General features: G+C 36.4%; 3 protein-coding genes and 1 long non-coding RNA gene across 6 annotated transcripts; 2 read left to right on the top strand and 2 right to left on the bottom strand.

Annotated features, from left to right (window-relative positions):
- The first annotated feature begins 2477 nt into the window (after positions 1 to 2477).
- Positions 2478 to 6162, top strand: LOC125659540 (uncharacterized). Of its 3 annotated transcripts, none has more exons than XM_056150573.1 (4): positions 2478 to 3169; positions 3347 to 3456; positions 5507 to 5621; positions 5712 to 6162. In XM_056150573.1, exons 2-4 carry the CDS (start codon positions 3347 to 3349, stop codon positions 5994 to 5996), a joined length of 510 nt encoding a protein of 169 aa, XP_056006548.1. In that variant the 5' UTR covers positions 2478 to 3169; the 3' UTR covers positions 5997 to 6162. The 3 variants fall into 3 exon arrangements, 2 of the variants coding, with proteins under 2 accessions (XP_056006548.1, XP_056006547.1); XM_056150572.1 differs by having other exon boundaries at positions 2576 to 2733; XR_007364110.2 differs by lacking the exons at positions 2478 to 3169; positions 3347 to 3456; positions 5712 to 6162 and adding an exon at positions 4507 to 4650 and having other exon boundaries at positions 5507 to 5646.
- A 1658-nt stretch (positions 6163 to 7820) lies between these two features.
- On the bottom strand, positions 7821 to 23403 carry LOC125659215 (RNA-binding motif protein, X-linked 2-like). The gene is made up of 5 exons (XM_048890816.2): positions 23304 to 23403; positions 19263 to 19421; positions 13528 to 13657; positions 13249 to 13432; positions 7821 to 8701 (listed from the first exon to the last, which is right to left on the bottom strand). The coding sequence occupies exons 1-5, from the start codon at positions 23315 to 23317 to the stop codon at positions 8148 to 8150; spliced, it is 1041 nt and encodes a 346-aa protein (XP_048746773.2). The 5' UTR covers positions 23318 to 23403; the 3' UTR covers positions 7821 to 8147.
- Positions 23404 to 39830: 16427 nt separating this feature from the next.
- LOC125658679 (NALCN channel auxiliary factor 2-like) lies at positions 39831 to 89558 on the bottom strand. The gene is made up of 3 exons (XM_048890015.2): positions 87694 to 89558; positions 43874 to 44045; positions 39831 to 42025 (listed from the first exon to the last, which is right to left on the bottom strand). Exons 1-3 carry the CDS (start codon positions 88198 to 88200, stop codon positions 41769 to 41771), a joined length of 936 nt encoding a protein of 311 aa, XP_048745972.1. The 5' UTR covers positions 88201 to 89558; the 3' UTR covers positions 39831 to 41768.
- LOC125667058 (uncharacterized) lies at positions 50585 to 53507 on the top strand. The gene is made up of 2 exons (XR_008798887.1): positions 50585 to 51613; positions 52857 to 53507. It is a non-coding gene; the product is annotated as an uncharacterized LOC125667058 (long non-coding RNA).
- Positions 89559 to 131939: the final 42381 nt, after the last annotated feature.

The following is a 131939-nucleotide window of genomic DNA, read 5'->3' as shown; positions in this document are numbered from 1 at the left end:
AAAACTGTTCTTTTGACCCAGATTCCATGGCTGCAGTCTGTGTGATATGAGGTATAATACTTCGGCGAATTAAAAATAGTACAACTTAATGTAGTTAGTATGTCGATACAGTTATTACCCTAGTATATTGTTTCAGAATTATTGATTTTTTTTTTTAAAAATTCAAAAATCAAATTAAAGGTATCTACTCAGTACCATAGTCTCTTGATCCAAATTTACAACACTATATAGGGTTCTGAACAATTTTTCAGATTCGAGGAGGAGGTCGCTGCAGAACTGCATTTGAAAAACTAGAAACCTGTATACATACATGTAGTTGTTATCCGACTCCCTCTATCGGCGACAATATGAAAATGTATACAGTAGCTGCAGAACTGTAGCTTTCTGAGAATATATTGGGACAGATCAGAGAGCTACAGATCCACCCCTTATAAAAACCTTCGATTTACGGCGCACAAAAAACTGCACACGGTTGAGGCCTGATAATATCGTTGTATTCTTGTGTTGCTGTCTCATAAATTTAAAATATCAAAAAGTTCCTAACATATTTTTTCTACTATACTTCCCACACTGACTCTTAAGACGAGCGGCCACTGTATCATCCCCATCGCCTTCAACTATGTCAACTGGCGTACCTTGACTAGTCATTTCTTTAATATTACCTGGAGTCCAGCCTCACTTTCCATCATCATCATAGGCAGATCCAGGGATTTGTGAAAGAGGGGGTCTAGCACAAGTTTGATCTTTTAGATACTTTTCACAACTTATACTCCTTCCCATTTTGTTTGTGTACATAACAACAGATGGGGGAGATTTTGAGACATTTTTTTAAATGAAAATGTTTAGTTTATTTGCTACTTCTTTTCAAAGTTCTAGTATTTTTTATTGCCACACTCAGATCTGATTTCGCAACGAACATGTAAAAGAAAAAGCTGATTTAAAGGATATTCCCAATAGGCCGGAGGTCTGTGGCCCGCCTACATGCAAAATCCTGCATTCTGAGCATTTCCTGGCACTTCTTTTTCACTTTTAAATTGTTTACTTCTTTTAAAACAAACTTTTATGTTGCATATACTTTTTCAGAATTCGTAAGTGATACTTGTATCTGACGAAAATACTGTAAATACACATCGGTGTTCGTCTTATTTATCCTAGAATTAAATGATACACTGGTGTTGATAAATTTGAATGATGCTATTACATGTAAGTATCCACCTTTCATATCATTTTGACTCAAAGTCTCGTTAAAGTTGAATAGCTCTTAAACTTTTTGTTCCGCAAGGGGGGGGGGGGGGGGGGGGGGGGGAATCCGGGCCCCCTGGACCCACCCTCTGGATCCGCCCTTAACACATCTGTGTGACCTTATACAGTTAATCCAGGACGATTTCTACCCCACCATCTACACACACCACGTGTTCTATGCTTTATGACTGTCTTCAATACCTTGTTTTTCTTGCTTATGAGAAAGATATACCCCAAGTTGATTATATACATCGTTTGATATATGAAATCCTTACAAGCTATACTTGCAAATATTTTCGAGATAGATGGAATATATGTTAAGCTGTCATGCCGCCTCTTTTGCCATGCATGCATGATCAGCTGTTAAACCGTCACTCCAGACCGCCTCTTTGAAGGAAAGATGATTTTTTTTGGTTCCTGTAGCTGCAGAATGCTTAACACCCCCACATTTCTTGGATACATGAGTTGCAGCAACTTGCGAAGGAGATACATCTTATTAAAAAAAAACAAAAACCCACACACATTAAAAATGTGAACATATAATTGTTGTAAATATGGAAAGAGAAAATTTATGGCTGTACAGGGAATCGAACCCAGGACACCTACATTACTAACAACTGAGCTACCCAGGCCAATATCCATTGTTCTTATAGTCCCCAATGTCTACAATATTATAGTTTATGATGCTGAAAATGCAAATGATATTATTCAACATATATATTTACCTATCAGCTGAGAAGTTAAAGGATCCAGAATTACACCTCTCAATAATCAATGGATCTCTACCATACATTGGCCTAATTGGGATGGAATTTTAAACTACACAGCTGTAAATGTAATAAATTAATACGATCAGGAATACTGAATTGTTTAATGAAATACACGGTACAAACCCTTGAAACTCCTCTGAAATTATTGCTACACCCAGATGCTTATCAAATTCATCCATAATTGATTCCATTTCCTGCTCTGCTACAATGCACCTCACTAAAATCATGGCATTCTTAATTGATGATCATTACTGAGTAATAATTTATGACTGAACATATGATTTTAATTTACACACTGCAGTCACGTGATTTCGATACTTAAAAGTAGCAGACGATACGTCCTACAATAATGTAGTATGGGTTTTCAAATGTGATATAATGTGTTCTCGAGGGTTACCACGCTGATACAAGAAATAAGTAGGGGCAAAGACGTTGGAGCAAGAGAGACTTGGCGACGCCCATCACCACAATAATTTTGCATTGCAGCGTGTGTGTGTGTGTGGGGGGGGGGGGGGGGTCAAAAGATTTTGTGACGACGCAAAGGATATCTGTGTTAAGAGGAGGGGCAAATTTTAAGTACTATAATTGTTCATTTTATGAAGGGCTCCCGAACGTTCAGTACTTGGATATTTGAACTGAGAATCCGGCAACAACATATCCTTCGATCCGTTTACCTACGATCAATACATGTACACATAGGGTGTATAGCGGATCAAAGAATGTAATTTTAATTAGATTGCTATTATGTTACATACCTTTCTCATCGTCGGATACCCACGGATGATCTCATCTCGTGGTTTTACTTATCATGATGAGTAAAAGACGAGATCACCGACGATGTACCTTCATACTACCCATAGTGTTCTGCGTCTCCGCACAGAGTTTACCTTCAATCAGATCACGCGCTCGTCTTTTTCCGGTTACGGAATTAGCCGAGTAGTTACGATTGGATGTACCTTCTGTGAAAATGTCAAGGGGGGGGGGGGGGGGGGGAAGGAACAGCCCACGTCTATCTTCTCGCGGGATTTGCTACTTTCACATGCGATGATGTCACAATCGGTTCGTCCATTACTGCATGACGTTTTTGATTAGTACGTCACAAAGAGAAACCATTTCGTTGCATGTGAAAACAAAACATTCTGTAAAATATTTCCAAGGTAAAGTTATTTATTAAATATTTACTACTAATCGAGTGATACTTGACCCAATAATTTAGAACATCCAATTTGCACTGTGTACATTGTATCAGAAAATGTACTATGATTGATTGTGTATGACATAATGTATAATACTGTACTTTGTGGTTTAATGTTTTATTTTCTATTCTACAACAGATGATTGAGATTGGTTCCAGTGCGTTTCCATTTCGATTGGAAATGTTTCTAAAGAATAATACAGATATCGATGTCCGTTCTCTCTTGACTGCCGATCTCGGAGAATTCACGTAAGTTCTCTGTAGACCCTCTTATTTGTTGTACACTCAAAGGTTAAAAGTATTTCTGCACTGCTAATGTTCACTATATCATTCCAATACACCGCAAGATGTGTAGTAAGGGTGATATATGTATACCCCCTATATAAATATATGTACATAATTATCCCGTGGGGATCCGGGTTAGAATAGGTCCTCAGTACCCCTTGCTTCTCGTTAGAGGCGACTAAATGGGACGGTCCTTCGGATGAAATCGCAAAAACTGAGGTCCGGTGTCACTGCAGGTTTGGCATGATAAAGATCCCTCCCTGCTCAATGTCAGACCATAAGCGCCGAGCACAGGCCTAAAATTTGCAGCCCTTCATCGGCAATAGTGATGCCTCCATATGATTGAAAAATTCTCGAGAGGGACATCGTGTGATAATTCATTGAATAATGCAATATTCAAAGCACTGACTGATAAATATATTTCTACTGCAGCATCACTATAAAAATTTCACAAATCCTGCATAATCGCTTAGATCGAAATCTTAAGAACTATGTGTTGCAGTTTTTAACACTCGCTAGGTTAACCATGTTGTAAGAACTTTATTTGAACTTAATCTTACATATTTCATATTAATTGCATGTAGCATCAACAAAAAAAAAAAAAAAAAAAAAAAAAGAAGTCTGCCTCGTATAATTCGTAAATCGACCCTTAAAAAATAACAGTAACATTTGTCATGAATTTTGAGTGAATTAATTCTGCATATATTCTGAAATTTTCATAATGAATGATAACAATGATTATCAACTTTTGGTGATGTTTTTAAAATATGAAAGTTGTAATGAGTATATAGTTAGTAATCATACTTTATTGCAGAATACTCCCAGATGGGTCAAGCAAACAAATGAACAAATTAGGAACAATAACATTCAGACAATATATATACAGTCAACTCTCGATAAACCGCCACCTTTTGTTCTTATGAAATTATGGCATTATAACGAATTTGGCGATGAATTGAATTATTGCCATCTTGAAGAGATAGAGTTACCGTTCTTTTATATGTAAGAGTTATCTTTCCTCTATTTACAATACTTATGTAAGTGAGCGATCCTTTGCTGCTAAGATGTCGCCCACCGTCCTTTTTATATAGCCTTTTCCCATAAAACAGAAAAATGATTTGCAATATCCTGATGGGTACATTTTTGATGATGTCCTTGGTACGTAATGATTTCCTTTTTCTCATCGAAATTTAACACGACCGACCTCTTTTGTGGCGAAGTCATAGCTAAATTGAAATGTGTTTTTATGATGTATAAACAACTTGACTACAGTTCATCTCGAGTATTTTTCTTGTTTATTCAATACAACAATTACTGGGATCCTTCTGTCCAGGTGTACGCCGGAGATTGATAATGACCATTTTCTGCTTCACTGACCACGTCACCCATGGCGGTTTATCGAGATAATTAACACGTTGAAATAGACTTTTGTAATGAAAACACTGTGGGAAATGGCGATAGCGAATTTGGCGTTTTAACGAGAGTTTTAAGTAACAGGAAAAATGTTCCTAGAAAAATGCGGCGTTATAACGAAAATGGCGATGAATTGAGTGGCGATAATTCTCGAGTTACCTGTATGCACATGCATATGCTTCCACACGTACTTATATATACATACATGTACACATACACTCGCATATAATATGCAATCGATGTAAGAAATTTACTCAGTTATTAAACCGACGTGGAACTTTATTTCTCAGTTCTAGTGATTGTTTTATACAAGTACAAACCGCCGATATAACTTTGCGTGTTGGGCTAAGTATATATTTAAGTTTCTGTATAGATGATTTAAGAAGAAATGTGGAACAATGGTCAAACATGGTTTTCATAAATGTATTCCTTGGCTGTGTAGTGAAATCTAAAAGTGAAGACATTTACTTTTGACCCTTGAGTGTAGTAACGTAATGCAAGATTAAGAAAATGGACGAATTCTGTCTAGGTGTGTAAGATGTATCGTTTTGGTATCAGAGCTGCTGTCGTATTCATTTGTGTGTATACTTGTTGATTTCAGTCCGCAGGATTTCCTGTATGAATTCTACACGAGAACTTCAGTAGAAATCGCAGGTCTGAAGAGGAAACTTGGACGGATTAATTCCGACAAACCTCAGACGATTGGAGGAGTTAAAGTATAAAAGAATTGATAACAAAAACTTTCTGGATAATAATTACATTTAGATCAGAACATAGATGCATTCAATTCATGTTTTTTCTTACAGATGTTGCGAAAAGAGTATGCAACTACCAGATCCAGGATTTCTAAAATGGAAAAAGAAGTAATGGATCTGTATGAAAGAAAAAGATTGCTGGAAGAAGTCAGACGTCTAGAATTGTCCAATAAAGCACACCATCCGTTAAAACAGGATAGGGGCATAAAACACGATAGGGGTGTCACTCTGCCTAGTATTCAGAAGACCGATACTCGCAGTCCGAAAGCCAGTCCCCCTACGGCATTTCATGACAAGAAAACATTGTTTCCAGCAATTGTCCCCCTCAAACATTAAAAAATTCTGTGAATAAGAATATGCTGGAAGATATGTTTGAAATTTTGACATTAAAACACAAATGATAGACAAACTTTGATAAGGAACTTTTCACTTGTGTCTGGTTACATTCAGGTTTGGCTATATTCATACATCTTTCAACAATAAAATATGGCATTTATTTATATGTTTTATGTGTCATGTTTTTCATTGAACATATCCATATTAGTACCACAGGTGCTTCTCGAAGGGTTTTTGTGTGGGATTTGTTTGACAAGAGACCCATGGGCCACGTCGCTCACCCATCACGGTTTTTGTGTGGGATTTGTTTGACAAGAGAACCATGGACCACATCGCTCACCCATCACCTTGTTCAAAATTGTTGAGATGAGGAATTTTCAATGTTTATTCTCAATGAAAAATGTTGACCTCCAACTAGTTGAACTTGAATTCACACAACATGAAAATGCCCCAATACCAATATGACTAACATGACGTTGCTGTTCTGGAGACGATTTTCTTTCCTGTATACATACATGCATTAAATGTTAAATTTACCCACTCTAGTAACTTGTTAAAAATCTTGAATCTACACAATTTGGGAACGTTTGCAATTTGATACGAGTTAGTATGGCCCTGTTACTCTTGAAAAGATGTTTCCTTCAACCTACCCCCGGGGACCAAGACTTGCACAAACTCAATCTGCACTGCTTGGAGATGGCTTCAACCTACCCCCGGGGATCAAGACTTGCACAAACTCAATCTGCACTGCTTGGAGATGGCTTCAACCTACCCCCGGGGATCAAGACTTGCACAAACTCAATCTGCACTGCTTAGAGATGGCTTCAACCTACCCCCGGGGATCAAGACTTGCACAAACTCAACCTGCACTGCTTGGAGATGGCTTCAACCTACCCCCGGGGATCAAGACTTGCACAAACTCAATCTGCACTGCTTGGAGATGGCTTCAACCTACCCCCGGGGATCAAGACTTGCACAAACTCAATCTGCACTGCTTGGAGATGCATGTAATATGACCGACTCATCATGGCTCTCCTGACATTATTCAGATCAAGAATTTTAAAGATGTTTTCCTACATATTATTATGTATACCTTTGATATTCTATTGGTGTGGCCTCAACCTACCCGGGGGGGGGGGGGGGGGGGGGGGGGTAGGCTTTATATTACAATACAAAGTAAAACTTCTAATTTCCCATTGTGGCTCCGGGGCCAGAATTTGAAGAAACTTGATTCTGCACTACCGGAAGAGGCTTTCTGCATATTGACTAATTAATCATTGAGATGAAGATTTTTAAAGATGTTTCCCTAATATGCAAAATCAATGTAAAATGTCCCCTATTAGGCTCCACCCTACTTCCGGGGACCACAATTTGAAGAAACTTGAATCTGCACTAGGTGGGTGTGCTTGCATATTGAAATAAATCAAACTGTGCCTTTCACGTTTAATGCCAGGTGCTAGTGAAGAAACAGACAATACCTACAGATGTTAAACGTCTTGGGTTTGATGCGGTGCTGGGCTCGAGAACTGAACCTGTACCTTCCAGTTGCCAAGCGACCATCCTATTATTCGAGCTATCGTGATTGATGTAGAAAATGTTATAAAAGTGTATTACATACAGTATGTGTTTGTTACATTGGTTTATATCATAAACCAAGGAAATCACCAATCATATTCAGTAACCATGCAATGTGTACTGAATGGGCACTAATATTTTCAAAATGCACTCTAACTTATACAAAAAAATCTGATTTCTATGAATAAATAGATATCAAAAAATGAATTCAGATGTTCAGTATAAGAAAAATTAAAAATAACAATGTTATTTGATGAAATGTCTGCAACTGTAATTTAATGCAATTCATTTCCTAACTTAACTCCCAAGTCGAACTGAAGGAATACATGCATAATATTCCACAATCACATGGAACTGGATACCATACTCTACAGACACCTGCAACTCAATGTTAAACTGCACAGACACCTGCAACTCAATGTTAAACTCCACGACACCTGCAACTCAATGTTAAACTCCACAGACACATTGACTGTTTTCTCCCTGAATTAGGCCCGCTTTTTCTCCCCGTATCCTCCCCTCTTGGATCCTCCTCTTGTCACTTTGAGATCTACTGTTTCTCACTAACTACGTATCTCATCTCCGCCTATCTCTGTCACCATCCCTGTATCTATCCCGGGGAAATTTGTCTCTTCTCTGTGGAGACGGAGAATCTTTGTTTCTCCTTCTGGGAGAAGGGTCTCGATATCGAATCTTTGGAGAATAATCCTGATTTCTATCTCTTCTGTCTGAAGAGAACTGACCTGGTCTCTTGGGCGAGTCCCTGTCCCTGCGTCTCGGAGAATAATCTCTATCTCGTGGCGATCTGTCCCTGTACCTATCATTCCTGATTCTGTCAGGAGAGTGTCTGATATCTCTACCCCTGACAGACTCTCTACTCCTCTCGTTGTCCCTAGCTTGGTAGTCTCTACTCCTCTCGTTGTCCCTAACTTCGTAGTCTCTACTCCCCTCGTTCCCCCCCTCTGTCCATTGCTGCTGTCTCTTTTCTTTTGTCTGTTTTTCACTGTGTAATTTCTTTGATTTTGGAGATTGATCACTTTTTCTTTTTTCAGAATCTTCACTTTCACTCTCATGTTTTTCTTTGTGTTTCTTTGTCTTCATTTTCTTTTTTTTCTTCTTTGCTTTTTTATCTGTAAATACACAATATTTCCAAATTCGCCTTTTCTATCTGGATGTGCAATCCATTACATCAACATATATTTCAGATCAAAACCTAGAGTACTTAGTATAGAGTCGGGCCATATATCACAGAACACTGTGTATCTAGTTTTTGGGTGTGTCGTGACTGAGTAATTGTGTCAGTTTCAATATTTCCCTGTAAAATTGTATCTTACATAGTTATCAGTTCATATATATATGTAAACAAGAGGCCCAGGGGCCTTATAGGTCACCTGAGTATCATGTAACAACCTTCCAATGTTTGAATTAGGTTTGTGTTTAAATATAAGAATTTTACTTTTGGATGGAAGAAACATTGAATAGCTATGTGGTCATGAAGTACATGTGTCATTTTTATGTTCAATCAATAATCCTTTTTAAAAAACCTAGGTCTGAGACATCATAAAGAAAAGGGTTATTTACTCCTTAGATAAAACCAATATAAGAAGATTTTCAAAGAATTTCTACATTTTCACTATATGACCAATAGAGCCCCACCCTAACACAAGAACCCCTGCCCCAGGGGCCATGAATTTCACAATTTTGGTAGAAGGCTCAACGCTCATTATAATTATGCCCACAGTTTGGCTTCTTGATGTCCAGGAGTAAAGAAGATTTTTTAAAATTACACTCATTTTGATGGTTTTTGCCCCACCCCTCAGGCCCCAGGGGGGCAGGGACCACGAATTTCACAATTTTTGTTCCCCTCCACCCACAGATGCTATATGCCAAAATTGGTTGAAATTGGTTCAGGGGGTTTCAGAGAAGAAGCTGAAAATGTTCAAATGTTAACGCACGACGACGGACAAAAACAGCAGATTTTCAAAGAAATATTGCATTTTCACTATATAATCAAGCAGCCCCGCCTTTGCACCAGAACCCCTGACCCAGGGGCAATAAATTTCAGTTTTGAAAGAAGCATCCTTGATCATCATTATCATACTATTAGTTTGTCTACTTAATACCCAGCAGCAGAGGAGAAGATTTTCAAAGAAATAAAATGCATTTTCACTATATGATCAATAGGGCCCCACCCTAATACCAGAACCCTTGACCCAGGGGCCATGAATTTCACAATTTTGAAAGAGGCATCCTTGCTCATCATAACCATGCTATTGGTTTGTCTACTTAATACCCAAGGACAGAGAAGAAGATTTTCAAAGAATTTCTACATTTTCACTATATGACCAATAGAGCCCCACCCTAACACACCAGAACCCCTGATCCAGGGGCCATGAATTTCACAATTTTTAAAGAGGCATCCTTGCTCATCATTACCATGCTATTAGTTTGTCTACTTAATACCCAGAGACAGAGAAGAAGATTTTCAAAGAATTTCTACATTTTCACTATATGACCAATAGAGCCCCACCCTAACACAAGAACCCCTGCCCCAGGGGCCATGAATTTCACAATTTTGGTAGAGGGCTCAACGCTAATTATAATTATGCCCACAGTTTGGCTTCTTGATGTCCAGGAGTAAAGAAGAAGATTTTTTAAAATTAAACTCATTTTGATGGTTTTTGCCCCACCCCTTAGGCCCCAGGGGGGCAGGGATCACGAATTTCACAATTTTTGTTCCCCTCCACCCACAGATGCTATATGCCAAAATTGGTTGAAATTGGTTCAGGGGGTTTCAGAGAAGAAGCTGAAAATGTTCAAATGTTAACGCACGACGACGGACAAAAACAGCAGATTTTCAAAGAAATATTGCATTTTCACTATATAATCAAGCAGCCCCGCCTTTGCACCAGAACCCCTGACCCAGGGGCAATAAATTTCAGTTTTGAAAGAAGCATCCTTGATCATCATTATCATACTATTAGTTTGTCTACTTAATACCCAGCAGCAGAGGAGAAGATTTTCAAAGAAATAAAATGCATTTTCACTATATGATCAATAGGGCCCCACCCTAATACCAGAACCCTTGACCCAGGGGCCATGAATTTCACAATTTTGAAAGAGGCATCCTTGCTCATCATAACCATGCTATTGGTTTGTCTACTTAATACCCAAGGACAGAGAAGAAGATTTTCAAAGAATTTCTACATTTTCACTATATGACCAATAGAGCCCCACCCTAACACACCAGAACCCCTGATCCAGGGGCCATGAATTTCACAATTTTTAAAGAGGCATCCTTGCTCATCATTACCATGCTATTAGTTTGTCTACTTAATACCCAGAGACAGAGAAGAAGATTTTCAAAGAATTTCTACATTTTCACTATATGACCAATAGAGCCCCACCCTAACACAAGAACCCCTGCCCCAGGGGCCATGAATTTCACAATTTTGGTAGAGGGCTCAACGCTAATTATAATTATGCCCACAGTTTGGCTTCTTGATGTCCAGGAGTAAAGAAGAAGATTTTTTAAAATTAAACTCATTTTGATGGTTTTTGCCCCACCCCTTAGGCCCCAGGGGGGCAGGGATCACGAATTTCACAATTTTTGTTCCCCTCCACCCACAGATGCTATATGCCAAAATTGGTTGAAATTGGTTCAGGGGGTTTCAGAGAAGAAGCTGAAAATGTTCAAATGTTAACGCACGACGACGGACAAAAACAGCAGATTTTCAAAGAAATATTGCATTTTCACTATATAATCAAGCAGCCCCGCCTTTGCACCAGAACCCCTGACCCAGGGGCAATAAATTTCAGTTTTGAAAGAAGCATCCTTGATCATCATTATCATACTATTAGTTTGTCTACTTAATACCCAGCAGCAGAGGAGAAGATTTTCAAAGAAATAAAATGCATTTTCACTATATGATCAATAGGGCCCCACCCTAATACCAGAACCCTTGACCCAGGGGCCATGAATTTCACAATTTTGAAAGAGGCATCCTTGCTCATCATAACCATGCTATTGGTTTGTCTACTTAATACCCAAGGACAGAGAAGAAGATTTTCAAAGAATTTCTACATTTTCACTATATGACCAATAGAGCCCCACCCTAACACACCAGAACCCCTGATCCAGGGGCCATGAATTTCACAATTTTTAAAGAGGCATCCTTGCTCATCATTACCATGCTATTAGTTTGTCTACTTAATACCCAGAGACAGAGAAGAAGATTTTCAAAGAATTTCTACATTTTCACTATATGACCAATAGAGCCCCACCCTAACACAAGAACCCCTGCCCCAGGGGCCATGAATTTCACAATTTTGGTAGAGGGCTCAACGCTAATTATAATTATGCCCACAGTTTGGCTTCTTGATGTCCAGGAGTAAAGAAGAAGATTTTTTAAAATTAAACTCATTTTGATGGTTTTTGCCCCACCCCTTAGGCCCCAGGGGGGCAGGGATCACGAATTTCACAATTTTTGTTCCCCTCCACCCACAGATGCTATATGCCAAAATTGGTTGAAATTGGTTCAGGGGTTTCAGAGAAGAAGCTGAAAATGTTCAAATGTTAATGCACGACGACGGACAAAAACAGATAGCAATAGGTCACCTGAATGAATTCAGGTGACCTAAAGATAAAACAAGAAACACAAAGATTTTAGCACTTTCATTTCATATCTTCAGAAGCTTTACATTGTACATCTAGTAACATAGCGACGTAACGTCACAAACAGCGGAACGTTAAAGTAAAGCAAATCTAGACGTCATAAGACACCGACTGTTAAACGAATTATTCATTGTAACGTCATAGTAAAGCAATGCGGGAAATTAAATTTCAACGTCGTAAGACACTGAGCGTTACAACGTAATGTTCACATTTACGTAATGTAGAGACGGGTGGAAGGAATTGAAAATATTAACTTCAAAATTCAAGACAATGTAATTTTTGAAAAGAATATTGTACCATACGACGTCATGGTAGACTCATGATACGCAATCCGTATGAATTATGTCAATATATTAGCTGGCGGAATGAGACGTTCCGAGGCGTTGATTGGGCCCTTGAAGAAATAATTGCCTTGATTGAATGCTGGTCATCAGAGAAAATATCAAAAAATTTCTTAAGAACTTATTGGAACACGTGTACATGAGATGCAGAAAATTGTTAGTGTATGCGTTTTCATTGATTTTCAGTGTTTTACGTAACATACTTTATATAGCATGAAAGTCTTTTCACACAAATAAAGAAATCCAAATAATCGCCAATCATATTTCAAATTTTTTCTTCCGCTTATTTTGTCCTATTTCTTTTATTTCCTGTTAATTCGGAAATGCAAACAAATTTAATATGCATTAGTTTACTTTGCATTCCTTCTGTGTAAATTATATATTTAATTCCAATGAATTGAATGCACATCATTTAATTTCGCATTAGATTTAAAGCGAAGCAAGATTGAATGTGCATCCATGTTAACAGGGCATCATAATGAAATGTTTGCTTCCCGTGAAGTGATTTTCATTCCCTGTAGTTTTGAAAAATATGATGAACTTGTTGGATTTAATGAATTACATGTACATTCATAACAGATCAAAATTGTTCATCCCCAGCACCTTGCTATAAACATCCTTTACTGTACAAGGAGAAAGCATATTTCATTGTTTGTCTGACCTTTCTTGTGTTTCTTTACAGGAATGAGATAATCCTCCTCAGAGGCACTGTCCTTCCCCTCCTCCTCCATTTTGGGGGCTATTCCCTCCATCCTCAGCCTCTTTGTCATTTCGTCCTCATCATCATGTTCTTTGGGGACTTTGTATTTCTCCACATGGTCAACACGAATGGTTCTACCGAGGAGCTGTTAATAATATTGAGTCACATATATATATTGTAATAGACATCTATTAAAATCATTTACATCATGGAGGTGCCACTTTGAAAATTACTACTGACCTTAATCCCATTCAGGTTATCTACAGCCAACACAGTGCTCCTTTGATCTTCGTAACACAGAAAACAGAATCCTCGAGATTTCCCTGTTTTGCCATCTCTAACCAAGTTGATATTCACTAATTCTCCATATCTGTAAAAACAATTGGAACCATTATCTTTTAACAGCTTTTCAGATCTATATCTTCAGGGATCTCTAATGCATAAATTCTTAACCTGCTTTTACAATGCAAAATGCTGTGAAGTTCTCATCATAATTCCAATCACACTTTTATCAATGATATTGAGGGTATCACAAAACCGTGCACTCCCTCGTAATCCAGGGGGCCTCCGTGGCCGAGTGGGACATAAACATCAATCAATCAATCAATCAATCAATCAATTGCAACCCAGGCATAGGAAAATATCTCTCCTGTTATGTTTTATATCTATAAACCTGAACACTAATAGGAACTCAGAGATCTCTGTGATACACAGCCATGCAAACGTCTTCAAATAAGATTCAAAATGTTGTTCCCAAGGAATTTTACTGCTGTGTCCCTCTAACCTAAATTTTACAGTGTCCCTCTCCTCTAGTTTTACAGTGTCCCTCTCCTAGCTTTACAGTGTCCCTCTCCTTTAGTTCTAGTTCTAGTGAATAATTTGCAGACCTCCTTAGGAGTTATATGTGAATGAGTATTTGTCCCTTTTTATCTATAACATTTATGTGCAACTGAAAATCAAAGGAAAGCCAGATCTCTGTGTAAAGGAAAGTCCTGCAAGAGACATTGAAAATGGATATAAATTGTTCCTCAGGGTTTCAGACTTTCCCCTTCACTGATTTAATCTAGACCTACTTAAAGAAACTGGTTCACATTTTTTGAATAAAATACTTTTCATTTTTGATGTTAAATATGATAAATATAAATCATTTAATGTTGACAACCAAAATTTGGACCTTCTGAATGCAAGGATAAGAGCAAAATTATAGCATTAACTCTATATTATGTAAACAAAGACTCGAGTCCTTTGCGGGGGACTCAACTTTTGTTAATTTCGAAGGTACCCATTTCCCAAAAATTTCAAACCACCAAAAAAAAATACAAAATTCATATAATATTTCAAAGTACAGAAACCATATCCCCAAAAAAACTGTAAATTCTTGAAAATCCACAAAAATAAGTCCCCACACATTTACATGATTCCAAAGGATACCCGTGGCAATCTCGTGGCGAGAGGAGAAAAATGGAAAGTGAAATATTTATGATTCGTATGTATACATGTATAAAAGCAAAACTGTCATTCAGAAAGAAGAAATAAAGTTCACTGTCACACCACACGACACGCCTGTCAAACGTTTATTGATCATTATTATAAACAGATGATCCTGAGTGTGCATGATGGAACAAAATTATGTTAACCTTGGTACAACAATTCACTTAACAATATATCTCTTCAGTCCCATTGTTCAAATAACTAATTTCAAAACACGTTTCATTTTATTACATGCATTTAGATTTCCTTTACATGATATAATTACTAACAATTTTGAGTTGTATGTCAAAAAATACCCCACAGCCTAAATACATAATATTCATTAATTAATATTTGACTGGGCAGATTCAATATGGCCCTTATCACAAAGATTTTTGCACGTGCAGATGAACTCTTTGAAACACCAGGCTTAGATCATTACTCCCAAAGACAGAATTTGGCTGTCATCAAATTCGGCTTAGATCATTACTCTCATGAGAAAATTCCTCTATCTGTTGTGTGATGTGCATGTTAACTCTTTCCAAATTTTGAAGTACATTTTACTGCATATATTTATATCCTTAATGTTAAAAACAAAACAATTATTCAGATTAATTGTTATGTACAATGTAGCTACATTTTATGAAAAAATGTGTATTTCTTGATGCAATATATTATAAATATTGAATAAGAGCACTGCTAAGCGAAACATCCCCTAGTGACAGAAAATGTTTTGAACGTATACATTATCTAGGCATAAATGAGGAAGGAGGCCAAATTCTTTTGTAGAAAATCAAGATGGATTAGTCCATACATGTTTCTGATGGTCTTAGTAAATATCAAGTATTTTCAATTTATATAACTCTCCTTTATCCCATCCCATCCCTGCCCCATACTGCCTCTCTCTCTCTCTCTATTCTTTTACTATTCTGATTTTACTTTCACTTTATCCACAATTCTGTATCATTAACTTGTACATAAAATTCCAGTGTTTAATTGTTGTAATGATGCAATATTTTAAAAAATATTTCACCAATTCACTTGAAAATAAATAAGGTTCGTCCTCTTACAATGCCACAGAAGTATGCAAAAGTGTGATAATCCTTAGTGCAAGGGTTCTCTTTAAACTTTGCCCACAAGCTGTAATGGACACACACACGTACAGTAGCGATGCTATATCCTCTTCACAACTCATTGCAATAGAGGATAATAGCATTACTCTCTTTCATATGTAGGGATTACCTCCCTTAATCAAAACAGTTTTTTAAAAAATACTTACCAATTTAAAAGTTTTAATGAGCTGATATTAGGCCAATTCAACTTAATTTATTAGATTATCATCCAGGGTCAGCAAAAAGTATGGGGCGGGTGGGAGGATTTCATTTTTTAATTTATATATTTCAAGAAAAATATTAATGACAAACGAGTTTTTGTCAATGCCAGATGGATATCAATCTATGCTTATTTCACAGACGAATAGTTCCAGGTTAAGCTTTAATTTCAAATACAGAAAGATACCAAACTTCAAGATATGAAAAACATTAATCCCTTCCTTTCATTTACGCTCGTAAGAACGCACGAAATTAAGAAAACCATATCCATTTACTTCAATCGGTTTTTCACGTTGCTAAACCGGAAATGTAAACAAGAAGTGTAAATACCATAGTCGGACAGGAAGATTTTCCGGAAATCGCAAGTTTCACAAAATTAAACAAGATGTGTTTGTGAAACACAAATGCCCCCGATAATGGCCAATTCCGAAGATGGCCAAGGTCACAAGGGCAAATATCTTGGTACCAGTAGAAAGATCTTGTCAAAAGAAATGCTCATGTACAATATGAAAGCTCTAATATTTACCATTTAGAAGTTATGACCAATGTAAAAAAAAAAATTAAAGTAGGTCAAATGTCAAGGTCAAAAGGTTCAATACCAACAGAAAGATCTTGTCACAAGGAATACTCATGTGAAATATCAAAGCTCTATCTCTTACTGTTCAAAAGTTATTAGCAAGGTTAAAGTTTTCAAAAAGTAGGTCAAATTCCAAGGTCAAGGTCACAGGGTAAAAAATGTTGGAACCCACGGAAAGGTCTTGTCACAAGGAATACTCATGTGAAATATCAAAGCTCTATCACTTACTGTTCAAAAGTTATTAGCAAGGTTAACGTTTTCAAAAAGTAGGTCAAACTCCAAGGTAAAGGGGTCAAAAATGTTGGTACCCACAGAAAGGTTTTGTCACAAGGAATACTCATGTGAAATATCAAAGCTCTATCACTTACTGTTCAAAAGTTATTAGCAAGGTTAAAGTTTCAGACAGAATGACAGACAGGACAAAAACAATATGCCCCCCAATCTTCGATCTCGGGGGGCATAAAAATTTTGGAGGGGTGCGCGGGGATGATAATCTATCAATTAAGTTGAATTGACCTTATGCTGCAATTTATATTCCTCTAAAGATGCACATATTGACAAAGTTTAGTGATTCTAGGATTCAAATTTACATTAGGCCCAAAAAGGGTTATGCCATATAATGGCCATACATGTATTATCTTAATTATAGGTCACAGTGACCTTCATTTAGAGTGTGATACACCTACTAAAGATGCATTAACTGACCAAGATTGATTATGCTAGACCAAAGTTACGAGTCGTACAGGATTTGGCCATATTGTCTTAATAATAGGTCACAGTGAGCTAACTTTAAAGGGACTGATTCACGATTTTCCTTCAAATTTTTTTTTTCACTTTAAATGATCAAAATCTACAGTCTGATATGTTTAGAAGGCTTCACCAAAAAATTAAGGTTATTCATCATGACAGAAGCTCATTATAGAGAATTTATTACTTGTTTTGAAAACAAAGATGGAGGTTTATTGTTTACGGGGTTTTCAAAATAAATGGATACTAGTCCAAGTTTATTATATATATCACATCTCAAGTATACTTTAGGGCCTACTTCGATTGGGAAACCCGTGTTAACTCAGGTTAATTTAAATGCACGTCATAGACATGCGTAAACGAATTTTGAATCGAACGAGTTAACTTACTTGAGAGTTGAATCGAAGGTAAATAAATATGGCGACGCCGGGTATGGCAGCAGCCTTTTTTTGTGTGTTAGATTTGTTTTTAGAGGATGATATCGAAGAATTCTGTACTACTAATGATTCCATGAGTGATTACATTACTTATTTATTTTCTATGCCACGAAAACACATCCCCCGCATTCAAGACTTCGCTGAGGACACTGTGCCGAGGTATTCCACAGAGGAGGTTAGATCTCATTTTCGGTTGAATAAGGCAACATTTGAAATTATCCTACAAATTATTGCCCCTAGTCTAACGGCAGTCCACGAAGGCGGCAATGTTTGGGGGGGGGGGGGGGTATAGCAAGCCAACTTTTCAATGTACAAGTATACTTTTGTGTGTATTTTGAAATGAAGCATATGAGTCCGATTCATAATGAAAACATGACATTAAATAACATTAGAAATATCTTTATTCGACAAAATTTTCTGAAATGGTGCATTTCTATTCAAACTTATGCATCGATGCGACTTGAAAAATTTTGTTTGCAGGTCTCTCAGGGGGTGATGGTATACCTAGCGTGTTACTGCGCTTGAATTCAGAGTGAGAGTTGAGTTGGCAAGTATGTATATATTAAGAAAAAGACATGGTTCTGCAGTGGAAAATTCAGCATACACGCTCATGTCATCTTAACCCTTACTCCACCGTTTTATATGATGTAAAGTGAAAAATAAAATGCGTTAGCTATTCTGTTGTAATTTCTGCCTCTATAAAACCTCTCTTTCTATTACCAAGTATTGTGAAAAAAGCTTACAAATTAGGTAAAACAAGTTCACACTTACCGTGTTTCGCTATTTGCCGCCATCGTTGTGACGTAAAATACCCGATTAAATGTGGGTAGTACCTAGGATGTCTCGGGTTAGGTTAAAAGGTCATTTTCGTGACGTTTTAGAGTTACTCGGTACGTTCTATTCATCCTTGAGTGAACTCGGGTTTCCCAATCGAAGTAGGCCTTAGTAAAATGTGTCATTTAAAAGTTAAAATGTGTGATTGTACAAAATGAAGATGCTTTAAATTACAAAATTAGCGTTTCACTGGTTTGTTTATTTACATAAAAAGACTCGAGTCTTTGTTTACATAACACAGAATGTTTACATAACACAGAATGTTTACATAACACAGAATGTTTACATAACACAGAATCGAAGCTAAAATATTGCTCTTGTCCTTGAATTCAGATGGTCCAAATTTTGATTGTCAATATTAAATGAGCTATATTTTAGATTTTCAACATAAAAATGAAAAACAAGTGAACCAGTCCCTTTAAAGTGCGACCCACCCTCTACCCAAGATGACAAAGTTTGAAGATTCCATGTCTCATAGTATTTAAGTTACAAGTGAGGCACAAAGCGGGACAGACGGACGGACACAATCGCCATACCATAATATGTCCCGTCTTAAACGGGCGTATAAAAAAAACATACTGTGAAAATACTGCAATAACATCTCCCTCCGTCAGGTCATACGGCAGTCCACCAATAAAGACCCAGGCACTGTCTTTGTACTGGTCATGCCAGGACTTCTTGCCTATCAATCCTAGTTCAAGTTCTCTCTCATTCATCTTCTGTACATTCTTTATGTTCCTGTAAAATAAAATCAGCACATTGCAGTATATACATGATATAATGACTACATCTATTTCTGTTTGAATAAATCAGCTGTGAAAAAAATTTAAACTGAATCTACTCATTCGATACAAGTAAAAAAATATTGTTACATGGTGGAGAGAAGTCTGAAGAACTACATTAGACAGAAAGTCCCATGAATATCGTAAAAATCACTCAATCAAGATGAAACTTGAACTTTTTCTATAAATATACATTAACAGCATGGTGATAAAAGTAAGGCAAACTAAATTGTGACAGATGGATAGACATATGGATGGAGAGAGACAGTGAGGAAACTGTGATGTCAACCCTGATAGGTCGATGGTACCGGATTTAACCACAGTATCGAGATACAAGACACCATTAAAGGTTTACCATTTTATTAACAACACAGACACACAACAACTCGTACATAAACACATTCGTACTTATCATAAACACATTCGTACTTATCATAAACACACTCGTACTTATCATAAACACACTCGTACTTATCATAAACACACTCGTACTTATCATAAACACACTCGTACTTCTCATAAACACACTCGTACTTCTCATAAACACACTCGTACCTATTATAAACACACTCGTACCTATTATAAACACACTCGTACCTATTATAAACACACTCGTACCTAATATAAACACACTCGTACTTATTATAAACACACTCGTACTTATTATAAACACACTCGTACTTATTACAAACACATTCGTACTTATTATAAACACTACAGAAACTAATTGTCTTCTTTGACTTAGCCGTTAATTGAAGTTGAACTACACTTCAGTATGTACATTGTACTTCAAATAGACTATGATGTACAGTAGAGAAAAGAACTGAAGAATTCAAATTTTACTCAAAGAGCTTAATTGTGCTAAACACTTTTTCATAGTGTGTATATATGTTTAGAAACGTATCAAGTTGTATGTGGGTAATTCTGACAGGCAGCACACAACCTAATAGAAAGCAGACTTTGTGTCATTTTCTGTGTCAGTTGGAGCAGACTCAGCAAATTTGCAGCAAACTCCCGCTGTTGTGTGAGATCCAGCAGTTGATATGGACAGGCAGTTTCAACTCTGTCCATAACTCCATATCGACAGCTGGATCTCACACAACAGCAGGAGTTTGCTGCAAATTTGCCGAGTCTGCTCCAACTGACACAGAAAATGACACAAAGTGTGCTTTCTATTAGGTTGTGCTGTCATCAATGTTCGGCTGGCCAGTGGTGTGTGTGATAGTACTTTTGATATTTAATCTTCATCCTTGTTTTTGTGAGTTATCATGTATGGCATATCATTCTAGACTTCCTATCTCTTGTCACTCATCGAAAGCGAGTTTTCCAAATGCAAAGAAAGCTTTCAAAATCTTGTTAACTACTGCTGTTCTGAAGTCCAACTCGAGGTTTGTTGAAATGGAGGTCTTACTTGACATTTTTTGATGGAACATTTCCTTCAGCTTCATTCAACATAAATAAAAGTCTAAAAAATAAATTTTGAAAAATTCAAGGTTTATAATATAGGGGAGCAAAATGTTTTTTTTTTCATGAACACTACTAAAATACTTGCCATTAAAGAACTTTCACAAAAATTGCAATTGTATTCAACATCATTCTGTTAAACCAACGAAATCCATTCTTTTCAATTTCATACATTCCAGGACAATCAATTCTGTGCAATGGAATTTTTTTTTTGAAAAAGTACGAAAGTTACTCAACTTTTCCTTGATAAATATGAATCTAAAGTCTCTATTTTACTAATGCAAGAGATAAAATGTTGCTAAAATTTTCACAAGTTTTCATTTGATCTTGATTTCAATTTTACTGTACTGAAGGTTTGTAAGAAATGAGTTTGCATAAATCTGTATTAATTTACTTCATCAAGGGAAAAGAAACCAAAATGGATGTAAAAAAAAATCGTTCCTTCTGACATTCCATCATGGTAAACAAAGATTCCTTTGGCTGAAAAGCAAGTGATCTGCACCTATAGCAAGCATTACTTAATCTTAGCAGGTACACAACGGTGTTATAACTGATCTACTACATTTTAGCAATCTGAAATCACAGTTTGGAATGGTAGTAAAACAATTTTAAGGAGGTTCTCTACATTGTCATAATGGCTGACTTCCTTTTAAAACATGGATGAAAATATGAATATTAGCAATATTTGTCTATTCATTTAAAAAGTCATCGCCTAGCTGAGTAGCTCAGTAGGTTAGCATGTCGCCTGCTGAACTGTCAATTGCAGGTTTGAGTCCAGCAGGGGTTTTAAATTTTTTTCAAATTGCTTTCGACTAAAACTGCATTTTTTGACTAAATAAAGTAAATTTAAAAATGTTCAATTTCAAAATATTGTTGTACATATCCTCCATTTTTCATCCATATCAAATTTCTCTGGTGTAGCATACCTCCTTAATGAGCCAGACTTATATCAATTTTTCATTATGATGCATTTGATGGAGGAAGTTTTTGGTTTGTTTGTTTTACATCCCTTTGAGAATTTTTCACTCACATTGAGACGTCATCAGCTGTGGGTGAAGTACCACAAATTTAGACCTATGCTAATAGCACTCAGGGCCAATAGCAGCGAGACTTCTTTAATGTGCCAATGCCTTCCGTGCCACCAGACGTCCGTTTTTAAGGACACGTCCGAAAGACCCTTGATTTTCACTTCTAAATACTGAGCGTTTGGAGAAGGGGCAACCACTAACCATGTTTATGTCTTAGGTTTGATGCGACCATGGCACGAGGAGGGCTCAAACTCAAGACCTCTCAGTTACAAAGTGAATGCTTTACCACTGATCAACCATGACCAGTGATGATGGAGGAAGTTACTATTTTGTGTCTATTTGTAACTTTAAAAATACACAGCATGCAGCCTCGGAAAATTCAGCTGAATTGTGGGAAAGTTCCATTGAATTGAAAGAAAGTCACTTTTCAGATGAAACTGTTTCTTGTAAAATGTACAGTATAACTTAGTCCGAAATATCTGACGTTTTCCCGGCTTTTTTATGATTTTAATATTTACTGTGCCAGATAATCGTTTTTTCTGGCGTAAATACCAAAATCATAAAAAAGTCAGGAAAACGTCAACTATCAGACTATCACAAAAATCTAAGATGACTGCACTAGTCTGCAGTGTAATAATACTGATAACCATGGAGACTTGTAATGTGAACATCATGTACATGCAATTCACAAAAAATCACCATGGACCTCTTTCTGCCCTCCATGATAAAACTAAAAGCTGGCTCTTGTGATCAGGGATGTGACTGAATTCCTCAGAAATCAGAGGAAAACTGGTCAAAAAGGGAGGAAGACACCTCTCCCAACCTGGAAAAATATCATTTCTGTCACTTTAGATCAAATCCAGAGTGTTTCATTTTTTCGAAAATTGAGCAAATCAGAGGATTTCCTCTGAAAAGAGGAAAAATCACACCCCTGTGTGATAAAACTAAAAGTCAGCTCTTGTGATAAAACTAAAAGTCGGCTCTTGTGGTAAAACTAAAAGTCGGCTCTTGTGATAAAACTAAAAGTCAGCTCTTGTGATAAAACTAAAAGTCGGCTCTTGTGATAAAACTAAAAGTCGGCTCGGCTCTTGTGATAAAACTAAAAGTCGGCTCTTGTGATAAAACTAAAAGTCGGCTCTTGTGATAAAACTAAAAGTCGGCTCTTGTGGTAAAACTAAAAGTCGGCTCCTTTTTATGTTGTTTACTACCTATGAATTCGAATTTTCTCTGAAGACATACACGTAACGGCGTACACATCTGTTTACTCTGACTACACAGTCATTAAATACCGTTCCATTTTTCTACACATATATGAGGTACTTATCAATACATCAAATGTAAATTACGTTAATGGATTCATGATGACAGTCTATTTCTATTTCTTCAACTTCGACGGCGCGACTTCGCTGTTGTGTTCTTTCACTTCATCCACATCCGGTTGAGGATACTTGATAAGTTGTACGTAAGTTATATTAGAAAAAATCTGCTCGTATTAGCATGCACAGAATATAACAAATAAATCTCGAGCAAGGATGAAATATTAATACACTTGTAACACGATACGATTAATCAATTTGAGATGGGTGTGCATTCTGTACTTCAAAACAGATATAGCAGGTGTACATAGAACAGCTGTAAAAGCGACACATAAATATTTAATAATTATTTTTAAAATACTACAAATTTTAAAATTAAAGAATGATTGGTACAGATGATCGACATTGAAAAAAAAATAGACAAATGTTATAAAATTATAGAAGAAGAAGAAATGCGACAATGATAAATATATAAAATGCACGACAATTTAAGTATGTTTACAAGGGGCGAGGATAACAATTTTCATGGTATGAAAGAAAAAAAAATCATCAAAATTGACCTTGAGTTACCTCCGAGTCGTCTTTCTATTCCATCTTGATTAAGCATCAGCATAAGTTTGATGAATTTTATTAGTTGTCATCATTCAGTGGGAGGGGGTGCGGGGTTTCCAACTCCTCTCTTGGTTGAAAATTTTAACGATTATATTTTTTGCCATTTGGCCCTCAATCCCCTTTTCTTGGGCAGAAAGGTACAAATTTAGGCCGCAACCTATCCCCCATTAAACATTTTCTATATGCGTCGCTATCATTCATTTCCATGAAATTTTGATTATCAGGCAAACACAGGACAATTTTAAAGTGACAGGAAACGCGCGAGTATCAATTAATTTAAAAGAAGTGAGAGGAAGGGTTTGTTAAATCATTGAATACTGTAAATTCCAAAATATATGAGAATAATTTATTATCAAGTAATTTCGCGAGAATCATTAATCGCGAAATACATTTAAATTCGCTTTTATTTCTATATTGCTAAAAATATGTAAGTGTAAATTTATACTCTTGATCAACAGAGCACTCGCGAAATTATATATGTGTCTGCGATTTAACGTATTGATAAAGTACTCGCGTATGATAAGGAATCTATATTCATACTAGCAGTTGGATATCATACCAAATTATTCAACCTGACACTACACCTACTTCCAGTTTAGCAGTCATTGGTATGCCCCTGGGTATACTGTACACTGTATTACAGATATATCAGTATGTCAAGCCTGCAGAGATAGCCGAAGTATAGAATATTAATTCAATGACATTGTCTGATAATTATTTAAGATAATTCAAAACATAATACTTATATTGGATGAACGAACTAACGCCGTAAACTGTCAAAACACGGACAGAAACCAATCTCGTCTTTGAAATACAATCCGTAGTCTTAGCTCTGCGGAGACAGGGAGGGGGGGGGGGGGGGGGGAGGGGGGGATAAGTATAATGGTAACAAATTATGTTTAGTTCAATTCTAATGATAATCTTATAAATCTCACGAAAGATATTATTCGAAAAGTGGGGGGCACAAACAAGGTTACGCCTCTCTCTACTTTGAAAAGTGGGGAGGGGCACGTGTCTCTACAGCCCCCTTTCTCCCACGCCCTTCATCCATTAAGGTCGCAACTGGGTCCTGTGACGGCTTGGTTATTACTTATAAAAACACGTCACTACATTATAAAGTTTCTTCTTTTATTTTCCAACGTAATTTGACAGTATGTGTATGTACATCAAATGCCATCTTTAAAGCACACCACAATTATACACTAAAAAGTATATAAGAAGTGGTAATTTTCCTTAACTCCTTAACTCCGCCCATGTTCTAACATGATTAACTAATAGTAAAATAACAAGAGAAATGCATTGTAATCAAGATAAAGTTCTCCACACGGGAATAATCTTAGAACTTTACATAAATTATGGGACGCACACCTACCAAACTAACGGTATTTGATATTTAGTAAGAAATAGGGCCCCCTGTTACAAGTAACTTGTTGCGTATTGGAATGTATACATGGGGGTGGGGGTGGGGTGGGGGTGGGGTGGTGTACATAGGTTGATTTGTTACATATCATTTGACATACGGATCACGATATCATGAAAATTGTGCTATATATGTTATATGACTTTAGCTTCTCCATCGTCAACTTCCCATGTTTATGTAGCAATATCCCATTATCACCTGTATATGGTGTTTATGTCTCTCAACTGATTGGATACGCAAGCTCAGCATTTTGCAAATTATATGGTCCTTATAACGATCTAATTTACCAATACAACTTGCCATTAGGTCAAATGCTGCCTGACGTGTTTCATACCAGTTGTTAGACCGTTCTTTACAGACTGGTTTTGAATACGGATTACTCCGTTTACCTGATCAGGATATAGGGCTTAAACGGCGAGTGTGACCGATCGACAGGGGATGCTTACTCCTCCTAGATACACCGGTTCCCACATCTGATATGTCCAAGGGCCCGTATTTGCCTAACTCTTAATTTTGTATTCCTTATAGGAGTTATGAGATTGATCACTGTTTGTTATCTTCACTTTTTCATATTCTATTACATTCATATTCTTTAAAACAAATTATTTTAGATAATCTTTTTTTATCTTATTCTTTAAAACAATATGTACCTTTATATTCATATAAAAATACAAATGAATATGTTAAAACAAGCTAAAGTTTACACTTTTTACTACTATCTTCTAAACACAAATAAGAAATTATATACAGTTTCTCAAAACTACATTTGATTTACATCAAGTACTGAAAACTTCATGAAAATTAATCGGACCAAAAACAGATAGTTAATAAGTAACACGTAAATGATTTCTCATTCATAAAATTATAATCCATAGTTCTGTCGTGTAATCATTGTTGAGATAAATTCATAGGAATTTCTGTGACTTAGTAGATGAGAAATAATTATACATGGATCCCCCACCCCTACCAAAAATAAAACAAAAACAATACACAAAAAAACCCAAAAAAACCCCACAACAATAAACCAACAACCGACCAAACAAACACCAACACAATACTGCAACTCAAACGTTGAACTAGATACACATGATATATACAGTCCCAAAGTGAAGTGATCGTGAGCCGGACGCGCTTCTCTTTCCTTTCGTATGTAGATTCCGCCAGGTATTTTGTGTTGCCCAAAAAAGCTCATATTATATAGAAGTTTTTGCTCGGACCAACCCGGTAATTTACCTTAAACTCCCAACACTGAAATTTGCGAAAATAACACACCTTTAGGTTATATTTCATTTTTCTTTTCAAGAATTATATAGACAATTATGAAGTTAACTTCTCCTACTACCCCCCCCCCCCCCCTCCCTCCGCCATTTTGAAAAAAGATGTCACGTTCCTACTAATTGATATATCTTAAAGAATCGAGGGATTTCAGATTTGCCACAGTGATATTATAACATTCTGAAAAATTTTCAACCCCTGTCTCCAAATCCTAAACTGTCTGGGCAAGGCGGGGAAGAGGTCGATCCTTCAGTTCAAGACCAGGTTCAATTTAATTTTCAATCCATCCCTTACTGCCGCGAAGAAGGGGTGGGGGAACCGGTCGACCATTCAACTATGCATGTAAAATAATGATGTGTTCCTAAATTAAGAATTAAGTATTAAAGCATTATATTTCATTTAAACTTGAAAGCAAACATTGAATTAATTAGACTCATTCCTGTCTTGTGTTGGGACGCAAAGGTGAAGATAACGAACAGTGATCAGTCTCACACCAATCACAAGAATTACACAATAGAGAGTTGGACAAACACGGACCCCTGGACACACCAGAGGTAGGCTTAGATGCCTAGAAGGAGTAAACATCTCCTGTCAACTGGTCACATCAGTTGTGAGCCCTATATATCTTGATCAGGTAAACAGAGCATTCCGTGGTCAGACGTTTTAGATAAAAAAAAAAAAAATAAAAAAAAAAAGACACATGGTACAAGTCAATAAATGTGTGATAGTTTTTTTTTAACGTTCAGATTCTTCAGGATAATAAAACTATTATGGACTGTTTAGCAGGGAGACATCACAAATTATCTGGTCTTATAGCAGGGTTATCACCCGAGGGCGCCTATACCTACTAAGACCTGATAATTTGTGATGTCTCCCTGCTAAACAGTCCATAATTGTATATTGGCACATTAGATCGTCATAACGACCATAGAATTTGTGAAATGCTGACTTTGATCGAGATTGTTGAACCCCGTGAGTTACACGGAGATTCAGTGTTAACGTGTGAATTGTAAGTTAACACATACCTCGCACTACTTGATTACAGAGATTCAGTGTTAACACGTGAATTGTAAGTTAACACATACCTCGCTCTACTTGATTACAGAGATTCAGTGTTAACGTGTGAATTGTAAGTTAACACATACCTCGCTCTACTTGATTACAGAGATTCAGTGTTAACGTGTGAATTGTAAGTTAACACATACCTCGCTCTACTTGATTACAGAGATTCAGTGTTAACGTGTGAATTGTAAGTTAACACATACCTCGCTCTACTTGATTACAGAGATTCAGTGTTAACACGTGAATTGTAAGTTAACACATACCTCGCTCTACTTGATTACAGAGATTCAGTGTTAACGTGTGAATTGTAAGTTAACACATACTTCGCTCTACTTGATTCTTACAATATTCTGACTCAAGTTATCGCGGTTCACTTTGTTTTTCAAAGAGCGTGATATTTTACAAAATAGGTTGTTGCGTTCATGAGTGTGCATGTATATATGATGACTATAAGTATGTTTAATTCATTATATATACATAACTGGGGGGGAATGTTGATTACTTTAAACACACGACGATGTGGGATATCAAAAGTTGGATAGCAGGTACATTTTCTTGACCACAATAACTAACAATTTCTGCTTAATATCCCCAATAGTTGTATTCATAGAACAATGGAAGCTATTGTCTTTTTTTAATGAGCAACGACATTCAATTTCCTGAAATCATAAAATGATCTAGTTTCTGTATATATGAGTTGTTGATTATATCACATGTTAAACACAAATGGACATCTCTTGATGCTGAAGCCTTTCATTCCAATATCTTTATCTATTGGACAATACTATATTCAACAATTGAAAATACATGTCACGTGACGGCATGGATGTCACGCTTCACACCAGCTTAGCTGTTGCAGTTCATGCCTTCATGTATGTTCAAATATGAAATTTATTTTTCATATTCATATTCTACTTTCATTTTTGTGGTAATCCCCAACAGTAAAAATAGAAGCACTACATACATGTATATAGTCAGATTCATTATTCACAACTACACCCCGTTCATGATGAATGGCTACCATTACAATTTGTAAAAAATGTTGGAAATGCAAATATATTCTAGTGAGTGTAAGGACATAAACAAAAAGATGCAAAAGAAATCCAAATGATATTCACAGATTTTTTAAAATAGAAATTAAATTTCAAAATTCAAGGAAAATACCTTTGTGCCTCACCAGCTGAAAGGTAGTGTAAAAATTATTTAAAAAATAAAGGGGAAAATAGAGCAATGCACTAAATGATGTAAGAGACATCGATAATTTAAATTGTTTTTGCCACAGACACTTGTTTCTGTAAATAACTTACGACTTCTGTATACTAATAATAACACGTGTTATTATTAGTAGTATACAGAGGTCGTAAGCGCTTTACAGAAACACGTGTCTGTGGTGTTTCCCCACTTACATTTCTTTTAACACAGCTGTGTCTGGGCGAATCTAAAACGGAGCCAAACTGTCAACGGAAGCAGAAAGGCGAAAATAACACAGGGTGAAAATAAATCTATACAGTAATTGGAGATGTAAGAAAACTGGTTATTTCAGTTGATGATGCAATCAATTTTAACTTTATTGGTTACAATGATGTATCAGTAATTTCTTGAACATATAGCGACTTTTGTTTAAGATTATGTGGAAATGTTGAATGAATCATTTAGCTAAAGCATGGGACCACATGTAGAGAAGGCAGTGCATCACCATGCATTAGGGGAGGAGGGAGTAGTGCTGGGGAGGGGGATGTCTGCTAGGGGGGGGGGGGGTAATGCTTGGAAGGGGAATGTCTGCTGGGGGGGGGGGGGGTAATGGGGAGGGGGTGTCTGCTGGAGGGGGGTAATGGGGAGGGGGTGTCTGCTGGAGGGGTGGGTAGTACTTGGGAGGGGGATGTCTGCGGGGGGGGGTTAGTGTTGGGAAGGGGGATCTCTGCGTGGGGGAGGGGGTGTCTGCTGGGTGCTGAAGGCATGTGCAAGTGCAATATACTGCGTTTTAGGTGTTGCAGAGAAAATTATTTTGCAAACACAAAACAGAATATTCCCTCGCATCTAGGCATTTACATAAGTACCAAAACAAAAACAAAAAAAATATGCAAGAGGCCCATGAGCTACCTCGCTCACCTTGGTCCAGCTGTTGTGATTTTTAAAAGTTAAAAAAAAATCTTTATTCCCATGAAAATTTTTGACCCCTTGCTGTGGCCCAAACTTAGCCCCAAAGGGTCGCGGCATAAACGAATTTGAATTCAGACACCATTGGGGTGTCTCGATATCAACATGAATAACATGACCTTGCTGTTCTGGAGAAAGTGTGTCCCTGCTACTCTTGAAAAGAATGTATTTCAAGTTTGATCTCCTATTTTGGCCCTACCCATGCAACCCCGGGACTCTGACTGAAACAAACTGGAATTTGAACTACATGTACATGAAGACATTTGCATATGACCAATGACATTACCAGTGTTCTTAATAGGCAGATTTTTTTTTATATACATTCCCACGTAAAACTTATTAATCAAGAAGATTTTTAAGAGCTTTCCTATAAATTCACATGGGTGTCCGGGTAGCGTAGAGGTAGCGCTCTCGCTTCTCACCGCTGCGACTTGAGTTCAATCCCCGTGATCGGCAGTGGTTGTATCTGAGAGGGTATGGCGGTCGCCCGCTCGGACACGTGGGTTTCCTCCGGGTACTCCGGTTTCCTCCCACATAAATGACCCACTAGCGCAAACATCCGTGCATCAAAGGACCCCATTGGAAATAAGCTTTCGAGCTTTCATGGGTTATCCTTATGTGTATGTATTTTTGTATGAATATACCGAATAAACATTTATTTATTTATTTAAAACTGTGGCCCCTATTTTGGCCCCATCCTACCTCCGTGGGCCATGATTTGAACAAACTTGAATCTACTTTATGTCAGGAAGGTCTCATGTAATTTTCAACTTTTCAGACCTCATGGTTCTTTACAAAAAGAGTTTTAAATGACCCCAACCTATTTTTGCCTTTTCTTGATTATCTCCCATTTGAACAAACTCGAATCCCCTTTACTTAAGGATGATCTGTGTGAAGTCATTTTAATTGGTCCAGTAGTTCTGAAGAAGGTGAAAATGTGTGTAAAGTTTACGGACGGACAGACGGACGAATGGTGATCAGAAAAGTTCCCTGCTCCATTAAGCTAAAAAGATGATGATAAAGCATTATTCGATCGCTGGCTCATGTATCGCGTGTAATTATCAGTATGTGCGCATACGTCTGTCATTTATAATGAAAATATAAATTTCATTGTTTTGAGGTCGTCTTGGGTTATTGTTTTAAAATGAATGAATTTCTGTTTATCTACAAAAATGCAATAAGTGTATTATTAAGTTTGATCTATTTTCCAAATAGCAACCATGTGCATGTCGTGTATTATAAACAATAGTTAGGTAGTATAAGTTAGAAATTGTGCTGTTATTGTTCATTTATTTGGTTACCACATGTAACTACATGTAGCTTCGTTGTCCTGAGGAAAGGACGGGTTACCTCGAAAATTTAACAAATTTCATCGTACGTGTCGTTGGGTCATTTTAATTGTGCTTTATATAATTTCTCCCCTGAACTTGTACCTATTTTGTAGATCCGACACTTTTTGATATTAGAGTGTTGTCGGTATTTAGTGCTCTCTCTCTCTCTCTCTCTCTCTCTCTCTCTCTCTCTCTCTCTCTCTGTGTGTGTGTGAAAACATTTGAGTTGAAATCTTTATTTCTCATCTATATCTCATTTTAATTCATCCATATATCCAGATATGATTTTCATTGAATTATAATAGTGAAAAATAAAATCATGACAGACTCATGGCCACAAACATTTCAAAGGGTTATGATAATGGTACCTCACATATACACACTTGTGACATCCAAATACTTTGTTGGGATATTCCGGTCCTAACTGGTTCTCATTACTTACGAATTATTAGACAGAAAGTGGTCATTGTCTCATCTAATCTGAAAATTGTCTTGATGGTATAGACAATTTTATGCATGATATGACACCATATTCTGGACATATGAAGCAGATGAAATCTATTATCTTCACAAATAGACAAGCCTAAAAGACTTCTGACCTACAGGAAAAAATTCGATTTATAACATTACACGTATAAGACAAATAGAATCAATTGTATTAGAGATGGGAATTCCCTATGCGGCTCGTGAAGAAAAGTTCGCAATCACATGTCACAAAAAATGTCTTCTCTTTATCAACGTGACGTGTGATTGGAATATAGGCGTACAATATATGTGCATCCTCATATTGTGCGCAGTGATCCTTCCCTCAAAATGGCGTTGCCTCCGCAGACTTAGCGCAATATAATTCGTCTTTCAAAATAGAGTTACAGTACCTCCTCCGACATAACGCATTAAACCTACACTCAAATTATCACTGCCTTCTCAGATCAAGCACAGTAATTCTCCCTTCGCAAAAGAGTTGCCTTTTCAGATCGAGCACAAAAATTCTCCTATCGCAATAAAATTGCATTGAATGCAACTTCGTTGCGATGGGAGAATTTCTCAGATCGAGGGCAATAATCCTTCCCTCACAAAAGAGTTGCCTTCTCAGATCGAGCACAAAAATCCCCTATCGCAATAAAGTTGCCTTCTCAGATCGAGCACAAAAATCCCCTATCGCAATAAAGTTGCCTTCTCAGATCGAGCACAAAAATCCCCTATCGCAATAAAGTTGCCTTCTCAGATCGAGCACAGAAATCCCCTATCGCAATAAAGTTGCCTTCTCAGATCGAGCTCAATAAGTTGTTGAGAGTTGCCAAGGGACATAGAAACTTGCCTGCACTTTGACTCGTTCCTGCATTTGTTCGCCTGTTGCAGTTTTGTGTACAAGCTCTAAATCATACGTGTTACTGATTATCCCCCCCCGCCCATTCCAAACTTGCACGAATACCGGGTGTAAAGACATTGTTTACACCTACTTGTCAAGGTTACAGGTGACAGTCTAAGCTGCGTTTCATTTTCTATTTTTGTAATACAGTTCAGGTGAATTTAAAGGCTAAGGTCATAAGAAACAATAAGCAGCAGAATGATGTTTTCCCTCTTCCGGGGGGGGGGGGGGTATTGTTTTTTGTACTTTCAGTCCGTCTGTTTCCCTCTTCCGGGGGGTGGGGGTGGGGGTGGGGGGTTATTGTTTTTGTACTTTCAGTCCGTCTGTTTCCCTCTTTCCGGGGGGAGGGGGGTATTGTGTTTTGTACTTTCAGTCCGTCTGTTTCCCTCTTCCCGGGGGGGGGGGGGGTATTGTTTTTTTTGTACTTTCAGTCCGTCTGTTTCCCTCTTCCAGGGGGAGAGATATTGTTTTTTTTATTTTTGTACTTTCAGTCCGCCTGTTTCCCTCTTCCAGGGGGAGAGATATTGGTTTTTTTGTACTTTCAGTCCGTCTGTTTGTCACAAAATCTTGTGAATGCTTCTTCTCCTGTATGTCTTATGAGATATACTTGAAACTTTATACAATGCTACTGTCGGTACGTGAGGATCCAATTATTTTTTCTAAAAGTTATACATGTAGTGAATATAAGAGGAGTGGGGGATCTAAAATTTTAGTGAAATATTTTCCTCCTACAGTGTACATGTATACTGTATATACGATTTGAAACTTTTCACAATGCTTCATTGTCATTTGCAGATGTGCATATAATCGGGAAAGGAATATCCAAGTGTTATTCTGAAAGTTACATGTATAGTGGATCTAAGAGGGGTGGATGATGGAAAATATCTTATGAGCACGTCTATATGGCTTGTCGGGTAACTTTAATTTGAAATGTTGTACAATACTTCATTATCATTCAATGATATTCACATTATTCTGGCCCAGGGATCTAGTATTTTCCTACAATTTTCAGTGGATCAAAGAGGACTGTATTATAGTGTTTCCCCCCATATACAAGGGTATGCTCACTTTCCAATTGATGTTTCGGTACAACAGTCAATGATTCGTTATCTTCACCTTACTGTACTCACATGTATGTATTATATACCCATCAATGACATTAGATCTCCTCACATGTATGTATCATATACAACAATGACATTAGATCTTCTCACATGTATGTATCATATAAAACAATGACATTAGATCTTCTCACATGTATGTATCATATACAACAATGACATTGGATCTTCTCACATGTATTATCATATACAACAATGACATTGGATCTTCTAACATGTATGTATCATATACAATAATGACATTAGATCTTCTCACATGTATGTATCATATACAACAATGACATTATATCTCACATGTATGTATCATATACAACAATGACATTATATCTCACATGTATGTATCATATACAACAATGACATTATATCTCACATGTATGTATCATATACAACAATGACATTGGATCTTCTAACATGTATGTATCATATACAATAATGACATTAGATCTTCTCACATGTATGTATCATATACAACAATGACATTGGATCTTCTAACATGTATGTATCATATACAACAATGACATTATATCTCACATGTATGTATCATATACAACAATGACATTGGATCTTCTAACATGTATGTATCATATACAATAATGACATTGGATCTTCTAACATGTATGTATCATATACAATAATGACATTAGATCTTCTCACATGTATGTATCATATACAACAATGACATTAGATCTCCTCACATGTATGTATCATATACAACAATGACATTAGATCTTCTCACATGTATGTATCATATACAACAATGACATTAGATCTTCTCACATGTATGTATCATATACAACAATGACATTGGATCTTCTAACATGTATGTATCATATACAACAATGACATTAGATCTTCTCACATGTATGTATCATATACAACAATGACATTATATCTCCTCACATGTATGTATCATATACAACAATGACATTAGATCTCCTCACATGTACATGTATGTATCATATACAACAATGACATTAGATCTTCTCACATGTATGTATCATATACAACAATGACATTATATCTCCTCACATGTACATGTATGTATCATATACAATAATGACATTAGATCTCCTCACATGTATGTATCATATACAATAATGACATTATATCTCACATGTATGTATCATATACAACAATGACATTATATCTTCTCACATGTATGTATCATATACAACAATGACATTAAATCTTCTCACATGTATGTATCATATACAATAATGACATTGGATCTTCTCACATGTACATGTATGTATCATATACAACAATGACATTAGATCTTCTCACATGTATGTATCATATACAACAATGACATTATATCTTCTCACATGTATGTATCATATAAAACAATGACATTAAATCTTCTCACATGTATGTATCATATACAATAATGACATTGGATCTTCTCACATGTACATGTATGTATCATATACAACAATGACATTAGATCTTCTCACATGTATGTATCATATACAACAATGACATTAGATCTTCTCACATGTATGTATCATATACAATAATGACATTGGATCTTCTCACATGTACATGTATGTATCATATACAACAATGACATTAGATCTTCTCACATGTATGTATCATATACAACAATGACATTATATCTCCTCACATGTATGTATCATATAAAACAATGACATTATATCTCCTCACATGTATGTATCATATACAACAATGACATTAAATCTTCTCACATGTATGTATCATATACAATAATGACATTGGATCTTCTCACATGTACATGTATGTATCATATACAACAATGACATTAGATCTTCTCACATGTATGTATCATATACAACAATGACATTAGATCTTCTCACATGTATGTATCATATACAACAATGACATTGGATCTTCTCATATGTACATGTATGTATCATATACAACAATGACATTAGATCTTCTCACATGTATGTATCATATACAATAATGACATTAGATCTTCTAACATGTATGTATCATATACAACAATGACATTATATCTTCTAACATGTACATGTATGTATCATATACAACAATGACATTAGATCTTCTCACATGTATGTATCATATACAACAATGATATTATATCTTCTCACATGTATGTATCATATACAACAATGACATTGGATCTTCTAACATGTATGTATCATATACAATAATGACATTAGATCTTCTCACATGTATGTATCATATACAACAATGACATTGGATCTTCTAACATGTATGTATCATATACAATAATGACATTAGATCTTCTCACATGTATGTATCATATACAACAATGACATTATATCTCACATGTATGTATCATATACAACAATGACATTATATCTCACATGTATGTATCATATACAACAATGACATTATATCTCACATGTATGTATCATATACAACAATGACATTGGATCTTCTAACATGTATGTATCATATACAATAATGACATTGGATCTTCTAACATGTATGTATCATATACAATAATGACATTAGATCTTCTCACATGTATGTATCATATACAACAATGACATTATATCTCCTCACATGTACATGTATGTATCATATACAACAATGACATTAGATCTTCTCACATGTATGTATTATATACAACAATGACATTAGATCTTCTCACATGTATGTATCATATACAACAATGACATTAGATCTCCTCACATGTATGTATCATATACAACAATGACATTAGATCTTCTCACATGTATGTATCATATACAACAATGATATTATATCTTCTCACATGTATGTATCATATACAACAATGACATTAGATCTTCTCACATGTACATGTATGTATCATATACAACAATGACATTAGATCTCCTCACATGTATGTATTATATACAACAATGACATTAGATCTCCTCACATGTATGTATCATATACAACAATGACATTAGATCTTCTCACATGTATGTATCATATACAACAATGACATTAGATCTTCTCACATGTATGTATCATAGACAACAATGACATTAGATCTCCTCACATGTATGTATCATATACAACAATGACATTAGATCTTCTCACATGTATGTATCATATACAACAATGACATTAGATCTCCTCACATGTACATGTATGTATCATATACAATAATGACATTAGATCTTCTCACATGTACATGTATGTATCATATACAACAATGACATTAGATCTCCTCACATGTATGTATTATATACAACAATGACATTAGATCTCCTCACATGTATGTATCATATACAACAATGACATTATATCTTCTCACATGTATGTATCATATACAATAATGACATTAGATCTTCTCACATGTATGTATCATATACAACAATGACATTGGATCTTCTCACATGTACATGTATGTATCATATACAACAATGACATTAGATCTTCTCACATGTATGTATCATATACAATAATGACATTAGATCTCCTCACATGTATGTATTATATACAACAATGACATTGGATCTTCTCACATGTACATGTATGTATCATATACAACAATGACATTAGATCTTCTCACATGTATGTATCATATACAACAATGACATTGGATCTTCTCACATGTATTATCATATACAACAATGACATTAGATCTTCTCACATGTACATGTATGTATCATATACAACAATGACATTAGATCTTCTCACATGTATGTATCATATACAACAATGACATTAGATCTTCTCACATGTATGTATCATATACAACAATGACATTAGATCTCCTCACATGTATGTATTATATACAACAATGACATTAGATCTCCTCACATGTATGTATTATATACAACAATGACATTAGATCTTCTCACATGTATGTATCATATACAACAATGACATTAGATCTCCTCACATGTATGTATTATATACAACAATGACATTAGATCTTCTCACATGTATGTGTCATATACAACAATGACATTAGATCTCCTCACATGTATGTATCATATACAACAATGACATTAGATCTTCTCACATGTATGTATCATATACAACAATGACATTAAATCTTCTCACATGTATTATCATATACAACAATGACATTGGATCTTCTAACATGTACATGTATGTATCATATACAACAATGACATTAGATCTTCTCACATGTATGTATCATATACAACAATGATATTATATCTTCTCACATGTATGTATCATATACAACATTGACATTGGATCTTCTCACCATTTTTCCCTCAATGCACAAAGTGTTGTTCATAATGTCTATGTTCCTGCTGATGCTCTCTCCTCCATACCATGCAGTACATTAAGAAGAGGGGATGTAATATGGAGCGCTGTCAATTTGGGGAGCTGGAGAGAAATTCTTTTTGAAACAAAAACAAATTGCATTGTACATGTAGATTTTAAAAGGTGTGTTTCTTATCTACCGTAGATTTTGTCAGAATTTCTGGGATGATACCTTTTAGAAAGTCCGTGACTCATGATATGCTTTTGAGTTATAGATGAAAGGTATAAGTCGTTGGAAGAAAAAGATATCCGATATTTCTTGTGTACATTTACACGATTTTAGCTACATTTTTTTAAATGTAAATGCCAGGATTGTACTTAAAGTTTGCAGATCTGAGTTCCTATCGGTTTTCAAATATATAAGTAAGAGGTTGAAGTAGGTGAATAGGAAATGTTGAAATTAATTGTGAACTAGATTTCTCACTCAGCGTAAAAAGTCAAGATCACTAGAAAATCAATGTCCTCGTAAACTAGTATTGGTTGTGCAGTTTGTATTGGACTTCAAACGCACGCAAGATGTCATCTTACACCAAGGCAAAGGTTCCAACTGGATTTCAAGTCTAAATATGGAAGGTCAAGGAAATTTATATCATAATTCCGTGAATTTGTTATTTCAATCGGACTCACAGGACTACTATCTTACGATATGGTGTGAGGAGATGCCCACCTTTGCGGAATATTTGTTTTATTTCACAAGAATTGAAGTGTCTAACCGGATCGCATTGGTGAGGAGCAAGTGTTCAAACCGGAAGTGTCAAGACACCCACTCTATCTATATATCACGAGCCTTGTGCTTCATTCATATCATCAGCCATTAGTTTCCATGGGGAAAAAAATGAAATATAAAAGTTAACTAGATGCTGTCATAAGACTACAAGACCTGCACGCAAGTGTTTGCCTCTAAATGTATAATCTACGACATAACTAGAAAACAAATCACAATAGTTACATGTATTTTATGATTTATTTGAATATGTATGATCAAATTTAGCATAAAATAGCACGTGAGAATATGACCTTTGAACCTCTGGGAGAAGTACAGTACATTACTGGTACATTGCCAGAAATGATATTTTTCATCTCGATTTCAGGTGTGGTACTTTATACGCTGTCTGAGCACCAGGTGGTTGTTCGTTATTTTTCCCCACCCCATTTGCCCCTCAAGGTGAAAAAGAAAATTCCGAAAACATAATGTATAGAACAACACCAATCATCTCCCAAAAGATGACTTTGGCAATTGGCATAAAATGTAAGAGGAGTTCTGGAAACCACGTTTTGCTATAGATAAACGTCGTTTTGCAACCCTCATTTGGCCCCCAGGGTGAAAATGTCAATTCTGAAAACTTACTGCACATCTACAGGACACCAATAATCTTCCAAAAGATAGGTTGGCTACTGTGTAATATGTAAGGGGTATTCTGGGAACCATGAGTTTTTTTAAATACAAAAACATCGTGTTTTTTTAATATCTTAAACCCTTATTTTGCCGCCCCCCCTCCCGGGTAAATTTGAAAATTCAAATGCTTGCTGCACATCTACAGGGCACCAGCTAATCATATTCCACAAAATTTAAAATAAGAGAGGAGTTTGAGAATTAAGAAAGTGTGACGGATGGACGGATAGTCGGACCAGGGTAACAACAGTGTACCCGAACATTCATCAGACGGTACCAATTATACTCGTCAATGAATACTAATAAACTTATACTTACATGTAATTACAGTTATATATATACATATTCTCCTATATGACCTGCTGTTGGTCACATGACCCACTTTTGCTCAAGTGATACAGTGTCTGTGTGACCCACAGTTGTTCACGTGACCCACTGTTGTTCACATGACCCACTGTTGTCCACGTGACTTACTGTTGTGATTCTGTTGGCAAGCAGAATCCGTCACCAAAGATGGATGGCCTCGTAATTATTGAGAAAAAGTTATATATTACATCAAAGAAAAGAACAGCTCGTTACTTTTCACTTTTAATTAATAAATCTAACCATCTGTAATGAAAAATATCATCGTAATGCCATGAGACGCACATGTTTGTAGACTATCACTTTACATGTGTCGTCTGCTGTCAACATCCAGTTTATTGTTGTTTACAATGTGTCACATGAAACTAAGAAAAATACAGATAAATTATCAGACAACTTAAAAACAAACAAAACAGACATGATTTGGAGCCGAAGCTGAAATAATGCAGCGAAAATAGTACAAACAGGTAAAAAAAGAAAATCACTCAAAAGAAATCATTCCCCTGTTTTGTTCAAATATATAAAATTGGAATTATCGTAAACTACCTGTCTGAACATACTCTCTACAGTTCAACACCTCTGACCACCATATTCTCCAATTCGTACAAGTTCTTCTAAATCTGCTACCTGCAGTCTTTGCAAAAAGCAAGTCTGAAACTCTCTGGAAAGTTTCCAACAATTCAGATTCTTAGTACTAAGAGATGTTGTATCATCAGCACGATTTAACAGTAGTCATCAAACACTTGTGTGTAAACAACACAGACTAGGAATACACATTTTGTCCTTATGTATTTTTATTTTCATATCCTGACACTGTCACTGCAATTCGTTATTTTAAACATTTGTTTTACCGTTACTTCATCACTGACCACTTACAGTAGTGGTTTGTACTTGACCACTGACCACTTACAGTAGTGGTTTGTACTTGACCACTGACCACTTACATTAGTGGTTTGTACTTGACCACTGACCACTTACAGTAGTGGTTTGTACTTGACCACTGACCACTTACATCAGTGGTTTGTTTTTATTGAGTTACATACACATGAGCAGAAATCTATTTTGCCAAAATAATGTTCTGTCTCAGATTTGGTAATTGTGACAAATGAGCGTATCTCCCGAATTATTCACACAATCTATGATTATCCTACTTATTGACAAGATATTGATAAAACATCATTTGTCCAAGTCAACTACTATCTCAGATTTGCTTTTTGGCAAGAGAACAAAAGGCAGTTCATCCAATTCCTCGAAAATTAGAAAAACTTGTTGTCTTTCATATATACATGTACTGTACGTGTATCTGAAACACTACCGAGGAAGGCTGGTGACACGGTCAAAATATTTCTAAAAATGCTTATGGAGTTTTATTGTGTACATGTAATGATAAGAATGTAATGATATCATTTCTAACTTAAACACTAATCATTTCAGAAATATCATTTAATTCACAAATATCCAGTGCAAAATCAAAAAAAAAAAAGAAAAAGAAATAGCCAAACCACCCGTCGGTCAGTGTGTGTGCAACGGACACCAACGGACGAGTTGTTTTCATTATAACATGTCTAATGGTAAAAGTATAATTAAGATATAAATTCTCATTTGTTTATTATTTGAAACAATACAATTCTATCACATAACAAGTAGAAATATTTTAAAATAAATATCGAATTATAAATAAAATTTTGGACTGAGAACAAATGATTGATAAATGAATAAACAGATAAATAAATAAATTCTATATCAATAATTACGCTCATTTACAAGCTGAACTAAAATATGATATATATGATGTCTTTTTTATATATTTAATGAAAGGGGAATTATACGAAATCCAAATGCAAGTTAAGATATAAACAAAAGTGTGGTCACATTATTAATCATTATTAAAATCAATTATTTGTATATTCAACATGTGTGTACATGTATATAACGATCTTATTGCACGGAAGAACAAATAGACTACAACAACTGCAAAATAAACATATGTTGTCAGTCAAGATGACGACTTATTAAATATATTGCTTATAAAAACAGAATCATCAACTCAACGAACCAGCAACACTTCACACAGACAGACAGACAGACTCACGCGTATCACTCACACACTAAACTTCTGTCAATACTACACGCCAAAAACAACTATACAATTACGTTAAACCTATAGAAATAAATAATAACAGTGTCCTAACGAGATATAGACCAACCAAATGCACACACATCCTTGTGAATGAGTTTGTAATGATGGAGCAGCAGGAGTTATGTTCCGTGGTATTTGTATAGAGGGCAGCACTGAAGTTGTGTCGTGACGGAAAGTGACGAAGACATTTTGCATTATTGTCGTCTGTTAAATAACACTGTTTGTAACATTGCTCCGAAAGACTTGGCACCATATCCGATGATGGATCTACAAACAGAGTAATAATATATTATTATACATCATATATGCGGCTTTTAACCATACATGGAGTTATTCCAGGCATAGCCAAATATCTTTTATTAGTACAACAATATCTGGAGGAGTTCCAGATCCATTCAACTGGAGCATCAAATCAGCTCTCCACAAAACCTAAAGCAGATCACCCTTCCTTCCATGAGGCTCATGAAAAGACTGCTTTCACACCTCATATACACCTTACGTCGCATTCACGTCTCTGATGACGTTTCTATGAGTGAAATATTCTTGAATGGAACGTAAAATAACAAACGAATGATGTAAAACAATGAATTCCTGAGCGTCAGTTGCCACTGAATTCTGTGCGAATTTATACGTGCAAAGTGTCGCAAAAATATCTACCCCAGTTCCCCATTAGGGAAGGGGGCGGGGTTTTAAGCTGACTAGACTATTGGCTTGTGAAGAATCTGACATTAGACTGAGCCATGAATTGCACCTCAATCCTGCAAGTTCTTTCTGATTTCGAACTCCGACTTGCGGTTATATCGAGTCATAGGCAATCATATCGCTTGTTTTCGAATTTACTATTAACAAGTAAAGGTATAAAACTCTAAAAATATAGGGTACCCAAGTTAGCAGATGTAAAAACTATAAACCAAATGGTATAAAATTCTACTCTGTATTCTTATATATTCATACATAATCAATCTACAGTGCTACCACAGCTCACCCTGTATACTTCCCAAGATATGCAGAAATGAATTCGGAAAAACGCCTATTATTTTGTGATCGACTTTTAGCTGGGCCCTGGCATTATACGACTAAACAGAATGTTTGAGCATTGCAACAAGTTATTACATAGAATGTGTAGCATTCGACATCATTTCTAAGTTGAATTTCTTCCCCTAATTCATGAATGGAAGTCCGTAATATCTCCAAGGGACTGAAAATTGTAAAACCGTCTGCACTTTCACTTTCCACGGCCATTTTAACCGGTGCCACTAACTACCCAAATCAACATCATTATCATAAATCGCCAAACACCTGTGTTAATGTGGTTTGGATAAAACTAGACATGATAAGAGATTTGTATCTTTATAAAGACTTGTTATTAACATTAATTAATGTACTATAAGGACTTGATATTGATCAAAATAGGATTTGAGTATCGAAATCGTTATGGGTCCTTTCATCCTTTTTGGATAATTAGTTGTATCGGTCAAAATGGCTGTGAAAAGTGTGAAAGTGCATCGGCTAACTTCGGTGCCCTATATTTAGAGTTCTATACCTTTACTTTTTAACAGTAAATTCGAATCCAAGCGATATAATTGCCTGTATATCGGGTGGGACATCTTTACAGATTGGGTGACGCTTTGTTACTGTCAAACATGTCTTGAAGATGGTTACCTTGACGGTTTAAAGACCGGGACTTAATATCTACAGGGAATGTTTACTCCTAGGCACCCATTTCTGGTTTATCCAGGGGTCCATGTTTGCCCAACTCTCTATTTTGTATTCCTTATAGGGGTTATGAGATTAAATTGATCACTGTTCGTTATATTCACCTTTCGTACATAGACTAGTTGATATACTTATCCCAGATTGTATTAGGAATTTATACTGAGTGTTGCATATTCAAAATTATACAACATGAAAATTCATAATTGAATCCCCATATAAATAAGAATCGTCCTTTTGTACGATGAAAAAGGACAATATTATAAAAAGAATACTGACAAGTGGTTGCAGTATTATTGAAACTTACCAATCTCTGAAGAATTTTAAAAATACTTGTCTAATCTCTCTCTCTCTCTCTCTCTCTCTCTCTCTCTCTCTCTCTCTCCAGGCGGAATTACCTACCTTTGCATATAAAACTAGGTTCCCCTGCATATGTCGATTCCGCTAGAGGCTTAAGGAACGGACACTTATGTTCTACCCCTGAGCAGAAATCCTCACAGGGCAGTAATTGTGAGTGCGATGGCTGGTGGTACACGGGAATGTGTTGTGAACACAACCAGTTCTTGTAGGCCTCCTAAAACAGAAGAAAACAGATTAAATTCTACTGGATGCCAGTTCTTGTAGGTCTCCTAAAACAGGAGAAAACAGATTAAATACTACTGGATGGCCTGTTGATCGAACTGCTGAAAATTGTAATATACCCAGAATTATCACTTCAAGAACCTTTGTACAGTACAAACAAATATCATACACAACAGCATTATCCAGGGGATGTACAGGGAAGATATGAATTTCATTTCTGAAAAATACATGAAAAATATGCCGGTGTAAAGCGTGGCAGTTGATATCCTCAAGTATTTTTCAAAAAATGAAGTTTATTTCTTATCTGTCGGAACTCCCTGCCATTAAGACCGACACGTACTATATTTATCTGTATTCATACGCTCATTGTTTACATTTGAAGCACATTCACGAGGAAATGGTTATCATTACAATTCGACAAAAGACATTAGACATGCCAATATTTCAAAGTACACTGTAGATAAGATACACTAGCGACACCACTTTGATTAAAACCAACATAATTTTCTAAGATCCTCTTTCCACCAATCAGTACAATCAAATGTAGCGGTCAGCAGGGTTCGATCTCCGGTGGCCAGTTAGCTCGGTCGGTAGAGCACCTGACTAGATATTCAGGGGGCCCGGGTTCGAATCCCGTTGCATTTTCTCCCTTCCTGTTACATTTGGTGCTGTAGACCAGCCCCTGGAACTGACAGGTGAAAAATGCCTTACAGGGGATTGATGTGTGAAGACGTTTAAGGAGGGAGGCATGCAGCGGTCCACCGGGTTCGATCGCCAGTGGCCAGTTAGCCACTAGACTAGAGATTCGGGGGCCCGGGTTCAAATCCCGGTCTGGTCCGTTGTATTTTCTCTCTTCCTGTTATACAACACAGCAACATACATTATACGGATTACGATAGCGACATTTAAAATCACGTGCAATCAATTCACCCATTTATACTAGACACATACCAAATTATGTTGGTTTTATATATATATCAAAAACGTATTTACGAAATCAATGATACGCATCATGACAAAGAAAGCCGCATTATAAAAAAGAAATAAAAGCATACAAAGTGTCTTTGACCTGAGATCAAAATTTCTCATATTTTACTGAGATCTGGATGTTTGAAAGGTTCAGACAAACATGCATGAATGGAAACATCCCATCAATGTCGTAAACGTGTGCATAGACGAAATGGGCCGAATAACGATTACATGTGGCATTAAGCGATAGAAAAACAAAACAAATTATAGAGCAATTCCAAATTCACTTGACCCCATGACTAACTAATTACTGCAGCCAAAAAGGTGATGCATTAGTCTGTTTGCATGGTGATGCAGTAGTCTGTTTACACGCACCTGTTTTGAAGCAGTCTGTCATTGTCTTATTGTTGCTGAATTGAAAGACTGTTGTGACGTACGTTGTATATACTCCGCCGTCAAATTTCGTGAATCAAAGATTCGGAGAGATCACAATGATTCAGGAACACGTGATATGTGCATAAAACAACTTAATAATACATGTATGCATCAACATTTTTGAAAATTTAGCTGACCCCACGGCCAACATCTCCTACTTACTCCATGTAATCACGTGATAACAAACGAACGCCGCAGAGAGCAGCAACTGTTGCGTTTATGACGCAGATTAAACTGTTTCGTATTTTCTGTCTTCAACGAACCACACTGACAAATGAGAGACTTTGCATAAATTACGACAAAAATCATTGCTATCTATAAGGAATATTCAGAACAGGTGGTATGCTTTTTATCAACATATAGAAGGATCTTCCGCCATTAATAATAGACTGAAACTATTATTGCCTATGATGAAAGGTGAAGATAACGAACAGTGATCAATCTCATAACTCCTATAAAGGTAAAGATAACAAACAGTGACCAATCTCATAACTCCTATAAAGGTGAAGATAACGAACAGTGATCAATCTCATAACTCCTATAAAGGTGAAGATAACGAACAGTGATCAATCTCATAACTCCTATAAAGGTGAAGATAACGAACAGTGATCAATCTCATAACTCCTATAAAGGTGAAAATAACGAACAGTGATCAATCTCATAACTCCTATAAAGGTGAAGATAACGAACAGTGATCAATCTCATAACTCCTATAAAGGTGAAGATAACGAACAGTGATCAATCTCATAACTCCTATAAAGGTGAAGATAACGAACGGTGATCAATCTCATAACTCCTATAAAGGTGAAGATAACGAACGGTGATCAATCTCATAACTCCTATAAAGGTGAAGATAACGAACAGTGATCAATCTCATAACTCCTATAAAGGTGAAGATAACGAACAGTGATCAATCTCATAACTCCTATAAAGGTGAAGATAACGAACAGTGATCAATCTCATAACTCCTATAAAGGTGAAGATAACGAACAGTGATCAATCTCATAAATCCTATAAAGGTGAAGATAACAAACAGTGATCAATCTCATAAATCCTATAAAGGTAAAGATAACAAACAGTGATCAATCTCATAACTCCTATAAGCAATACAAAATAGAGAGCTGACAAATACGGACCCCTGGACAGGTCCTAGGAGGAGTAAACATCCCCTGTCGACCGGTCACACCCGCCGTGAGCCCTACAACATTCGTTTTCACATTGCATTGTACGAGTTCTCGTGTCGGGAAATGTGTTCCGGAAATTTGATTGTTTGGGTTTCTGTTTTTATTTTCGTTCTCTGTCTTCCATGAATGTGTGTTCCCTTCACGGAACGCAATATCCCAATAAGTCTCTTTCTGCAATGTAATAATTTTGAGATTGAAATTCAAGTCATAACCAAGATTGTTTACAACGTGATATCCCTGCATAAATGCCATTTAGGAAGTTAGTATAGGCTACAAGTAAATATCACAGCATGCTTTCTCTAATCACTGGTTTGTTTCACTTTCTTCGTGTTCGCTAGTAAACGTTAATGTGTATTCGATAGGTATTGCACGTGATCAGTGGCGGTCATCTTTAGACATTCATATGGGGTTCATTAATTGGTTAATGGCGACCGGAAGCATTTACGATTGGCTGATGTTTGAGTTATAAAGGAACTGATGGACTGATCGTGACGGTTAGCAATAAATAACTAGAGTACGAGTTGCTAGGATAACGGATTGCCTTACAGCAAATACAAGATATTAGATGCTAGAAATTATAGTAAATCCATCACATGTACACGTTTGTGTGACTGCAGCAGTTACAGAACTTTCCAATAAGGATATTAATTTGCATATATGGGAACATAACACTGTTGTTCAGGTAATTATTTTCTTTTTAGGTGCGGGGGATCCAAGACGTACAAATAAAATCTACATCACTTTTATGTTTTTATTCATCTGTTGCATATTCATTAACCTCAATATCAGTCATAACAATCCCAGAAGTCCCCCTTCGGATTCGGGGGTTTTTATGCGAGGGAGGTGCTGCTATTTTTTAATAGGTAAATTGCGTGTCAGCTTTCTGATTATACCAGCTGTATGAGAGTAAGATATCTGTTGAATGTTGTACTGTATTACTGAAGGGATGGTTAGGCCGGAAACCAGATTTCAAGCACCTGCTCGAGTTCTCGAGGTAAACAAACGTGCGTGTCTTTCTGGATGATTAAGTGGGGTTTTTTGCTACATAAATGTTGAGAATGAAATGTTCTACAACTTGTGGATATAATTTTCCCCGAGAAGTTCATTTTTACAATGTAACGTGTACTTACAATTGCGCAATTTTAGTCAGAATAGAGAGCAGAAAGTAATCTTGGAGCCACGCTTTCTGATCTCCGTCAGTTTGTCCCGCCCTCTAAAAATCCTTACTCAGATCAAGAGGTCGCAAACATGGTTTAGCCTACATGCACGTGTAGATGCGCAATAATTTTAATTTCGGAAATTCGGTCTTAAATGCAGAAATCGACCGATATTTTCTGACGAGTAACCAAGTTAGATTTGAAGGCAAGTTCAATCCCAATTACATCTCGCAGATTAATGAATAATTAAAATTACACCGGTTCTGATGCTTGACATCAAACGTGCTTGAGGAACTGTTACTGACTTACATTTGCAGATGAGTAAAACAGTTCATTATTTATACTTGTGGCTGTTCTATTCCTAACTATATCAAAATGTATTGTACAGCGAAAATAAAAACTTGCATGGGCGATACCTTTGCGGATACTTTCAATCAGAATTGCTTAAGATATTACCATGAGGAATGACCAACTGTTTTGGTTGGTTGTATATTGTTTAATGTCCCTCTCGAGAATTTTTCATCCATATGGGGACGTCACCACTGTCGGTGAAGGGCTACAAAATTTAGGCCTATGCTCGGCGCTTACGGCCTTTCAGCAGGAAGGGACCTTTACATGTACCGTGCCACACCTGCTGTGACCCGGTCCTCGGTCTTTGCGGTCTCATCCAAAGGACCGCCACATTTAATCGCACCTTACAACAAACAAGGGGTACTGAGGACCTATTCTAACCCGGATCTTCACGGGATCAAATGTTTTGAATCAAGTGCATGTATCTATGTATACTAAATGATATTTACATAGACGATACATGTATTGAAAAAAAAAATTACGTGGGGTAATTGTCCTAGTGTACAATCAATCTAGCCTTCATAAAGGACTAGGTACACTAACGGTATCATTTTACTCATTTCATATAGTAATTCCTAACTTTTTAAAGCGGTTGCGGTAGTTCAGTGGTTGAGCTTTCGCCTCGTAATCAGGAGGTCGTGAGTTCGAGTCCCGTTCATGCCATGACCGCGTCAAACCTAAGACGTGGTTGCTCTTTCGCCAAACTCTCGGCATTTAGAAGTGAGAAACACGGGTCTTTTGGATATGACCATAAAAACGGAGGTCCCGTGTCTCGTTAAAGAACCTTCACTGCTATGTCCGTAAGCGCTAAGCGTAGGTCTAAATTCGTGGTACTTTACCTACAACTTGTGACGTCTCAATATGAGTGAAAAATTCTCGACGGGACGTTAAACAAACCACCAACCAAACTACTTAAAGTTGACATGAATTGATTTCTATACTGGCACATTCTAAAGAAAGTTCAGGTTTATCATTATTTGTTTGTTGTCGTCATTGGAACTCCTCTAACATTTCAAGTTGACGAGATACATGTAGCATACCAATGTTGTTGCATATGATTGGATATATATTGTAGATTTGCAATAAACCTATTAGAATTTCGATTTTGATCCAGGGGGGTCCAACTACAGGCGAAAAAGGGACGAATTCCTGTCATTGACACTTCGTGTGTTTCTGACTCCAACATGTTTGAGGAGCAATACGGGTTGGAATGCTGGAATAACCCATCTTTACGGATCAATAACCAAATAGGATTTTTTAAGGCAGGTTAAATTCCAAGTAACTGTATGTGTTAGAATAATGAAACAAGGGTCATTATTATCTGTAATCACGCAGAAGATGAGACGTGTTAGAGATACATGCTAGAATTAACCTATAGATAGTATATATTTTCTAGACGAGTGATCCAGTTAAATATTTGCAAGAAGGTTCAACACTTAGAGACCATATGTTCTACAGTAATGACGCTTACATGCATAATACCCGCAAGGCTACATTCAATCAAATTGTAGAAATTGACAAATAACTTCTGGATATTTAACCACGTTAAAGTTTGAGGAGCAGATTTATTATCTAGTATCGTTATAGGTACATGTATGAAACCTGCGTGGATGACACCGGTTGCCCGGTGGTTTGAGTTCACTTCGTAACCGGGAGGTTGCTACAATTTGTTTCCGAATCCTGTGTGCATGCTTATTTATTGCGTATATATATGTTGACTTATTCAAATTAAATAAAGTTTAAACTAACCGGGAGGTCGTCACTTCGAGACACTCTCGTGCCGCTCGACATTCAGAAGTGAGAGTCGCAAGACTCTGGTGAGGCCTTGACAACCGAGGTCCCGTGACGCGGTAGATAAAAAATCCTCATTCCTGAGACCACGAGCACCTTACATAGGTTTAAATCTATGGCATTACACCTACGAATGACACTTTACCAACAGCTGGTGACGTCTCAATACTTGAAGGGACAGAAAACAAACAAACAAAACCAAAAAAGTTATAACCTGGCTTGCTTCAGATGTAATTGACCAATAATCTTTTTTTCAAAAGAGATACTGTGAATTTCTTGGGACATGTGCAATTGTGATTCTATTAACTGTACACGCTACAATGAAGCCTCATTGATAAGACTGTTTACATGTAAATTGCTTACAACCGTAATGACGTCATGTGTGATAACAGCCTTTAAGCAATCATTACAGATAGTGGTAAACATCATGGATTTCCCTCCATTTTCTTTACATTCATTACAGATAGTGGTAAAGAACATCATGGATTTCCCTCCATTTTCTTTACATTCATTACAGATAGTGGTAAACATCATGGATTTCCCTCCATTTTCTTTACATTCATTACAGATAGTGGTAAAGAACATCATGGATTTCCCTCCATTTTCTTTACATTCATTACAGATAGTGGTAAACATCATGGATTTCCCTCCATTTTCTTTCAACAAGCTATTTTCTAAATCTTTTCAGCTTCAGATTATGCGAGCAGAACCTTCTCCTGTCATTAAGTTTGGCGACAAACATCCGATTGATGGTAGTACTATCTAATGACAACACATTCTGTCTTTTGAACATAGATGGATCGTTAGTGCATCTCAAAACCTTGCATGCACTTTGTTTATTTTCATGAAGTGAACCTAATAATGAATGATTGATTGTGCATGTGTATCTTGTTTAACGTCCCTCTCGAGAATTTTTCACCCATATGGAGACGTCACCAAGACCGGTGAAGGACTTCAAAGAACATGACCCACGAACCATGAAAAATGGCCTAGCCTGGGATATTGATAATTTCCGTATATAATAATCTTCTGGATATAGGCTTTCTAGAAATGTTTTTCTTTTTTTCATATATTCTATACTTTTTTGTTAATATGACGTTGAATATTGTGGTATTTAATGTTAAAAAATTAACATTTCGGGATACACGTCACAACAATAAACCTGCAATGACCATGTACAATGTACATGAACCTATAAATCTCTGAATATATCAAGTTATATGCACTCAAATAGCTAGAATGGCTAATTCAATGATCATAATAAGCATTTTTGACCAAATATGGGAAATAGAAATAAGAAATATTTTGGAAATGATGTTCAAAGCCGTGATTGTTCAACTTTACTTTTAAATTATTTTTACTTGAATTTTGAAATACTGAAATAAGAATAAATATAGTATGTAGTCTATTTACATGGTGAAAGAAGTGAATCATTGGAACAATTCTGTTTCATATCATATTCCATGGTTTTTGGATTTTGTTTTGTTTTTTTGGTTGTTTTTTGTTTTGTTTTTTTGTATTAAAACGACCGAGTATCGATATCAATGGTAACGAAATAAGTTGACACCGCGTCTCGTCAAAACATGTTCAATTCGAATTTACTCGGAATTACACGGTCAACGAGCATTTGCTGTGAAACCTGATTAAAGGAAAATTACTGTAGACACCTAATAGTAAGTATCAAATGATCTTTTTTGTTACATGTACATGTAGATTTCATAGCGTGAATAATAACAACACAACACCGATATAGGGGATCAGAGTCAGTATATTATTGACTCTGAAAATACGATTTGAGAAATGATACTGTATAAATTTTACTGTATTTATCTTGATCAATAATTGCATATTCCTATACGTATTAATCATGTAAAGATACTGAGGTCTTTTAACCAACAATTTTAAATGCTTGTGCCAGGGCCGTAAATTACATGGAGGCGGAGGAGGCAGCTGCCTCCTCCAACTTTTGAGCCAAAAAAAATTAAAATTTAAAGTTCATATAGAATTTATGTTGTTTCCAATAACTAAGAACATGATACCTCCCTTAAAAAGCATTCCAAATCTTTCTTTTAGAATGAGGTAGTCAAGTAACATCTTAGAAGGCCCTAGAATCAAGGATTTTGCACGAAACGTGTTCAGTGTGCACAAAATGTGCTCAACGTCTGGGGGCCTGGGGCCCCAGACCCCCTCCTAATTTCCTGCCTCCTCCAAATTGAAGGTTAATTTACGGCCCTGCAGTGTGCAATACATTATTGACTGACAGAACGTAATTCATGAGCTGTGATCTAAAAATCTTCCAGACATTAATATAGATTTGAATAGAATTACATCTAGATACATATTTGAAATGGAATATATCCTAAGGCACTGTAGTTTTAAATTGTTTGGATTATATTGCATTTACATGTAATTTATACATGCTTGTAAATGCCACAGAATGAGAAATAATCTAAATTGGCCTATTTTCATAATGTTCCCAAAATAGAAGTATCATGTAGATCTATACAGGAAATAACATTTACAAATCATGTTTGTTGTTTGTTATTTGCCAGTTAAAAGTATCATAATGATAATACTAGTAGTTCATGATAAGTAATTATTATGCTAAAATCAAATACCCTTTTTATTGTCAACAAATACATCACTGGTAGAAAGGTTATAAAGCTTTTATCTAGCACAAGTTTCCATATTCTACAGGTTTACATATGTCAGCAAGTCCTCAAAAGCAGCTTTAGGGGTTCCCAGGAGATTCTGATGCTCACTGTTAGACTTTCACTGTTGTCAAAATCCAACCTTATTTTCTCTTTTCTCAAAATTTCAGCTCTCAAAAACTTGTTTGATTAATTATGTCACTCCTGTTTTGTTGAACATGGTGTTGTCAGCAATAGGTTCAAGTTCTTCTATGTCTTGTTGTAGGTGATTTGTACAGAAGCGAATGATGGCCTCTTTTGAAATTAAGATTTCATGCCTTACTCCTACTGGGACTACAACTAACTTTGGACCTGGTCACTCGCAGATACAGCATGAAGTGTGCCCTCTTGATGTACATGGGGATGGGAGTGATACAGAAGGGGGACTAATTGGAAGAACTGCTACTGCTGGTGGTGGTGCTGGACTGTCTTGAATCTGTTGCCTAACCGACTTGATATTCTTCTGTTTAATATGGGAGCAACACACACACTCTGGCATATATTGCACAGAAAATCATGATCAGATGGTGCCCTCCCTATCAGAGTGGTGATCACTGTCCTATATTTCTTTGAAATCCTGGATCTGTGTTTTGGTTTTACTCTCCATGGACAGTTGAAACAGAGAAAGAATTAGGGACCACTCCTTGGCATATCTGAAATATTTATGTCATATACATGTAATTAAAATATACAATTTGGGTTGGATGAAAATCTTATCTTCATGTTAAAACCCATTAGCCTAGGTTATTTTTCCTAAAATCTAATTATAAATCAATTAACTTGTTAATTAATGCTTGGTGAATCAATTAATAAATTGTATTCAAAAACTTGAAATTATTTTTTTTCCACTAATAAACTGAAAATGTGTATCTTCAAATGTTTTGTTGATTAATGTCAGTGTGAAATATAGAGGGGGTATGGGGTTTACAACAATGTATATTACATGGTTAATTTATTTCTATTATGTAGTCCATGTAAATTTCTGTGGAAACGAGGAAGTTATTTATATTCGGTCTTTCCTATCCCGGGGTAGGAAAGACCGAATATAAATAACCCCCTCGTTTCCACGGAAATTAAGTCCATGAGAGCCTGAAATCTCCCAACCTGGGTCTGTTTAATGGACCCTTCCAAAGTCCTTTTTTAAGGAAAAAGTAAACCATTTTCCTAATCCAAAAAGAAAACTGGTGCAAAAACCATGCACATCTCCATACATGAAATAATATAAATAATAGAAAAATTATCAGTAGTATTGTAATACATTTTCGGGGGGGGGGGGGGGGTGGGTGGGTGGGGTTTGGGGGTTTGCCGTTTCACCTTTATAGATTGGGTTTTTTTCCTAACATTTAAAACATATCTTTTCAATATCAATTTTGTCTATAGCACAAAATCAAAAATTCTAAAATCAATGAAAGCGTTTGATTTTCGTGTGTATATATAAAACAAAACGAAAGAAGAAAAAAAATAGGATCCTCCACTAGTAAACTATGTTTTCCATTTAGAGTTATTGCCCTTCAAATGAAAAAAGTAAATATAATTAAATGAATACTTTACATTTCAACACAAGTTATGTCAAATATTATTTAACAAGATATATTTTGATATGTATTTAAATTGACCTACTTCATTAAAAACAAACTTTCTTTGTGTTTTTGTAGGTTTCTTTCCACGTATATACAAGGGACTTATGAATTTACGAACTTAAATAGTTGAAGTTGAAAACAAAACAATAATTGTTTCCTCTCCGTTCGATGTATGAAAATTGTGTGTTCAAATTCTCAAGTACAAATGTAAAATAGATAGAGCTCACAGCCGTGTTTGACATTGCCGTAATATTCGGACATTTGTTAATGTAACACGTTGCTACAACTTTACAGTTACGATTGAGAGACTTCATATTTTATAAGAAACTTTGAACTGTAGCCTATAATAATTAAACGTACAAAATTTATAAAAGTTGTGAGAACCAATGGACAAATTCATACGATAGATCATACTGTCTGAATATATATCGCACATCTCCATGCGTAATATATGTGTACATGCTGGGCCTGTGTAATTGAAATATTTCGTTAAAATGATAATGTCCTACGGCACCGATTGTGGTGAGGGCCTGTCCCGAGACACAGTTAGATTATTCTAACTAGGGTATTCCGTATGGCCGTATAAGTTTGTACTGTACGTTTGATTCGAACATTCATTCTGTTTCGAACAATATCATTTTTAAAGTAACAAAAGGTAGGGAAATCGGTACTTTTAAAGCCATCGGAACGGACTTCGGAATCAAACATACACGATAGGTGTAACCCCCCCCCGCGCGCCGTACCTTTTTACCATAGGCCATGACTCTCATATTTACTCGTTTAGATATTGATTTTTTATTTTAAAAAATATATAACAACATAAAAACTCACCTCTTTGCTGTTTCTTTTTGAGTCGTATCAACTTCGTTAGATGTATGTATTGACGTCCTTGGAATCTGACGTTTCCAGACGACACTTTTGTTATTATTATTTTTTTTTCGACATGGCCGCATTGCTTACGAGTTAATTTTTTTGATGGAAAGTGTTAATCTAACTTTGCATTTTAATTTTAGTTTACAAAATTGAGTCGTGAGTAATGCGGCCCATGTGAATTTATAGACTGAAGTTGGCAAATTTATGCGATTTTCCCGGAAAACGTGAAACTGCGGTAGGTTTGAGTGCTTTAAACATCCGGTGTGAGGAAACGATTGCGCAATACAACTTAGCTCATGTTATGGATAAAAAATATAATCTTAGATTTATTCTAAAGTGTTCTTTAATTTTTCCAAATTTGGTAGGCCAAAAATGGCATATTGTGGGTCATGTTCTTTATACCTTTACTTGGCGCTTACGGTCATTAAGTAGTGAGGGTTTTTTTTAGCGTGCCATACCTACTGTGACACGTGACATCCGATTTTAAGGTCATCTCTGAGGACCCGTGACATTCACACCTGATGCCGAGCGTTTGGCGATGGAACTGTCACTACCTGTTTTAACGACTTAGGTAATAATGACACATCATGTTTAAATAGTATAAATGTGTAGTGTAATGTATAAATAGTATTAATGTTTAAATAGTATAAATGTGTAGTGTAATGTTTAAATAGTGTTAATGTTTAAATGGTATAAATGTGTAGTGTAATGTTTAAATAGTGTTAATGTTTAAATGGTATAAATGTGTAGTGTAATGTTTAAATGGTATAATGTGTAGTGTAATGTTTAAATAGTGTTTAAATAGTATAAATGTGTAGTGTAATGTTTAAATAGTATTAATGTTTAAATGGTATAAATGTATAGTGTAATGTTTACATATTGTTAATGTTTAAATAGTGTTAATGTTTAAATAGTATAAATGTGTAGTGCAATGTTTAAATAGTGTTAATGTTTAAATAGTATAAATGTGTAATGTAATGTTTAAATAGTGTTAATGTTTAAATTGTATAAATGTGTAGTGTAATGTTTAAATAGTGTTAATGTTTAAATAGTATAAATGTGTAGTGTAATGTTTAAATAGTGTTAATGTTTAAATTGTATAAATGTGTAGTGTAATGTTTAAATAGTGTTAATGTTTAAATAGTATAAATGTGTAGTGTAATGTTTAAATAGTGTTAATGTTTAAATGGTATAAATGTGTAGTGTAATGTTTAATTGGTATAATGTGTAGTGTAATGTTTAAATAGTGTTAATGTTTAAATGATATAAATGTGTAGTGTAATGTTTAAATAGTGTTAATGTTTAAATGATATAAATGTGTAGTGTAATGTTTAAATGGTATAATGTGTTGTGTAGTGTATAAATAGTGTTAATGTTTAAATGGTATAAATGTGTAGTGTAGTGTTTAAATAGTGTTAATGTTTAAATGATATAAATGTGTAGTGTAATGTTTAAATAGTGTTAATGTTTAAATGGTATAAATGTGTAGTGTAATGTTTAAATAGTGTTAATGTTTAAATGATATAAATGTGTAGTGTAATGTTTAAATAGTGTTAATGTTTAAATGGTATAAATGTGTAGTGTAATGTTTAAATAGTGTTAATGTTTAAATGATATAAATGTGTAGTGTAATGTTTAAATAGTGTTAATGTTTAAATGGTATAAATGTGTAGTGTAATGTTTAAATAGTGTTAATGTTTAAATGGTATAAATGTGTAGTGTAGTGTATAAATAGTGTTACAAATGTAAACAGTGTAAAAGTACAGATAATGAGCATGTGTAAATGTATTACACTCAAAATGTTAATATTTTTTTATTAATAGCTCATTACATGTACATCAGGAAAACTCGCAACATATTTTTCGTGCAAAGAAAACTTTACTATGGATAGGTATATATATTTAGAATCCCTAGAATTAAGAAAAACTCTATGTAGATTTCGAATTAGTGCACATGACCTTTGAATTGAAAGAGGAAGATATGAATCTATAAAAACCAATTCTGGCCAGAAGATTTCTTTAGAAAGAAACAAAAGAAAATTGTGAAATATGTAACCTTAATAGCGTAGAAGATGAATTTCATTTCCTCACTGATTTTCCATTCTATGTTGAAGAGAGAAATATTCTTAATGGTATATACAAGCTCAAGAATTTTTTATTATCTATTTAACAAATAAGGACAAATTACTTGGTTGATGATTAATGACGACAAACCAGTAATTGTCAAATTGAGTGAATATTTAGTTAAAACTTTCAGAAAAAGAAGTGATGCTTTAAAACTGCAAAAATCATTATAGTTTATTATTCATATGCTGATATAATACTGATACTGTCCATTTACTTGTGTATACACCTGATTAGCAATTCATATATGTATGTACTGGTTTCCCCAACATGCTGCATCCACATGCAGTTTGCAGTCTATGTAACCTGTAGTTAATGTTGTAAACTTTCTTTCTTTTTTGAAATTTCCTTCCTTATAAGCTGTCTTGCTGTTATGCCCTCTGGGCCCAAAATTGGAATAAAACTTATCTTATCTTTTATCGGTAAGGACATATATAATTAATTTTAAGTATGTATTAAAACAGGATTATAAACATGCAGGTTGAAGTTAGGCACACCATTTGGAAACAAAACACAAGGGGCGGGGGGGGGGGGGGGGGGTGTCTCGTACGGGATCTCGTGTCATCGATATAAGAATCAGGAACACAAAAGCAATCAAAGCCCTTCCAGTAAAGTATAAACTTCCTTTCTCTGACCTTGACATCCAAAGTTTGATAATTAAAAAAATGAATAAGAAATGTATTTAGATTTTGTACCGAAAAGTATCATTCGATAATCTTCTACTCATGTAGTGACGTCACCAGCTGTAGATGAAGAGCCACAAACTTTGACCTGTTCAGCCTGTGTGGCAGTGAGGGTTCTTTATTGTACCAACGTCGACCTTTACATAGAACTTCTGAATATGATCATGTCCGAAAATATTCTCACTTCAAATGCTGGGCGTTTGAAACTGTCAATAGTGTTAGGTTTGATGAGCTGTTGGGATCGAGAATGGAACCTGAGAACTTCCGGTTGTGAAGTAAACGCCCTCACCACTAGGAGTGAATAAGATAACGAAACCTTTATATTGATAAAAATGCGCATACAATGATTTCATTTCATGTCTTCAGCAATAAAGAATAATGACTGATTGACTAGAACAGCCAGGATTTCGTCGATGGTCAGCTATAAAATATGCAAGGCGGAAATGGTATAATTTTTATTTTTTTTCAAAACCCCTTTATCGTTGTTTTAAATCACAAAGTATAGAATGGAAATTGCTGCAGGTATAAAAATATCTCTAAGCTATATGTTTTGCAAAATTATTATTAATCAATGTAAGTCATATTTTCAAGAGTAATTAACTGCTTCGGGCTGAAGGATATACACGTTTCACGATTTAATTACCACTCGGATCAAAACCATGCTGTGTATTTATGCAATATTTGCTTCCAGAAGAATAGAGATTTTTCTGTCAGTATTTCAAGAACTGTGACAACCAATCATCAGAATAGCACACACGCTTTTATTTCACACAGATGCGGTCGATGATTGGCGAGGAACAAGGGGATGTCAAACGACTAGCCCAAGTCCTCACAGAATGCATAATGCAAGAATTTAATTTACGAAACATTTCATCGCAAGACTGCTACGAAATCAATGAAGAACATTAGGCAAGTTGTATGGCATTGGCTGCCGTGTTCGGCTCTGTGATCGCTTCAATCCAGAAGCATATGAAAAACATTGACCTAGCGCAGAGTCGAGTAACACTCCCCCCATATTTACATAAAGAGTAGACAAAGTCACATCCGTGGCCAGGTTTTATCAGAGGCCGGGAAATCTGAAGTTTAATTCGACTTCCCTTCGATCTGTGGCTTATTTTACATTCATACAATGCGATGAACGACAACCTCTAGGGGATTCCGAATGTTTTTTGACAGTTTTCATATTGATCAATATACAAAAAAAAAGTTCATACCACTCTGTTGTACATTACAGCGCATAAAAGCATAATTCATTATTTCCTACTGGTGGTTGATAGTTTGAGGGGTAAAACAGTTAATTTTGTTATGGATCGAATATGCAGATTGGTTACAGGGCGTATTTGTAAACTGTGGGTTTTTTTACTATGCAAACTTTGACTGCTTATGCTACTGTAACGCAGAATCAATCAGTACATATACTGTCAGTACTGTCTGTATTCTACATAAGTCAGTAAATCTACTATTTGTACTTTGCATAATCTACAAATGTAATAAGAATTTCTTTTCAGGATGATCCATGCAAGATTTGCTGCACTAGAGTGCGCATGCACCAACTGTATTCTAAGCACGATAGTGGGTACAGTGTACCTATGGTTCTAAGCTGTACTTCTCAATGTTCAAGTGGCTATATATTCCAAAAATAAAAGAAGAAAAAACTATATTTGTTGTTGCGTGTTATTCATTTTAACAAGTTCCTGTGATACTTAACTGTTACGTCATACAAATCATTCATAATAACATGTACATTTACTTGCTTTAACTAGAGCTCGAAAGGGACTAATAAACCGCGGAATACGGGGAAATTGTATATTTAAAATACTGTACACGTAACCTCTGGTGCGACCATGTAAACGTTGCAGAATCATTGCTCATACCAAGATATCATAATCCTAAATTTTATGGCCTTGATGCATTCTTTTGCACTGTTTTGTGTGATACTTAGAAGAAGAGAGTAAAAGATATGCAATGTAGGTCAGAGGTAGCATCCTGACCACAGGTTGGTAGAAGCATCCAAATATGTATCACGTATAAAAGTTTTGTCTGTATTCCACGTGCCATAACTCGAGAGCAGACCTACAATGTAATTGCCGATGTCTCTATCCACCCACAACTTCGATGATTCACAAATATGACCTTTGAGACGTTCCCTTGCCTTGACACCATAGGAATTTCGTTTTTCCTTTCATGAGCCGCTATCATGTCGGAGGAATGTCGGGGGATGTGCTACGTAGGAAAATGATTTGCCCCTATTACTGGGATTAAATTTATCACCACTGAGTGTTGGCATCATTTCGTAGAAATCGAGAAATGCATGCAAAGTCACGTGTAGGCTTGTGTATTAGTATGCACATACATTGCAATTTTAAATCAAAATATCTAGTTACTAGGAATTCAGCTTGACCCATGAATTGATTTTGGTCGCTCACACGGTAGAATTATTGAATGCATCCGTCCAAGTGGCATGCACGCACACATTTTATTGGTGAAATATAAAGTCCTGTGCAGTAAATCTAAGTCTTGTAAGTTTCATTAGTCTAGACACCCTGGTCCCTCCCTCAGACATTTGTAGTTTAGTTTTAGTGCTTTTTTGGTTCATTTTTTATTACATTTATATCTATGTAAATATTCTATCGTCGTGAAAAATGGACAGATCGTCCCGAAAATTTGACTTGGGAATTGAATCTGCTTGCAATAATTCAACTTGCCCACTAATCCGATAGATAACTGGAAATGTGATTGCATGTACCCATTGCCGGTTTCATTACCGTGGGATATATACTTATCTGTTTCTAAAAATAGAAGTCAATTGCAGCATCTATGTCAAATCTGATTGCATGCAGGTAGTATCAGACATAACCAGCGCGAGTTAGTGACCGGGATTCCCTGACCGCCGCGGTGGTCTAGAAGTTAGAGCGTTCGCCCCGCATGCGGAAGGCCGAGGTTCGAATCCCGGTCGCGACAGACCGAAGTCGTTAACACAGGTAGTGACAGTTTCATCTCCAAACGCTCGACATCAGGTGTGAATGTGACGGGTCCTCGGAGATGACCTTAAAAAGGATGATTACATAATACATGTATACCAGATTTGTTAAGTCATATGCAATGAAACGTTCTTGCTATGTTTCAAAATGTAAGACTAGTTCCATTGACAAGGATGTGTGGCATTCGGACGGACGACGGATGGAAGGGCGGGCATAGATTTCAACAAAGTATCCAAACTCATTTTACAAAATGCGTGACAATTTTTAATCAGCCAGATTTAATTCGGATTGGCCTATGGTTTTTAAAGAAGAGTTACACAAGATTCCTCGCGCGAACACGTATTCAATCAGATTTGCTTCACGTGTGATAATAGCCTTGAAATGAACTTTAATTACATTGTGAGGAAAACTCCAGGTTGCGTGTATTACTGTTTTAATGACAACATCTGGTTTTTTTCTTTTATGGCTTCTCAAGAGGGTAAGACAACTCGAGACACATCAATAGAGGGTATCTATGTTGTGTGTTTTTGAAATGATGTATTTCAAATCAATTTCATCGAGCTGGTTACATGCAGTTGGTTACTTGCAGGTCTTTTATTAGTATATTATCAATGATTATTAGCACAAACATTGTACAGCACATAGAAACTATTTGTAATTTTGCGCTTTATAAATGAATGAAATAATAATAGTATTTAATATATAAGTTGCCGTCCTTTAAAAAAGACCGCAATACGTGGACCATAGGTATGTGTTTCTAACAGACTTGACATTCTAATTTGAAATAAAAACGTGTTTTAAAACATTTTAAAAAAAAATCTTAAACATGCAAATTTCTATAAACTAGAGTTGTGCCGTGTACTGGGGTGGATTATTTGAAGCTTTGACCTTTAACCTCAGAATTAAAAGTCATCGTTGTATATGATCTGTAACTTAAAGTTCATATTCAACAAGGGACGCCATCGGGTTTAGAGAATGACGTTTGAGTTTCATAACTTAATCCAATGATTTAAATCTGGCAAAAAATACCCTAATCCAATAATATAAATCTGGCAACAAAATCCTTAATCCAATGATATAAATCTGGCAACAAAATCCTTAATCCAAAGATATAAATCTGGCAACAAAATCCTTAATCCAATGATATAAATCTGGCAACAAAATACCTTAATCCAAAGATATAAATCTGGCAAAAAAATACCCTAATCAAATTATATAAATCTGGTAACAAATTACCCTAATCCAATGATATAAATCTGGCAACAAAATACCCTAATCCAATGATATAAATCTGGTAACAAAATACCCTAATCCAATGATATAAATCTGGCAACAAAATACCCTAATCCAATGATATAAATCTGGCAACAGAATATTGATGCTCACAGACTTGACTGTCATGGTTATTGCTACTTTACGAATGATGTCCAGTTTAAGATATGAACAACAATATACATGTATTACTTCTGTTGGTGAGCGTTGCTGAAGATTAGACTCCATAGCATTCATCGTTTATCACAAACCTGGTCATGTCACGTGCTACCCTGTTAGGTTCCAATCTATAGATAAAGGTCGTGTCATCAAGCTCCAAATGCGATCGGAACATCGCTCGGTCTTTTCCGTCAGGACCTCATTTTTTCTCGACTTGACGGAAAAGGCCAAGTGACGTTCTGATTGGTCTGGTGAAACTTATGCATGTGCAAGCTGACTTTTACCCCATAACATCCGGTTTAACTTTGCTTGCATATTTTCTGCGTGGACCTCAGGGACCAGGCAAAAAACCCACACACCGGTATTCTATTCATCTCTTATGAACATAATTATAAAAACTCCTCAGGCAGTACATCAATTTTTTCATCAATTACGCTAAGACTTGTTGCCCATTTACGCCTCCTTTTCATTTTTGCGCCAAAGAATATAGAATCCTTTTCATAAGGTTTTCTTCCTTTTTTATTCGCTTGTTTAAATTCTCATTAGAACCAATCATTTTCTTTCTTGGTATTTCCCCGCTTGTCCCATCTTTTCTGTGGCCGTTATGCTACTGATTACCATTAGTTATTATATTGTCATTAGTTATTATATTAATAAGTTTGAAGTTACCATGCGATAGTAAGTTCGAACATTGAGGGAAGTCCAGCGATACGACGACATATTATTGGAAGTAATGCAATGTATGTTTCTGGAATAGGCCTTAATAACATTAAGCCTCGTTTTCGTGATTTCCTCTGTTATTGCAAATCTTGATTTTCGTTTCACTGCAAATGAACTCAAGACCCATAGGAGACTTAATTTTGATTGAAGTCAATGCATCTACCAAGCTATATGTACGTGATAACAGACAATCGAGAACGTGTGAGCTGTCTGAAGTGGATTATATCGGATTATTGGATAATTAAAGTGATATATTGTTTATACATATATCCTACACCGAAAACTGATTCGTGAATCTGTACACCAACATGAGCCATGGAAACACACATGCACGCGCATTCTCGCGAAAAGACAGTACATTTTGTAGTTCGACTTCCAAACCTTTACATGGCATGCCTGCACACCCTACATAGGTCGTCGGGTTAATACCCTGAGAACACCAGCGACGAGGAACAAAATAAACATTTGATCCTTATTTCAAACATCTTATTAAAAACTAACGCACGTGTTTATCATCAGCGATTGTGCGTGTAAGATAACGAACAGTGATCAATCTCATAACTCCTATATGAAATACAAATCTAGGAGTTGGGCAAACACGGACCCCTGGACATAACGGAGGTGGTATCAGGTGCCTAGGAGCAGTAAGTATCCCCTGTCGTAATTTTAAAGAAAAAAGGGTTAGAATGTTTTAGACGTCCCATATAGCTGCCACGACAACGTATACAATGTAAGAAATTGACTAGTCCACAAGGAAATAACGTGAATGTGATGGGACGTTTTCCAAACACAGAAAGATGTAAACACAGTCATGGACATCATTCATATAAAAGACTAAGTATACCCGATATGTCACGTTGGATTCCCGTTTACCTTACGTCAACAGACAATGAGGTCCACGTCATACTCGTACAAAACTTTACTCTGTTCCATTGAGAGTTTTGAATACGTTATTTGAAGAGGCCCCAAGCTAATCCATACTTAGATTAAAGCTAATCCATACTTAGATTAAAGCTAATCCATACTTAGATTTTTCAGCACCCAGAATATAGACTGAACTCTATGATTATGAATGTTCACCATCACAGGTTTTTTTTTTTAAAAAATCACCGCGGGTTATGGATGATATTCCTTCCGAATCATGCCGCCAGTTCCTTAAACTCAAATTTACAAACAAAGGAATGAATGCCGTCAACGTAAGTAATAGTCTTCGCCATTAAAAAGTTCAGTCTTGGATTCCAGCATATTTCAAGTTCAAGTCTACACCCAGTATTGCCTACAAATATACTTCTACTATAGCATCCAAACGTTTTAATTACAAACTTTACAGTGCCTAGATATAGACCATCTTATACTTAATCCACCCACGTGTTCTTCTTCTTCATCTTCTTTCAACTATAGTCCAGCTGGACATGCCATTACTGGTGATGTTGATATAGTTGAAAGTGAGGACCTCAAATCACTTATTCAAAAGGTCCTAAATACAGAAAACCTCGGTCTTTCAAATGGGGACAGAATTTTATCTCTGTTATGAATTCTGTCGAAAATTATGACAGACGATTTGCTGAATGTGAAAAAGATGAACTTGATACCTTGTCAGAATGGATAAGAAGTACAAAAGGAATATTCAAATCTTTATTAGACATATCAAAACAAAAGAGCATGCCATCTACTTTTCTGGGATTCCAGCTGAGAAAGCTTGCAACAAATTTGTCTTTGTATAAGGCTCATTATTACAGCTGTATCGTTAACGAACTTGGCATTAATTCCACATTTGGTAATCGTACCTATACTCCAACTGCCCTTCGAAAAGATGAAATTCTTCAAAATCATGATTCCGTTTTAAACACATTTAATACCCCAGTCAATGTGCCGGATGAATATAGAGTTATACTGGATTCCTAAACTTTCAAACAAAGATATATTGTTGGATCCAGTAAATGTTCTACCAAGCCCCCATCTTTGCTCCCCACGAAAATATTAACAGCTGTGAAGTAGAAACTCCATATATATTGCGCCACAATATCTGCCAGAAGTGATGTAAATCAAATGTGGATTCTAAAACATTCTAAACCTTTAGTAAACTTGAAATTGCAAAACTTTTCTCTAGTCAACAAAATCAAAACGTATGACTTTTCAACACTTTACACGACCATTCCTCACGATAAATTAAAGACTAGACTTTTTGACATCATAGACAGTTGCTTCATCAAAGGAAATATTCATATCTACTGATCAATCATTCAAGAAATTACTTTGTTAAAGCAATACAAGCTGTAACTGACAGTATTTTTCAACTATCCAATTTGTGCATCAAATAACACCTATCGATAAAACTAATACTATCCCCAAGATCTGAAGGAGAAAAATTCAACAAAATAAACAAGGGGATATTGTTTGAGAGCATTTCGTAAATGTATATAAACATCAAATGAGTCATTTCCATGATCATGGGAATGATGATTACCGAACATAATCGAGTTGCTGAGAACGATATCATACAAAATATTTAATATAGAGACTGACGTGAGTAATTATACCTTTCATTCGTTTTAAAACATTGCATCATGTCATAAATGCCTTTTAAAAGCACTATAAGTGTAAGAAAGTAATTAAGTTGTGCAAATATGCCACTCAAATAAAAATTTGATGATGAATTTGACATAAAATTGGCATATTAAATGTTTACAAATGTTCACAGTGCCTCTCTTTCGAATTTTTCCGAACTGGTGGTTTCCGAGGTAAGTGCACATCGGTCATTATGAGAAGGAATTACTGATAGAATGACAATGCTTCATGAATCGACTATATTTACTAATTGATGGGTTTATTGTTTGTGATTCTATGAAGTTATATATATTCAATAATAAACATGGTAATATTTTGTTCTTTTATATTTCAATTTATTTACCGTCAGTTACAGCTTGTATTGTTTTATTTACCGTCAGTTACAGCTTGTATTGTTTTATTTACCGTCAGTTACAGCTTGTATTGTTTTATTTACAGTTACAGCTTGTATTGCTTTATTTACCGTCAGTTACAGCTTGTATTGCTTTATTTACAGTTACAGCTTATATTGCTTTATTTACTGTCAGTTACAGCTTGTATTGTTTTATTTACCGTCAGTTACAGCTTGTATTGTTTTATTTACCGTCAGTTACAGCTTGTATTGTTTTATTTACCGTCAGTTACAGCTTGTATTGCTTTATTTACAGTTACAGCTTGTATTGCTTTATTTACCGTCAGTTACAGCTTGTATTGTTTTATTTACAGTTACAGCTTGCATTGTTTTATTTACCGTCAGTTACAGCTTGTATTGCTTTATTTACCGTCAGTTACAGCTTGTATTGTTTTATTTACCGTCAGTTACAGCTTGTATTGTTTTATTTACCGTCAGTTACAGCTTGTATTGTTTTATTTACAGTTACAGCTTGTATTGCTTTATTTACAGTTACAGCTTGTATTGTTTTATTTACCGTCAGTTACAGCTTGTATTGTTTTATTTACCGTCAGTTACAGCTTGTATTGTTTTATTTACCGTCAGTTACAGCTTGTATTGTTTTATTTACAGTTACAGCTTGTATTGTTTTATTTACCGTCAGTTACAGCTTGTATTGTTTTATTTACCGTCAGTTACAGCTTGCATTGTTTTATTTACCGTCAGTTACAGCTTGTATTGCTTTATTTACCGTCAGTTACAGCTTATATTGCTTTATTTACTGTCAGTTACAGCTTGTATTGCTTTATTTACCGTCAGTTACAGCTTATATTGCTTTATTTACCGTCAGTTACAGCTTGTATTGTTTTATTTACCGTCAGTTACAGCTTGCATTGTTTTATTTACCGTCAGTTACAGCTTGTATTGCTTTATTTACAGTCAGTTACAGCTTATATTGCTTTATTTACTGTCAGTTACAGCTTGTATTGCTTTATTTACCGTCAGTTACAGCTTGTATTGTTTTATTTACTGTCAGTTACAGCTTGTATTGTTTTATTTACTGTCAGTTACATCTTGTATTGCTTTATTTACCGTCAGTTACAGCTTATATTGTTTTATTTACTGTCAGTTACAGCTTGTATTGCTTTATTTACCGTCAGTTACAGCTTGCATTGTTTTATTTACCGTCAGTTACAGCTTGTATTGTTTTATTTACAGTTACAGCTTATATTGTTTTATTTACTGTCAGTTACAGCTTGTATTGCTTTATTTACCGTCAGTTACAGCTTGTATTGTTTTATTTACTGTCAGTTACAGCTTGTATTGCTTTATTTACCGTCAGTTACAGCTTATATTGCTTTATTTACCGTCAGTTACAGCTTGTATTGTTTTATTTACCGTCAGTTACAGCTTGTATTGTTTTATTTACCGTCAGTTACAGCTTGTTTTGTTTTATTTACCGTCAGTTACAGCTTGTATTGTTTTATTTACCGTCAGTTACAGCTTGTATTGTTTTATTTACCGTCAGTTACAGCTTGTATTGTTTTATTTACCGTCAGTTACAGCTTATATTGCTTTATTTACCGTCAGTTACAGCTTGTATTGTTTTATTTACTGTCAGTTACAGCCTGTATTGCTGTATTTACCGTCAGTTACAGCTTGTATTGTTTTATTTACTGTCAGTTACAGCCTGTATTGCTGTATTTACCGTCAGTTACAGCTTGTATTGTTTTATTTACCGTCAGTTACAGCTTGTATTGCTGTATTTACCGTCAGTTACAGCTTGTATTGTTTTATTTACTGTCAGTTACAGCCTGTATTGCTGTATTTACCGTCATTACAGCTTGTATTGCTGTATTTATCGTCAGTTACAGCTTGTATTGCTTTAAACACCACTTTGGTTCTACACACAAGCACTCTGAAGTTGATTGAAAAAGATGCTGGAGTTCTCATTTACAATATATTCGTAGTCTTTGGTGATCAGGTCTTCCTAAAGTCTGTTGGAATTCCCATGGGCACGAATTGTGTTTCTTTGTTAGCTGACCTGTTTTTATATTCTTCTAAGGCAGAATTTATTCAAAAGCTTCTACATGAGAATGAAAACTCTCTAGCTGTGGCCTTTCACTCGACATTTAGATATATCGACGACGTTTTATCTATTAATAATCATTTTCATTCATGAAAGGTGAAGATAACGAACAGTGATTAATCTCATAACTCCTATAAGCAATACAAAATAGATAGTTTTGCAAACACAGACTTCTGGACACACCAGAGGTTGCATAAGGTGTCTAGGAGGAGTAAGCGTCCCCTGCCGACCGGTCACACCCGCCGTGATCCCTATATCTCGATCAACTAAACGGAGTTATCCGTAGTCAAAATCAATATGCCAAGAACGGTCTAACAATCGGTACGAAACACGTCACAATGTTTGACCCAATGATAGGTTAAATTGGCAAACTAGATCGTTATAACGACCAGAATTTGCAAAATGCTGACTTTAAACGAGACTGTTGAAACCCCTGTACCATCAACTTGTTTGTCAGTAGCTTGCCTCGATTCAAAAACCGACTATACGATATAATGAATAGTCATCAATCTCATAACTCTTATAAAGAAATAAAAAACAGAGAGTTGGGCAACCACAGACCCCTAGACATACCAGAGGTAGGATCAGGTGCCTAGGGGGAGTAAACATTCCCTGTCGACCATTCACACCCGCTGTTAACCCTATATCTTGATTGTCAAATCAATATATCCCAGTGAAGTGAAAATAAAAGATACCACAGAGTCTCCCACATCTGCTTCGTACTTAGATATTAAATTGAACATAAATGCTAATGGCAAACTAACAACAGAATTATATTCTGTCCCAACTGACCTTTGACCTATGAAGAGAGCTTATATAGGCATTGTGCCTGCTGCCTAATACTATTTAGGTATGGATTTCTTATATATACATGAATGAAATACTGCAACAGTTCAAATCAATTCAAATCAAACAAACAACTCAACTTGATGACAAACGGGATGATTTCCGTTTCTCTGTTGTTAACTTCCCATATCTATGTAGCAATATTCCACTATCACCTGCATGTGGTGTTTATGTCTCAACTGATTCAATACGCAAGAGCTTGTTCTGTGTATGATCAGTTTTTAAATCGAGGCAGACTACTAACAAACAAGTTGATGTTAAGGGGTTGCAACAGTCTTGCTTAAAGTCAGCATTTTGCAAATTATTTGGTCTTTATAACGATATACATGTAGTTTGCCAAATACAACCTGTCATTGGGTCGAATGCTTTCTGACATATTTTGTACCAATTTGTTAGGCCGTTCTTTACACACTGATTTTAACTCCATTTACCTGATCAAAATATGGCGTTGACGGCGGGTGTGACCGGTCGACAGGGGATGCTAACTCCTCCTAGGCACCTTATCCCACCTCTGGTATATCCAGGGGCCCGTGTTTGTCCAACTCTCTATTTTTAAAAAAATTCCTTTCAGGGGTTTACTATCAGATTGATCACTGTTCGTTATCTTCACCTCATTCAAGCAACAATCTAGCTCATATAAAGATATTTTTGTGTCTGCCAAAATTCAAATAAAGTTGTCTTCTTATCTTGAAATAAATGTGTAATGCATGCCAAAGCACAGACTTCGCGATATGTACTGTTTAACTGCTTTACAAATGTTACTGGAAACGATCTATCTTCCTCATTACCGTTACCCCCTTTTTCCCCACCGTTGAATTCGGAGATTGTTGAAGATTGCTACGCGATGGACTCCAGTGCAGTTGATGCACGTACAATTCTTTCTTCAGTTAATAGCTTTGTTTAAGATGCGAGAATACTAGATACCGTGCCTAATGAATAACATCAGGGTGTTTAATCCCTTGCATGCTTTTGTCGCATCCGTGATTACCAGCCGAAAGCGACGTAATAGTATGAGCATTGCACTCTCCGAGTAAGGCTACAGAATCATTACGCAAATTAGTTCCTTTATCTTTTTTGTCCAGGAAGCAATTATTATTTAGCAGAGGATTACTCTGTTCATTCATTAAATATGAAAACTGTAGGAACTTAGTAAATTCTGCATGGGGGACTGAAAAGATAGAGAATATATTCAATACGAATTTTAAGTCTCGGGCTGCCCTATGCTCATTGTAAATCCTATTTACAATACACAGTGGTCCTGTCTGAAAATGCTAACCTCAATGTTATATGATACGTCTCAGAGCGTATAACGTCCGTACTGTGATATTTCATTGTGTCCAGTTTGTCCACTGTAACCAATGTTGAACAAGGAAAGGTTATACATAAAATGCGAATTTTCTCTTATCAATAAATATTGGTAGATTCAAGATTTGGGAAACGCCAATCGGAAGGACGACAAAATTGGTCGCTAATCTGCGGGTTTTCTTTGTCGTCTTTTCGCGTGTACATGTATTTTGTCGTCTTTTCAACTTTTCGTTTTGTTGTCTTTTCGTTATTTCGGGGCTAAAAGTCGCTAATCGTCGGTTTTGTTGTTGTTGTCTTTTCGCCACGAAAAGACAACAAAATGTAAAATGGCACAAATCAGTCACCATTTTTGGGAAAGATGATAACAGAAATTAATTGTTCAAAATATCAAAGTAGAAAATTACACTAGCTTGTCTTGCTAAATATGGCTTTAGATTTGTATTGTTCAAGTTTAATTCTTAACAATAAATTATATAAATGATGATGGATATTGTACATTTTTGTAAACAAAGATATTCTGTGTTTACCTGGAAAATTTACATTAGAGAAAATTAAGAGAACGAGCCTGTAATCTTATTGATCAAACAGGTATGTGGTACTGATCCATAATTAATTTGCATTGAACACTAATTTGAAGGATTTTTGTATAATTAAGTCGTGTCCTTGCGAACCATCCATTGATGTCCTCTGTTAATAACAACACTCTGTAGCTATCATACTCGAGTGTATGCACATCAGTGTAAATATTGTATGCCTCTTGGACCCATAATTGGACAATAAAATCATTGATCTTCTCTGTTTAGTGAATGGGTGCATGCTATTCATTCATTCAGAGGTGTGTTCTCCGAGCCGTGGTGAGGGGGCATGGACAGGTAACACACGAGTGTTCTCCGAGCCGTGGTGAGGGGACAGGTAACACACGAGTGTTCTCTGAGCCGTGGTGAGGGGGACAGGTAACACACGAGTGTTCTCCGAGCCGTGGTGAGGACAGGTAACACACGAGTGGGTTCAACTGCAAAACATGGTGACACCAACTACTACCTGTTCTTCTCCACTTTTTTTTGTTTGTTTTTTTTTTTGTTTTAATCTCCTTCATACCCCCCCCTATTTCAATTAAAAAATAAATATTTTCAGAGAACATATACACAACAATGACAAAGCTCTAAAAAAAATCGCTTAGTGTTACGTGTATACCCGTTCATGAGAATATATGAAGGAATATAATAAATGCAAAATTAAAAAAAAAAAACACAAAAAAAAAAACCAACCTAACATTTACAGCAATCTCAATGTGATAAAGAAGATGCTTTGACGCCCATTTCTTACGTGTTATTTACAAACAAAGAATAATCAAAATGAAACGAAATCTTGATGGATTTGCTGTAACTAATACTGAATCGACGCATGTTAACATAATGATACCGATCTAACAAACTGCCGAGGATAATGTTATTCAATTCAATAAGCTGGTTGCATAAGATTGCAATCTCTTAGAAGCGCTTTATGCATACGAAACACGTTTTATCGGTACGGTCCACGAGTAGAATCAATACTTATTATTGTCCCAGCGCTCGAGTCCATCTACTGCAAATACAAGCATTTAACCCCAAACCCAACCAGTTTTGTTGTCGATCTCTAAGTAAACCGGCAGTACCGATAGCTTTCAAATTAAAACTATTTATCATTTGCAGACAACTGTCCCGAATGAAAAACTATTGGTTTCCTAACACCATTGTTCAGAAATATGCATGTACAAATGTACTGTTACTCTGTGATTTAAACGGTTTCTTATCATTCCTCATTGTGGGTGGGTGTGCTTAATAGCCAAACTCTTTTCATCGAATTGCAGACAAGTAATGATATTGGTTGAGCGGCTACTGTGATCACAGGCTTGGCGCGAGGCGAAGCCGATAAATTCCTTATAGACTGAGTACAGAGAAAAATGAAGCTCTCAGCTCTTGGAACACACGAGCCTTCTTTCACCAAAATGCAGTAGATCCGTACGCATTATTGCAATTGCAAAAATATCTATATCTATGTTTCCTCTCTAAACGGGGAGAACAAAGAGCAGGGTTATACACTGGAGCTGTGACGTATCGAGTCGCGTGAACGCTTGGTGACAAACGTCAGCATAACAAGGTCGTTTGCATGCATATTGGCGCTTAATTATATATACATAACGTTCTTTGTTTATGACTTCATCTAGCGTAACAGTTAATTAGTCCAGTTCAGTCTCTACTCTCGGTGAGAGCAGACGTTTTTATTGCTCCATGAAACACTATATATTTTCAATATGAAGACGTTCTGGGATTTTTCTCGGCCTTTGTAGTTTAGTTTTATAGTGTTAGTTTGCGTTCGTGTTTTATTTTATTTGTTTAGTTTTTATTTCTATGCAGATATTCTATCGTTCCGAAGATGGGACAGGTTGTACCGAAAATGGACAATTTCATATTGTCCGTGCCATGATTACACAAAGCATGATAATGACACAACTACACGAACAATGACAATTACTAGTATCAAATTTTCGGGACAGCCCGTCCCTACCCCAGAACAAAGACGCTATTTACATGTAGCAAATAAAAAAAAACAATGAACGTTTAAGCTAAACTAACTCCCGTGTCTATAATAAACTACATTGTACATGGTTGTGTTTGGATACACACGTTCGATCTGTCGGACAAACTATATGTACTTGCAATGTCAAGTCAACGATAAATCAAAGCAGCCATTTCCCCCCTCTGATTTCATTTTTTGCATTTATGCATATGACTTACTTCCGCTTGAAAATAAAAATGAGGAGGTATTAAGAATGAATGCTACACCAGAAAAATGGAGGATATATGCGATGAAATTTTGAAATGGAAAACCCTTGCTGAACTCGAATCCGCGATCTACAGTTCAACAACCGACGTGCTAACCATACGGAGCTACAATGCTAGGCAATGGCATTTGAAATGAGTAGACAAATATTGCTGATATTTATATCATCATCATCCATGTTTTAAAAGGAAGTCAGCCATTATGACGATGTAGAGCACCTCTGACATTAATCATCCTAATTCTTACACAAGGGTAATTTGTAGAAGAGTAGGCACGATAGGTCGACAGGAGATGCCAGGGGCGGGTCCAGGAATTGCAGTTACGGGGGGCACCATTATAAGGCAGGGGGTCTGGGTAAGTTCTTGGATTTTAGATTTTATAGTACTTGAAATATGTCTCCTATTTAGTCACTTTTACTATTTTCTCTAATTTTTTATAAGGCGAAATTAATAAAAATGAAGCAAATTTTAAGGATTTTTCGAAAAAATTAAGTTCTTCCAATTAAGTAATTCAAGAAATCAAAAGATTGTGTCATTTACTTCTCCGGGAGTGGAAGAAATTATTGCTTCTTTTATCGTTTAGTACATTTTTCTAAACAAGATACCACGATTTATCTTAAGTTTGAAAATGTAGGGGGGGGGGGGGCGCCGGCTGCGCCCCCCCCCCCCCTCCTAGGCATCTGATCCCACCTCTGGTGTGTCCAGGGGTCTGTGTTTGCCAAACTATCCACATTTTGTATTGCTTATGGGATTTATGATATTGATCACTGTTCGTTATCTTCACCTTTCTAAACGAGATATGCATACAGTGGGCGTTGCAACAATAATATCCTTCTGGAAAATTCTTTCTCAGTTCAATGTTCACAAAATTCATTTTTACAGGACAGTCTGTATAACCCGAGTACCTGTGTAGTAATCCTATTATAATCAATATTGAATGGGACCAGACACGTGTTGTACCTGTTATGCACTATATTGAATGGGACTATTTCACGTGTTGTACCTGTTATGCTCTATATTGAATGGGACTATTTCACGTGTTGTACCTGTTATGCACTATATTGAATGGGACTATTTCACGTGTTGTACCTGTTATGCTCTATATTGAATGGGACTATTTCACGTTTTGTACCTGTTATGCACTATATTGAATGGGACTATTTCACGTGTTGTACCTGTTATGCACTATATTGAATGGGACTATTTCACGTGTTGTACCTGTTATGCACTATATTGAATGGGACTATTTCACGTGTTGTACCTGTTATGCTCTATATTGAATGGGACTATTTCACGTTTTGTACCTGTTATGCACTATATTGAATGGGACTATTTCACGTGTTGTACCTGTTATGCACTATATTGAATGGGACTATTTCACGTGTTGTACCTGTTATGCTCTATATTGAATGGGACTATTTCACGTGTTGTACTTGTTATGCTCTATATTGAATGGGACTATTTCACGTGTTGTACCTGTTATGCTCTATATTGAATGGGACTATTTCACGTGTTGTACCTGTTATGCACTATATTGAATGGGACTATTTCACGTGTTGTACCTGTTATGCACTATATTGAATGGGACTATTTCACGTGTTGTACCTGTTATGCTCTATATTGAATGGGACTATTCCACGTGTTGTACCTGTTATGCACTATATTGAATGGGACTATTTCACGTGTTGTACCTGTTATGCTCTATATTGAATGGGACCAGTCACGTGTTGTACCTGTTATGCTCTATATTGAATGGGACCAGTCACGTGTTGTACCTGTTATGCACTATATTGAATGGGACTATTTCACGTGTTGTACCTGTTATGCTCTATATTGAATGGCACTATTTCACGTGTTGTACCTGTTATATACTATATTGAATGGGACTATTTCACGTGTTGTACCTGTTATGCTCTATATTGAATGGGACTATTTCACGTGTTGTACCTGTTATGCACTATATTGAATGGGACCAGTCACGTGTTGTACCTGTTATGCTCTATATTGAATGGCACTATTTCACGTGTTGTACCTGTTATGCTCTATATTGAATGAGACCAGTCACGTGTTGTACAGAGGCTGAGTGGAGAGCTTAGAGTATAGTTGCGGTGACAGCGTTAATGAAGGTTCATGGGTATTCCCTCTGGTCGTTCATGAAAAGTCCAGCGTCAGGAGTCTCTGCAGACGGACAATATGAAACAGAACTCGATCAGAACAACAATGGCTATGTTTGAGAAGTTTATGCCATAAAAAATTTAAACAGAAACTTTATACATGCCCGATTCATAATTATGGACAGTACCGGTTTGTGTCTACGTCGCCCGGTTCTCGCGGTGTCTTTCAAACATTCAATTAATAACTAATGGCGTCCCCCTCCTCTGAGATTACTGGCTAAGACGTGTGACGGTCCACTGATTGTGCAGCATTAAGGACAAAAATAATGCTACATTCAGGAAGTTGAATAACGCCATGAGCAGTTTAAGATTTTTTATGCACATGTATATATGCAGTGCCCTTTTGGATATTTCCTTTTGCCTGCTAAGTTCTTAAAAAGAATGATCATAGTCAACACATCCCAAGAATGATCACAGTCAACACATCCCAACATATACAATTATACGCATTTGTGGTATCCCTCATCTTCGTTAGCCAAGGGTTTACGATCCGCTCCGCTATTCTACAAAGTTTGTAGAGAAGCGGAGCGGATCGTAAACCCTTGGCTAACGAATTTGTAGAGAAGCGGAGCGGATCGTAAATCCTTGGCTAGCGAATTTGTAGAGAAGCGGAGCGGATCGTAAATCCTTGGCTAGCGAATTTGTAGAGAAGCGGAGCGGATCGTAAATCCTTGGCTAGCGAATTTGTAGAGAAGCGGAGCGGATCGTAAACCCTTGGCTAGCGAATTTGTAGAGAAGCGGAGCGGATCGTAAATCCTTGGCTAGCGAAGATGGGTATCCCTATGCTATATAAACATACCAAAACACACTAGCTTCCACTTCCAGTGAAGTTTTTTGGAAGGTCTAAGGTCATATAAGTAATAAACTACATTATCACTTTCAAAGTCTTCAGTCATTATTTCTCTCCATTTGTTTTCTGTCTTTAAACAACTATGTAGTGTCATTCAAACTGGACTTTTCCAACAATGTTTGAATCGATTTTAAGAAGACATCGTCTCTGATGAACTTGCAATAGAATATAAACACATTCTGATATAGCATACGAAATTTAAACCAGCATTCCAGAAACAGTTGCCGAATTTAGATGAAATCAAAGTATGTTTTGTTTGAATACACTAATAGTTTCATTGTCTATGATTTAGCAGCGGGGGGGGGGGGGGGGGGGGGGGGTATATCCCCAGGATGTATGTATGTGAAGAGTAGATGCATCGTTCTGCAATGAACGAGTATATAGAAACCCATGCCTCTCTGTGAATCAACTATAGAGTGATTTCCAAATTTCTCAAATATCTAATGCAAGCTTAAAGTGCTACGTGGTAATCACCCCATCCTCCACCCCCACCCAAAACCCACCTAATTAAAAAAAAAAACCAAAGCACGCACCGTGTGTGAATGACCATGGTGTGTAGGAAAGTATAGCCTAGGTTTCTAGGTGACGTCATGTATGGAGTATGATAGATGCTCTAGAAAATGATGAATAAAACACCTCTCAGTCCTGCCGTGACGAGTTGATACCATCTTGTGCTCGTGTATTTACCTGTAAACAAGTACTTGCAAAAACCGGCTTTATGCAAAGGACGGTTGTCAATTTGCTGTAATTAGGGCAGCTTAATTGAAATAGCGCGATAGATAACAACCCCCTTCAATCACGGCAGTTAACATCGGGGACCCCCGATCAATACTGAATGTAGAGTCTGCGTGCAACAGGTTTTTACAAATCTCTCTCGCGATCGAATCGTTTTATCACCTTACAATAAACCCTTACTGACACGATAATTGTTAGCCCTTCTGTTTGTATACAACATGATAAATTCTATATCAAAAGCTGTCTTAGCCTGCAAGACCTCGTGTGTTTCTGCGATATTGACGCTATATTCAATAGTCACAGACCTCGTGTGTTTCATTCATAGACCTCGTGTGTTTCAGTGGTATTGACGCTGTATTCAATAGTCACAGAACTCGTGTGTGTCAGTGGTATTGACGCTGTATTCAATGGTCACAGACCTCGTGTGTGTCAGTGGTATTGACGCTGTATTCAATAGTCACAGACCTCGTGTGTGTCAGTGGTATTGACGCTGTATTCAATAGTCACAGACCTCGTGTGTGTCAGTGGTATTGACGCTGTATTCAATAGTCACAGACCTCGTGTGTTTCAGTGGTACTGACGCTGTATTCAATAGTCACAGACCTCGTGTGTTTCAGTGGTATTGACACGGTGCTCAGCATTATTGACGGAGTACCCAGTAGTGATAGATCTGTTCTTTGAAGTTTTAGCTGTTAACTTAAGGAGGAATAAATGGCTTCCCCCTTGAAACATTAATGAAATATAGATATCAGTAGTACTTGTATATATAATAAATGAATAACAACAATATCTGTCTATTCCTTTTAAATATATCACCGAGCTGGGTAGCTCAGTAGGTTAACATGTCGACTGCTGATCTGTAGCTTATGTTGATTGATTGATTGATTGGTGTTTTCCGCCACACTCAACAACCCTTCAGTTATCTGGTGGCGCCCAGTTTTTTTTATTGGTGGAAGAGAGAACCCAGATACAATGTACCTGGGTAGAGACCACCGACCTTCCGAAAGTAAACTGGGAAACTTTCTCACTTACCGCTGCGAGCGGGATTCGAACCCGCGCCGACCAGAGGTGAGAGGCCGTGTGATATTGAGCGCGATGCTCTAACCACTCGGTCACGGAGGTGAGAGGCCGTGTGATATTGAGCGCGATGCTCTAACCACTCGGCCACGGAGGCCCCTCTGTAGATTATGGGTTTGAGTTTAGCAGGGCTTTTAATTTTTCTTTTATATTGCTTTCTACTAAAACTATAATTTCAACTAAATAAGATATTAGATTTAAAAGTGTTGAAGTTTTTACAGTATCATAGTACATATCCTCCATTTTCTATCCGTATCGGATTTCTCTGGTGTGGTATTCCTCCTTAAAGGGGCATGGACACGATTTGAGCTGAACATTTTCAAATTTTATTTTTCCATTTTTAATGTTTAGAATGTTTAACTAAGGTATTTTTAATGGTCAGCAAAAATTGGAATGTCAGGTGTCGAGGTACACGGGAGATACAGTGTCACAATTCTTTGTTATGTAAACAAGGCTCGTGCCATGTTTTTGTTTACATAGGTTAAATATAAAAGTAAAAGTTTTGTTTAAAGCAGATTTTTCAATTTACAAGTCAATAATGAACACAATTTTAAATTAGTTTCTAGTTTTTAGTATATATCATGTTGTTGTAAACATGCTATTTTCTATCAAGCAATCTATATGTAAACAAAAACATGACACGAGCCTTGTTTTAACAAAGAATTGTGAGTGCTGTATCTCACTTGTAAATCAAGAACTGATATTAAAATTTTGGTTGACCATTTTAGAAATAATTTAGTTAAGCATTGTAAACAATAAAAATGTGAAAATAAAATTTTCAACTCAATCGTGTCCATGTCCCTTTAAACGCGCCAAAATAGAAGATGCACAACGTCCTTAATCTTGTATAGCAGCTGTCTAATCTGAGGCATAAATAACTTTACGTATTCAACAGACAATTCCACGTGACCGGCATTTGGCGGTGCATCTCCTTGGACAACACAACGCTTATAAACTTTAAGGTCATCCAATATTTAATGTTAAGTATACATATTCAACAGATGGGGGTGCCAAAAAAAAAAACACCCCCATTCTAAAGAAAATCATGGTATTTTTTTTTTTACCCGGATGACTACACATGAATGATGTGTTTCTTCTTTCGCTCTTGAATAATGATAAGTAACAGGGCGGATCCAGGGATTTTTGTATAATGAGGCAGGGGGTCTGGGGGCCGCCTTGAGGCTCCCAGTGGGTCCATGGCGAAGCCCTGGTGAGGGTTCAGGGGCGAAGAACCTGGATTTCACAGATTTTTTTAGGGCTTGAAATATGTCTCCTAAGTAGTAATTTTTACTATTTTCTGTTATTTTTGATAAGGTGAAATTAATAAAATGGCGCAAATTTTAATGGTTTTTAGAAAAAAATGTAAGTTCTCTCATTAAAAGTAGTCCAATAAATCCAAAGATTTTGTCATTTATTTCTCCGAGAGTGGAAGAAATTATTGCCTCTTTTATCGTTTACATTTTTCTAAAGAGACCACGATTTACCAAATTTTGAAAAAATTAGGGGGGGGGGTTGCGCCCCCTTAAATCCGCCACTGAGTAAAACAATTTTTGCAGATTACTTTGAAGCTTGCATCATCATTGAAATGTTGTACATATTCGTGTGATTGGCTACAGACGATATCATATTAAAATTCAGCATGCAAAACGAGGCGGCTAGCTTTTTCTGTAAATCACGTGATACAAATTACTTAACCATCCTTACATACGAGATTTATTGACAAAGTTTCATCTTCCATTTACAAATGCATGATTATTTGTTCTGAAAGTATTTTCAAAGACCACCCACTGGCTGTCTAATACAGTCGGTAGAATTAACCTCCCAAGTTTAAGTTAATTTGGTTAATATTTTCCCCATGACCTCTGGCTTTCCTAACCTTGTTAAGATTCAGTTTCATCTAGACAGAATCTTTGGTCCTCGGTGTTCAGAAATCAATACAATATTTGTCAGCAGAGAACCGCCATTATTAATGGCTTCTTCCCCCTTTGTCATTTCGATTTATCGTCAGTGGTCCAGATTTCCCCTTATCCAAATTAGAACACATCAGTCCAGACCACTGTATACGCCGACACACGGCACTTTCTCAGAGCTGTAAATTATTTTCACTTTACTTGGATAAAAATTATCACTGATGTTCTATTTATCAATTCTGAAAAATCCCAGAATAGACATGATAAACGAATCTGTATCTTCGTAATTTAGATGAGGTTTCGCTTTAAAATGCGTTGATGTTACTTGGTGGCTTAAAAGACCGTACGTCTCTAGCACGGCTCTAGCACGTCTAGCACGGCTCTAACACGTCTCTAACACGGCTCTAGCACGCCTCTAGGACGTCTAGCACGCCTCTAACACACCTCTAGCACGTCTAGCACGGCTCTAGCACGCCTCTAGCACGTCTAACACGCCTAGCACGGCTCTAGCACGCCTCTAGCACGTCTAGCACACCTCTAGCACGGCTCGTATTGAACACATAAATCACAGTAGTACCCACCTTAAACATCCCATCGATCGACCCTCCATTCAAAAATAACCAAATTCATCAAACAGCTAGACGGGTCGGCACTGGATAGCACTGTAACCCCCACCCCCACCCAATACAAAACAAAATTTAGTCACATAGTTCTATGCAAATCTTTTTGAAATAGGTAACAAGGTACGTTTTATATAGTTTCTTTATCGATAAATTACTTGTATATTAGATTTTGTCATTATGTCAGTGTTGGAAAGACACAGTCACTATGTCAGTGTGGGACAGACAGACACGGTCACTATGTCAGTGTGGGACAGACAGACAGACACGGTCACTATGTCAGTGTGAGACAAACAGACAGACACGGTCACTATGTCAGTGTGGGACAGACACGGTCACTATGTCAGTGTGGGACAGACATGGTCACTATGCCAGTGTGGGACAGACAGACACTGTCACTATGTCAGTGTGGGACAGACACGGTCACTATGTCAGTGTAGGACAGACATGGTCACTATGTCAATGTGGGACATACACGGTCACTATGTCAGTGTGGGACAGACAGACACTGTCACTATGTCAGTGTAGGACAGACATGGTCATTATGTCAGTGTGGGACAGACACGGTCACTATGTCAGTGTGGGACAGACAAACAGACAAAGTCACTATGCCAGTGTAAGACAAACAGACAGACACGGTCACTATGTCAGTGTGGGACAGACAAACAGACACAGTCACTATGCCAGTGTGAGACAAACAGACAGACCCGGTCACTATGTCATTGTAGGACAGACAGATATAGTCACTATCTCAGTGTAGGACAGACATGGTCACTATGTCAGTGTGGGACAGACATGGTCACTATGTCAGTGTGAGACAGACACGGTCACTATGTCAGTGTGGGACAGACACGGTCACTATGTCAGTGTGGGACAGACAGACATACACAGTCACTATGTCAATGTGAAACAAACAGACAGACACGGTCGCTGTGTCATTTTGGGACAGACAGGCACGGTCTCTATGTCAGTATAAGACAAACAGACAGATACGGTCACTATGTCAGTGTGGGACAGACGCGGTCACTATGTCAGTGTGGGACAACAGACACGGTCATTATGTCAGTGTGACACAGACACGGTCACTATGCCAGTGTGGGACAGATACGGTCACTATGTCAGTGTGAAACAAACAGACAGACACGGTCACTATGTCAATGTGAAACAAACAGACAGACACGGTCTCTGTGTCATTTTGGGACAGACAGGCACGGTCTCTATGTCAGTATAAGACAAACAGACAGACACGGGCACTATGTCAGTGTGAGACAAACAGACATACACGGTCACTATGTCAGTGTGAGACAGACACAGTCACTATGCCAGTGTGGGACAGACAAACAAACACGGTCACTATGCCAGTGTGGGACAGACAAACAGACACGGTCACTATGTCAGTATAAGACAGACAGACACGGTCACTATGTCAGTGTGAGACAGACACAGTTACTATGTCAGTGTGGGACAGACACAGTCACTATGTCAGTGTGGGACAGACACAGTCACTATCTCAGTGTAGTGTGGGACAGACACGGTCACTATGTCAGTGTGAGACAGACAGACACGGTCACTATGTCAGTGTGGGACAGACACGGTCACTATGTCAGTGTAGGACAGACACGGTCACTATGTCAGTGTGGGACAGACACGGTCACTATGTCAGTGTGGGACAGACAGACATGGTCACTATGTCAGTGTGGGACAGACAGACATGGTCACTATGTCAGTGTGGGACAGACACGGTCAGTATGAGTTAGACTATTTGCTTTGTGACCGGAAGTTCGTGAGTTTGAGCACAGTTCGTACATTCACCGTGTCGAACCAAAGGTGTAGAAATAAGTAGTGATTGCTCCTTCGCCAAACACTCGGCATTTAGAAGTGAGAATCACATGTCTTTCGGATGATACCTAGAAAACCTATTTTAGTAGGTGTGTCTGCTGTCCTGTGAGACAGGTGTGTGGGTTATTTTAGTAAGTGTGTCTGCTGTCCTGTGAGACAGGTGTGTGGGTTATTTTAGTATGTGTGTCACCTGTCCTGTGAGACAAGTGTGTTGGTTATTTTAGTATGTGTGTCACCTGTCCTGTGAGACAAGTGTGTGGGTTATTTTAGTAGGTGTGTCACCTGTCCGGAGAGTGAGACAGATGTGGAATTATTATCAGTGTACAGTGCCAGTTTATTAGACAATGAGTTTTTATGTTTGGTGACGAGGTAAAAGAGAGCGTGCCACAAATGACCATTGCATGATTATATCGCTCATATTCATTTGTCGTATCGAAGCAATAAATACAAGGTTAAAATCAAAAGTACGAGGGTCATCTTGCCAATAAAACGTACGTACTACGGTTATCGTGTATAGTTAACATGTACCTACATGTATAGCACGTCCGAAGGAGAAGCCATTTTCACGAAGTTTTCATTTGTTTGACATTAAAAACTTACGAATCACAGACAATAAATTGAAAAACATAATACAAAGTACTGTACGGTCTTTTTAAGCCTCTCTGTCTCGCTACGAATTTGTGTCCGGATTGGATAATGTTATAAACATGGCAATTTCTATCCCATAAAAGCCATAACGACGGCCAATACAAGGTTTTGTGATGGAAAGCAAACAATTTTCCTCCGAATCTGAAGGCCCTAAATCCATTGGAGACTCATTGTTGGTAATATTTCTAAATCATCTTTTATCGCAATGTAAAGTCAACAAGGAAAGACAGATGGGCATCTATCGCTCGTGTCAGATCCTGGGTCCCACAGGGGGGTATGGGAGCATCCGATCGATATAACTTTACCGACATAATGTCATATTTACGAGGTTCTGCCCCATGTCCACCAGCTAATGATCAACAGACACATGTAAAATATATTTAATCGTTCTGTTTAACACATGTAAAGTATATTTAATCGTTCTGTTTAACACATGTAAAGTATATTTAATCGTTCTGTTTAATGAACGATATGTATGATTAATAAACACATGTAAAGTATATTTAATCGTTCTGTTTAACACATGTAAAGTATATTTAATCGTTCTGTTTAATGAACGATATGTATGATCAACAGACACATGTAAAGTATATTTAATCGTTTTGTTTAATGAATGATATGTATTATTTTCCCCTCAAGAATAAGCCTTTGCCCTTCCATACGACAAACCAATTCTTTTTACTAGGGTAAACCAAAAACAAAACTTAATGCTTACAAGTTATTGAACCATCTTGAGTGTGGTAAACTCACCAGGCCTAGGAGTGCCGTTACACAGCTTGAGTGTGGTAAACTCACCAGGCCTAGGAGTGCCGTTACACAGGCACCTCAATAGACGTATGTTCTATGAATATTACATTAAGTCCAGAGCAATTGATAGAGAATGTAACTTCAAAGTTTTCATTTTCAGGAACCTAATTCAAGGAATTCATCCCCCCTAACTCTGGACAAAGCTAATCAAAGGAATCCCCCTCCCCCCATTAACTCTGGACAAAGCTAATCAAAGGGATTTAACCTCCCCCCCTAACTCTGGACAAATCTCCCCCCCCCCCCCATTAACTCTGGACAAAGCTAATCAAAGGAACTTAACCCCCCCCCCCCCTTAACTCTGGACAAAGCTAATCAAAGGAATTTACCCCACCCCACCCCCTTAACTCTCAAAAAAAGCTAATCAAAGGAATTTACACCACACCACCCCCCAACTCTGAACAAAGGCAGATACTGACTTCCGTAGTAAGGCATGACTCGAAATGTGTGTGTGTGCATGTGCGTGCATGTGAGTGTGTATGCGCGCGTGTATGTGTGGACACATTTAATGTCTCCTGCCATTGTCTCTCACCTCAGATCCCATCGACACCCACAAATCGAAATCTTCAACTTCAAAGATTTTATAAATCCTGAGAGTTTAAAAAGCACAGAGAGAAACCCTTTCTTGGTACCCCATTTTGATTTTTACATCACTCTGTACGGAATCTTAGCATTGTTCTGCGAATGTTGCAAAAATGTTCAAAGAAAACGTGTCAAATTGAATGTAGAGAAAAAATACCGCGACTGTGACTGAGAAATAATTAAAAAGGCAGAGTCAAGTCGGGGGTGAATTTATGTGTGCTTTATAGTCCTTATCCATCCGCCATAAAATAGCTGAGCCTTCCGCGACGGTGTAAAAAAAATACAATTCATTATAATACCATTTTAAAAGACTGATATGCTAGAATGGGATACCCCTATGTATTGGGTACAAAGCGCGAATGTATTTCTTTTTCTTACAAACCCCACCTGATTACTGATTTCTGTAATACATGTGATACGTGTGTCGTTATATTTGTTCGCCGTATCTCGAGTTAAACAAACAACAATATATTAACAATGGACTGGAAGCCAATGTCGCTCTCCATTCCTGCAGTCTCCCGGGGAGACTTCCGTCCTCATTCTGAGTTTAATTGAAAATCGATAATTCCATTATCAGTGTTTAACGGTCGTCCATTAGCTGCGGAGCTCTACATAACGGTCACTTATTGTCAAATTCAACGAAAGCATATTTTTGTATATTCATCCTCAAAGTAATACAAAACCTTGAGTTTTCTTTTCATTTCACAGAGCCTCATCATGTGAATGATATTGACTTCGACACAGATACGTCCGTTCGTCGAAAGTCGGCACATGAAATAAAACGTTACTCAGGGCTTGAAACTAACTTTTTATGTCATCCGTCCAGTCTGACTGATGGGGTATAATTTCAACCAGTCCGCAGAAAATTTACCAGTCCACCAGAATTTTCCAGAAATAAATAAAAATTTTGTTAATGTTATTAAAATGAAATATGTAATTTAACATAATATGCCTCAGACAATATTGTAATATTTATGTGAGATTTATATTACGCCTGATATCTACAGAGGAATGCCAAATGCGCATTTAAGATTCATAAGAATATTTTTCAGAATGACGTTTTAAAAAATTGACCAGTCCCATCGGACTGACTGTAACAAATGTATGTCAGTCCGCCAGACTTTTAACCAGTCACAGACTGACGGGCATATGTTGATTTCGAGTCCTGTTACTGAACTGTTATACACCAATCAGAAATGATATTAAAAAAACCTTGAATGACGCGTCCTTTAAAGTTTTGCTCATGTCTAATTAAGTCTGGACAGGGAACAGCGTGTATCGTTTTTATTGACCAGAAAAGTTTACTTACCTATTCTACAGTATATCAAATTAAAGAAACCATCAAGTCATTTATGGCAAACAGTCAACCATTTCATAGTCATTTCACAGGCCAATCAAAGGAGCGAAAATAAAATAAACCAAAAATAGCAAGAAACATATGACATCTTTCTTTTATAAGAATATAATCTCCCTTCTTCTAAAATTCACTTCCTCTTTGATGTAAAGTATAAGGACATCTTCATTAGCTTAGTGAATCAAGTACACTATTATCTTATCTTAAGGCACGTGTAGTAAAAGCACCTCCACAAGATCAATAACAGGGGGAACACCTTTGACAGTTTTGCTATACACAATGAGAGGGACAGACAACAGCTTGTTCATCGCGTGCAACTCTGCACGCTACATGAATAAATTATTCTTAGTTTTCAATATAAAACCAGTGATATCTAATCTTTTTTTAAATTCTAGAATTATGTTAAATGAACAGCGGAAATTGTTTCCGCTCCTGGTATATAGTGTTCATTTAACAACTTACGCTTTTACACGGAGACAATTAAAACAAGACGCGGAGATGTTAAAAACAAACAAACAAACAAACAAAAACAAAAAAACCAACCAACCAGCAAAACCTCTTTTGAATGACCGGATACCGTGAAACAGTAACTTATCTCTTTCAGATTATATCTAAAGTGAAAGTTGTAAACAGCGAAGGAATATTCTAATATGATACACATGAGTTGAACACGTTTCGCTCCACAATGGTAACGGGGAGCACACCACAGGTTGTAGACATCTGTTGAGGGGGAATGGTAGTGTGACCTTGACTGGTTCATCTCATCCGCCAATAATTATAGTCAAGGGACTAGCAATTCTCTAATTACTGGGGAGCGTCTCCCGTTAGAATAGCATGTGGATGAGACCGCGGGGACACCCCTCTATTTCTGTGATCCGTCCTCTGGGAATTACTACTGTCCGAAAAACCAATATTCTCCGAGGTCATCCTGTCCTGTCCTTTCCTAAGAATCTCTTTTGAAAGCGGAATTTATTAGAACAAGGCTGATTATTACTGCCAGATTAATTTATCAACTTTATCAAATCGATTCAGTATACGTTACCGAGTAACAAACTGAAAAAAATATGTACAAAAGGCTGTATTGTCACCGATAACATGTTAACGGTACAAAACAGGGACCCTCACGGTTCAGCATGCATGACCCTCCAAAGCAAAAGTGGTTTACCCCGAATGGCACATTCATACACAAAGAGCCGTGAAACCGAAAGTACCACTAGTTCAGCTCTGTGACTCTTCCTCGTGTGAGGGGAAGTCAGCGGTCACACTAGTATGTGACTCCCCACTGGGTGAGGGGTAGTCAGCGGTCACACTAGTATGTGACTCTCCATTGGGTGAGGGGTAGTCAGCGGTCACACTAGTATGTGACTCTCCATTGGGTGAGGGGTAGTCAGCGGTCACACTAGTATGTGACTCTCCACTGGGTGAGGGGTAGTCAGCGGTCACACTAGTATGTGACTCTCCATTGGGTGAGGGGTAGTCAGTGGTCACACTAGTATGTGACTCTCCACTGGGTGAGGGGTAGTCAGCGGTCACACTAGTATGTGACTCTCCACTGGGTGAGGGGTAGGCAAAGCATTGCCGCTCTCCCTACCACTTGCTCAGCGACAACTGAACACTGAATCGACGTATCGTGTGTAAAAAGATAAATCGGATTTAATAAAAGGCATACAGCTTTCATGTGATTAACGCGCGTTTGGGAAGAGATTGGGCAATTATCACGATATGCGCTTTTTTCAACTTGGAGAAGCGCTTGTGTACAAATCACATCCTTATAATACACTATATTATACATTGAACTAAGTCGATTATGTTAATAACCATAGTATATTGTTATCTGTGATTAATCCCTCATAAATGTCAGTCAGTGCTTTCTAGCGACGGGAGCAGACACCAGATTATTTGACTCCTGAGATGCGCCCTGGAGGAGATGAGATAATTTGGCTACATCGCCAGATGTTGGCGGTACTGATTTGATGGTCAGCTGGATTTCCTCGAGCAAGTAAACCACACTTTTACATGAATAAATCGCCGGTTCACATTCTCCTGGTAAAAAAAAGAAGATACAACAATAGTACTCACCCTGCAGACGCTGCAACTCCACTTGACGGAGTATTCGGTATCACAGTCGACTCTCTGCAACACACTGGTGAACAGTTGAAATTCCTCCGAAGCATTCTTATCACTTCTCACCAGGTCTACCAGAGTTTCGTTACAGTCAACGCCCATCCGTATCTCGGATTCATTCTGAGGTATTGTGTGGCTAAGAGTGTACATGTTGCAAAATTTTAAGTGTATGTCCGGAAGTCTGGACGTCCTTTTATCGACACATATATCGTGGGTTAACCGCGTATCAAGAAAAAGGCACTGATTCTTGATTTTAACAGGATGTACATACGCATGATACATAGGTCCACAAACGACATTGGAAAGCTCCGGGAAACCCGAGCCAAGACACGCTTTCGTAAATACCATGATGGTTACAAGAACGACAACACACTGAGTGTAACTGCACTTAGCCCAAATGGTCGGTTTGTGAGTGTTCGGCTTAGCATATGACGTATTCCCATCTTCATAACTTAATATCATAGTTCAGAAAAAGAGCACAGTTTCATATATTTTAGGAAAAGCATGAAAGATATTTTATTTCTCTGTTTGACTACATTTATCCAAAAGAATTTGTTTTTCCCGTTTTTAATAAAACAACTTCTTCACTATTTGGCATTACCTTTCTTGAATGGCCGCTACACTGTTGTCCAGAATAGCCTCCACTGATAGAATGAATAAAAGATCCTCTTGTGAGTTGGTGAAAACCGATTGCACTCCGATAAACCGTGGACCACTGAGGAATAAACGACATAACTATCTTATCCAACACTTGTTCTATAATTTCCAATCATCAAAACACATTTACAAGTAGTATTCCACTGAATAATACGAATTTAACACATGTTGAATATCGAAATATAAGCAAGTCACCGCCATCTTTACATTCCCAGCAATTACTCGCATCAGCAGCGCATGCGCTCTTCAAAGAACTTGTTGATCTATCTTGTGTTTATTTTCTGATTGAAAAAAACTTCTCGGTGGCGGTTCCTGCGATCTTACGGAGTGGTCATGCGTTGTATCCAGTCTCCCTGTGTTGTGCGGTTTAGCTGCTCTCTCCTGGAAATAGATCTCTTTAACCCATCGACTATATTTTCTGGTATTATTTTCCCCGTTAATGTCCACGAACATCCTCATCTAAGTCCTGTGGTAACATCTGTGGCATATTTGCGGGATTTTTTTTTCAATTACACTGTCTATATGTATACACACCGCATCACTTGTGGCAGTGGATCGATAAGTTTGAATTTCGGTACAGCGATGTATGAATGTAATTCAATAGGAAGAGGATTTTAACGTCTCCTCTAAACTAGTAATAAAGCAAACCATTCTATTGATTACCGGACTTTTATCTTGGATGGCAAACAAGTCCGATTCGCCGGTCAGTGGTATTACGTGTATCTACCAGCGGCAATCCCGGCAGTCTTGCCTGGCGAGATAAGTTTTCAAACCCCGCCACTGAATCCCAGCTTTCAATCCATATTAATTACTTTTTACAGAGAGCTCCACTGCCTGGGCAGGTCGGCACAGCGAGTCGTTGTAAATGTCCAATAACTGTTACGTGTCAATTAGATGCTGCTTAACGGCGCTGGCGGCCTCACGTTGTCACTCCGTAGACATGTAGTTTGCTTATGGACAATTATCACGGAAAAGATGTGTTTGTAGTTGACATTAATGAAATAACAAAGAGGAATCGTCGCAATATTTTACTCAGCGAGCTCATGCACGCTTCTTTTTAACGATCACGCATCTGAATCCAATAACTGGTAATCATTCGATCATAATCTTAATAAATTTGAGATTAGTAAAACTAAAGAAAGCTAGATAAATCCAATGTTTGATAAAGTACAAACCATGATTTATGAATGAATTGATTATGCCATTTTTAACTAGGATGTTTTCGCACAATGACTTGGATACAAGATTTGCGAACGTGATATCAATATTAGATTCAGAAGCGATTTGACACTAAAATCAATATGATAAACAAATGGTATCCTCTCAGGTTGTTTACCCCGTTAAAAAGATATTTTCTCATTTTGTAATGTCATGTTCTCCAATATAACTAACGACATCAAACTATGTTATGATCAATCCCAAAATACTCATCAACATTAATATCGAGTGTTGTTGCTTACCGCAATATACACGCCAACATTGATATTCAATTTTGTTTGTTTACCTATACATAGTCATCAACATTAATATTTAGTATTGTTTGCACACATATAACCATCAACATTAATCTGTGCTGTTGTTTACCCTTATATAAACATCAACATCAGTTTGTGTTGCTGTTTGCCTCATTATACCTTTTAAAATTAGTCTATTTTCATGTTTACTCCAATTAACCCGTCAACATCAACACGTGTCGTATTTACCCCCATTATTTCCAGCAACATCAGTTTGTGTTGTGTATCTCAATACATCTATTAGTGTTGTTTAGTTTTGTTGTTTATCCCCAAATAGCCATCAATATTAGTATGTGTTGTTTACCTCAATATGCCAATCAACATCATATATACCATTCAATATCATTCTATGTTGCTGTCTATCCATTCAATATCAGTCTGTGTTGTTGTCTATATCATTCAATATCAGTCTGTGTTGCTGTCAATACCATTCAATATCAGTCTGTGTTATTGTCTATCCATTCAATATCAGTCTGTGTTGTTGTCTATCCATTCAATATCAGTCTGTGTTACTGTCTATCCATTCAATATCATTCTATGTTGCTGTCCATTCATTCAATATCAGTCTGTGTTGTCGTCTATCCATTCAATATCAGTCTGTGTTACTGTCTATCCATTCAATATCAGTCTGTGTTACTGTCTATCCATTCAATATCAGTCTGTGTTACTGTCTATCCATTCAATATCATTCTGTGTTGTTGTCTATCCATTCAATATCAGTCTGTGTTACTGTCTATCCATTCAATATCATTCTATGTTCTTGTCTAACCATTCAATATCAGTCTGTGTTGTTGTCTATCCATTCAATATCAGTCTGTGTTGTTGTCTACATCATTCAATATGAGTCTGTGTTGTAGTCCATCCATTCAATATCAGTCTGTGTTGTTGTCTGTATCATTCAATATTAGTCTGTGTTGTTGTCTACATCATTCAATATGAGTCTGTGTTGTTTCCTATAGTATTTAATATTAGTGTGTTTTGTTTCCCTGAACAAAAGCTATCTTGTTATCTACTTCACTTTTGACTAGAATATTAGTATTTGTAGTTATACACCCCTACATATCCAATTTGTTTTGTATTCTCCTTGAATAGGCCCACAATAAAATCAACAACATCAGCCTGCATCGTTAACTCAATATCAGTCTGTGTTGTTGTTTATATCATTCAATATCAGTCTGTGTTGTTGTCTATATCATTCAATATCAGTCTGTGTTGTTTATCTCATTTAATATCAGTCTGTGTTGTTGTCTATCCATTCAATATCAGTCTGTGTTGTTGTTTATATCATTCAATATCAGTCTGTGTTGTTTATGTCATTCAATATCAGTATGTGTTGTTGTCTATGTCATTCAATATCAGTCTGTGTTGTTGTCTATATCATTCAATGTCAGTCTGTGTTGTTGTCTATACCATTCAATATCAGTCTGTGTTGTTGTCTATCCATTCAATATCAGTCTGTGTTGTTGTTTATATCATTCAATATCAGTCTGTGTTGTTTATATCATTTAATATCAGTATGTGTTGTTGTCTATCCATTCAATATCAGTCTGTGTTGTTGTTTATATCATTCAATATCAGTCTGTGTTGTTTATATCATTTAATATCAGTCTGTGCTGTTGTCTATACCATTCAATATTAGTCTGTGTTGTTGTCTATGTCATTCAATATCAGTCTGTGTTGTTGTCTATATCATTCAATATTAATCTGTGATGTTGTCTATACCATTCAATATCAGTCTGTGTTGTTGTCTATCCATTCAATATCAGTCTGTGTTGTTGTCTATGTCATTCAATATCAGTCTGTGTTGTTGTCTATGTCATTCAATATCAGTCTGTGTTGTTGTCTATCCATTCAATATTAGTCTGTGTTGTTGTCTATATCATTCAATATCATTCTGTGTTGTTGTCTATGTCATTTAATATCATTCTGTGTTGTTGTCTATATCATTCAATATCAGCCTGTGTTGTTCTGTTGTCTACACCATTCAATATCAGTTTGTGTTGTCTATAGCATTCAATATCAATCTGTGTTGTTGTCTATGTCATTCAATATCAGTCTGTGTTGTTGTCTATATTATTCAATATCAGTCTGTGTTGTTGTCTATCCATTCAATATCAGTCTGTGTTGTTGTCTATACCATTCAATATCAGTCTGTGTTGTTGTCTATGTCATTTAATATCATTCTGTGTTGTTGTCTATATCATTCAATATCAGCCTGTGTTGTTCTGTTGTCTACATCATTCAATATCAGTTTGTGTTGTCTATAGCATTCAATATCAGTCTTTGTTGTTGTCTATATCATTCAATATCAGTCTGTGTTGTTGTTTATGTCAATTAATGTCAGTCTGTGTTGTTGTCTATCCATTCAATATCAGTCTGTGTTGTTGTCTATAGGATTCAATATCAGTCTGTGTTGTTGTCTATACCATTCAATATCAGTCTGTGTTGTTGTTTATATCATTCAATATCAGTATGTGTTGTTGTTTATGTCATTTAATATCAATCTGTGTTGTTTTCTATATCATTCAATATCAGTCTGTGGTGTTGTTTATATCATTCAATATCAGTCTGTGGTGTTGTTTATATCATTCAATATCAGTCTGTGTTGTTGTCTATACCATTCAATATCAGTCTGTGTTGTTGTCTATATCATTCAATATCAGTCTGGTTTTTTTTATCTATATCATTCAATATCAGTCTGTGTTATTGTCTATATCATTCAATATTAGTCTGTGTTGTTGTCTACACCATTCAATATCAGTCTGTGTTGTTGTCTATCCATTCAATATCAGTCCGTGTTGTTGTTTATATAATTCAATATCAGTCTGTGTTGTTGTCTATCCATTCAATATCAGTCTGTGTTGTTGTTTATATCATTCAATATCAGTATGTGTTGTTGTCTATATCATTCAATATCAGTCTGTGTTGTTGTCTATATCATTCAATATCAGTCTGTGTTGTTGTTTATATCATTCAATATCAGTATGTGTTGTTGTTTATGTCAATTAATATCAGTCTGTGTTGTTGTCTATATCATTCAATATCAGTCTGTGTTGTTGTCTATACCATTCAATATCATTTTGTGTTGTTGTCTATATCATTCAATGTCAGTCTGTGTTGTTGTCTATACCATTCAATATCAGTCTGTGTTGTTGTCTGTATCATTCGATATCAGTCAGTGTTGTTGTTTATATCATTCAATATCAGTCTGTGTTGTTGTCTATACCATTCAATATCAGTCTGTGTTGTTGTCTATGTCATTCAATATCAGTCTGTGTTGTTGTCTATGTCATTCAATATCAGTTTGTGTTGTCTATACCATTCAATATCAATCTGTGTTGTTGTCTATGTCATTCAATATCAGTCTGTGTTGTTGTCTATCCATTCAATATCGGTCTGTGTTGTTGTCTATAGGATTCAATATCAGTCTGTGTTGTTGTCTATACCATTCAATATCAGTCTGTGTTGTTGTTTATATCATTCAATATCAGTATGTGTTGTTGTTTATGTCATTTAATATTAATCTGTGTTGTTTTCTATATCATTCAATATCAGTCTGTGGTGTTGTTTATATCATTCAATATCAGTGTGTGTTGTTGTTTATATCATTCAATATCAGTATGTGTTGTTGTCTATACCATTCAATATCATTCTGTGTTGTTGTCTGTATCATTCGATATCAGTCTGTGTTGTTGTTTATATCATTCAAAATTAGTCTTTGTTGTTGTCAATTCCATTCAATATTAGTCTCTGTTGTTGTCTATACCATTCAATATCAGTCTGTGTTGTTGTCTGTATCATTCGATATCAGTCAGTGTTGTTGTTTATATCATTCAATATCAGTCTGTGTTGTTGTCTATACCATTCAATATCAGTCTGTGTTGTTGTCTATGTCATTCAATATCAGTCTGTGTTGTTGTTTATGTCATTTAATATCAGTTTGTGTTGTCTATACCATTCAATATCAATCTGTGTTGTTGTCTATGTCATTCAATATCAGTCTGTGTTGTTGTTTATATCAGTCAATATCAGTCTGTGTTGTTGTTTATCCATTCAATATTAGTTTGTGTTGTTGTCTATGTCATTTAATATCAGTATGTGTTGTTGTCTATCCATTCAATATCAGTCTGTGTTGTTGTTTATTCATTCAATATCAGTCCGTGTTGTTCTCTATATCATTAATATCAGTCTGTGTTGTTGTCTATATCATTCAATGTCGGTCTGTGTTGTTGTCTATATCATTCAATATCAGTCTGTGTTGTTGTCTATATCATTCAATATTAGTCTGTGTTGTTGTTTATACCATTCAATATCAGTCTGTGTTGTTGCCTATATGATTCAATATCAGTCTGTGTTGTTGTCTATATCATTCAATATCAGTCTGTGTTGTTGTTTATTCATTCAATATCAGTCCGTGTTGTTCTCTATATCATTCAATATTAGTCTGTGTTGTTGTTTATATAATTCAATAACAGTCTGTGTTGTTGTCTATACCATTCAATATCAGTCTGTGTTGTTGTCTATATCATTCAATATCAGTCAGTGTTGTTGTCTATATCATTCAATATCAGTCTGTGTTGTTGTCTATATCATTCAATATCAGTCTGTGTTGTTGTCTATATCATTCAATATCAGTCTGTGTTGTTGTCTATATGATTCAATATCAGTCTGTGTTGTTGTCTATATCATTCAATATTAGTCTGTGTTGTTGTTTATACCATTCAATATCAGTCTGTGTTGTTGCCTATATGATTCAATATTAGTCTGTGTTGTTGTTTATACCATTCAATATCAGTCTGTGTTGTTGCCTATATGATTCAATATCAGTCTGTGTTGTTGTCTATATCATTCAATATCAGTCTGTGTTGTTGTTTATTCATTCAATATCAGTCCGTGTTGTTCTCTATATCATTCAATATTAGTCTGTGTTGTTGTTTATATAATTCAATAACAGTCTGTGTTGTTGTCTATACCATTCAATATCAGTCTGTGTTGTTGTCTATATCATTCAATATCAGTCAGTGTTGTTGTCTATATCATTCAATATCAGTCTGTGTTGTTGTCTATATCATTCAATATCAGTCTGTGTTGTTGTCTATATCATTCAATATCAGTCTGTGTTGTTGTCTATATCATTCAATATCAGTCTGTGTTGTTGTCTATATCATTCAATATCAGTCAGTGTTGTTGTCTATATCATTCAATATCAGTCTGTGTTGTTGTCTATATCATTCAATATCAGTCTGTGTTGTTGTCTATATCATTCAATATCAGTCTGTGTTGTTGTCTATATCATTCAATATCAGTCTGTGTTGTTGTCTATATCATTCAATATCAGTCTGTGTTGTTGTCTATATCATTCAATATCAGTCTGTGTTGTTGTCTATATCATTCAATATCAGTCTGTGTTGTTGTCTATATCATTCAATATCAGTCTGTGTTGTTGTCTATATCATTCAATATCAGTCTGTGTTGTTGTCTATCCATTCAATATCAGTCTGTGTTGTTGTCTATCCATTCAATATCGGTCTGTGTTGTTGTCTATACCATTCAATATGCATTGTTTCCCCGAATAAAAGCTATCTTGTTATCTACTTCACTTTTGACTAGAATATTAGTATTTGTAGTTATACACCCCTACATCACCAGTTTGTTTTGTATTCTCCTTGAATAGGCCCACAATAATATCCACGACATCAGCCTGCATCGTTAACTCCAAAATTCGCCCGTGGATTCACCTTTACTAGTATTCTACAAGTAATACAATGAACTATAGTAAATGATCGTATCCATTTTCTCTTTATCATTATTCAAAGTATGAAAGATTAAATCAAAAAGAGGAACTTAGATAACGATAGTTTATATTGTAGGTATTCAAAATATCTAAATTTTTCTTTTATGTATGTACTGTAAATCAAATTATTATTATTGTATTCACTCCAATATATCAAATCACTTCATTAACAGTGAACCAGCAAGAGAAATTCAATTTTCAACGCATAAAAAATCCAAAATGGATGTATCCCCCCCCCCCCCCTGATTTGCATTTGATTGAGACCCGCACATGTCCTCTGAAATGTGACTATCCATAAAGCAATGAAAGCGTAGAATGAAGTTAATTCCAACATTGGTTGAACAAATGAAAGATGTCTCAGATCAACGGTCTAGTCAATGAATTAACACTTTTCTGATGGTGTAAATTATTTCCTCCAAGTTACATATCTGCACAACCTATAGCAGGAAGGCATCAGAGAACACGTGTATCGCTGACGTAACTTCCGCCTTCATGTGACGGCATAGGTTTTATGGATATCCTTAATTAATTAAACTGAAATATCTTTTTAGGAACTTTATTCACTGGGTAAAATACAAAATATGGTATCCTATTTACTACTAAAAAGATCTATATTCTCTGTAGATAGTTAATTGTCTATATTTGAAAATGTTGTCAAGGGCAATAACTCCTATAATGGTATTTATTTTCTCTATTGTGTGTCAATTATACAATGCTTTTCTTAATAACCACAATTAATTCATATATATTTATAAAGAAGCATTTTTAAACTGGTAAAATCTTTTCATTTTCACCAGTTACTAACTCACCTGAGCCAAAATTCTGATCAAGATTTATTCGTTGCGTGTCGTCGCTTGCATCGTTGTCGTCGTCGGTGTTGTAAACCCTTCACAATTTCATCGTCATTTCCAAATCCATGGGGCCAATTTCATTCAAACGTGTCACGGAGTGTCCTTGGGTCAAGGTGATTCAAGATTGTTCAAATGAGGGACTATCTCTTCTTTCAAGGGGAGATAATCAAGAAAAGGGGGGAAAGTTTGACTATTTAGCGATCTTCTTCCTAAGAACCATTAAACGAAGAGATGTGAAAGTTTTCTGACATAATGAAGATTCAAGTTTGTCCAAATCACTGCTCCAGAGGGAATAACTGATGGGATAAAAAGGAAAATCTTTAAAAATCTTCATCTCAATAACAGTAAGGCCATGATTAGTTATATCAATAGACAGGTCAAGTGAGGTGTCCTCATCACCGGTTGTCCATAGTCCGTCAGTCTGTTCATAATCTTTACACTTCTCTAGAACCAAGGGCAGAAGTCAAACAAACTTGCCATAAAGCACACTTGTGTAAAATAAATTCAAATTTGGTCAAATGAAGGGTAAGACCACTTTCAAAAAGAAGGTATTAAGAAATAGTGAAAACATGGTAGTTCAATGTATCTTTTGAAAATCTTCAAGAACCACTTAACCATAAATAAAATTGATGTGAAAGCTTCTTTGATGCTTAAACGTTCAACATTGTTCAAATTATTGCCCCGGGGATATGGGGCATAATAGGGGGTCAAAGGTTTACATTATATAGAAAATAATCTTCGTCTGAAGAACTGGAGGCATGGTTGGTCATTTTCATGTGAAGGTATCCCCTGGTAAGGTGGATCGGAATTATTTCCCCGGGGGTAGAGTGGATCCACAACCATAGAACAAAGCCCTTTTAGAGGAATAGTCAGGGGAAATTTTTGAAAATCTTTTTTCCAGACCGACAGTGCCATGATTAATCATTAATATGTAATTATCAACAGATTGTGCAGATTGAAATTTTTCAAACCATGACCCCCAGGGGTTGGATGGGGCTACTCTAGAGGATAACAGTTGTACATGACGAGATATAGGAACAGTCTTTTAAAATCTTTTTTAAGAACAGTGGGGCCTTCATTGGTCATTATTAATATGAAAGCATGCTAAAGTAGAGCAGATTCAGATTTGTTCAAATCAAGAGTCAGGGGGTAGGTTGGGGCTCTTCATGAAGTTTGCCGGCGTGAAACGTCCCAGTACATGTCATCATGCATTTAACAAAACAAAAAATGGATTTTATCTCTCTAAGTGGGTTCAATCTCGAAATCGGAGGAATGCAATACCTTCACAAATTCCAAATGTTTTCACGACATTGATCCAAGGACACAATTCATGATAAAACATGTATATATAGAAGAGAAAAAAAATCAATTCCGTCAAGACAAAATTGAATTATGTAAATTGAATCCAGATTTAAACAAAATTTCAAATTCATCTAATCCTAATTTGCATTCAAGTTGATAAAAATAACTGCAATTATCTAGAGAGCGTAGCATTTTCATCGATTTTTATTTGAATTGCTTTTTCATCTTGTTTATGGAGAAATGCACTACAGTGGAGAGGTACACCAAGGACGGAAAAATGTACGCAGTGAAGAAGTACAGTACTATACTTATAACACAACAGGGAGATGCAACACAGCAACGCAAGAGAGACATGCAACACAGCAACACAATAGAGACATGCAACACAGCAACACAATAGAGACATGCAACACAGCAACACAATAGAGACATGCAACACAGCAACGCAATAGAGACATGCAACACAGCAACGCAATAGAGACATGCAACACAGCAACACAATAGAGACATGCAACACAGCAACGCAATAGAGACATGCAACACAGCAACGCAATAGAGACATGCAACACAGCAACGCAATAGAGACATGCAACACAGCAACGCAATAAAGACATGCAACACAGCAACACAATAGAGAGATACAACACAACAACACAATGGAGAGATCTGACATAGCGGTGAGATGAACGTCAGTAACGTTACGTAGAGAGATACACCTCCCCCCCCCCCCCCACCCCCACCCCCCGGGGAGATGCGGTACTACGACTAAAGAAATACTGTAAATGACACGTTTTTCGCGAGAACATTAGTGGAGCGTAATTTTGTGAGACTAGCCATTCACGAAGATTTAGTTCATGCAAATAAACTTTTAGATATATCAGACTTAAACTATAGTGATTAATGAATAGTACTTATCCTGAATAGATACGTTATTGTATTTACGCGAAAATAAGGTTTCAGGAATTAAAAGTAGTCTACAGTAGATGCAACGCGATACTACAGTGAAAAGACGCAACACAACACAATGAAAAGACGCAACACAACACAATGAAAAGACGCAACACAACACAATGAAAAGACGCAACACAACACAATGAAGAGACGCAACACAACACAATGAAAAGACGCAACACAACACAATGAAAAGACGCAACACAACACAATGAAAAGACGCAACACAACACAATGAAAAGACGCAACACAACACAATGAAAAGACGCAACACAACACAATGAAGAGACGCAACACAACACAATGAAGAGACGCAACACAACACAATGAAAAGACGCAACACAACACAATGAAAAGACGCAACACAACACAATGAAGAGACGCAACACAACACAATGAAGAGACGCAACACAACACAATGAAAAGACGCAACACAACACAATGAAAAGACGCAACACAACACAATAAAAGGAGGAAACACAACACAATGAAAAGACGCAACACAACACAATGAAAAGACGCAACACAACACAATGAAAAGACGCAACACAACACAATGAAAAGACGCAACACAACACAATGAAAAGACGCAACACAACACAATGAAAAGACGCAACACAACACAATAAAAGGAGGAAACACAACACAATGAAAAGACGCAACACAACACAATGAAAAGACGCAACACAACACAATGAAAAGACGCAACACAACACAATGAAGAGACGCAACACAACACAATGAAAAGACGCAACACAACACAATGAAGAGACGCAACACTACACAATGAAAAGACGCAACACAACACAATGAAAAGACGCAACACAACACAATGAAAAGACGCAACAAAATAACACAATATAGATGTGCAACAAAATACAAAGGAGAGAAGCAACGCAATGTCACTAGGGAGGTATGCAACAAAAGGAAGAAGTGCAACACACCATCACACGACAGAAACGCAACACGACGGGGAGGCGGCACGATTATGAAATGTTGCTCTTTTAGATGTTAAGATTTGAAGCGTTCTTGAAATCATTTTTTAATTTTCAGTATTTCATTCAATCTATCAAGCTACACAATTTGGTACAAGGAACTATTACAGATCTAAGCGGGACTGCTTAATAACACCATTCCAATATGCCTTAAATAAAGAACCAAGGAATCGAATCACATGCATGTTTACAAGTGCCTGTGGTGTTTATGAAAACACTGGTTGACAAAGTTTTTCATTCCTTTGATTTAAATAGGTCTCTTTCTTCAAGTACTAATTTGTCATTTGCCGTGTAATTTTACGACAATTATGTTTTGAGACATTTTTATGATTATTTTAGAAGACGTTCAGATCATCCTTGAACAAATCACGCGCGATGGAATGTACTTGTCACTGCGAGGGGAAAAAATTTGTGTGTTTATTACAGGAATTCAAATCTCCATGACGCTCTTTTTAAAAGCAATCTAAAGTAATTAACAGTAAACAAGTGAAAAAGAACAGACTTTTAACAATATGATTTATTTATTTTTTAAAATATGCGTGAAATAAAATAAAGATAATATTCTGTTGAGCAACAAAGCACGTAGATTTGCAATGAAGTTTATTTCAAGCCGTCGTTGAAATACAATTACCTAATGAATTAATTCATCGCGTATTCATTTTCAGGTACGTAGTATAGTCTTCAGCCATATTGTTTGCTTATTCACTTACTGCGATGAATTCGAATGGCAAAGTATTGGTCGCAGTTGTGGCAGAGGTTAGACAAAATCCACTGATATACGCAATGAAATAATCATGGTGACGTAATATAGAAGAGGTTTGAGAGATCCGTTAATACACGCAGTGTAGTAACCATGGTGACGTAATATAGAAGAGGTTTGATAGATCCGTTAATACACGCAGTGTAGTAACCATGGTGACGTAATATAGAAGAGGTTTGAGAGATCCGTTAATACACGCAGTGTAGTAACCATGGTGACGTAATATAGAAGAGGTTTGAGAGATCCGTTAATACACGCAGTGTAATAACCATGGTGACGTAATATAGAAGAGGTTTGAGAAATCCGTTAATACACGCAGTGTAGTAACCATGGTGACGTAATATAGAAGAGGTTTGAGAGATCCGTTAATACACGCAGTGTAGTAATCATTGTGACGTAATATAGAAGAGGTTTGAGAGATCCGTTAATACACGCAATGTAATAATCATGGTGACGTATCTGAAGACCTTTCTCTTCAAAAAAGTATTAGCTCAACTCTTTCAAACTTCTGTTCTATACATGTATCACATCGAGGCTTTTTGTGAAATATTATGAAGGTCTGAAAGTAGACATAATCTGCCGTGACATCCTCAGGAATTACACCATCTCTCCGTTGTTATTGTAAACTAACACAGTTTGTATTCTGTCTTGTAAACTAACACCGTTTGTATTCTGTCTTGTAAACTAACACAGTTTGTATTCTGTCTTGTAAACTAACACAGTTTGTATTCTGTCTTGTAAACTAACACAGTTTGTATTCTGTCTTGTAAACTAACACAGTTTGCATTCTGTCTTGTAAACTAACACAGTTTGTATTCTGTCTTGTAAACTAACACAGTTTGTATTCTGTCTTGTAAACTAACACAGTTTGTATTCTGTCTTGTAAACTAACACAGTTTGCATTCTGTCTTGTAAACTAACACAGTTTGTATTCTGTCTTGTAAACTAACACAGTTTGTATTCTGTCTTGTAAACTAACACAGTTTGTATTCTGTCTTGTAAACTAACACAGTTTGTATTCTGTCTTGTAAACTAACACAGTTTGTATTCTGTCTTGTAAACTAACACATTTTGTATTCTGTCTTGTAAACTAACACAGTTTGTATTCTGTCTTGTAAACTAACACAGTTTGTATTCTGTCTTGTAAACTAACACAGTTTGTATTCTGTCTTGTAAACTAACACAGTTTGTATTCTGTCTTGTAAACTAACACATTTTGTATTCTGTCTTGTAAACTAACACAGTTTGTATTATGTCTTGTAAACTAACACAGTTTGTATTCTGTCTTCTAAACTAACACATCTTGTATTCTGTCTTGTAAACTAACACAGTTTGTATTCTGTCTTGTAAACTAACACAGTTTGTATTCTGTCTTGTAAACTAACACAGTTTGTATTATGTCTTGTAAACTAACACAGTTTGTATTCTGTCTTGTAAACTAACACAGTTTGCATTCTGTCTTCTAAACTAACACAGTTTGTATTCTCTCTTGTAAACTAACACAGTTTGTATTCTCTCTTGTAAACTAACACAGTTTGTATTCTGTCTTGTAAACTAACACAGTTTGTATTCTGTCTTGTAAACTAACACAGTTTGTATTCTGTCTTGTAAACTAACACATTTTGTATTCTGTCTTGTAAACTAACACAGTTTGTATTCTGTCTTCTAAACTAACACATCTTGTATTCTGTCTTGTAAACTAACACAGTTTGTATTCTGTCTTGTAAACTAACACATTTTGTATTCTGTCTTGTAAACTAACACAGCTTGTATTCTGTCTTGTAAACTAACACAGTTTCTATTCTGTCTTGTAAACTAACAGTTTGTATTCTGTCTTGTAAACTAACACAGTTTGTATTCTGTCTTGTAAACTAACACAGTTTGTATTCTGTCTTGTAAACTAACACTGTTTGTATTCTGTCTTGTAAACTAACACAGTTTGTATTCTGTCTTGTAAACTAACACATTTTGTATTCTGTCTTGTAAACTAACACAGTTTGTATTCTGTCTTTTGCGCCTTTTCCTTTTCAGAAACACCATGTTTAATACGGGTGAAGTCGTACATATATTTGCTTCAAAGCATCAGATGGTTATTACAATCCGATTAGCGATGACCTTTTGAATGGTTTTTAACTTTTTTAAATTATATAAACGTCTCAACTCTAGAACATTGGATGTATCCACAATACACAAAGACGTCTAGACAAAACTCAACAATATATATAAACATACTACAAAGATGTCTAGATATCACACAGAGCTAGACGTGTAGACATTACACAGACACATCTAGATATAACACAGAGACATGTAGATATAACACAGAGACATGTAGATATAACACAGAGACATGTAGATATAACACAGACACGTGTAGATATAACACAGAGACATGTAGATATAACACAGAGACATGTAGATATAACACAGAGACATGTAGATATAACACAGAGACGTGTAGATATAACACAGAGACATGTAGATATAACACAGAGACATGTAGATATAACACAGAGACATGTAGATATAACACAGAGACATGTAGATATAACACAGACACATGTAGATATAACACAGAGAGATGTAGATATAACACAGAGACATGTAGATATAACACAGAGACATGTAGATATAACACAGAAACATATAGATATAACACAGAGACATGTAGATATAACACAGAGACATGTAGATATAACACAGAAACATATAGATATAACACAGAGACATGTAGATATAACACAGAGAGATGTAGATATAACACAGACACATGTAGATATAACACAGAGACATGTAGATATAACACAGAAACATGTAGATATAACACAGAGACGTGTAGATATAACACAGACACATGTAGATATAACACAGACACATGTAGATATAACACAGAGACATGTAGATATAACACACAGACACGTGTAGATATAACACAGAGACATGTAGATATAACACAGAGACATGTAGATATAACACAGACACGTGTAGATATAACACAGAGACATGTAGATATAACACAGAGACGTGTAGATATAACACAGAGACATGTAGATATAACACAGAGACATGTAGATATAACACAGACACATGTAGATATATCACAGACACATGTAGATATAACACAGACACATGTAGATATAACACAGAGACATGTAGATATAACACAGAGACATGTAGATATAACACAGAGACGTGTAGATATAACACAGACACGTGTAGATATAACACAGAGACATGTAGATATAACATACACATGTAGATATAACACAGAGACATGTAGATATAACACAGAGACATGTAGATATAACACAGAGACATGTAGATATAACACACAGACATGTAGATATAACACACAGACATGTACATGTAGATATAACACAGATACATGTAGATATAACACAGAGACATGTAGATATAACACAGAGACATGTAGATATAACACAGAGACATGTAGATATAACACAGAGACATGTAGATATAACACAGAGACGTGTAGATATAACACAGAGACGTGTAGATATAACACAGAGACGTGTAGATATAACACAGAGACATGTAGATATAACACAGACACATGTAGATATAACACAGAGCTAGACGTGTAGATATAACAGAGAGACGTGTAGATATAACACAGAGACATGTAGATATAACACAGAGACATGTAGATATAACACAGAGACATGTAGATATAACACAGAGACGTGTAGATATAACACAGACACATGTAGATATAACACAGAGACATGTAGATATAACACAGAGACATGTAGATATAACACAGAGACATGTAGATATAACACAGAGACATGTAGATATAACACAGAGACATGTAGATATAACACAGAGACGTGTAGATATAACACAGAGACATGTAGATATAACACAGAGACGTGTAGATATAACACAGAGACATGTAGATATAACACAGAGACATGTAGATATAACACAGAGACATGTAGATATAACACAGACACATGTAGATATAACACAGAGACATGTAGATATAACACAGACACATGTAGATATAACACAGACACATGTAGATATAACACAGAGACATGTAGATATAACACAGAGACGTGTAGATATAACACAGACACATGTAGATATAACACAGAGACGTGTAGATATAACACAGAGACATGTAGATATAACACAGAGACATGTAGATATAACACACAGACATGTAGATATAACACATAGAGATGTAGATATAACACAGACATGTAGATATAACACAGAGACATATAGATATAACACAGAAACGTGTAGATATAACACAGAGACATTTAAATATAACACAGACACTTTTAGACATGACACAAAGATATGAACACAGACACAGATAAATGTATGTTTACATAGAAACACACTTTCCGTTTTAGTTTTTAACATTGTCTGTAAAACAAAAAGTCCCTGTCTCGTGTGTGTGATGTGAACATATTTGTATTTTCAATGTGTTTAAAATGATAACAATACCAAATACACTGGGATCTAAACGATTATAGCGGACTATAGACAATGGCTGTGTCGACGTGACAGGTACTGCAGAAAGAGCGCGTGAGTATTTCTACGTATTTCAAATGCTGTGCGGCAGAAGAGTTGGGGACAAAATACGTACGTCGTTATGGTTAGGTTACAATTCTTTTTGTATTTAAATGAAATGCAAATGGCACGGGAGCATCGATTCTGGTGGCGTCCCTATCGACTTTATGTCAGAAGACATCGTCTGAAATCACATGTAAACTAGCAGGCCGTACGTAGCGGGCTCTGAATCGGAGGGATTCGTCACCACACGCAAGCCTGGCAATGGAATGACAGTATTTATGTTACACAGTCCCAAGATAGATTCTGTTACCAAACTACCAGGATTTGTTTCACGAAGCAGTTATTAGATTGAGTGAACATCCTCATTCTACAAGAAGAACAAATCTAGCTTGGCTTGTACAGAAGACACTGAGACAGCACCATAAACAACATTGATCTCATGCAATATCTCTCTAATGTAGGAGCGCCTTTAAGATGATTCTACTTTGACCCTCATGCACAAGTTCATTAAATGTCCCGATAGATATATCACGACTTTCACCCATTCTCGTTCAAACAGAGCTTGAAGCAGCAAAGGTACCTATGGAAAATAATAGGATAATTATAGTATTCAGCATCGAAAATCTGGAACCAGAGCATTCAGGAAAAGCGGGATAAACTGTGTCCAAATTAGAGTCCTGTCCAGTGAGACCTTTGACAAAGAGAACAGCAGGGGTGTCTGTGATCTTCATTGGGATAATTAAATAAAAATGAATTGCTATCTTTACAGAAATACCACTGTCTACCATGCACGAAAGCATTGACACAGAAAATTATCGAATTTTTTCATGATGGTTCTAATAAGGCAGAGAATCAGCTAAATCAGCGAATTTTTGACCTGATTGCGTATCCGAAAGATGTTTGAACTTGGTACCCGCCAGCGCTTAAAAACCGCAGACGACAGCGTGTCAAGGTCGCCACCACGAGCACCGGATGATTACTTACTACAAACCACAAGCCATGATGTCGCGCCGCTTGGTTAGGGAGGAATTTACATGAAAGCCCCCCATGGCATTTCATACATCTAACTTGTTTGATCGATACTCGGATTCGGAAAAAAACTTCTACCCTACTTTGAATATGGAAACCATTAATTTCCGGGTTGTAACTGAAATAGATTTGTTTGAATATGAATAACAATGTCAATACCTTCATTTGCTTTGATTTAGAGAGAAGTCGAAAACAGACCCTCTGCATCACGCTACGTCTTCTGTATCTCTGTCAGTGGTGTGAAACTTTAAAAATATGTATATATTCAGATTTTCGTTATTGGCATTTGTTTGAAGTAACATATCAATCAAAAGATACTTCGATTTTTTCCTATCAGCTGGCATAAAGGATAAAATTGTATCCAATGAGGAAATAATTAATATTTTTTATCTTAAAACTTGCAATTGAACCGAGGGCAACTTACTTCCTAATATACACAATGCGCATTATGCAGAACAGTAACATTTATGATTTTTCGTGGGAGAAGAATTCACATCAACCTCCTGTCTCCTCCTACACCACTGCTTCCATTTCCGCCCACATCCAAGCAGACGAGAAACATTGATACAAGTTCCAGGTCGTCGTAAACTAGATAAAGTTTAAAATTAAACCTTTTTGCCGCGGACAACAGATTCCCGGGCCAAGGTTTGTCCCGCTGGCGACGGACAATTTGGCTGTGTATATTGCTGTAATGAAAAAGAAATATAGAGATCACGTGCGTTATATATTTCCTTAATTCATAAACATTTTTTATATCAATGAAATAGATAGACTGGTCTATCCATGAGCGAGTTCAATCATCTACCATATTTTGGTCTCGGAGGTACAGTGTACTTTTGCCAATTAACTCTCTGTTTCGACGCGGCCAGACAAGCGATTTTCTATTACTCGATATCCCCATAAAACCTTGTAGATAAACATGAACTTGTACTTGTACACTTTTATGACATACTAAACAAAATTTACACGCGTTAAATATTCGGTCACACAGTGGGGACACACTTTTTGTCGGTCAGGCTTATATCGAAGGAATCAAGCGAACTATTTTATTGTAGACCTGTGACGTCATTGTAGAGTGCAATCAGAAAGAGTTCTATGATTCTGTGGTTGACGATCGGACTCATTGAATACCATGAACTTGTCATTTGTATAACGGAAGCTTATTTGTAAGCAATACACCCTTCTCCCGATCATTAACTCCCTTTATTGCCATAGACGCTTTGATAATAGGATCGCAAACAGAATGGACTGCATAAAATCAACGTCTGAAAAAAGAGATTCGTAAAACAGTGGGAAATGCCAAATAACGATTAACATAGGAGACAATGTTTGTGGACGACCACAGGTGACAGTGAGGACAAGAGAAGTCACAATTATGTACACGTTGTTGAGGGACAGTATTTGTTAAAGCCATTCATGATACAACACAGTTATCAATTGATCATGAATACAAATTATTTAATCTATTAAATGTTCTGTCATCACTAGAAACCACTAATATTTTTGTCTTTCATGAACAACCAACACGCATAACTGTCTGACATGCAAAGCCCACAAACATTACTCTCTAGTACAGGGAGCCGACAAAAATTATTTCCTGGCATAAAGAGTCCTTCAGCATTATTGTCTGGTATAAAGAGTAAAAAAAAACCCCATTATTATCTGGTGTACAGATTGTCTGGTATAGAGAGCCAAGAGACATGATGTACAGAGCCCACAAACATTATTGTCTCGTATAGAGAGCCCACAGTATTGCCCACAGCATTATTGTCTCGTATAGAGAGCCAGGAGACATGATGTACAGAGCCCACTACTGAATGTCATATACAACCCACAAACACTACTGATTGTCATATACAACCCACAAACATTACTGATTGTCATATACAACCCACAAACACTACTGAATGTCATATACAACCCACAAACACTACTGATTGTCATATACAACCCACAAACACTACTGATTGTCATATACAACCCACAAACACTGCTGATTGTCATATACAACCCACAAACACTACTGATTGTCATATACAACCCACAAACACTACTGATTGTCATATACAACCCACAAACACTACTGATTGTCATATACAACCCACAAACATTACTGATTGTCATATACAACCCACAAACACTACTGAATGTCATATACAACCCACAAACACTACTGAATGTCATATACAACCCACACACATTACTGATTGTCATATACAACCCACACACACTACTAATTGTCATATACAACCCACAAACATTACTGATTGTCATATACAACCCACACACATTACTGATTGTCATATACAACCCACAAACACTACTGATTGTCATATACAACCCACAAACATTACTGATTGTCATATACAACCCACAAACACTACTGAATGTCATATACAACCCACAAACACTACTGAATGTCATATACAACCCACAAACATTACTGATTGTCATATACAACCCACAAACATTACTGATTGTCATATACAACCCACAAACACTACTGATTGTCATATACAACCCACAAACATTACTGATTGTCATATACAACCCACAAACACTACTGAATGTCATATACAACCCACAAACACTACTGATTGTCATATACAACCCACAAACATTACTGATTGTCATATACAACCCACAAACACTACTGATTGTCCTATACAACCCACAAACACTACTGATTGTCCTATACAACCCACAAACACTACTGAATGTCATATACAACCCTCAAACACTACTGAATGTCATATACAACCCACAAGCACTACTGATTGTCCTATACAACCCACAAACACTACTGAATGTCATATACAACCCACAAGCACTACTGATTGTCATATACAACCCACAAACACTACTAAATGTCATATACAGCCTAAACATTATTGACTGTCGTTGGTGGGTTGAAGGCGGTGCTATGTTTCCTGACTGCCGTTAGTGGATTGAGGGCGGTGCTTTGTTTACTGACCGTCGTTAGTATATTGAGGGCGGTGCTATGTTTACTGACTGTCGTTGGTGGATTGAGGGCGGTGCTATGTTTACTGATTGCCGTTAGTGGATTGAGGGCGGTGCTATGTTTACAGACCACCGTTGGTGGATTGAGGGCGGTGCTATGTTTACTGACTGCCGTTAGTGGATTGAGGGCTGTGCTATGTTTACTGAATGCCGTTAGTGGATTGAGGGCGGTGTCATGTTTACTGACTGCCGTTGGAAGATTGAGGGCGGTGTTATGTTCTAACAGCTCCTGTATCCTGTCCTGGTTATCACAAGTTCCTATTCTATTCCTAAAGATATACATTTGCCAGATATTGTTAAAATGTAAGTGTGCGTGTATGTATATGAGAGAGAGAGAGAGAGAGAGAGAGAGAGAGAGAGAGAGAGAGAGAGAGAGAGAGAGAGAGAGAGCATACACTGTATGTAAAACTTATACGGTACCAATTTTTATGCGCAAGATGAGCATTTCGACAAATAATGTCTCTTCAGTGATACTCAACCGAAATGTTTGAAATCTGAAATAACGATAAACTTGCTAGAGCTATTTTAGGGGAAAACAGAGTGCCAAAAAGTGGAGTGATATAGGTTTTCATTTACAATCTTGAAAAAGATTGATAGGATATTGTTTTTATCTGCCCCAGCTTGTTAACACCAATAACCGCTTGAAAAACTTCAGTCCAGGTCCAAACAATGGATGGATAATACATACTCCCTGTCCAATCAAAATGTCGATATAGATTTGGCACACATTGTACAGATTTCGGGGACCATCGGGACCACACTCATGCCGTGTTTTATTCTCTGGCAAAGTATATTACGGAGCTACTGCTAAATGCAATGTCTTGAACTCTTCCGAATCAATAGATGATGTTCATCGTAGATTAAAAAGCTCACAGTTGTAAAAAAAAGAATTCGTATTTGAACGTGTCTTCCGTGTTTTCCCATTCCAAGGTGTCCCTTTCTCAAGCGCGTTCTCCGTTTCCGGGATGATTGGGTCCGCCTGTTCATTGAAGTTCTTAAAGCGCTAATCTCTACCATTAAGGAAATTCGTGTTAATACCATTGTCCTTCTTTTATCAAACTGCTAGAGAGTTTTAGGCGAATAAGGTCTCCCAGCAGAACGCCGGCATTCGAGTACTAAGGAAGATAAGGTGTGATCTAGGTCACGTGCACGCCTAGAATTCCGCAGTCCTAAAAAACACGCAACAACACCCTTCCCCCCGGGGGGCCATGATGTATATCTGCGAGTATTTACATTCTCCCGGTTCCTTTGAAGCCCTAAAATCGCTGTTAAAACCCACCGATCTACCCAAACGTTCAATGCGAGTATCAGGTTCATTTTTCTGACATACAATTCCCTAAGTCTCCGATATCAAATTCCATTGAAATCCAACTCCTCGAAATGTTTCGTTTCCATCCCCAAAATTGTCCACAGCTTGACTCAGAATTAAGGAGCTGTGCTACATCGTCATAATGGCTGACTTCCTTTTAAAATATGCATGAAAATAAAAATGTCAGCAGTATTTGTCTATTCCATTTCAATTAAAATTCCTAGATGAGTAGCTCAGTAGGTAAGCGTGTCGACTGATGAACTGAAGATCGCGGGTTCCAGTCTAGCTGGAGTTTTAATATTTTCCCCCAGATTACTTTCTACAAAACTGCTTTTTTAGACTAAATAAAGTGAATTTGAAAGTTTTCAAGTTCAACATATCGTCGTACATATTCTGTACTGTTCATCATACACATCAAATATCTCAGGTGTGGCATCACAGCACGAACGTCCATTATATTAATCTCGTCCAGAAACAAGGCATAGTATGCCGACACATGCGGAAGAAACAAGGCACAGTATGACGACACACGCGGAAGAAACAAGGCACAGTGTGCCGACACACGCGGAAGAAACAAGGCACAGTGTGCCGACACACGCGGAAGAAACAAGGCATAGTATGCCGACATACGCGGAAGAAACAAGGCACAATATGCCGACATACGCGGAAGTGGGGAAAGGGATCAATTCAAGGTAACAAAAGGAAAAAAAAAACACCTATCAGTCCGGATCCCATGTAAAGCTCACAATCGTTCTAAATTGTCATCGAAGGCCGAGTAAATGTAATTGAGCGTTTTTCAGCATAGCCGTAAAGTTTTTATAGAACTCTTAACAACGATGTACTAGCATAATGCACGTGTTGTTTACGCATTTTGATCTCTGTATGATATTTCATATTTTTATGATGGTGTTATATCCGGTCTTGATTACTTTCGGGCCAACTCCCTACTTGATATAAATTCATTTTACAAAGAAATTTATTTCTGGCAATAATAAAACAAAAATAGATACATGTAAAATGTACATCTTTCCCAACCAATGAACTGCACCGATTCTTCAGCGCGTCACCAACAACAGAACTCTCTCCTAAAGACGTTCTAGACAGGCAAACAACGATTCTTGGGGTTGTTGTTTTTTTTTTTTTTTTGGTCACACATGTGCTTCCGTCGAGTAACGCAGAATGAATGATTATTGTTCTTAAAGTAAAATCGATCACGGCGATCGAGGACAGTCCCATTTGACTGCGTTTGGCGGAGAATTTACAATTTTAAGGCCTTTTACATGTATATAAAGAATGGATATGCATTCAAATTACATTATTGAAGGAGAATGTACATATAATTATAATAAAATGTGAAAAAGGTGTTAGAAATGCCAAATAAAAAACAGACCTATAAGTTTGACATGAGGTGAATTCGAACCATGGCACCCCCCCCCCTCCCCGATTTTATTGTCAACCGTGCTGCTGACTGAACTACTCGAAGTACAAATAACATTCGTGTAATTATGCACCAGGTTTTCAAAAACAATTCCCCTAATTTTTTAAAAAAAAATTTTGTTTTTTTTTTGCCAATTTTTCGAGAATTTCAACCCCATGGCATTTATTATTGTAAATTGTTCTAAGAATTGTAACTTATCAACAAAAAAATCTGTCTTGAAGGACTTCAAAACCAAAATCGGTGATTCAATGGGGGAAATGCTGTGATGACAAACTTAAAAGGTTAATCACAACAGTGCAGATAATAAATCATACGTTTGAAAATATGAAAAAATTCATATGTATGTACAAGAGAAACTAAAGAAACTTGATATAACAATGTGACTTTTCCCGGAAATAGATAATTTCTTTTGTTACTTTGAATTGATCCTGCATGATGTCACAGCGCCATTATGTGAAAAACAACTCGGGGCTGTATGGAATACATCACGTAATGTTATTAGCACCGCCACCTCGTGTGTAAACAACATTACGTGATGTATTTCACACGGATCCCCGTGTTAACATGTAACAATTACATAAACAAGAGGCAGTCATCACACAAGTGTCTGCCTTTAAATATACTACTCTATACCATATATCATTGCTACATATGTCAAGATGCATTAAGAATGTCCTGGCGTCATCACAAAGCTCTATTTTATACTTGTTGAAATATGTTTCAAACAACTGAGGTGGTAACCTCTAAACCATATATATTCCTGCTGCATATATCTAGATGCATTGAGTATTCTGGTGGGCAAGTGCCCCGAAGCAAATATATTCTCGTTGCACATGACGCAATGCACTTAGCATCAGGGTTTTATTTGTCATTTTTCAACCTTAGTCGCCTATCAAAGTGAAAATGAAAATTCTGGAAACCTATTGCACGTCTAAATGACACCACCAGTGATCTCCGAAAAGATTATTTGGCTACTGCATAAAATGTAAGAGTTCTGGAAACCAGGTTTTTCTGCAAAAAAAGCGTTGTTTTCAACCCTCAGTTGGCCCCCAGGGTGAAATGGAAATTCCCAAACCTTATTGCACATTTACAGGACAACACCTAATCACGAAAGATAATTTGGCTACTGCGTGAAATGTAGGAGGGGTTTTGGGAACCAGGGATTCTATTGTCGAAAAAAAACCATCATATTTTGACACCCAGGATGAAAATTCCAAAACCTAAGTGCACATCTACAAGACACTATCAATCATCTTCCATACGATAATTTGGCTATACTGCGTAAAGTGCAAGAGGAGTTCTAGGAACCAGGGTCTTTCTCTGATAGAAAAACGTCGACGTACGACCCCCAACCTCACCCCATTTGGCCCCAAGTGTGAAAATCAAAATTCTGAAACCTTATTGCACATCTACAGGACACCACCAATCATTTTCCAAACGATGATTTGGCTACAGCGTAAAATGCAAGAGGAGGTCTGGGAACCAGGTTTGTGTATATAAACGTCTTTTGCACCGGGGTAAAACTGAAAATAGAACATTTAAAGGATACTACCTATCATATTCCAAAAGATTAATTGGCTACTGCTTAGAATAAAAGAGGAATTTGAGAAAGAAGAAAGTGTGACAGACGGACGGACAAGGGTGACAACAATATATCCGAACTTTCGTTTGAAAATGTCTTAAAATAAAGCTCACAAATCAACACTACTGCCTGTCTTAAAAATCACCAAACTTATCATATGACATACACAGTTCATAAACATTACTGTCTATTAACTTACTGCATGACGTACACAGCTTATAAACATTACTGTCTGTTGACTTACTATATGACGTACACAGCTTATAAATATTACTGTCTATTAACTTACTATATGACATACACAGCTTATAAACATTACTGTCTATTAACTTACTGCATGACATACACAGTTTATAAACATTACTGTCTGTTAACTTACTATATGACGTACACAGCTTATAAACATTACAGTCTATTAACTTACTATATGACGTAAACAGCTTATAAACATTACAGTCTATTAACCTACTATATGACATACACAGCTTATAAACATTACTGTCTGTTAACTTACTATATGACATACACAGCTTATAAACATTCCTTTCTGTTAACTTAATATATGACTTACACAGCTTATAGACATTACAGTCTATTAACTTACTATATGACGTACACAGCTTATAAACATTACTGTTTGTTAACTTACTATATGACGTACACAGCTTATAAACATTTCTGTCTGTTAACTTACTATATGACGTAAACAGCTTATAAACATTACTGTCTGTCAACTTACTATATGACGTACACAGCTTATAAACATTACTGTCTGTTAACTTACTATATGACATACACAGCTTATAAACATTACTGTCTGTTAACTTACTATATGACATACACAGCTTATAAACATTACTGTTTGTTAACTTACTATATGACGTACACAGCTTATAAACATTACTGTTTGTTAACTTACTATATGACATACACAGCTTATAAACATTACTGTCTGTTAACTTACTATATGACATACACAGCTTATGAACATTACTGTCTGTTAACTTACTATATGACATACACAGCTTATAAACATTACTGTCTGTTAACTTACTATATGACATACACAGCTTATAAAGATTACAGTCTATTAACTTACTATATGATATACACAGCTTATAAACATTATACAGTTATTGACTGGGTTCGAGGACAACAGCTGTTTTGTTTGACCCGAGAACGGGTCTGTTGCTCGAAGCCGTAGGCTGAGGGCAACAGATCCGTTCGAGGGTCAAACAAAACAGCTGTTGTCAGAGGACACAGTCTATAACTGTTTTGTTATACACTTTCAATTTTTAAGATGTTTTACTAGATGCACATGGTTTGTTGACTTTGAACTTTTAACATTACGTGAGAGAGAAATTGTATACATTTATCAACGCATCCACTAGTTTAAAAGAAAACCTACGTAACATCCTAATTAATAATCAATAATTACATTTTTCGTGTTTCTCTTCTGCGTTCCATCTAATAAATTCTGTATCTATATCAGTCAATCAGAGAACCTCGCCATTACGTAAAGCAAAGCAACAGACCGAGAACCACGTGACTTACATAGCCAATAGAAATAAAGCAGACTATTGCCCGGTCAACAGTTCGTAAACTGTTGACCGGTCAATATACAACGAGTGTGAGAATTGGTTTAACAGTAAAAATGTTACTTCTAAATCGTATTAGTTTTATATAAGAAATCTTTTTAGGTGTATAACATTACAGTCTATTAACTTACTATATGACATACACAGCTTATAAACATTACTGTCTGTTAACTTACTATATGACATACACAGCTTATAAACATTACTGTCTGTTAACTTACTATATGACATACACAGCTCATAAACATTAGTCTGTTAACTTACTATATGACTTACACAGCTTATAAACATTACTGTTAACTTACTATATGGCATACACAGTTTATAAACATTACTGTCTGTTAACTTACTGCATGACATACACAGCTCACAAAAATTACTGTCTATTAACTTACTATATGACATACACAGCTTATAAACATTACCGTCTATTAACTTACTATATGACATACACAGCTTATAAACATTACTGTCTGTTAACTTACTTTATGACGTACACAGCTTATAAACATTACAGTCTGTTAACTTACTATATGACATACACAGGTCATAAACATTACTGTCTGTTAACTTACTATATGACATACACAGCTTATAAACATTACTGTCTGTCAACTTACTATATGACATACACAGCTTATAAACATTACTGTCTGTTAACTTACTATATGACTTACACAGATTATAAACATTACTGTCTGTTAACTTACTATATGACTTACACAGATTATAAACATTACTGTCTGTAATATAAACCATCAACCTGCCTGTAGGACATACATATCTCTCAAGCAGTGGTGGCGGTCGGTATTGGTTTCTTTAGGAGGAATCCAGGCCCAGTATCGTGTAACAATATCAGAACTTAAGTCATAATCTTAATCACCTGTTCAATGTTCATTACGTTTGAACTCAAACTCTTCATTTGCAAACACTAGAAATTTGATGAAACAATATTAATTAACAATTTTATTTTGAATTGGTTGACTTCTCATTCATTTCATCACAATATTCAGATTTTGACCTAAACTTAAGATGTTTCATGATCCTGGAAATAGGAGAGGAATATTATCGTCATGCCATTGCATCAGTTACGATATTTTGCTTGAATATACAGGGGTGGGGGGTAATTCGACTTCACTTCGCTTTTTAGGTCTTCAAACTTTTTCAACCCTGTAAGTTAACCCTAGTTATCATTTCTTTGATAAACAATGTGAAATTTTTAAAAATGTAATATATCTCACATTTGTCTTAGAACAGTACACGTGTGAACACTGGATTATGAGATGACAGATGATCACGAAGGTTAAGGCTGCTGAGAGGCGTAATCCGGTCTGTCATGTTATGGAAAATGCATTTTGTCGACTTTCGAGAATATCTTGCCATGATTTTATAACGTTTATCAATTTTCGTGACATGTTCTACATCAACTCGGCATAAATCAAGATAGTGTTGATTAAATGAGAGTCCTCCTTCACTAATGAAAGCTTACACAAACTACCTTGATAGGTACACTCTGTAGCATGTCCTGACGAAATTCACCACAGAGAAACTCTAGGGATTTATTTTTAAACATGTTCAAAATATCTACGTTCGCCGGTTTAAAATAGATGATGGTTTCCGACATTTTACAGTAAAAAACAAAACAGCCATGCCTTCAAAGTATCCGTCAATGATCAATACAACACAGATAACGAGGCAGGCTACTGACAAACAAGTTGATGGTACAGGGGCTTCAACAGTCTCGTTTAAAGTCAGCATTTCGCAAATTCTATGGTCGTTATAACGATCTATTTTGCCAATACAACCTATCATTGGGTCAAACTGTCCGAAGAGTTTCATACCGATTGTTAGACCGTTCTTGGCACACTGATTTTGACTACGGATAACTCCGTTTACCTGATCAAGATATAGGGTTCACGGTGGGTGTGACCGGTCGACAGGGGATGCTTATTCCTTCTAGGCACCTGATCCCACCGCTGGTATATCCAGGGTCCGTGTTTGCCGAACTCTCTAATTTGTATTGCTTATAGGAGTTATGAGATTGATCACTGTTCGTTATCTTCACCTTTCGTAACATAACAGAGGTTGTCATCTCACTTTATTTCGTTGCTTGTATATTCTAATACGATGACGATGCGGTGCTATTGTTAGGGCTAGACCAGTTACATATAAACGACCGCATACAGGATTTTTTTCGCAATTTCTACTGCATTTCTGTGTGCTTGCTTTGTTTCAGTCTGATGAACAATTTATTGCATGATAGTGAGGCAAATATGAAGATTTATTCACCCTAAATTGCGTTGCCCTCGAGGGATATGATTTTTCTGGGGTGAATAAATCTTCATATCTCTCTCACTATCATGCAATGAATGTATAATATAACGACCAAAGTCACGAACGATATGAAATTACCAAACGCGGTACAATCTTTCCCTTCGTCAGGACGATAGAATATTTACAACAACAAAAAACGAATTCAAAACAGATAAATTATATAGAATAACAACAAATACAAACTAGTATTAAAACTAAACTATAAAGGCTGAGAAAAAGGAGACCGTCCACCTATCAAAATTATCAGGTCTTACAACCTGCAAAAAAGACCTCTATTCTCAGGGAGAGTCAAGGCTGAACCCTCGTGGAGAACAGAATGAACCCTCGTGAGAACAAACTGAACCCTCGTGGAGAACATAATGAACCCTCGTGGAGAACAGAATGAACCCTCGTGAGAACAGACAACACTGAACCCTCGTGGAGAATATAATGAACCCTCGTGGAGAACAGGCAATACTTGAGTCCACGTGGAGAACAAATTGAACCCTCGTGAGAACAGACAAGGCTGAACCCTCGTGGAGAACAGACGTTTTTGTTACCCTGTTTCACACCTGATGACTTCAATATATAAACGTTTTGTTTCTTCTCAGCCATTTAGTTTAGTTTTTGTACTAGTTTGTCTTTGTTTCGTAAATATCGTCCTGACGAAGGAACATGTCGTCTCGAAATTTGACAATTTTATATCGTTCGTGTTTTGTGTATCCAATTTATTTGACCTCGAACATGTACCTATATTCAGACCTGACACTGGATGTTCAGTATTGTTGGTTTTAGTTCTCTCTCTCTCTCTCTCTCTCTCTCTCTCTCTCTCTCTCTCTCTCTCTCTCTCTCTCTCCTGATTTGAAATTTTTGATCAGCTGATCTTACCAAAAACAGTGATTTATTGCTATCTGTCATAAACACCGATTTCATAATGTCTCGGTAATTGTAAGGGCAGTGCTTGTCGTTACAATACGCGGTTTCAACCGAGTCTAGAACAGCTCGCTCTATCAAATGCAGATTTGGAACTGACGGACCATGATAAACTCTTTCTATCACACCACAGACAGTTTCCCAGCCCTAAAATTCCCTTACTTTCAGGCACTCAGTGCGTGAGAGTTGATAAGATAATTGATTTAATTTATCAATCCAACAAACGGGCGAAAAAATCAGTATACTGACCAAAAACATAAGTCAGCAACTGCTTTATCAGATGATATTCACATTCCTGTCATTTCCCTCAGAAAATTCTGTTTTTAGAATATTACGTAACATTGCAGTGCCGAAATAACAATGACGATGAAATTACAATGACGATGAAATCACAATAACGATGAAATAACAATTACAATGAAATTACAATGACGATGAAATAGCAATGACGATGAAATAACAATTACGATGAAATTACAATGACGATGAAATCACAATGACGACGAAATAGCAATGATGATGAAATAACAATGACGAGGAAATAGCTATGACGATGAAATAACAAAAAAAAAATTTGAAGCCCATCACCGGTCTTGGCGACGTCTCCATATGAATGAAGAATTCTCGAGAGGGACGTTAAACAAGATACAATCTTTGCCATTTTGGTGTCTTCAATCCCAATTTTTGGTGTGGAAAAGTTACAAACTTGGATCGCAACACCCTACCCCCTTTGAGAATTTCTGGATCCACCCTGATTTTACATATCTTCTATAGATAGAAACGTCTATATTTTCGCAGATCTATCTTTATCTATATTTTTATTTAAGATTTTTATGAAATGCGTCGCTAACGGTGAGCGCAGGTGTAGGAGCTGTTCTTATACATCCGTATGATGCGCTAACGGTGAGCGCAGGCGTAGGAGCGGATCTTATACATCCGTATGATGCACTTAAAGTAAAAACAAGCTATAACTGACGGTAAAAATATAAAAAAAAAAATAAAAGAATGGAATACAATATCTGTGGTTCAATATATAAAATCTCAGTGAATCTGAGTGGATCTGAAGCAATAAACCTGTCAAATCAGCGGAAAATGTCGATTCATCAATTATTGCCTTCCCGACAGTAATCCCTGTTCGTATAATCTCCGAAGCGCATTGACCTTGGAGGTCACCATTCGGAAAAATGCGGACGAAACCTTTTATATATATATACCGGCTTGTTCGCTTTAAAATTTGATGTGATACATAGACATTTGTATGTATATTTTGCCAAATGTAGAAATAAAATCAAATTCAAAGTCAATGCAATTATCTTAGAAATATCTATACAAAATAGCGAGTTGGGCAAACATGGACCACTGGATAAATCAGAGGTGTGATCAGGTGCCTAGGAAGAGTAGGAATCCACTGTCGACCGGTCACACCCGCCGTGAGCGCTCTATCTTGATCAGGTAAACGAAGTAATCCGTAGTCAAAATCAGAGTGCCAAAAACGGGCTAACAATCGATATCAACATGTCAGACAACATTTGACCCAATGATAGGTTATATTGGCAAACTAGAGCATTAATTTATAACGACCATAGAATTTGTGAAATGCTGATTTTATTTAAACGAGACTGTTGAATATCATTTTTTAAGTTGAATTTCTTACCCCTATTCATAAATTCAAGTCCAAGTGACTGAAAGTTGTAAAATTCTGCTGAATTGATGAGCGCTATAATACGAAACTTTCGGGATGCGCCGGAACGACCGATTAGAATTGGCGTTTAAACACCGCTGTCAAGTGACATTAATGGTGTTTCGCTAGCAGACGATCCGTAAAGAGCTATGTAGAGTCCTACAATCACGATCCAAGTCACTATTGGTGCTTAGTACCTGGGTGTAAATGAGATGGAAGGAGGCACATTTAGACGTGTATCATTGGATGCAAGGCGTCTAGTTTTACCTGTTTTCTTTTAGATATTCCCCATATTTATTTCCCTCGCCAACCCAAATGATTTAAGCAAATGCATTTTCGTATAAATGGTTGTAGTGATTCTTTTCTTTGAAAGATACCATTTCAATGCAGGAATTTGATATCAATTGAAGTATCCTATGCTTATTTACTTAGTCGTTATTGTGACCCAGAAGTTGCATACCCTACAAGTTACGTTCAACGTGCGATAAAAGTCAGAGTGAATCCGTATCTCGAAAGTCCCGTATTGAATTGTTGCTCTCTTCAAATGAATTGATGATATCAACAATTGAATTGATGCGAGCTACAATTCAATTCACGAGAGCAATAATTCAATTATTGCGCGCATTAATTCATTTAATGTTGGCAATAATTGCATTATTGCACTCTTCAATTGAAATGTGACGCGCATCAATTCAATCAATGAGTGCAATAATTGAATTATTGTTCTCTTCAATTGAATTAATGATATCATTAATTCAATTGATGCGCGCTATAATTCTTTTTGAGAGAACAACTATATAATTAGAGATATCGTCAATTCAACATATCCACAATCGAATTAATGATCTCTTTAATTGAATTGTTGCTCTCTTTAAATAAATTGATGCGCGCATTAATTCCTTATAGAAAAGCGTTGTGAATAATTAAATTATATCATCAAATCTTTTTTACCGAGCTTCAAATGCAATTTTGCAAGCAATAATTCCACCACATTGATGTGTTCATCAATTGAATTGATGAGAGCAATAATTGAAGTGATGTGCGGATCAAATCAATTCTTGCTCTCATCCATTAAATTTATTCGCGCATCCAATCAATGATTGCTCTCATCAATTGATTTGGTGCTTTCAATTCAACTGATGAGAGCATTAATTGATTGGATGCGCGCACCATTTCAATTATTACGCGCAATTTTGATGATATCGTCAAATAAATATTTGAGTTTATGTTGATTTGGTGCTCCATTGGCACCAGTCAAATTTACTGTGATATTAGTGAAAGGGTCAGACAGTTTTTACGGACTTCAGTTTATGAATTGGGGTGAGGAATTCATTTTAAAAATGATATCTGGTATTGCACATTCTATGCAATTCCATGTTTCCATTCACAAACATCATGTATATGGTACAGTGCCAAGACCCAGGTACAATTCGAGTAAACAATACATTTTTTCTGAATTGATTTCGGTATATTTTGGGAAGTATTACAGATTTTCGGGATGAAACTTTCAGAGCAATGTACATTGATTATGTATGAATACATGAGAATACAGAATAGATTTTTATACCATGTTGATTGTTCTTTTTTCCATCGGCGAACTTTGGTACCCTATATTTAGAGTTCTATACCTTTACTCCTTCATAGTAAATTTGAACACAAGCGATATAATTGCCTGTGATCAAAATTGGTAATGAACATTCGTAATTCGAAATCAGCGGTGACTTTTAATAAAGTATATTAACTTTAAAGAAATGTCATTTATATCACATATGTAAATTCATTTCATACGTAGTAGTATAAACACAGGTTTTTGTATGCGTGGTAGACTGGAAAACCATGAGGCTAAGTTCTGCGGCGCTTTACGCCAGCATTCCCCACGAAGAGCGTTAGCCGTGCAGTTCATACCTTCATGTATTTTCAGAATTCAAATTCATCTGTCGGAACTACCAGTCAAGATTCATACGCGCATTGTTCACAACTACAACGCATTCATGAGGAAATGGTTGTCATTATAATTCCTAAATCTATCAAAGCCAAAACAGTGGAACTGTAAATATTATATCATAAATAGGTGATACAATGCTCATTGGTTTGTGGTGAGTGTGATGGGTGACAACTACTGGTAGAATCACGGTGATAAAACTCCCATTCTACCTAAAAGTTATATTGTGCAAATGTCAGAAAATGATTGTTTAGACCGTTTTGATGTTCTTTGTAAAGGCTTTAGATTAAAAGAATATGTCAAATATTTCAATATCCTAATGTCTAGACGGAGGTCTAGAAAATATCCAACTTATACCAATATCTAGCAGTATACTATATTTCCAATGGTTATATATATATATATATATATATATATATATATATATATATATATATATATATAATCCAAATAGAAAGAGTTGATATCACACAGTCAAAATAATTCAATAAAAAAGCAAGAAAATATAAGTTCCAAAATATATTTAAATCACTAGCGCTTTCTGGATTTTAACATCCATCCTCAGGTGAATACAAATTAATAATTATTAATTTGTATTCACCTGAGGATGGATGTTAAAATCCAGAAAGCGCTAGTGATTTAAACATATTTTGGAACTTATATTTTCCTGCTTTTTTTATTGAATTATATATATATATATATAGGAAGATGTGTTCACGTCACTTTTTTCCCAGAAGCCTTGGGACGGAAACTTCCTCTCCATTGGACCCAATCTAATTTATTGATGAATCTAGGAAAATAGGAAACATTCCCTTTCTTTCTTGTTCTGTCTTACGAAGGCGTTGAACTTTTTAAAAACAAAATTCTTCCAGTAGGGAGGTTATTATGGGATTTTATAATGATTCTAGTATTTCTTCTTTCCCTTCCTTGCATGATACAGACTGTTCTAGTATTGTGCATGTCAATGATGTCATCAAGAAATTAAAGCTAGTGCAGATATGTCAAACTCATTTGTTTCCATTCTTTTCACGAATTCTGTTTGAGTCAATGAGGTCACGGAACATCTATTATGCTATCGACGAGTAAAAAGTGGATTAAACAACAACCAGGAAGTAGATGGACAAACTCAGAGTTCGATGTCGGGAGAAGCGTGTGAATGACACATAAATTGATTTTTGGAGTTACAGCAATGTTCTTGAAAGACCTCCTATATTGGACGGTATACTGAACGTAATAAATAGAAAAGAAATTAGAAAAAATAAAACCAGAAAGAGCATAATCTCGTAAAATTTTAAATTCTGTGTATGGTATGGGGCTCTGTAGATGCTGACTGATGAAATCGGACAGTGCAGTCTCCTGGTAAATTTTTATATCTTTTCTTCTGTTTTATTTAGATTAGATATTTTAATTTCTAAATGCAAATGCTGTATAGATGGGTAGTGAATGATTTTTTGGCCGCATAATTGTTCAAGGAATACCGGTGAATCGGTACATACATTTGTGTGTGAGCGTGCGTGCACGAGCGAGCGAGAAAGAGATGATAATATACAGGACTGAATCTACAACCGTCTTTGCAGTTTAATACACCGTGTGTTGAATTTGTTATTGAACATCGAGTCCGATAATCTGCATTCTAAAGAAGTAAAATGATATTGCCACGATATTATTCATCATAAGATAGAGGACAGCCTGTCTTCTCCTTCTGTTCATCTATCACCGGAACCAGAGACACGTCAAAATGAAATTAATTTTTCTACTGGTAATGAACAGGTGGCAATGTCCTTAAGTGAACAGTCAACAGGTGAAGGGTCCGTTTATTGCACGGATTTCCGACAAATCCTTTAATCGAGTTCTACACGGTGCTGATGTTAGGGTCGTATAAATCGATTGATAAACCGCTCATAAAAAGATCTATTTTCGTGACATTTCATGAATGGAGATGTTTTAGTTCACTTCGTCTACAAATAACACGTAATGTGAGAAATACTTCCCTCATTTTCAACCCAAAATGTTCTATAAACTATACGTCACTGCGTAAGACATCAGCATCTGCTGAGCGTTTGGCTAAAAGTCACCATCTGTTTTAAATTCTCAGGTCTAATCCGATCAGGATCAATTCCACGACTTCCGACTAAGAATATTAATTTATAAAAAAAATTCTTTTGGTCCCAGTGAAATTCTTTCGTCGACTTTAAAATATCGAAATATCCTTCGTCATAAATCAATGAGCACTCTGGAGTCCTTCCTATCTCATTTAGAGCTTCAGTTATTCCGTGCTCTATCATCTTTGCCCGCTGAAGCCATATCCTGAACAACAACTCTCCATTGTCTAACTGTGTCGCTTGTGCTGATTGGGTGATTTAGATTACGTCCAACACTGTCATTTGAAATCCTTATTTTGTGTGCAGTCTGGTCGGTGCGGTTTTTTCCACAATACATCTGTCATGTTACATGTAATGAATGGTTAAATATCGAACGCGGTTTTCTTCATAATACGTATATCGCCATCTTCCCCCACCTCTATGTTTGTTTCACGTCCCTTCGAGGAGTTTTCACACATATCCCCTCGTTGTAAAGTGCAAGGTAAATGCCTAGGTTTATAAACATGGTATCATAACACTGAAGACTTTATTCAATTGTGCTTGATTTATTATATTGCTCTACATTGTAATCTTACACTCAAAACTTGAACACAATCAATCTTTTCCCACATTCTCATACAATTATGTTTTGCTAATTGCACTGATTCTAAGAGCTTTTCCTTGGGGTCAGAGATTCGAAATCACCTTCGCGACTTTGGGATTTACAATCAGTTTCTTCTTTTTTTCTAACTAGATTAGATTTCGCAAAAGGCTGTCAGAGATTAAAAACATACTATTAAAGGCGTTGACGCCTAATATCACTAATATTGGACGTTATATCTATCTACATTCTATCTATTTATCTATCTATCTATTAATTTATCTATCTATCTATCTACATGTATCTATCTATCGGTCTATATATCTATCTACATCATATATATCTATATATTTATCTGCATTCTATCTATCTATCTACCTATCTATTTTGTTATCTATCTATCTATTTTTTTTTATCTATCTATTTATTTATCTATCTATCTATCTATCTATTTATTAATATATCTATCTATCTATCTATCTATTTATTAATATATCTATCTATCTATTCATTAATTTATCTATTCATTAATCTATCTATCTATCTATCTATATCTATTCATTAATCTGTCTATCTACCTATCTATTCATTAATCTATCTATCTACCTGACTGATGTAATGTGTGTTTTATCTTCTTTATTCTCGTGACGAGGTGACATTTTGATAATTCCCAGTGTTCGTGTCGGTGAGTTTAGTATACAACACATTTTCATTGAATATTCCAGCAGTGTCTTAGTGACGTAATGCAGTTCATTATGTTGAGGGACACTACAGAAGGTTAAGTATCATTGTCACCGACATAAATATTCATTGCTGATGCTACGAGGGCTTTGTTGATCGTTTACGTGAAACCTTTTATCCAATTTCATTCATTCAGTACACTTCAATCAATCTCAAGATGCTTTAAAAGGAAGTTAGCCTCTTGCTCTACTATCGGCCTATTCCCCCCAATAATGTTTTATTTAAAAGATAAAACTTAGCCCTAATTAATCTCCATAGAAATGTTCTCGACTCATCAAATCATTTAGGGCTCTAGCATTAACACACAGTTTTGTTCCAATCAATAAGTAGGCATTTTCAGGGATTTTTTTCTAAATGAAATGCTCGCTGTGACGGGTCGTTCTCTAGCTGCAGCATGCTTTGTGATATGATCGCGGCAGAGAGAAGATAATCTATTCTATGCTTTTTCATTCGTTCTAGTTTGCCACTGTCCAATTAATACCGCCGATCGATCGTTAGTCCTTGTCCGCGGCATGACGAGAAGGTTTGAAAAACACAGCGACCATTAAGTTCATCAATACCGATATTGTCACGATTTCATCATTAATTACAGTCCTTTTTAATAAGAACACACGTGAAGCCCCATTATACGGCTGGCACGGATGCTTACTGACAGTTAAAGTTGCTCTCTGGCTTTGACAAGACGTGAGCGCGAGATTTCACCACTGAGGGACCGATCTACTAGTACAATCACCCAACACCACGCACCATTTCAAGGTTATTAGTGTAATTTGCATACCCCCGTAGACCATCCCACTTCCTTTTCTTATTAAATCCCTCGGTATTCCTCAAGTATGCCAAAACCTTGGATCCACCATAAGCTTTTTCCGATAATGAGATAAAAAAAAAAAGAAAAAAAAAAGAGGGGGATAGCGACAAGCTCTCGTCACGTCAGCTTCCAAACGTTTGTCAGAATTTGCATGTTAATAGGACTCGTAACTCCTACACGCAACTTAAATGAGGCTTGTGTGTACACACGTAACAATCGCCATCTTGCTGATCTTAAGAAAAAGATAAGTTTTTTTCGGGGGGGGGGGGGTCCTGTGTTTTTTTTGTTTTTTGTTTTTTTGTTTGTTTTTTATCTTTGTCAATTAGTTTTTTGGTTTGATTTGCACTTGAATGAAAAATTCACACATCAAAGTTGTTTCTTGAATCGACGATATTTCGATGACTCTGGAGTTTAACCTATATACAATGTAACAATATATGACAAACAATATTTCTGGTGTCAATAAAAAATATTGTCTTCCATGTTATTGTTCTCAATTTGGTTATTTTTTAACCTTTGCAGGCTGCAAAAGAGGGGATTTTCAAATAAAAATGATTGAGGAAAATCCAATGGTTGGTAGTTTAGGGGTTAGCCATCAATAGCTACCTTTAAAATATGTAAATGGTATTTCTTTTGTACTTCCACTTAATAAAAGCAAACACCAAATAGCAAAACAATATTTTATTTTTTGCTTTTGCGTTCATTGTATAGCAGAAAGTCACTCCAATACATGTACAAGCTTCAAAATCAAACACACCGTTTTGGAAACTTCTGAAGTTTCCAATCTGACAAGCAGCTTGTCATACTGGCTCACCAGCCTACCATTATCTGACTCGATAAGCAGCTTATCAAGTACTGAATTAACACGACTTACAAACTGTAAAATAAACTTTCCCGTGCAAAGATTGAACGCCAGAATGAATACCATTCGCACCTCACTTCCCTTCAAAACCTTCAAGCCCCGCCCCTAAATATCATTGGCGTTTCCACAAAAGAAATTAATTTTATTCTAATTCACCTAGTTCAACCGAAATAAATTATATTATCGTTCGGGTGAGCGCAAGTACTTGTACATGCGCGGATCTAGAAACTTCACGTTCTAGCATCCATTGATACGCGTCTAAAGGCGCGTTTTCCCTCCATCTAATTTACATACAGGTACTAAGTACCAATAGTGACATGGATCGTCATCATAGGACTGCGCATAGCTCTTTGCGGACCGTCTGCTAATGAAACACCATTTGTATTGATGTCAACTTTGCCCTAAAATTGGTTATTGTCACGTGACCGTGGTGTATAAATGTCAAATATAATCGGTCGTTCCGGCACATCCCGAAAGTTCCGTATTTGATCCATCACTTTATTATTAGTATTATGACGTCAAAACAAAGATTGTGACGTCACACATATCGTCTTGTCCGACTAATTTCGCTAGTTGTTGAACCCACCATATTTTCGTTCCTTTACACGCAGAGTTCTACATAGATATGGGAATTGGTCTAACTGCTTGTCTTTTCGAAGGTTTGAATTCTCAATGATTTTACCTTAAGCAAAAGTAACGCAGCACTACATTCTTGCTCTGACTGTTCCCAATCAAACTATAATTTCTTTGTGCCTCTGCTTAGATTAGTACCACCAGTGGTTTTGTCAGTTCGTTTTAACTTAAGCTTTAATCTCAGTAATTGACAGCAATTGCCGTCTTGAAACCCCAAAACCCTTTTCAACAATTCCTTGCTCAACTTCAGGATGTAAGGCAGGTTTTCTGGGGTAGGGTCTACCTGTAAAATGCCAAACGAAACGAAATCTTTTAAAACTTTGTATTAATCAACTCGGTAGTACATCATACGGCACAGGGGCCTAAGATACCATTTCTAATTATCATATGAAAAGAGTTCGGTTATAAAGTCTGTTTCGTTTCATTTCGGTAGGTTTCATTTCGTTTCGGTAAATTTCGTATCGATTTCGTTTCGCACTTTACAGTACCCAGGTTTTCTGCCACTTGACGCATAGAGAAACATGGTCATGCAGAGTAGATGTTTTGACATTGAAAAATTCTGCTGCCATTTTAATGAAAGGTTTCCATTTTGCACTGCCTCGTATGCCATTTCCATATTTTTCAAGTCTTGTTTTGTATATCTCTGCTGCTGCGAAACACATTTCTTCTTGTGCTTCTGAAGACGAAAGATTACAAAAATATTGATAAAAACAAAACATTGTGATCTTTTTTTAAAAAAACAAAGAGACCTTCAGTGATTTTGATCATGATTTCGGTGTGTATTTATTTCAAACTTCTATAATCTAAAGTTTTTCCAACATAAATAAATTAATCTGAAAGTATTCAAACGTAATTATAGATATCTCATAAGTCTGCACACAGGTCTGAAGGAAATATTTCAAGTTGTCAAATCCTAATGAATATTCAAATTCCCATAGGAAAATCTTGCATGTCCCGTAAATTTGGACACTATTCAAATTGAACTTCTTTATCAATCTGTGTAAACTTATTGTTTGTTTACTTATAAAGCACATTTTTGTACCTGAAAGTTGAAGATAACGAAAAGCGATCAATCTCATAACTCTTACAAGCAATACAAAAATAGAGAGCAGGGAAAAACACGGACCCCTGCCCGGATATACCAGATCATCTTGATGTGGGATCAGGTGCCTAGGAGAAGAAAACAACCCTGTTGATCGGTCACGCCATCCATGAGCACTATATATTGATAAGGTATAAACGGAGTTATCCGTAGTCAAAATCAGTGTACCAAGAACGACCTAACAATCGGTATGAAACACGTGATACACCATTTGACCCAATGATAGGTTGTATTGACGAACTGGATCGTTATAACGACCATAGAATTTGCGAATTGCTGCCTTTAAACGAGATTGTTGAAACCCGTGCACCATCTAATTGTTTGTCAGTAGCCTGCCTCAATTTAAAAACTGATCATACGCAGAACAAGTTCCTGCGTATCGAATTAGTTGAGAGATACAAACACCACATGCAAGTGATCATGGAATATTGCTACATAAATATGGGAAGTTGACGACGGTGAAGCTAAAATCATCCCGTTTATCATAAAGTTGAATTATTAGTTTGCCGTTAATATAAATTTTCAATACAATATCTACCAATTAAGTATGAAGCAGAAGTGTGCCACTCTGTGGTGTCTTTCATTTCGAGTTCAAGGGGATATATCGAATTGACATATGCATCAAAATTGGTACCGTATAAGTTTTACATCACAGTGGCGTAGCTTCCATTGAGGCAACCGAGGCAGCTGCCTCGCTAAAAAAACAACAACACCTTTTACGTTGTTAAAATGTCAATAGCTTCTGGGGGGCTGCGCCCCCCAGACCCACTGCCTCGGTAATATTCGAACCCAAGCTACGCCTATGCATCATGACTGAAAAATATCATTGTTAATAGATAAAACGTCTTCAATATAATCTAAACGTCCTAATTTATCATTGAACATTTTTTTTAAGTTTTACATGTACCAAATTCTACTTACCGGTACCGAAAACCCCGTACAATTTTTTTTTCTGACTGTGATGCGTTGATTGGTTAATTATTGTTTCACTCCTATGGAGACGTCACCACTGCCGGTGAAGGGCTGCAAAATTTCGGCCTATGGCGCTTATGGTCTTTGAGCAGGGAGGGATCTTTATCGTGCCACACTTGCTGTGACACGGACCTCGGTTTTTGCGGTCTCATCCGAAGGACCGCCCCATTCAGTCGCCCTCTACGACAAGCAAGGGGTACTGAGGACCTACTTTAACCCGAATCCCCACGGGATTGACTGTGATGGGATTTTAAATTTCCCCAGGCTCATAGCTTTTGACGAAAAAGACCGATATGGCGTCTGTTACGGAAAATAATCAATTACAGGCATCCGAATATCATTTTCGGGACTCCTCTGTATTCTAGAACGGCACATGTGATGGAAGGACTCTTCATTCAAAGTCTACAGATTTATTTCATCCGAATTTCCTGGGCATCCAAAATTGCCGACTTCTACCCTATACATTAGGCCTACTCATTCCCATAGGCACCAGTCGTTTGGACCACACCACTTTTGATCTACATCCTCTTTTTAATGTGCTTAGCTCAGTTCAGTGCAGTTCAATTTATTAGCGAGCGAAGCTCGCTTCAATGATTACACATACGAGTCACGTGATTTGCTCTTCATCAGCTGAAAAAAGATGAGTATTACCCATAATGCTTCTGGAAAAATGTCGCCGTCACTGCGGTGTACCAATCTCTCACCAGAGGGCGTTACGCTACACTCCACAAGTGAGAGAGAAGCTTGTGTAGCGCGCCCTCTGGTGAGAGAATGTGCGGTATACTTCATTGACAATCCCGTAATTAAAATGATTAGATTGTTTAAAAAGTACCACAAAGCATTGCAGCTAATATGACGTCACAATGTAACTGAACATCCATCGCGTTATATTTTCCGCGTTAAATGAAGAGGCGGATAAAATAAGTCTATAAGTCGTGTTGCAAGATGTTAGTGGGCTTCACTCGTCTCAACGGTCACACCGTACAACATATTAGCACAAAACCATACGTTTTTCAGGCATGTATTAAATGCAAAACGAAATTATCAAGAAAAGTTCTCTGAATATTTGTTGAATCTATGTCTCTTGAATCTCTTTCAATTTTCAATTCCTAATGCCATTCACACAGCATTTTTTCTAAACAATTAAGTTACAGCTTCACTGGATATCTGTGTATGACAAAGTGAGAAGCAAATACATGTGACTTTGGGAAATGAAAAAGGATCATGGGAGTTTTTCCTCGACATTGTATGTATGTGAAGACTTGAAGTTTTACGAGACGGCTCGCTGCGATCTCTTCAACTATTATATAGGACAGATAACTCATGTCAATTTGTTAGCAAAGGAAAAGTCATTTTTATTCTTAGTTTTTGAGAAATTCACCCATCCACTGATTAATTACCAACGTTCTTACAGAGCTAGGCTCTATGGCAGCTAATATACTTACTAGTAACTCTAAATCTTGTATAAATGTAGTCCATAACATTTTGATATCTGAAAATCAATGAAATTCAATAGACTAATACATTAGTTGAATATGATTCAAAATGTTGGTAAAATATGCGTGGTCTTAACAAGTTACATGTACAAGTAAGGCAATATACAATACAAGTAAGGCAATATACAATACAAGTAAGGCAATATACAATACAAGTAAGGCAATATACACTATCTTATGTTGACTTCAGTCTATTCTCGGATTATGGTCATGGAATCGCTACAATTGAGAAACATACAGTAATTAGTATGGATGTTTAGAAGGCTTACATTTAATCCCTGCGCACTACCATCTAGATAATAACACTGATTTAGAGATAATACCACTTACAACAATCAACTGACTTATCTCAATACTAATCCAAGAAAGACAACTCCGACATGGCACTCCACTTTTTACTGTTTGGTTGATTGGTCAATCTTTTGTTTTACGCGTCCTTTCGATTGATAGATTGATTGAATATTGTTTAACGTCCCTTTGAGAATATTTCACTCCTATGGAGACGTCACCACTACCGGTGAAGGGCTGCAAAATTTAGGCCCATGTTCGGCGCTTACAGCCTTTGAGCAGGGGGGGGGGGATCTTTCTCGTACCACACCTGCTGTGACACGGGACCTCGGTTTTTGCGGTCTCATCCGAAGGACCGCCCAATTCAGTCGCCTCTTACGACAAGCAAGGGGGTAC

Source organism: Ostrea edulis, chromosome 9, assembly GCF_947568905.1.
Source record: "Ostrea edulis chromosome 9, xbOstEdul1.1, whole genome shotgun sequence".
Lineage (NCBI taxonomy): Eukaryota > Metazoa > Mollusca > Bivalvia > Ostreida > Ostreidae > Ostrea > Ostrea edulis.
Note: the sequence above shows the minus strand (reverse complement) of the source record. Positions and strands in the feature narration are given on the sequence as shown.

Excerpts from the sequence above, each read along its gene's own strand:
- LOC125658679 (XM_048890015.2), bottom strand. The coding sequence starts at position 88,200 with ATGATATTAAGTTATGAAGATGGGAATACGTCATATGCTAAGCCGAAC. Across the intron at positions 44,046-87,693 it reads GGAGTTGCAGCGTCTGCAGG|GAGGCCTACAAGAACTGGTT; the intron begins GTGAGTACTATT and ends CTTCTGTTTTAG. Across the intron at positions 42,026-43,873 it reads ACCTAGTTTTATATGCAAAG|ATCCATCATCGGATATGGTG; the intron begins GTAGGTAATTCC and ends CTCTGTTTGTAG.
- LOC125659215 (XM_048890816.2), bottom strand. Across the intron at positions 13,658-19,262 it reads GTTATTGCAGTATTTTCACA|ATATGGAGAATTAGTGAATA; the intron begins GTATGTTTTTTT and ends TTGTTTTTACAG. Across the intron at positions 13,433-13,527 it reads ATAACCTGAATGGGATTAAG|CTCCTCGGTAGAACCATTCG; the intron begins GTCAGTAGTAAT and ends TATTATTAACAG.
- LOC125659540 (XM_056150573.1), top strand. The coding sequence starts at position 3,347 with ATGATTGAGATTGGTTCCAGTGCGTTTCCATTTCGATTGGAAATGTTT. Across the intron at positions 3,457-5,506 it reads GCCGATCTCGGAGAATTCAC|TCCGCAGGATTTCCTGTATG; the intron begins GTAAGTTCTCTG and ends TGTTGATTTCAG. Across the intron at positions 5,622-5,711 it reads AGACGATTGGAGGAGTTAAA|ATGTTGCGAAAAGAGTATGC; the intron begins GTATAAAAGAAT and ends TTTTTCTTACAG.